The sequence below is a fragment of the Malania oleifera genome, chromosome 8, assembly GCF_029873635.1.
Source record: "Malania oleifera isolate guangnan ecotype guangnan chromosome 8, ASM2987363v1, whole genome shotgun sequence".
Classification (NCBI taxonomy): domain Eukaryota; kingdom Viridiplantae; phylum Streptophyta; class Magnoliopsida; order Santalales; family Ximeniaceae; genus Malania; species Malania oleifera.
The window spans coordinates 18,858,269-19,002,447 of record NC_080424.1 but is presented as its reverse complement, the minus strand read 5'-3'; the positions used below and the strand labels follow the sequence as shown (position 1 = coordinate 19,002,447).

Sequence of the window (144,179 nt, the reverse complement as noted above, 5' to 3'; positions counted from 1 at the left end):
TAAAAATTTAAAATTACTTATGTCACTATGCCCAAGATTCACACCGTAATTCCCTAAAAAAAAAAAAGCATAATGAAGGAGCATTTTCCTATGTAAGTTATGCAAAAAAGAACCCCATAAAATTTATGCTTATTTTTCACTAATTGCATATTGACTTAACCACCAAAGGAACATCGTCAATGCAAAAATACTTGGAGTCATGAGCCCGTGACATCACAAGTTCACGTGGTAGCACAACAAAGAAAAAGAGAGATTGTAAGTACGTATGCCCTCTTCCCTTATACTGTCACATAAGCTCATGATAGTCACGAAGTTGTGACCAAGAACATTACTCTTAATTATTAATATGCACTTTCATTAATTCTAGTTGCCGCTCACATCCAACAATTCATAAAAGAAATAGAAAGCGAGAAAAGAGGTTCAATATGAAATCGAATAAGGGGCTATCATATTTTTGCATCATGAGTTACTATAATTAGATATCGAGCATGTTTTCAACAAATTTTTTTTATTATAAATTACTCATGAGGGATATGAATTATGTATTACTGTCTTAGGCAAAGGAGGGTTCATGCCTACCTTAGATACCAGCCGGAATTGTGTTACCCAAGACTCCCAAAGCACTCAAGAACTGCACAAACTGCGTAATAACCATTTGGAATGGAGGCCCCACTCATAAAAAATGGTACATGGTATTCCTCTTTTCTGAAGAGAATTTGAGTACAGTTGAAGACAAATCTGAGTACTCATGGCATGCCCTTCCACATGCATAATAATTTATAGTAAAGTGGGAGAAGATGAATTTATCATTGGAGTTCTGTTAGGAAATTTTTAAAAAGAGTAGAGGGGAGCAAAGGGAAGAGAGGAAATTAACTTTTCTGTTGATTCAATTTCATTATTTAATTTTTTAACAAAATTATCAAAAATATATGGCTAGATGATGAACATTTTTTTTTTTTTTTTACATGCCAGTTAGCTTTTGAATTTTGTCTATTCTTCGAGAACTAATTAATAAGAGTAGGCTCCGGTGCATTAGTAGAATTAGTGCACTATGTCTGTTCGAACTAAGTTTGAATTGCATAGAAAGGCTCTCCATATGCTACACCCTTTCCGAACCCCATTTTGTGAGGACTCTATACTCTCTCATTCAAGTTAGAATTATAGTTTATCGGATCACTTGACTTGTAACATCTTTCGGCATTCTCAAAAATGCATTACCTATCACAATTCATGACATATCATTCTCACATTTATTTGAACATTAGAAATTGATGCAATGGATCTTTTAACATTCCTTGGAATGAAAGATTTACATAAACATGGATATTTCATTTTCACCTTCTTCTGTATGTAAGTTTCATAGGATAAGATGAAATCTTCATCACTATTTTTTTTTTTTTTATTACGTCGGGTGTCCTGGCTTCCCTAGCATATTCAGTTGACACTCCAACTGACACTCCCGTTGACTGGGCACACTCTAGAACACTCTGGTGGCAACACAGGATACTCAGACTATTCCCACGCCGACGCAACAAGGCCCCTTTCACTGAGCAGGGGTAAATACAGGATTTGCTCGCTCGGGGCAGGAATCGAATCTGGAACTTAAATCAGCAAGTAGTCCATCCCAAGCCTGCCCACGCCACTTGAGTCATTGCCCGGGAGCAATTGTCATCACTATTTTGATTGGTTGGTTGGAGGTCAAACCCCATAATAAAGTATTATTGCATGCTATTATTACATTTAACAAATTAAATTATTAATAAAATAAAATAAATAATATTATTAAATGTTGAAACCAAACGAATTTCATGAGTGGACTTGATACACATGAGTGAGGACCAACTTGACTCAAAACTTAAGCATATTGGGTCTTGAGTCCAATCATATATATAAGCACCCATCATTCACTCAATTTTTCCAATATGGGACAAACTCACAAGTAAAATTCATAACATTAAATTATAATGATGTAATATAATGGTTAACAATTGGAGACCATATGGCTGCTATTTTTCTTTGGTTAATTAGATTATTAATGTTGAATTTTTAAATTTATGATTGTTAAAAGTTTTAATACATGAATTTAACTAGGTAGCTAAGTACAAAATTTTTAGTAGTTTTTTTTCTGTGTCGAAATCATAATTGTTTTTCATATACTATTTATTAATGATCATTTTATTGAAATGCATCCATGTTAGGATTCCCATATTAAACGGATATATGCATCCTTTATATGCTCTTAGGAATCATTTAACACGAATTAAATAAAAATATTTTCATTAGGAACCATCCATTTTCAAAATGAGATTTATGGGAATACCATTATATGAAAATATTTTGTATGCCGCGAGCCAAACACTCCTAAGAGTTTTGGGCTTGTACTTGAAAAGTAATTTTATTTTTCATTTTAGTTTTTTTAAAAAATCACAAAAAAATACCACATTATTTTTTAGTTTTTCAACAATTGTATATATAAAGGTTGAAGATTAATAAAAAATTATTTTTCTACTTTTCTTTATTGAAATGTTGAAAACTTGGAAAAAATAAATTATTTTTTGTAATTCATCTGTAACTAAAAAATAGAAAAAAAAAATTTATTTTTCCCAATCGTACATGCCCCTAGATTTATACTATCTTTACGAATGGGATTAGTTTAAAATATAGATGAACATTTTTTTTTTATTTTTTATTGTGAGAACTCCAACCATCGACGAACTACTATTCGAACCCCCTGATGCGACATCAAACTCACAGGTCGGCGGCCTTCTTCCCTTATTCACCGACCAAATTAATCGGATACAATCACAGCTTCCACACGCCGATTAGACATTCGTGGAATGGACACGTATCAGGATCAATCTTTGACATAGCCATTAATTGATCATTGAGATTGAACACACAAGCCCTGGGGGGGCATAGATGAGCATTTCTTAATTATACATTAGTTAACAAAATGACAAAGTGGTCGGCGTCCACTTCAAGGCAAGCCGTAAGCTTTAATAGACAATTGCCTAAACAAAGGAACATGAAAAGGCGCATAAGCATAAAAAAGGGTACGGATTTGATTATATTAAGTACAACCTACATCCCCATTGATGCAAAAATATTTTAAAATTTTAATTTAAAAATTTGAATTCAAAAAATTTAAAAAATTAAAGAATAATATTACAAAAATATCCTTCTTTCTAGCTTGACTCGAAAACAAGGAAGTATTTTGTGGCTTTATTAAAGGGTAAAAGACACTGATCTCTCTTGAAATTTAACAAAAAAAAAATGCAAACTTTTTCTAAAATTTCAAAAATTTCGTTGACATCATTTGAAGTTTCAAACATGCTGCAAAACTCTTCCGAGATTTATTAAAAACAAAAATTAAAAAGCCTCTCGTCAAAAGATTTATCTTTTTACAAAATACAATGAGAGATTTGTGTCCTTTTGACAAACCATAATGAAGGTTCTTGAAATTCTTAAAATTTTAAGAAAAGTTTCAAAAAGTTTTAAAATTTTAGGAGACATCAATGTCTTTTTGCCCTTCGTTAAATCTTCTTGTACTTTCCAAAAATATATAGAATGGTAATTGTATTATTTTCTATAAATAAGAGGTGATGAAAAAATAAAAAAAAATATTTAAAAAATAATTAGTTAAACATTAATTAATTAGATTAAAATTCATATGAATTTTAAGGGTTAATGACCATAACATGAACTTTTTAAGATGAATATGAAGGTTGAGCCTTGATTTGACGTGTTTATTGCTAGTGAGGAGTGAACAATTAAGCCTTGAACTTCTCATCAATATTAATCAAATCAATTAACATTTAATTTATCAATTATTTCGTGGATATTTTGGTCTTTTTAGCTGGTTTTGCCAATAAAAAGTACTGAGATTATGATTTAATATAGTTTTCAAAAGTACGAGAAGATTTACTGGTTGCAAAGAAATCACAAGTACATTCTTGTTTATGTCTCAAACTAGTGAAACCATAGAGATAATTTATCGAATATTCTTTAGATAAATTCACATACTATTTAATCAATTATATAAATTAGAAGGCTAGAGGAAAAAGTAATTTATATGGCGTGACGCCCTAATTTTCGTACCAATTTAAAAAAAAAATAATATTAAACAATCATATATCAGTCATGTCAATAACTCTGATACCATACACATAACTCGACTCGCATTGGGTACCGGGTAAACAGGCATTTCACATACAAAACCTAACAACAGAAGACATAATGTACATACCATCCAGAATACAATATTCAGTGTATCAATATACATATACACCCATTCTATCGTACCCAAAAACAACACAACCCTAGGGGAATTACACCTCCCTAGTCCAAAAACTCACCTTGTATATCAGGATTTCATCTCCCTACTGTCTCGGGACTCTATCACCTGGCTTATCTTTGTTCCCTAAAAATTTTAGATGATTTGGGTAAGACGCATCTTATTAGGACGGAATAAATTATTTACAGTGTGTGGCAGTATGAGTTTCATTATATCATAATATATAAACATATCAGTAGTTGTATCTTCTAAGAAAATATATCATTCCATATATACAGTCATATAGATATACAACACAAGTTTTCAAAAGTTTTTAATTTCGTTTCCAAAATCATTCATACAAAACTAATGTTTACCAGCGAAGTTCCTGAGAATAGGGAAGCTTACCCGTTCATACAAGTAGCTTCCCTCTGTCCTGATATCGTTTGTATTCTTACCCGAATAACTCGGGTTCGGCCACAACTAATACTTATAAGGGCACTCACCTTACTCAGTAAGCTCTCAGACGGTGAGTTTTACTTCATTTTAATTATTTATAATGTTAACTCACACAATTTCATTTCACATTTTCTTTCTCGTTCCCATTTTCATTTCATTTCCTTTCCATTTTTATCTAGCTGTGTGCTTGGTAACCAATAGACCCATGTCTGTAACTTATGGCTGCCACAAAGATATTTGCTATGCCATGTTCCCCCCCATTGTTAGGGTTGTGCGACCCGAGACTAGATCTAACCGCGATTGGCCGACCCTGTTATATCAAAATATCATATCATATATCCCGTATCTGTAGTACGACTGGCTGGCCTATAGCCCTGATCCGGACTTACGGGGTACAACAACTCTACTAAACAGTTTAGTCGACTGTCACGCCACACGCTCCACGAGTTCGTGTGGTTGCACTAACATAAGAACATTTGGCATAGACAAAATTTACCAAAATTCTTTGTCCGTCCTTAAAAAACCACCTAGAAATCTTTTGAGTCGTGATTGAAATCACCTCAAAGGCATTTATATCCTTCCAAAAAAGCCACAATTTACCGCCTTGATTTTCATTAGATATAAAATGGTGATAATTCAGAAAATTACCCAGAATTACCATCCACTCCTCAGTCGTGAACGGTTCTGAAATAGCAAACAACCCAACATCAAACTTTTTAATTAGCTTCTTTAACCTAACTCTAGACTTGCCCAACCTCCTAATATTCCAGAAAAGAATTGTATCTGTTATAAATTTAATTTATGCGGTCGGATGAGAACCCTCTGAGATTTCCTCATAGAATTTTTTACGGAAATCCATCCCTGCACTATATCAGACTCATATATTTTTTCTTTGCCCTTTAAAACTAATATTTCACCTTCCTCCCTCTCGGACGAATAACTCTGAGCCAATTCCTCCTGATACAAACCTTGGTCCCCACCTTTAGTCAGTTTAAAACTATCCATGTGATCCACTTCCTCTTGAGATATAGGTTCATCATTTGAAACTCGAGAATCATCATCACACCTGAATTCTTCACACTCTCCTTCATTCCTCTCTATTGAACTTTCATTCCCATTTATTTCTAATCCTCTCTGCGGTATATCAGAGTTTTGCCTTGCATGATCCCCTTTTCCTTGAACCACAAGAACTTCCACTATTTTAGGGTCTCTATCATTAATCTACTTCATTATATGCACATTACTGGGTCCTACTTTGTGCACCACCTTCTTTGCCCCTTTATCCACGTTGGTATCAGTTTCTATTACACCATCATTAGTCTTTGGTTTCCATATCTTTTTTTCTTTATATTTTTCATCCTCCCTTTGCTTCTCTTCCACCCTATAAACAATCGAAGTATATCCTTGCCTGCCACATTTAGAGCCAAAAAAACTCATCTTTTCACATTTGACCTCTTGCCAAATACATTGTTTCAGAGATAAAATAAGAGGAAATCCCTTTATCGGCTCCATTATTAGGTCAACTTCCACGCAAATACGTGCCCCCGATGCTTTCGTATGGTTGATTGTTGCATTATCACTTCCAAGATAACGACCAATCATAGCATAGAAAAATAGAGCTTTAAATTATAAAAATTCAATGTTTAGATGGAATGAAGTTAAAAATCCTACCCTTAAGTTGCTCTACCTCCTCGCGCTTATCGAATCATCATATTCAGCCATCAATCAGAGTTTAAATGTACCAAACACAAGATCATAATGAGAGATAGAGATTAAAAGACTTACCTTGTATCTTGATACTTTGAATTGTTATGGAATCCAACATTTTAACGCTCCGATTTCTCAATTAAATGCATGTCCAATTATAAAATTAAGTTTCCAATTAACCCCGAATGCAAGATTTGCCCATTGTAATATAGAGAGAAAGAACTGAATTTTAATTATTTGCTCCTAAACTTCTATTGAAATTTAAATTGCTCTTCAAACCCTTAACTAGTCCCAATTATAAATAAATTGATCCTAAACAGAATATAGTGTCAATAGAAATAATTTATTGATAACAAATAACATTCTCTCTTTTAAAAAGAAAAACATAATTAATATGTTTCCCTTTCTTTAAATGGAATAATAAATAGGTTTTTGTTTCTTTCAAAAGCCATCCTATCAAATCAAAATAAATATAAACAAAATGGAAAGTATGATGGTCTCTTTTATTAAAAAAATTATCAAAATCTAAAATAAGACTTTTTTTTTTTGGGTTTGCATAAATTTAATAAAAATTTACTAAAATTAAATTTACATTTGAGGTCAATGATACATAAATGGTGCTTCCATTCATCTTGCATCCCTTACATGGAAATTCATTCAACTCCACCTTTAATTTTTGCACGTGCTTTCCTCATCTTTACGATTTCTATAATGTTCGGTAAAAGAGAAAAGTATAAAAATAAAGTAAATAAAAAAAAAGAAAAGAAAAAAATTATGCTTTACTCGTAATTGATTAAAAAGAAAATTAAAGCAGTTGGAAAGTAAGAAAGATGGCGATTTTTCTATTTATGCCACAAAAAGTAATTAAAAAAGTTATACAATAGATTTCTAAAGTTTGACGCAATTATACTTTACTCATTATCTAAAATTTTATCATTTAGATCTTTTAAGTTTTGTTTCAAGTTTGCTCAAGTCCCTTTCGAATAGCATTTGGTTTTTGTAATTGAAATAGATGTGATAGGTTCCTCTATAATAACATATTACCATAATTGGAATTATACTATTACTATTTAGTAAATACAAATATAAGAGCCATGATCAATTTTAATTCATGAATTATGTCTCATTACAATATAAAAATAAATAAATTAAATATAAAACTAAAACTAAAAATCAATAATTATAATTGTAATATTATTATATTTGACTATATAATAACTAATTCGTGCGAATATTAATAGCATCATTTTGCACTTTATTATTGGTTGCTTATGTATTATACTTATAAGTATTGTCATCATATTTTGTTATTACTATATTGTGATTATTACGCTTTAATATATATTTTTTATTAATTTTTTTTTATTAATATACATTCGTAGTTACATTCATTAAATGAAAAATAACATAATTTAAAGAAAAATAAATTTAAAATCCTAATTTTAGAACATGGATGATTCATGAGTCATATACGAGAGCCGAAAAATTGTATAGAAAAGGAGTTCTCATAATAATATTCTATTATATTTTTGTATGTGCAGGTAATATATTATAAATGTTGTATTAATAATGTTAATCTGACATCTAATTGCAGGCAACATCAACATTGGTAAAGAGTGACTGGAGCCCAAGCTTTCTAGAGTGTCCATTCTAATATTTCTACTTCTTAAATCATAAGAGTTTTTGGGGATTTGCAACTCACTTTTCCTACTTTACATCTTCTATAGGAGTGGGTGAAGGGAATTATTCTAAGGTGGTATCCATTCATCGAGGATCATGTGGTCCGACTATTTTTCTCTTTCTTATTGTTTGGTTATCTCTAGATGTCTCCTTTTTGCCTTTGTATCATAAGCCGAACACTTCACACCTTATGAAAAGCCGTGCAATCCTAGTTAAAGCATTCTTACTAAACTGGTTAGCCAAAAGTATATCACGATTTACCATAATAACCTATTCACTACCATCGAATACAAAATAACTAGAAGCAGTAAGCAATCATACAAGCAAATGAGTGTCAATCGATAAACATTAAAGCAACACAATTCATTAATAAGACCTTTGCAAGCAATGTGTGTTTAGCAAGGAAGGCAAGTAGGTTAAACACAATTAATAATTCTAGTGATTTACAATTATTGATGAATACTCACCCACCCCTAAAGAGATTTTTATGTTATTCTACCTTTGGCACTAGGAAGCATAAAACTAACAAAGGAGTCACACTCCCATTTTACACTAAGTTATAAATACACTCAATGTATAAACCCTATACTACTACTTGCATATATAATGGCTACCTATCCCATGTACACAAAGGAAGTGGTCACATGCAAGCATGATGCCTTAAACAATCTTAGCTCACGACATTCTCTCTCGTGTATACAATTGATCGATGCTAAATGCTCTTCAACTTTATCTATGAAACGTTGCAAGTCTTCTGTTAACATCCATTTAATTTCTTCATTGCAAAGGCCTTTCCACTTCACTAAGAACTTATGTCGCTTCTTCCTTGATTATGTGAACTCTTGTTCTGCAAGGATGACTTCAACTTCGATTTTATTAGTTTTGTGTTGTCTTTAGTGGTGCTCTTGTTGACTGACTTCAGTTTGGATGATAAAATGGCTTGAGGTAGCTAATGAGAAATAGAGGATGCACCTTCATCCAAGCCAAAGGACCAACCTTATACAAGGTCTTTCCCAACTTTTTCCTACTTCTTCATTTGCTTAGAAGATTTCTCTAGTTAAACTCAAGCAATCTCCACATTTTGTTTCCATTTTTGCTAAAGATATATGCTTTTGGACTCTTTCCTCTATATGACTCATCCATTGTATGAGGCAATAACGATTACTAGCCTACAACAAGCTCAACTCTTGTTGGCTATTAAGCTCTTTTGGGCATTGAAAAAGAATTGAGCCACGTTAGCAAGTTGCACCCAATTCTTCTAGTTCATAGTGAAGAAATGGTGCAAATACTTTTCTAGTAGCCCATTGAATCTCTCCATATGTTCATCTTTCAATGAGTAGTATCTCAAAGAGATGTCAAGAAGTGAACCAAGGATTCTAAAAATTCTATTTAGAAGCTCTATGTGAATCTTGAATCTTTATAACTTATAATGGCTTGGGCAACACCTTAATACTTAATTAGGTATTTGAAAAATAGGTGGATTATCTACTCTGTTGAACACTACTTTAGTGTGGTTATGAAAGTATATATCGTGCTTCAAAAACCTATCTACAAGTATAGACCCAACTTCTCCAACTCTCAATAAGGGTAATGAAATCAGTTGAGACACTCTCCCATGGTCTCGTTGGTACTTGAGGTTGCTCCATGAGCCCTACAATCTTGCTCTGCTCCACTTTGTCTTATTGGTAGACTAGACAAGATCAAGTGTACTCAACCACCTTATCATGCATATGTGGTCATAGTACCTTTTATTTAGTAATACCAAAATGTAATGTCATCTTAAGCGGCATGTCCACATGATGTCATGACACCCTCTTAACAGTGTCTTTATTAGATCTCTAACTCGAGGCATAAAGAGCTGGTTACTATGTATCATTAGCAATCCACCTTCTATCTAGAATTGATGCACTTTGCCTATTTCCACCAATTTCATGATAGTTTGAGCAACTAGATTTTGACAAGGTTCTCCTTAATGCGCTCTTGCATTGTCACGGTAACCTTACCTACTATCAAGTGTGTTACCATCTGTAAGGCCACAAGCTAATCCTTCCTACTTAGTGCATCTACAACTTGGTTTATCTTCCCGCCTTGTGCATGAATACGAAATCAAAATCCACTTAGAATTCTTGTAGACATTCCTACTTGTGTGATAATTTAGATGTTGTAAAGAAGTAATTGAAAACCGAGTCATCTATTTTCTCATGAACTTTGATCCAAGTAGGTAATGTCACCACACACAAAGACAATGTATCACCACTAGTGTTCCCTTCTCTTGAGCTGTGTGCTTCCACTCAACTTCATTAAGCTTACAACTCTTATACATAATTGGATGCCCATCTATAATAAGGCTTTACTTAAGGCATAGTCGAATGCATCTGTCTATACCTCAAAGGACTTAATGATGTATGGAAGAACAATCACCACACCTCACATCATAGCTTCCTTCAAGTTGTCAAAGGCTCCTTAGAACTCCTTTGTCTAGCTTCACCTATGACGCTTCCTTAGTAGTTCTACCAATCGGGTAGTTTTGCTTGAGTACACCTCTACAAGCATAAGATAATAATTGGTGAGTCCAAGAAAAGAACACAACTCCTTCATTGTTGTTGAGATCTTCTAGTCTTAAATATCTCTCATCTTCTCCAAATCCATTTGGATACAACCTTGCTCAATCAAATGACCAAGGAATTTAATGCTTCTCTAAGTGAAAGAACACTTCTTTCTTTTCACTTAAAGGTTGTTCTCCTTCATCCTATTGAAAACCTCTTGTAGATGCTCTTCACATTCCTTTCGATTGGTATTGTAGACAATAATGCCATCCACGTATACCATGACAAACTTATCGAGGTACTCATAAAAATCCTAGTTCATCAATGTGCATAATGTAAGTAGCGCAATCGTTAACCTAAAGGGAATCACCAAGAATTCATATGTTATATATGTACCATGTCACGTAATTAGTTTTTGGCTCATCACCATCTACTATGCTCACCCAGTTGTTTCATGATCCCAAGTCAAGTTTGGTGAAGTACCTGGTTTGACTCAATTTATAAAAATAAAAAAAAAAAATTAGCAATTAGTGGAATGGGATACTTGTTGCACGTAATTACCTTATTAAGCATATGCTAGTCCACATACATCCTTATACCCATGTGACAACCCGAATAATAATGAGATTTAAATAATAAAGAGGAAGGGAAATGGAAATAGTAACAGAAGGAGGAGGTCAACATTCGTCGACGACATTGCACTTTAGAAGGAATAACCAAGGGAAATTAGTAAGGCCTCGTTAACGAACACAGAGGATTCGTCGACGAGAGTATAAGAAGACCTCGTTGACGAAGGCAAGATTTTTCGATGAGGAGATACCGAGAGAGGTTTTGAGCAGTCTGAATTTCGTTGACGAGGAGTGGGTTTTGTCAACGAAATTATTAAATGACTCGTCGACGAATTTAGTCCTATAAATATCAAAAACTTGGATTAAACTTTAAAAATTTGGGAAAATTTCACTCTCTCTCTCCCCCTACGATTTCTCTCTCTCCTCTCTTCGATTTCGGGCCAAATTTTCGTTGATTCAACGATCTGAAGCCATCACGACGCTCTTGGGGAAGTTCTCTCCAAATCTGCCAGAGCGGATCGTCGATGAAAACAAGTTGGAAATCATCCCTGAGTTAAGGTAAGGCTTTTTAAGCCAAATTTGGTCTTACGGTAGTTATAGGAAATGATATACACGTGGAAATACTGAAGTTTAGTACTGAGAGTTTTCATTTTCAAGGTATTGAACAGAAAATCCTACGAGTGTGAGACTAGAATTTATAGGGCTTTTCTCAGAAGCCAGGTAAAGGAATAAACTGAAGTAGTTATTTTCACACAAATTACTATTATTTATGAGCAAATTGATTTTCTAAAAATATGTATGATATTTAAATATTATGGAGTAAATGCATGTTTGGGGAAAATACTGCTGTTGTACGAGAATTATGGTTTTTGAATGAAATGTATCATTTACCCAACTTTGTGTGGCATAAAATGTTATTTTTCATGAAAAGTGTTATGATATGGAAGATTTTACGAGCAAAGTATGTTTTCAGGTATTATGAAAAGATACGTTATGTTATGATGATTTTGACAAATACATGATAATTGATTTATTTTCATAATGTATAAACCTGAAATGATTCCGGCGCGAGACCGTATTTATGAAACGTTCGGCACGAGGCCGTATTTATGAAATGTTCGACACGAGGCCATATTCATGAAATAATTTCGGTGTGAGGCCGTATTTATGAAATTATGAAAGATGCTATATTATCACGTATTATATGTTATCAAAACCCGGATGTTAGTTTAGTTCAGTTCAGGAGTTCGATACCGTAGCTATATGTAGATCAGATATCTATGTTCAAACTTGTGCTAACCACCCCACGAGGGGGTGGGAGATAAATAGTCGATGTGACTTTCAATATAGAGTTATAGATGTCCATCTGACAGTCCAGACCAGGGTGTAGTGGGCCTATCATACTTACAAATATTTTTGACTCGGTGGTGGTCGGCTAGCTGTTGTCGGGTCCTACCTTTGGGTTGCATAACCCGTCATGAGGGGTAATACATGATATTAGCTAGCTATTCATCCTGGTTATGTTTTCAGTATTATCAGTTATAACAGATGTTTTATGAACGTTATGATTTATTAATAAATATGAAAGTATATGAGGATTCTGTATAATATGATGAATGTTTACAGATATATGAAATGTACTGTATATGTATAATTGCATTAAATGTTCATGTTGTCACACGACTTTATTTAGTTTATTTTCCTTTACTGAGAAGTGTCTCACCCCCTAATGTAATTAATTTTTCAAGAGACCCAGAGAGACTAACGGGTCGCGGCCGCCGTTGAATATATTGAGTTACCCCACTAGGAGAGTAAGATTTTGATTTAGGATCAGGAGATTTTTGTTGTATGATCCTAGGGTTATTTTGATTTTTTGGAGGTTGTATATAAATACAGTATTTTGATGATATAGTAAACTCTGGTATTATGTTTTATGGTTGGATGATTGAAATTTTATACTTACTGCTGCTTAGGTTTCCGCTGTGATTGACAAGTATCCCCGTTACCCATGGGTTCGAGTTGAGATTATTATTATTTATGTTTCATTTATGTTAAATTAAGCAGGACGTTACAAACCTTGTCTAGTTTCCACAAAAACGCTAGTGCTCCTAATGGTACTTTGGAAGGGCCTATCTAGCTAGTTTCTAATAACTCATCAAGTTGCTTCCTCAACTATGCTAACTCTAGAGGTGTCATTCGATATTGGCCTTTTAGCAAAAGGCTTCACCCTCGATAGCAATTCGATCTCATGCACCATACCTTTTCATAAAGGCAAGTCGTGAGGTAGCTTGTCCGACATCACAACTTTATATTCATCTAACATAGCTTGGATAGGAGAAGGCACCCGCTTTTGGCCTACCTATTCCATCATCACCAACATGACATGATATTTCTAGTCACCCTTTCTTAACCCTTTCTTAAGGTGCATGGTTGAAAGGAACTTCTCATCCTCCCTTTTCTTTTCAATAGCTTGTACCATCCAAAGGTGATCTCCTATCAAACAGAGGGAACCAGCAATACGATGGTATAAATGTGGCATTAGCAAGTTCTGCCCACTATCCAAGATTATAGTCACTTGCTTTGCCACTTCAAGAGTAAGTTGAACTGCGAAGTTATCCGCTTTCAAGTGTCCTAAGTCCTTTTCTAAGTTCAAGTTGAGTCTTTGCACTGTTGTATGTGATAAAAAATTATAAGTAGCCTCAATATACACCATAACATGAGTGTTCTTCCCATTAATTTGTAGATATACCAGAATTAACTCTTTTGCTTGGGTAATTTAAAGTTCTTTTTCCTACCTCTCCAATGTGTTGCATAACTATATTGCACCCATCCTCATCAAGGTTCCTCCCCATCCTCATTATTTTCTTGGAAGCTTGCAAGGCATTATCATTTCAAATAAATAAAAATATGCAATAAAATATTTAATGAAATCAAGTTTATGTTAACAAATAAGTTGAATAAATTCAAAATTCTGTTTAATAACAAAGCTTAATTTATTTAATGAAATATAGATCATAGAAAATTTAATTACAATGTGAAAAAATATCATACATTGCACACCATCATATGCATTTGATGAACAAATTAACTTGAATCACGTGAACAAAAGCTAAATATAAAATAGGCAACTTGACAATTGTTTAATTAATGAGCTATGCGCTTAATGGGTCAACACTAGAGAACATGTCTTCTTCCTTACATTATTCATCTATTGCTTGGATGGTCAAAGTAGCAAAAATAATACTCAAAATCTCTAAACTTCTCTTTTCTCAAACTTTTCTACAAGAAATTGAACGCTCATATATGGTCATTGACATCAAGTGTAGTCGGGCAGTTGACCACTATTGATGATCAATCAACTAGCCAGGCCAAAAAGGTTTTGTTTTTTTTTTTGGTACAGTTTTCATTGTTTTTCAGGCTATTTTAATGTTATGCAAATTCATGTTTATGTAAGTTGAATCTTCTCAATGTTGAAATTTGCTGTGGTTCAGGGTTTTTCCAAAAAAAAATCAAACGTTTTCTTTTCTTTTTCTTTTTTTTTTTTATAGAAAAAAAGAGGTTTCAAATACTTTTTTCCAAAATTGGTTTTCCAAACTAGGTTTTAAAATTTATTTTTTCTTTAAAAAGAGAGAGAGAGAGAGAGAGAGAGAGAGAGAGAGAGAGAGAGAGAGAGAGAGAGAGAGAGAGTTTTCTAGTGAGTTATAAAGGGTGTTTTTGAGGTTACTTTTGCAAATTTCTTAAATTAGATATTTCAAAAGTATTTTTCTTAATTTAGAAATAAAATATCAAAAGTGTTTTCTTAAAATTTAGAATTTTTCAAAAGGAACTTAATTTTATTTTTCTAAATTAAAGATTTTCATATTTGAGTTTTCAAGGGTGTTTTACAAGTTGCTTTTGCAAATTTCTAAAATTAGAAGTTTCAAAAGCATTTTTTTTCATTAGAAATCAAAATATCGAAAGATTTGTCTTAGAACTTAGACTTTTCCAAAAAGAACTTGAATTTTGTTTTTCTAAATTAAAGCTTACAAATTTGAGTTTTCAATGGCGCTTTCTAATGGGGTTTTAAAGGTGTTTTCTAGGTTGCTTTTGCAGTTTACTTAAATTATAGATTTTAAAGGTTTTTTTTTTCTTAATTTAGAAATCAAAGATTCAAAACAAAAACAAAAAAAATGGTTTCCCTAAAATTTGCACCTTCCAAAAAGGAATTTAAATTTGGCTTTCTAAATTAATGTTTTCTAACTTCAGAAAAATGTTTTTCTAAATTTTTTTTAACTGTAATTAGATTGATCTCATAAATGGGTACGTAGGTAACCTCTCTCTTGAAAAAGAAATAGGTCCAATCGGAATTTTATAAAAATAAAATCATGTTTTTCAAAGTCTTTGTGTGTGTTTTCATTTTCTTTTCTATGTGTAAATAAAGAAAAAATGAAAAATAATAGAGTAGTGGAGTTTAGTTAATTGCTCTATATTTCATCTCATTTCTTCATAGATTGGAAGGGCAAAAGTAACTTTTTCTTATAAAAAAAGTAAAACAAATTCTACATGTTTTGTAGGTGGTTGACTGCCCATTAATGACCAACAGCAAAAACAACAAAACCAAGTCTTAGTCCCACTAAGTAGGGTCAGTTATATGAATCATTTTCCGCCAATTTATGCAATCATGGACCATTTCTTTTGATAAATTCAAGAATATTAAATCATTGCTCACTATCTTCTCCCAAGTTATTTTAGATCTACCCCTACCCCTTCTACTGTCCCCCACAGTAATTAAGTCACTCTTCCTCACATGTGCACTATGTGGCCTACGTTGCAAATGTCCATACCATCTGAGTTGTCCCTCATCTTATCTTCTATAGAAGTTATACCTAACTTACCATGAATATGTTCATTTCTTAATTTATCTTTCAATGTTATACCACTCATCCATTTAAGTATTCTCATTTCGACAACTTTTACCTTTTAGATATTATGTTTCTTCGTCACCCAACATTCCGATCCATATAGCATAGCTGGTCTTATAAAACTTTCCTTTCAATTTTAAAGGTATTCTACGATCACATAACACACTTGAAGCACTTTTCTATTTTACCCAACTCACTTTAACTTTATGCATTACATTATTTTCAATTTCTCTTTCAACTTGCATAATAGATCCAAGGTATCGAAATCTACAAGTGCTATTTATTTCTTCATCATCAAACTAAACCTAATGTACATATGAGATCTAATAAGTATCATGTGTTAGAATTGAGAAATTCTATAACTCGAATATTTAGTATTCTCGTATTTATTACCGGCGTCTACTATTCAAACAGAATACCGTCACCCATTCTTACTAAGAAATTGAAAGAAACTTCAGAAACGAAAAAGGGGGGGAAGTGAGGAAGAAAGCAGTTATAGAAATATAAACAATCTCTCTTTCTTTTTTTCTTTTTTTATTTACTTTCAAAGATCTTTAATTAAGAAATATTTTGCTGGAGAGAGAAAAAAAATTAAAATGCATTGGGTAACTAGATCCTGTCTACGGAAGAGGAGAGGTAGAACTAGAGAGCTCTAACTTGGACAAGAGAAGAAAACATAGGGAAAGGGTTAGGAAGGGAATTGATTAGTAGATGATAAAAGTAGTCATGCGGGGCGGGAGCCGCGTGTTTAAAGAGACCAGCATTAGATCTTGTCCTGATTCTGTTTTACATATATTTATTTATGTATCACCGGAAAGCCTCTCCGCCAGGACGTCCCATTTTCATGGGCTGCTGCTGCAGGAATTTCCACACCAATCATCTCTCATCCTCCTTCCTCTCCCATTTTTTTAATATTTGCGAGAGGGTTGCACATGCCTTTCACGTGCTTCCGACTGGTGTAGGTACATGTTAGATTACCACTTTACCAGCTTTTAGGTTGTGGGTGTATATCAAACTTTAATACTCTTCGGCACATATAGCCCGACAGCACGTGAAGAGGTAAACACGTAATAAGATTTCAAATATCACATAATAAATGTGGGCGACGAGATTAGAACCTGGAACCTCCTGGTAACCAGCTCTGATACTAACTTGAAAAACAAAGTTTACAAAAAAAATTTTTTTTTTCTACCTTTCTCAATGAATTCGTACTATACATATAGAGATGGGTCAAAGACACATCTCCTATAATCAAGCTCCATGTATAATGGATCTGTCCACACATACGGGACAACTACATTGTTTCTAAAATAGGAAAGAATCTCAAAGTTAATTACAAGGATCAATTCAATATTTCAACATAGGACACGTGGCAGAAGCATGTTACATGCCAATACATCCCAAATAAAAAATAAACATAAACTTTCAACTATTAAAAGTGACCCCAATTTTTTTTTGCCTTCTCATTTTCCTTTCTTGTCCCTTTTCTATTTTTGCTAAGCCTCCTTTCTTGTCCCCTCTCTCTCTCTCTCTCTCCCAAAAAAAACAGAGGAGCCTGAATTTTCAGCCCTTTATACTGTTTAGGCTTAGCATTTTAGGGACAAAATTAGAGTACATGCTCATTTGACTATTTTGAGGTCAAAGGAATAGCCTAATAGCTAGTAAGGATTATTCTTGCCATGATTTAGGTCTTAGGTGAGAAACTCCTTCCTCAAATTCAATGTGCAAAAAATTTTGTATGATGCATTGTATGAATAGTTTTATTTATTTTTACATTGACCATACTAACTTTTTTTTTTTTTTTTTTTATCGACAATGAAGTAATATGTATGTAATATTTAATTAATTATGATGCAATGTCGAGGACATTTATGAAAGAGTAATTTATACAAATTGATGATAAGTTTTTGCAACTTGTAAAGTCATTGATCACAATTCTTTTGAATAAAATGAGATAATTATCGTAACTTTTAAAACAAATTTTTGTTTATTGGCTTCCTTAAGCATATTTTAATGAAAAATTTTTGCTTTTTGAAAATTGAAAATGCTTGTCACCATGGCCTTCATGAAATAAGAAATAATGAAAGAAAAAGTTTTTGAAAACTGCATCAAGGTAAATTATAGGGCCAAATTTTTCAAAGTATTTTAGCACGACTAACAATGTTTTGAAGAGACACAAGTATCTTCAACACAAAAAATATCATGTTAATGTTGAGATTGTCCGCTTGAATATTTTTATCTCAACTAGCAACACTTATTCATAGTGCAACAAAGTATATCGAAACTCTTTAAAGATATTCTTAGAACAGCCAAGGAAATTGGCAAGGATTAGTCACGTGAACCGTAAAACGGACACGTGGATACCCGGTGCGTAATCCAAAAAAAAAAAATATGAATTTGTAAAAGCAATCAATTTGCAATTATTCAACTGTATAGATGAAGCATCTACTTGTGATGGCAATGTGAGTCAACCATAATTATATTGTTACCAATGAATGAATTAGTAGAGGACAAGAAGGCATTAGCTTATAAACCCTTTAAAAGTTAATACACCTTTCACGTGGGGGTAAAGTTCCCATTGCTTTATATTACAATTTATTATAATAGACTAAATTCATCCCTATAAATTTAAGTTTCTTGTGCAAAAATGAAAGTATGAAATGCATCTTTAATATAGTTAAAACTTGCATTATTTTTTTTCTCATGAAGGAATTAAATCATGCAGCAAGTACTCGAATATTTTTAAGATCATTGTGTGTAGGATTTTCCTTAATGTCAAAACATGTTAATCTGAAGAATATATATATATATTTCATCTATGTTCAACAGAGTCCCCATTAACCTTTTTATCCTAATGGCAATATAAATCAACAAACTAAAATGTAGATTCACGAAAAAGCATTTTGCTTTAATTTGCAGCAGATAGATTTGAGCAGTCGTGGATCCAAGAATCACAGTTAGGGGTCCGAGGGCCAAGTTATATATTTACATATATATATATATATATAATTTATTAATTTTTTAGCTAAATTATCCACCATATCAACAATAATAAATAAAAAAGGAAAGATTTCATTAATTTAATGTATAAATAAATACATTCCACCAATGTTACAAAAGAGTTCAAGATTACATATTGTGAGCATGGTGTGTACAATATATGTATATATTATTAAAAGATCAATTTCAAACTGATAATCCAACTTGAGTAATAATCCTATAAATGTGCTTGCCGTCTCTTCATAGCATAAAATTTAAATTTATAAAAAAAGAAAAAAAAATGCTACACAAACTTAGATTTATTTTTTTCTAAATCAACAAATTTAAATCTAAGCCTTCAAATTCATTCCCAAATACAACTTCAAAATATTTTACATGAGAGCATAGGGGATGGTTTATAAAGTAGACATTTAGAGTTCGAACCTCAAAATTTAGATGTGTCAAATTAGAAAAAAGAAAAAGAAAAAAAAACTACACAAACTTATATTAATTTTTGTCTAAATTCACAAATTTATACTCAAGGCTTGAAACTTGCTTCTCCCAATTACAACTTCAAAATATTTAACATGAGAATATATTAGCATAGAAAATTTTCTCGAGAGTCAAATAAATTTTAGGCTTGAAACTTGAATGAATGAGGTGCACCATGAGGTTAAGGAGGCAGGGTCGGAGAGTAGGGCTTTCTCCTCTCAGGTTGAAGGCTAGAACTAAAAGAAAAGGTAGGGTTTCAATTTTTTGAAACAAAATTTCATATAAAATTATCATGTAGCTTTTGTTTTTTAAGTTAAAAGGAAAAAAATTAGGAGGGATCCTTCCCTTTTAATTAGAAAAAAACAAGTCAAGAGGGGGGTAGACTAGGGTAGGGTGGGAGGGCTCTAGAATCATGATAGTTGATCGTCCCACTCAGGAGTATATAGAGTCAGAGGGGGGTGAATGGACTTTTTTTCGCATAATATCGACTTTCTCTACAAAATAAAAGTCTTGGCAAGATACAAACAATTAAATTACAATATATCAAATGTAAATAAAGCACAAGACATAAATTTAAGAGTATAGGGAGAGAATGATTAACACTGAAGTTTTAACATAGTTTGACACCAAGCCTACGTCCGCACCTTAGCACCAAGCTAAGGATTCCACAATCCACTGTAAAACTCCTTCATTGGAGGAGCAAGCCTTACAACTCGGGTACCAAGCCCTACAAACAAACCCCTACTGCGCTCACCAAGAGCCACAAGATGCCTTGCCAATTGGGTCACCAAAAACCTTCACCAAATTTGGTTCACAAAGAACCTAACAAGAAAATGCTTTACAAGATAATGCTCCTCAAATGAGTTGAATGCAAATACAAATCAAACCTCACACTTAATCTCTCAAGTAATGATTCACACAAGATAAATGAACAAGAGAGAATTAAGAATATATATCCTCATTCTTTGTTTCCAAAAAGTATAGCTTATACCACAAAAGATGGGAGGCCTAGAAAAAGATTGACCCTCTCCAAAGGGAGCTACTCCTAGATGTGCCATATAAATCTTTATGTAGCTTCTAGTTAGGATTTGCTACAATCTCGCTCTAATACCAATTGAAAGTTAAGGAGTTGTCCCAAGAGGGGGGTGAATTAGGTTATTAAATTTTTCTTTTAATTCCTTTTATGAATTTTTAACCTCTTGTTAATTTATGAAACACATAGCAAAAACTTAGTTATTATTCAATCCACAAACCAATCACAACACAAGTAAACAAAACTTAAACAATCAACCAAGAAAATACCCAATCAATATATGGTATGCAGCACTTTGAAAATTTTCAGCTTTTGTTTGTAGTCCTGTGTATATGATTGTTTCAAGCCTTGTAAAGAATGAAATTTGTTTGCACTCTCTTAACTAAGATTTTCGCAAATGATTAAGCAACGTACTCCCTTTTGGGTTTCCGCAAAAGTTTAATCGAAACTTAGTTTCTTGAGTTAAGAGTTCTTCTTGATCTCAGTTTTTGATTTCAACGACCTGCACTCATACATTCCACACAATATATATATATGTGTATGCTGAAAAGTAAAGAGAGTAAGGAAAGAGAGTGACACCACGTTTTTTACGAGTTTTGGCTTATCCACAGCCTATGTCCTTGCCTTAGGCCAATACCACCTAAGGATTCCACTATACCATTCATTTCCAGGCAGAACAAATTGTTACAAACGTACGCCACACTTAGTCACTCCTTCAATAGGGTAGAGCAACGCCTCTCCAAACGATACCCCATGCTCGGTCACTCTTTCAATAGGCTAGAGCAATGCCACTCCAAGCGATATCCCACACTCAGTCCAATGATCCAACAACCTGGAATCTTCAATCACTACAAGGAAACAAGAAATAATTCCTGTGTATAATAACACTCTCACAAGAGTAGATTAGTACAATTTAAAACACTATATACTTCAATATTCAAATATCAAATTAAAATAGATTGAAGCTCAAGGAAGATTTCACCAAGTTCCTTCTCCATATGAGAATCAGCAATTAGAACTCAGATTAGGATGTTTTAGCACTTCAGATTTTCAGCAAATCAGTATTACAAGAAGTTAAGCAAGAGAGAGTAGCAAGACTTTTAGCTTATGAGCATATTTTGAATTTCTTGGTAAGTTTAATTTGCTAAAATCATGTATTTTTAGGCTTCTAAAAGTTATTTCGTGTTGTCCAAGAATACTGGGAGTATTTCCCAAGTTTTCATAAAATTTGGGGCATTAGAAACCTTTATTTGGATTTTAAAACATTTAAAAAGAATTAGTCATTAACAATGTTCAGTAGACTAAAGTGTCGGATTCAGTCTTCTGAAGTACCTTAAAACACTAAAAAATTTAGTCTAGATACAAGGTCAGACGACTGAATTGAGGGTTCAGTCTTCTGAGGGTGTACTGCCTCTTTTGTATTCCTTCAGGAAAAACTTCAACCGACTGGACTTATTCTTCAGTCTTCTGTAATATCAGTTCAGTCTTCTGGGCAGTCACTTTTCTAGTTTTCTATTTTAGTTTTCAAAAATTCTTTGCTCTCTTACTTTGATTACTTATAAAACATTTTTTGGGATTTGAAATAAGGTCTCTAAGTCCATAATTACCCCTAAAGAGCTTCAACATATTTCCATAAGATATTTTAATATGATGTACTTACAACATGGTCTTAAAGCCTAAAACTCTAAGCTTGAAGTTCCATGGTATATTGCTTTGTGTCCTCTTTTGACTTGAGCTTGAGTTAGCTTTAGATTTCTGCACACTTTACTCATGTTGATGTTGCTTGAGCTATCTTTGGATCTCTTTGAAATCATGCCTTAATATTCTTTAAGGTTCATTTGATCGTCTTTCTTTGGAGTATAAGCTTTTAATGATCCTTGTGAGCACTTGACCTTGTATTCATATACTTGAGTCCTGAAATATCATCACTTAACAAAATATGTTAAGTTCCTTTGATTTGTTATCATCAAAATAAGATTTTAAGTCTTGTAAGGCCAACAAATTGCTTTGTTATGTAGTGCTTTTTGAAAGGAAAGAAGTTTGATTTATCAAGTTTAATTCTTAAGTAGATGCTCTCAAGATTGGAAGCTCGTCGTATAACTCTACCTTATGGTGGAATTCTTAACCTCCTCTTTGCTCATCTTGATGCAACCTCTCCCACTGAGTTGTTTATTAAATGTACTCGATATGATCTTTTCTCCTCCACAACACTCAAACAAATGGGATATGAGAAACACAAGCAACGTTGGTTTCAAAAAGGCGGAAGACAACCAAGACAAGCTGCTGAACCAGCTCCACCTCATGTTCAACAACTAGCACCTCAGCTTGATGCACCTTCATGGTTTATATCTTATCATCAATAGTTCGTGGACTTTAGTACAGAAATGTGTGCTAACTACAACTCTCTTTAGGCGCACTATACTTCTCTAAACCAGAGACTTGGCTGGAATGAACAGCATATGACCGACACTTCCTCTTCACGTGGAAAGGCTCCAATGGAAGCTGAGTATGATGGAAGTGAAGAAGAAGAAGAAGAAGAAGAAGAAGAAGAAGAAGATGATGATGATGATGATGATGATGATGATGATGATGAATCTGATAATGAAGATGCTAGAGACTCTTAGATCTATTTGCTTTTTGAATATTCTGAATTTATACTAAAAACAATTGAGAGCACTATTTTGTTTTAACATGCTTATTGCTCTTATTGCTTATCTCTTTGAAGCATGTTCTTAATATGTTATTAATATGTCATGTTTTGTTTGGAATTATTGATTATAACATGATAAATGGTATTCTCTGTTTTTGTGCTCAATTCTAATTTTTGTCTTAGCATGTATGAGCTCATTGCTTTATCTATTTTTGATTGATGTCAAAAGGGGAAGAACTTTTTAGCAAAGCTGAGACAAACCTGAGACAAAAGTAATATAAAACTGAGATATACTTTGAAAATTGTCTCTTGAAGTTTGACTTGACAAATGAGGCACAGCTGAGATATATATTGTTGATAGTCATAGATCTTGAAAAATGAACTTACATAGAATCTGAAATTGAATCTGATACTATCTGATATACCATCATATGAATGATTGTTTTACTTTCCAAATATTGTTAAGAGTATGCTTATTGTAAGGGGGAGTCTTATTAAGGTTCACTCATTTTTTGCTCCTTATTTGTCATCATCAAAAAAGGGAGATTGTTGGCCTAACAAGGCTTACGAATCTTATTTTGATAGTAACAAATCAATGGAACTTAACATGTTTTGGTTAAGTGATGATGTTTTAGAAATCAAGTATATGAATTCAAGATCAAGTGCTCACAAGCTTTATTGAAAATTTATACTCCAAAGACAGATGGTCAAATGAAAGCTTAAAGAATATTTAAAGCTTGGATTCAAAGATAGAAAAATATGTCGAAGTTTAAAGTATATTGAAGCTTGAAGACAAGATGGACTCAAAGAAAGACAAGCATGAAGACTTAGTGCTTAAAATGTTTTAAGTCTTAAGAAGTCTTATGTAAGTACTTCATTTAATGTCGATATGGATGCATTAAAGCTCTTAGGTTTCATTATTGACTAAGAGGCCAAATTCTGAAAACCCCAAAAAATATTTTTAAAAGTCTCAAAGCAATATGGCAAGTACAAAAGTTAACAAAAGTTTTTGGAAATAAAATTGTAAAAGCATATGTTGTTGCACGATCAGGCGACTAACCTGTTATGGTCAAGTGACTAACCTTTTTATGCCGAAATAAATTGGGAAAACAGAATAGGCCCAGTCGACTGACCCTATGAGTTCAGGCAACTGACCCCATTCTGACTTTGAAATTTTGTTAGATTTTAAAAGATCAAGTGACTAACTCCGATAGTTCAGTCAACTAAACTTCGTAACGGTCAAATTTAAACAGCGAAGAAAAGTTTCTAAATTATTTGGACCCCAAACTTTGTAATAACTTGGGAAATGCTCAAAGCAACTTGGAGAACACGAAATAGAAGCTTTTTCCATCTATAAATACATGGTAAAACCTTAATATTTTACACACCAATAATTGCAATCATCAATCAAGTTATATTGTTCATACTCTTCAAAACCTTATTGCAAACACTCTGATGCAATTCTTGCTGATCAAATCACATGGTTCATTGCTTAATTACTAAGAAATTCAAATCTAAGAAAGAATCCGGTAATAAATTTCTAAGCTTTAATTTTTTCTATATTGATGTTTAATTGAGGTATATTAATTGTGCATTCAATTGTACTAATCGGCTCTTTTGAGAGTGTCATTCTACACCAAATCGTTTCTTGTTGATTCTTGACGGTTCAGGTTATTGAATCGTTGGACTAGCGAGAGGGGATTCTTACTATAGAGATTTGTTGACGGTTTGGGGATTGGATCATTGGACTAACAAGAGGGGATTCTTGTTAGAGAGGGTGTAACTTTAGCCTGATAAAAAAGTTGGAAAGGGAAATCCTCACAGCGGTTTGCTTGGGGCAAGGACATAGGTCTTGGACCGAACCTTATAAAAATACGGTGTCACTCTCCTTACCCTACTCTCTTTAATTTTCTGCATATGTAAATTGCATGGATGCTTACTTAAATTGTTGGAAATTAATTTTTCATTGAAAATTGCAGAAACCTTGATTAAAGGGAATACGTTGATTGATAAATATCAAAGTTCATTAACTTATTGATTGGTTGATTGAGTTTTTGAAACAGCTCTGAAATCTGAATTGTTTTTATTGCTAAGTTGGTCTTTAATATTGAACTTGGTATAATTGTTGGTTAAAGTTTAAAGGATTCTTGATCATTGTGTTTGTGTGACAGCTGAAAAGAAAGATAGCTAGAATTCAAAATTAACTAAAGGAACTTATAAAAGGAGTTTGTAAAGAAATTTTTTAATCCCAATTCACCCCCTTCTCTTAGGAGTACACCTTACTTTTCATGTTCTGGCAAACTGGTTGATCGCCTTGAGGGGCTGATCGACCTCCTATAAGGTACCAATAGCTAGAAATGGAGGGAGGGTTGGACAACCGGCCAATGAAAATTTTGGCCTTTCTTTTATTTTATTTTTTTCCTAATTTTTACATCTCCGGCCCATTTAGGTCAAAGTTTGTTTGGTCAAAAATTGACTATCGATAGTAGACATTTTTCTCCTAAGAAAGCAACAAACCTACTTAAGGAAGTCATCCTACCAATAAGAACATGTAGCTCACGGTGATTTTGGGGGGATTGCATCTCCATCAAGGCTTGTATCTTGTCTAGATTAACTTCTTCACTCCCATGTGCCACCATGAACCCCAAGAATTTTCTAGTTGGCACTCCAATTGCAGACTTCGCAAGATTTAACTTCATATGATATTTCCCAAAGAGTTTGACTATGCTTTTTATATCTATTGCATGTTGGTCTACTCGTACACTCTTCACGATTTTATCAGCTACATATGCTTCCATAGTCTTTTCAAGGAGGTCCCTGAAAATCTTGTTAAGCAATCTCTGATAGGTAGCCCTTACATTCTTAATTCAAGCCAATGACATCATTTTGTAGCAATATAAATCTCATTTTGTAAGAAAATAATTTTTTTCCTTCATCACCTAGATGCGTCTGAATTGGAAAGTGTTGCCGCTAAAACTTAAATCAAGATTTGTTGGCTCAGACAAAACCTTGATCACCTAAAAAAATAAGAAAAAATGGCTTGAAGGACCTAGGGTGTACTCCCAAGAATCACTCCGATTCTTAAATCAAGAAAAAAAAAAAATGGAAGGGTAAACAAGGAATGACAATAATATATGAGTTTGGATTTTGTTGAGATGTCTTACCTCTTCCTTGAAATGTCCCTTTCACAATCAGCCAACCCTTCTTCTCAATAATTCCCCATTAAGGAGTTATGGGCCTCTATTAGATTTATGGGCTTTTAATTCTTTAGTTTTTGTTATAGTTTTTTTTTTTTTTGCCCTCTTTAATTGTCTTTTAATTCCATCGTTAATGTCCCTTTAACATTGCTCATTGTCCCTTTATTTGAATTGTCATTTTATGTCTTCTCAAAATTTTAAAAAGCTTTTGTTATGAATAACTAATATATTGAAGATCCAACTCTTTGTAGTTGTCACTAAAAGCATAATTTTGGAAACTACAAACAAACAATTGTTTACAAGTGGAAGAGAACAGTAATCTGATCTCCAGCCATAGCTGCTCAAGTCTTTAAGAAAGGGATCTGAAATAAGAAAGAGAACTATGAAAAATAGAGAAAGAGATTTGGGAATTCTCTTTACTCTCACTGTGTTTTAGAAGAGTAGGAGTAGGGTTTTTGGGCAGTTCTATATCACCGTAAGCCAATGTGTGACTTAATGGTTAATCACAGACCCTATTTATAGACTGGTCAAGACCCCATCCACTGAGAGATTTCCACTCACATTTCCTACCATCAAGGGATTGTGAGTTTTCAAAATCTCTCATTTGAATATTAAATTAGATTCAAAATCTTCCATTTGAATTTCAAACCAACGACTTAGTCTTAGGAGACTTAGTATATCAAGTAGTTACAGTAAAATCTCATCTCCCATACTTGATTTTTTGAATAAAATAATAATTATAATAATAGTATTTTCAAATAAAACAAAATGTGTTATGTGTGCCACTTAAAAAGAAAACATGCACGCTAACATTCTCCCACTTGGCTCACATGATACATCTTGAATACTTTATGGGATGAGAAGTTCAAAACTGAATATAGCCACAAAACTACTTTAACTTTTATAGAAAGATAATACATGAATCATGGTAGTTTTTTTTTTCTTTATGTAGTAAACAATTCCTTCCATGTATCACAATGTACGACCTTTCTTAATAAAACTTTATGGGTAACTCTTTATGCATGACTTCCTATAAGTCATTACGGGTCTAATGTCCCAATGGACAATTTTAGGAACAGATACTATATGTGCACAAATAAATTGATGTTTATCGACAATTAAATAAGAGATCAAGAACAAAGTGTACTAACCAATCTCATGCTTTCCACATGTTTTGTAAACACTTTGATTGAGAGCCCTTTCGTCAAAGGGTCTGCCACCATTAAATCAGTACTTATATGTTCAATGGTCACTTCTTGTTCTTTAATTCTTTCTCTGATAGCAAGGTACTTTATGTCGATGTGTTTACTTCTGCTCCCACTTTTGTTGTTCTTTGAAAAGAACACTGCTGCCAAGTTATCACAGTAAATCCTTAATGGCTTTGATATTGAATACACAATTTAAAGCCCTGTGATAAAATTATGTAACCATTTGGCCTTTGAAGTTGCTTCAAAGCATGCTATAAACTCTGCCTCCATAGTAGACGATGCAACTATTGTCTGTTTGGTGCTCTTCCAAGATATAGCACCACCTGCTAGCATAAAGACATATCCTGAAGTGGATTTCTTTGAATCTTGACATCAGGCAAAATTCGAATCTGTATATCCAACCACTTCTAGATTGTCTACATGCTTATAAGTAAGCATGTAATCCTTGGTTCCTTGTAAATATCTCATAACCTTTTTGGCAACTTTCCAATGATCCATTCTAGGATTACTTTGATATCTGCCAAGCATTCCTATTGCAAATGCTATGTCTGGTCTTATACAGACCTGTGCATACATCAAACAGCCAACTGCAGACGCATAAGGAATGTTTTTCATTTCTTCCTTTTTCAATATATTTTTTGGACATCGACTTAAGCTGAATTTGTCACTCTTCAAAATGGGTGTTGCATTCAACTTTTTAAATTCATGCATCCTAAATTTCTCAAGAACCTTTTCAATGTAGGCCTTATGAGATAGTTTTAATGTCCTTTGACACCTATCTCTGTGAATTTCTATGCCAATGACATAAGAGGTTTCACCCAAATCCTTCATTTCAAAATTCTTAGAGAGAAATTGTTTCGTGTCATAGCAATCTCAAATCATTGGTTGCAAGTAGGATGTCATCCACATATAGGAATAAGAAAATAATTTTACTCCCACTGATCTTGAGATATATTGAATTATCCACAATGTTCTCCATAAAACCAAATGAAGTAATAACATCATGAAACTTTAGATACCATTGTCGAGAGACTTGCTTTAGTCCATATATTGACTTCTTTAATTTGCAAACCAAATTATTGCCTTGATCAGAACAAAATCCTTTAGGTTCTTTCATGTATACATCTTCTTCAAGATCCCCATTTAAAAATGTTGTTTTCACATCCATCTGATATAGCTCGAAATCAAAATGAGCCACAAGAGCCATGATTATTCTAAATGAGTCTTTCTTAGAAACTGGAGAAAAAGTGTTATGCTAATCAATGCCTTCTACTTGAGTGAATCCCATGGCTACCAATCTGGCCTTATATCTCTCAATGTTACCATTTGAGTCTCTTTTAGCCTTGTAGACCCATTTATAGCTTACAACTTTGACTCCCTTAGGTAAATCAATGATATTCCAGACTTGGTTTTTAGCCATAGAATCCATTTCTTCCTTCATGGCATCATACCAAACACTTGAATTTTCCCCACTCATGGCTTATGAAAACGAGATGGGATCATCTTTAAGTTCAACATCAAAGTCAGACTCTATCAAGTATACATGAGAGTCGCTAGGAATAGCAAATCTTCTTACCCTTGAAAACCTCCTTAAACTTGAGTTTGAGTGTCACTCATATCAGGTGGGTGTTGTACTTAAACCTCTATATTAACTTGTTCCTCTTGAGGTGGAGGTGGTATTTCTTGATTTGATTGTTCTTTCAAAACATCATATTGATTTTCTTGAAAGATAATTATTTTACCCTTATTCACATATTCATTTTCTTTATTCTGTGTTTCCTCCCACTCTATCTTTCGAAAAACAGTGCTCCCACTAATGTCAATAACCTCAAGAAATTTTGCATTCCTAACTTCAACAATTCTAGGTGCTTATAAGTGATAGTAAAATTTATAACCCTTAGAATTTTCCGCATAACCAATGAAGTATCCACTAATTGTTCTAGGGTCTAATTTCTTTAATTGTGGATCATAGATTTTGACCTCAACTGGACAACCCCATATGTGTAAGTGTCTTAAACTTGGTTTCCATCCTTTCCATAACTCAAATGGCATTTTGGGAACCGCCTTAGATGGAACTCTGTTTAAGATATGCACTACAATTTTTAAGGCCTCGCTCCATAAATATAAGGAAAGATCATTGTTACTTAACATACTCCGAACCATATCCATAAGGGTACGATTCCGCCTTTCTGCAACACCATTTTGTTAAGGTGATCCCGGCAGAGTAATTGTGCAACAATACCCTCATCCTTAAGAAATTCTGCAAATGGAACTGATCTTTGTCCTGATTCGTACTGAATGGACCACAAATATCAGTATGTATGATCCCAAGTATTTCATTGCTCATTTTGGCACCTTTACTTGTCTTATTGGTTTGCTTACCCTTTATGCAACCCACACAAGTGTTGAAATCAGAAAAATCTAGAGTTTTGAGGACTCCATCATTAACTAATCTCCTCATTCTTTCAATAGAGATATGACCTAATCTCTGGTGCCATAATGTAGAGGAGGACTCATCAATAACGGTACGTTTAGTACCAACATTATCATGCATTGTTAGAAGACTTTGCTCATAAACAGAATCTAGATTTAATTTGTACAAACCATTTATTAAACTTCCAGTGCCTATGGCAACTGAATTTTTAGCTAAATAAACTGTAGAGTTTACAAAATGAAATTGAAACTTCAAATGTGCTAGTCTAGAAATTGAAATTAAATTTCTAGAAAAAGAAGATACATAAAAAGTGTTTTCAAGATCTAGTTGAAATTTACTTTCTAAAACAAGCGTAAAAGTCCCCACTGCGTCAACGTGTGAACACATCCCATTTCCAGAATAGATGTCTTGTTCACTTCCTGTTGGTTTCCTTAGGCTGAGAAAGTTCGGCATGACATTAACAATGTGAATTGTAGTACCTGAATCAATCCACCATGTATTATGATGAGTATCCATGAAATTCGATTCATAACACACAAGAACATTGAGATTACCTTTTTTTCATGAGCCATTGCTTGTATTTCAAGCAATCTTTCTTTTGGTGCCTCTTTTTCTTACAGAAGAAGCATGCATCCCTATGGTCATTTCGTTTCAATGGCCCTTTTTCCTTCTTCTTAAAAGGTTTACCATCAGCACCTTTACCTTTCTTTCCTTGTCCCTTTTTGTGAGTGACAAAATTGGCACTCTCCAGATTTTCATGTTTCAACCTCTCCTCTTCTTGCACACACATAGTCAACAGCTCATTAATAAACCATTTTTCCTTATGTGTGTTGTATGATATTTTAAATGGTCCATATGCTGCAGGGAGAGAGTTGAGTATGAAATGGACAAGAAAGGATTCTAAAATCTCAATCTCCAAGGACTTGAGGTGGGCTGCAATGTCCCTCATTTCCATGATGTGCTCACGCACACTCTTAGATTTGTGAGGTTTCATCAATGACAGCTTGTTCATAAGGGTGCTAGCAAGTGCCTTGACAGAACTAACAAATTGCTCGTCAATAGCCTTTATGTAGTCCTCAACATAGTCACACTCTGGAATTGACCCTCTAATGCTCTTGCTAAGATGCGACTTGATGAACACTAGACACAGATGGTTGGATTTCTCCCACCGTTCATAGGCCAATTGATATGTAGTAGGACTTGATTCCGTAGGTACTGCCGGTTTGTCAATACGGAGTGCTAGATCAATATCCATGCACCCTAATGTCGAGAGGATTTTGTCCTTCCAATCCGAAAAATTTTCACCATTCAAAATTGGAATATGAGAATCATTACTTAGAATAGAAGTAATAGCAATTGCAAGAACCAAGAAATTTAATTAATACTTTGAAACAAAATTGTAGTTTGAACCAACCAATGTTAGATTCAAAAGCAAAAATCTAAACCTTTCCTGTGGGTATAGGTTGCATAATGCATTAGATATGCCTATACTTTATAGTAAGACTAGTAGAATACGAAAACCTATACCTGTGGGTATTTAGTATTCCCTTTCTTAATCACTATCTTATTCCAATCATGTCAAAGAAAATAATTACCTCCCTGTAGGGTAAAGTAATCATCAACTATGACTTAACTGCAATGTGGATTTAAAGCCAACTTATAAAAAAATATATGTGTGCCATAAAATTGTTGTGGCTAATTTTTAATACACAGTGATATTCTTTTTTTATTTTTATTTTTTATTTAGCTCAATCCTTTATTTAGAAACTTTAATATTCTAGGCCTATTTTACTATAGATACGAATAGCACTACCAAGTAAGTTCCTAAGAAAGATTTTTCTTTCCTAGACAGAACTTCAAGATTCTCAGGAAAGATGGAGGGGTCACAATGGTCCCGCTTAAAATCCAATATCCTAGACAGAATCTCCTTTGATGTACACATCCATACCCCACAGCAAACAGTCTATTAATTTAATTGAGGCTTATATAATCATGTATTTCAATACTGATGTACATGAAATAAAATACAATTTTAAAAACAATAAGCCTAATTAATAAAGACATATATTGGAATTTACATAAAATTTTAATAAATGCACATATAATAATCACAATTATAGGCCAAAAAAAAGTTAATAAATGCATATATGGCATGCATTAAATATTTATGCACAAGTTTTTTTTTCTTTTTGGTTTGACCAATCAAAGGGTTGACCGATCCGGTCTGGTCAACGGTCAACTGGTTCGGTCAACCAATTCACTGAACCGGGCCAAGCTCTGTCCAAATGCGTGGGTCAAGTATAGGTACGAGTCAGGTTGGCGGAGTCTCCCATGCACATTTTATCGGGTCAAGCCTTAGAGTGGGCCGGCCTATTTAACCAATGGTTCAGGTTTTATAAACCTAACTGGTTTGTTTATTGAACTGGGCTAGGCCCAAATCCCACGGCCCGTGAGCTTTAACAAGGCTCTTCTCCTCAATGGGCCGAATGCAGCCCACGACCCAATACCCCAGGCCTAAACGACACAACCCACACCGATTCAACCCTCTTTGGCGCTCAAGAAACCCTAGCGCAGCCGGCCCTTCCTTGCCTCTTAATCCGGCGCAACTTCACTTCCTCACGATGACTTCACTGTTACGCAAAAAACTCAACACAAAAACTTTCTCATAAAATCGAGACCACTTAGTGAACAAACCAATCAAAAAGAAAACCTCTCTTTGGAAAGAAAAACATGTCGTGAGATTGGTAAAATAAGCACAATACATAAATCGAATTTGCATATTTAAGAACAATGCATGCCGAGTGAATTTCATCATAGAAATTAGTACTGTAATATCAAAATCAATTTCTTGAAAAATAATTTCATGTGATTTTAGAATAATAGAAACTAAGTAATATGGTATGAAGTTGGCTCTAATACCACTAATGAAAGCATAATTTTAGAAACTACAAACAAACAATTGGTTACAAACGAAAGAGAATAGTGATCTTACCACTAATGAAAGCATAATTTTAGAAACGACAAACAAACAATTATTTACAAACCGAAGAGAACAGTGATCTGACCTCCAGCCATAACTGCTCAAGTCTTCAAGAAAGAGATTTGAAATAAGAAAGAGAACTATGAGAAATAGAGAAAGAGATTTGGGAATTCTCTTTACTCTCATTGTGTTTCATAAGAGTAGAAGGAGTAAGATTTTTGGTCAGTTCTATATCACCGTAAGCCAATGTGTGACTTAATGGTTAATCACATACCCTATTTATAAACTGGTCAAGACCCCATCCACTGAGAGATTTCCTCTCACATTTCCTACCATCAAGGGATTGTGAGTTTTCAAAATCTCTCATTTGAATTGCAAATCAAATTCAAAATCTTCCATTTGAATTTCAAACCAACAACTTAATCTTAAGAGACTTAGTATATCAAGTAGTTACTGTAAAATTTCATCTCCCATATTTGATTTTTTGAATTAAATAATAATTATAATAATTTAGATAATAGTATTTTCAAATAAAACAAGATGTGTTATGTGTGCCACTTAAAAAGGAAACATGCGTGCTAATAGTCATCACCTTTATAAATAGGCTGGCTAAGATAATATTATAAAACAATTGTCAACACTCCAAAAGCAATAAAAGTAATCTTCATTTAATATCCTCTAACGTTAGCAAGTAGTTCTTTCTCTCTCTCTCCTTCTCTATTTTTGTTGTATTATTTAAGAATGTGACGTCTAGTTCCTACTTTGCATTCCTACTATTTTCTTCCTCATAGGTAATTATTTTGAAAGATTTTTATAGAAGTAACTAAACTGAACAAATAAATCAGATTGAATAATGACAGATGACAAGGCGAGCAAATTACAATTTATATTCGACTCAATTAAGTGTCTACTTGTATCAAATCATTTGTTTGATTGGTGGCTAATCTGTCACTCTTAAAAATAATTTTTTTCCATCAAACCAATACTTTATTTTGTTAGATTAAGTTGAAGTTGTGTTTGAATTTATAATTTTGTAAATTGTAAAACATTGACTAAATAAAAAAATAACTAAAATATATTCATAAATGTAAAACAACTAGTCATCTAAATTTAAATATAAAACATAACTATTCTTAAAATGTAATTCCCAAAAATTGACAAAAACACATAATTTAATATGCAATATTCGATATAAATTTAGCATAACTATTCTAAAAATTATTAATTTTCAAACATATAGACTAGTGAATCTTACTCAATAACTTTAAACTATAAAAATTTGTATAATCAATTAAAATGTTTTAATATGTCACATCGTAATATATTCTATAGAAGTTTAAAGAATCAGGTCAAATAATCTGTAGTGGATTACGAATAATTGAATATGCAAATTACAATCCATATCCAACTCCTTTAACATGCATATAGATATGACTCGATTTAGATGGATTGGATTGAATTTAAATTAAACATTTTTTTATCTATTTTATCAAGTCTAAAAAACATATATAGTCAATCAAAAAAATAGCTCCTCGACATTAAATTTGTAGCCAAAAAATCACAAATTATCATATTAATGTTCGCTTCAGTTAAAGTGGTGTGGAACTCACTTTGTTGAAACCTACACCAAGTCATATCTCTCAATTGTGTGAATTCAAGTGTTAACATTCTATAATTGGTGAATTTCAAATCTTAAAGGAACCATTCCTTAAAGGTGCATTTGGATCAAGGATTTTAGTTGGGAAAAGGAAAACAAAGGAAAATAATTAAGAAGGATATTCATTTTCCATTGTAGTTTCTTTCTATATTAAATTCTATTAAAAATGAAGATTTATAGTTATATGTTTAAAAATTAAGAAAAACTAAATACTAATGATGTCTAAAATTAAAATTTTGTCCATGAATTTATTATATTTTTCGTTTTCTTTTTTACTTTCCTCAATAACCAGACATGAAACGTAAATTCCTTGAATTTTTTTCCCCTTCCTCTAATATATTCTGAGTTCCACAATCACAGAGACTTTCTTTGCTTTTATTCATTTTCGAAACTCTACCACAAGTTCTTATATGAAAGATTTGGCCAACTTCAAATATTTTATTTATACATATATATATATATAGACAAGATGATTGAAAATTGAAGACTCATAGACCCTAGACTTTCATTTTTTTAATATATTAACCGCAAAAATCAAAGAATATGCATACGCAAATCTTCATTAGCCTAATTTTTGAGTATAAAAACCAATTCTCCTGCAGTGCAATGGGACTTTCGGCCGAAGCAAATTGTAAAGAGTGCAGATTGGTTCATCTACTTTCCAGAAATTCAAGAACACCACAAATATCACAACAAAATATTACCTTGCTCCCAAATTAATGCCACAGAGACAGAATTAAAGAAATGGATGAAAGGCCTATAACCCTCAGTATCCATTGACAAGGACATGTAAATTTGGACGGTCACCCATTAATGAAATTGATGCACAAACATAAAATTAAAATTGCCCTTTTCCAAATACTATATTATATATTGGGAAGTGGGGGTGGGGATGGAGGTGAGAGGTTGCTTTGGCCAGCAAGAAACAGTGTAGATGAAGTCAAGCATTTTGGGGCGGTTTGTGGGACTCTCCCTTGAATCTCTCTCTGTACAATGTTAATGTGAACCTGACTCTGGTCTGTCCCCACACACACTAAATCTACAAAAATATTTTCAACCCTCCTCATCATGTCCCTATATATATATATATATATATATATGTTTTCTTTTGAATTCCAATATATAATAGACTTTCTAGAAAGAACATAAATTGAAATAAAATAAAGGAAAAGATAACCTTGATGATGACTTAACCCTAGCTAGCCATGATAATGAGTTTTTTTAATCCACACACATGCACGAGAGAGAGAGAGAGAGAGAGTAGTCTTAACTAAGCTTGATAATGACATGTCCCTCCACACAATCCACCCTTTGTCTCCTTATCATTTTTCTGATTATTAGGCACACATAGTTTAATGATCCCTTTTCAGAGTTTTATTCCCTTTGTCCCTTTGCTTTTCAGTTATTTAGTTTTATTAACTTGGGGACAATGCTTCTCTTTTCAAGAGAGGGAAAAGCTAGTTTCCTTTAACATGTCGGTGTATTAAATAAACTTTAGTCATATAAAATAATAATTATACAATTATAAAGTCTAATGAGAGAAAATAGATAATACATTGCTATATTTCTACCAAAATAATCACATCTCATAATACGGCTAACTTATAATATATTCGTCTAATGAATAAAATAGACAATACAGTGCTACATTTGTGCGAAAATAATCTCATCTCGTATTAGAGCTAACTTATAATATTGGCATATGATTATTAGGTGTCCAATTAAAGTACAAAACACTCTAATAAAAGTATCAGAAAATTAAATAAAGCAACTTATCGCGATTCCACTGCATTAATTGGACATGTACTAAGGAAATATTAGTTGAAGTTAGAGCAAGTCTTAACCTAGCTAGTGAGATTTTATGAAACAAAAGGCTTAATAGTTTAAAAGAGACAATTCTTCACGTACCATGGATCAAAACCGTTATACACTCCCATGTTTATCCACATAACTTCATCTTCACCTTAATACTTTTTTATTATGAAGTTTGAAAGTTTGAGATTAGGCCATTGTTAAAAAATGCACCTTCATCCACCTATTGCATTCAAATTTATTTTTGTTCTCAAAATTTGAGTTGCAAATCCTTAATGTTTGTGTTTGGTTCTATAAATATTCCTACACAATTGATATGCTAAGAATTAATAATATAGTTACCTCTTTTTAGAGATAGATATCAATTGCTCTTTTTTTTATTTTTTTTTGGATCATCCCAAAGTTAAAACACAACTTTCTTGTTAGAAGTCCTGAGTTTTACCTCAAAGAAGGTGGGAAGGGATTAACTAGCATCCTTATATATATATATATATATATATATATAGATAGAGAGAGAGAGAGAGAGAGAGAGAGAGAGAGAGAGAGAGATCTGTTCATCTACAAATATTTTATTCTCCAAATTTTAAAGTTTATTTCCATTTTACCTATGTGAGTGATCCAATAAAGCAATGAATGGCTTAAGTAAAGTCACATGATTAGATGCAAGCCTAGCCCTACTAGAGTACAATAAGTAAGCATATAAAATATCTACATATTTTTATGTTATTTTTATATGTATTTATATTCTTATATTTTTAAACATGTTCTTTCATAATATAAATGAATGAGATTGAAGTCTGAAGAAAGCATGTCCATCTTGTCCAGTTCAAAATATCTTGATCAAAGCAAGCAGTAAGGTACATTTACCTAGATTTATTCCATAGTACTTAACTAATGACATTGATTTCCATCATATAACTAAACTAGGGCATGGTATTCATTTCAACGAGTGTTTGACGCATCAAATCACTTCAACTAAAGTTGATTTTTAATAATAAAAAAAGTGTATGAGTTTCAACCGGTAAATGATTCTTCTTTCATTGACAAAAGTTTAGAGCACCGTCAACATGTACAAATATTTGCATGACACGTGTTTATCATACGTATATAAGCAATCAAATGATCGGCAATAAAATAATAATAGCATAGGATGTTGTGGTTTATCACTGACCATTTAATTACCTATAGTTGTCTAACATAGATACGCGCACAGAGGACAATCCTCTACACGTACTCCTAAAAAACATTCTTGATGATATGAAAGACATTCAAGCTTAAGGAGACATAATGTACTTTTTAAAAACTTTTAGTATTTGGGAACATAATTTTTGAGTGTTGAATTTGGATTTTTGTGTAAATTTGGATGAAATTCAATACAATTTTATATTATAATTTGTTCACATTCACACAAATTCAAATTAAAATTTTAAAATTCTTGCTCTTAAATACAAGGTATTAGAGATATAAATGTACATGAATTGTTGCTAATGCAATTTACCCATAATGCTACTCTTCAAAATGAACACTAAACATATTAATATTCAACCTTATTCTTAGGATGAAATTACATAATTTCTATAGTAATAAATAAATTTTGGGAGTCCCATTATAGATGTGAGATGGGTTATAACAATTTATTTTTTTTCATTTCACTCCATTAGATGCAAATCCTTTTTCAAAATTAGAGGGTTGTTAAATAATTGATTACTATTTTCAATTCAAATTTTATTTCTTGTTTTGTCCATACCTTTCAACCAACTTTCCTCGTTAGTGCATTATGTGTCTTTACGCATACACACACACTATTAATTTACTATGGTCTTTAATTAATGAAAGCAAAAAAGGAGGGGGGGGGGGGGGGAGTGTAATGAAACTAGTGGAGGGTTCCTGATTTAGCTATTGCCATTGACTTGTACTTCAAAAGATTAAAAGCTCCCTTGAAGTTATCCTATGATTTGTCATGCCAATGTGGCTAGTTCCTCCTAGTGTTGATTTATTCATTTTCCCTTTAGTCATATCTCCCCCAAACCTTCTGACGAAGGGGGAATACTACTTGAGCCCCATGAACGAACAAGTATCAAAAGTCCCCATGTGTGCACAAGGCATAATACAAACCATTCATTCAAGGGATTCCAAAACACAAATAGGTTTATTGAGGTTAGGCATTATGAATGGGCCAAGTTTCAGGCCATTTTTTGCCATTTTATTTCTCTCTAATTATTCCCTGGCTAATGCCCATGATCACTCTAAATCATTTCAATTATAAGAGTATTTCATTAGTGATTTTATTGATGATAACATTTTTCTTATATTATATCATTTCCCTTCTATATAACATGCATTAAATTTCCCATGTGACATATACACTTTTATTTTATGGGTTATCAAATCATTTTAGCCATTCTTGTTTCCTTGCATATTGCTTACAAGCTTTTATGAAGCATCTAATTCATCCTAGGTGTGTAACTACTATATCAACATTATGCATAATCTCAAAGGAATGCATAATTAAGTATGTTTGAAATGATCTTATATGTCTTTGCACAATACTCTATTTGCTCATTGTCAACGTTCAACAATAGAGTTAGTATCCATACAATGGTATGAAAGTCTTCCCATAATACCTTCAGGATTGAAATGTTCTCAAGGACTGAATCCAAACAATGGAATGAAAGTCTTCTTGGTCTTGAACATTATTAGATTATACTTTCTCTTCACTACTAAAGGAACAATTTAAGAACTTTGAAAAGCTACGATCGCACACAATCTTCATGACATTGGCTTATAATCTGCTCATTGTGTATTGTCCATGCAAATAAACTAATGAAATATCAAATATGAGATGTTGTGAGTAGACAAAAGAATCGATAAAGCTATGTGAATCTATCTCTCCCCCACCCCCCCCCCCCCCCCACCCCCCAACCTTTCATTGTCTATTAAGGCAATTGCTTGCCTTATTGATGTGGCAAACAAGGGATTTGAGAACTCCAATCCCACTAAATGGATATACTTAGAGGTTGTGCACTTGAAGGAGTAGAGAAAAGAATCGATAAAGTTGTGTGAATCCAAATTAAGTTTGGTGTTCTTATGATCTTTCATCTATTTTGTAATTATACATGGTCACATCTTGGTTAGTGCATACATGTATTTATTTATTTTTTTCGCTATGTATTCTTGCACACATGATAGTCTACACGTGCCCCATAGAAAGACAGGAAGATAAACTTGCTAAAACTATAGCAAACTTGATTCAACCAGAAAGCATGATCCATTCATTTCAATGGAGCTTGATTTAAAAATGAGTTAACCGATCATGACACATATGGTCATTGTACAAACAAGTGTGCAAATCCAAATTTCAAGCTCATGAATGGACCCAATTTGAGCCCACTTTTATACCTTTTTTCCAAACCAGTAATAAATAAATTCAAGAAAGACATTATTTGCTACTTGATTTTTGTGATGCTATCCCAATTAAGAGTGTTTCTTTGCTAATTTCCACCAATGACACTATCTTTTTATTTTTTTTATTTTTCATATAACATGTCTTGAATTTGCCATGCACTTCTACCCCAGTTGCCACTATTCAAATATAAAAAAATAAAATAAAATAAAATAACAAAATAGTCAAATTAGAAACACAAATCCAATTAAGTTGAGGCTTAAAATTTTCTGTAAGAAAATTAAAATACTGAATGACTTTAAGTTTAGCTTATGGATTAGTTCAATAAATAAACCCTTTACATGTTCCCCTAAAATATAACAATTGATTGTATAAGCCGCACCAATTATACACAAATGGAAGAGTTTTAACTCCACCAAAAGAAAACATCTTTCTTTGCAAGCCAAACTTTTATCTTTAATGGGTCTATTTACATTCTCACAGGACCCTCATCAATATATAAACTTTACTAATATGATATGTAATATGGAAAACCAAAAAAAAAAAGAGTTTTGTAAGTACATTCAACAATTTAATGATTAAAAGTCATGATCAAATGAGAATCATGCATCAATAAATTAAATCTAATATATTTCCTTCTTCTTGGGATGCATCCACCGAAGAATATTTTTGTTAATATTAAAATGCACAACTATATTTCTTCGTTCACTTCTCTCATTCATTCGTGGCTTACCCGATCATATAAGTTGTTCTTGTATCCTCTCATGGTGTGTGCAAGCTTGCAAGGAGCATCTATTGCATTGCAATAGGGCAACTACTACGCCTCAAAGTGGTCCAACAAGTCCTTACGCAATACTCTTTTTTGTCTGCTATCAAATATTGAACCAAAATTTCATCATCCATGGATTTATTTTTTCAAGACTCGAGACTAGGGACCCTTTTTTCTTTTTCTTTTTGTTTTTAGGGGTACCTAACCCTCCTAATTAGTAAAAAATGAAAAAAAAGATCGAACTGAAAGCCGCCAAATCTTTACCTTTTGATTCATGCTGTCTTTTAGTAATGCCACTTTTCCAAAGTTGAAAACCTGCCGGGGGAAAAACTTGCACATTTATGCCTCTCTACTTGACCCAAAGTTCATGCTGTTGGTGTTGGCTCCCTACAAAGACATGCTAAAAAGTTATTTCCCACATATTGAAGATCTCAATCTGTCTCGTTTCATTTACCATCCAACAAATTGGAGATGGGGACGAAGACCTACCACCTATATTAATATTACACTGTGCCTGCATGCAGACAGGCACAACCACTGTGTCTGCTGCAGCGAGGATGAGTAGTGACTATGATGAGGATGATGATGATGCAGCTATAGCTACACAAGTCTCTTTACGTGCTGATATCATAATACCTAGGAATTATTAGATGATGGGAGAATAAGGATCATATCTCGTATTAATCATAACACAGCCCATACCAAGCCAAATTCCCAAGCCACTGTGGTTTTAGCCAGTGTGAAGGGGCTCCAATTGATGACTGCTCCATTAAGCCACCATTTCATTTCAATTCTCAACTCAATCATTCATCAATACAATCCATTAAAATGTCTCTCTCTCTCTCTCTCTCTCTCTCTCTCTCATGAAAGTGGCATGCATGGTTCTCAGTGCTGGGGGATGCAGGACATGATAGCAGAAGCTTCCTGAAAGATTTAGCAAATGATTGAAATCACATATTCACAGCTCAGTGGTAATCGGCAAACCCTCCGTCGGCCTGCGCTTCTCGTCGGTTGCCTACTTGCTGGCTCATTATGAACGTGAGAAAAACCAGCCAGTGACTCGGGAATAGTGCCATGCATGTACAGCCACAATCTTCTCTAATTGCAGCATAACAAACGCCACAAGAAAGAAAGTAAATTCTCGTCTTTCTTTTTCATGCAGATATTGCAAAATTAACAAGTTCGATAACTTTTAATTGCAATCATATAAAAATTAAAAACGAAAAGTCTAAAAAGAAATTAATATGTTCTCAGACTTCTCCACTTGTATGGCCATCCATTCCAAGCAATTTTTATATTTAAACTTAGATGTTGTTTCATGTTTGGCTACTATGAAATATATATATATATATATATATATATATATATATATATGAAAAGGAAAATCGCAAATGAAAACTGATAATAACAAACAAACAGAAATTAAACATTGGAAGCTAACATTTAAACAAATTAAAAACCTACTCGAACTCTTGCTCAATTTTAGCCTTGAATCATATTACAATTTTCAAAAATGATTAAAGTTCCAAAAAAAAAATACAAGAGAGCAGAAATTAGAAATTTTTATAATAATAAATATAAAATAATTAAATCTACTTATTTTATAACTAAATATAAACCCACTTTTATGGTTTCTATCGCACATAACAATTGAAAAACTATTTTATATATATATATATATATATATTAATGGCATGTTATTTCTATGGACATTTTAATTTAATTCTCTTTTAAATTCACATAATTTTTAAAAATTTTATATAGAATGACTAATTTAATCCATAAAATTAAATTTTAGATATGAAAAGTACAGTGACAAGATACCACAACAATTTGAATCATAAAATTTAGTATTCAATTTTTGTAATAATAAAAATAAAAAATATTCAACATAAACCAAGGTATTGTCTTTTGTACAAAAAAATAGAAAATGAAAAATATAAATGACATTAGACATTATCTTAATTCTGTAATTTTCCTAATTAAGATAAGAGACAAGGTTTCCCATGCTTTCAAATTCAATATTGGAGATTGAAGGAATACTTCACTATACTAAGCCATGATAACTTAAGCTCTTTAGGCCTAATTGAGAAATATGTTTTATTTCACAAAATGGACAAGAGATCTATTCACTCTTTCGGATCTCCATCTTCATATCTCTTTTTAAGTCTCTGCTGGAACTGTTCGTCTTCTTCATATCTCTTTTTAAGAATCTGCTGGGAATTGTTCGTCTTCTTCTTACCTTTTAACTTCTTTCATCAAATCACTCGTACACTAGATCATTAAGACATTCATTACAAGTACAGTCGATGTCAAACCACTCATGACCGGCTGCTTTGCTTGAAAGAATTTAGCTCAACTTCGAGGTGCTACATTTCTACTTCTTCCTGGCATGTGCTCAATCATTTGCACCAACTCCTCATGCAATCATTAGATGTGATTCTGACATTTGTCGATGATGATGGATGTGATATCAAAATTGTTTTCGACCTTGTTGGCCAACTTTCTTCGATTATCCACAATTGGCTATAGCATTCTATTTTGGGTCTGAGCATTCTCTAGAGTAACCTCTACTAGAAACATCTGCCTAGTGGATCTGTCTGAGTTGACGACAATTGGATCTTTGATCTTCTAGGAGTGCTTTATTCGAGATCTCACATCTACTCTAATGGTGGGAAGTCACCATCATAGTTCGAAAGTCTTAACATGTTAATCTAGGAAAGATTGTCTTTTGTCCATTTCCCTTCGTATTTGACATAGTCGTTAAAATTTCCCTAACAGTTCTCCTAATAAGCCGACTTTTGGATCTCCGTCTTTATATCTCTTTTTAAGTCTCTACCGAGAGTTCTTTTTCTTACCCCTAAAATTTCATTAGACATTGGATCATTAAGACATTAACTATTCACCTATTTCTCCTATTCACCTCTTTTGCCAATAAATCCACCCATTAAACACCAAAGATCCAGAAAAATTGATTGGATATGATCAGCAAAAGAGGCGACAATAACACTGAACAAAGGGTTCCATTTTCTCAAATCAAAGGACTGCCGCAAGAGCACACCTGGGGCTTCGCCACCTGGGGCTTCGCCCAGTGGTTAATCTCCCTACCTACCTGGTTCGCTGGTTCTGTTCTCTAGTGATCAAGGATAAAGTAGTTCTAGGACACATGGGAGACTGCTAAGAAGGGGTAACAATAGATTCCTACACAACGAATTATCTAGTGCAGGATTCAAAGAATGCCAAGTATACAGAGCTGGTATAGACTTTGCTGGAACTAGATTTTACCTATTGAATGCCATAGATACAGTTCCAGAGACTCAACTGGATCTATATTCTACATTGCAGCTGCAATGGAGGCAAAGAACCTTCTACTCTAAACAAAGAAAAGAAAAAAACAAACAAACAAATGACAAATAATATAAGAACCAATCTTCAATGCAATATGAGATGAATAATCTCAAAACATTACTATAATTATACAAACATGTACTTTTAGTGTAAAAAATTTGAGCAAGCCTAAAAACTAACCTTACAATAAATATAGCATAATAGCTTAGCTCACTCGTGCTCTCTCACACGCTCACACACCTTGAGCTATTTCTGCAACCTAACTGCAACGACTGCCGACAAAACAACGACGTGAAATACAAGTTGGAAAGAGACATGTATGGGCTGCTGAAATCTGGAAGGACTGCCCACAGAGAGAATTCCTTTACAAGTCGCACGGTGGGAACAAAGCTTAAAACTTCCCCAAGGCTATCAGTCTCAGGCAAACAACACTACAAGCACCCATTCATTCCCTAAAGAAAGTTCTTTTGAAAGGTTCCTGATGAAAATCGGGAAGTCAATCCCTGAGCCATGCTATCAGAATCAAATTTGATGCTTTTCTGCCCAGCTGTCAAGTCCTTCTCACGATCCCAAGGCTTCCATGGATGCTTTCCCACCCATTCCTCTTTTTCTGGAGGAAGCTGCTTGGATTTTCTTTTTGAATGGCTCGAAAATTCTTCTTGGTGCTTTTGTACTAACGATTTTGGTCGCCTTGCTTTATTGTATTTCTCCACCAAATCAGCATCTGACCTTGCCTTCATCTTTTCCTCCTCATTGGAAGCAAGTGCCGCAGCCTCATTATAGGCCTCCAAATAACTGTAATGGGATGTCACAGAATTCATCAAAGCTAAACAATGTTAACAGGGCTAGACAACAGAATATTAGAGAGCACTATACTTCATCTTCGCTTTCTCGGCTCTGTCAGAAGGGGTATCTGTCCACACACTAGTATCACCACGCCCTTTAGTGCTTCTGCTAAATTTTGTCGACTGCATAGTCATACCAGGCTGGGGAAAAAAAAAAACAGTAGAAGATTCAATTGCCATCAAGAAAACTACTGCTTAATAGCCTTGTGTTCCAGTTTCAATAAAAATGAAAATTCATAGGAAATCTGAAAAAAAATAATTTTTTGGGCAAAGTACACAAATTTCCCCCAAATTTTGCTAATGGATAAGGACTGGCTTTGACTTTTTTACCTTTATGAACAATAAAATAGTTACAATTTTTCCATCCCATACCATATCCCCCAAAGATTTCTTTCAAAATTCTACATCCTCCTGCATGCAAATGACACACTCACTCCAAGTCTCTTCATTTATTAAAACCATTGACCCCTTGCTCTTTTCCTTTGTGTCATGTCAATTGGAAGACTAAGTTCCTTCTAAGATCAAGGCTTCCATCTTGACTTCGAATTTTAACAGGATTAACACAAATGACTTGTCATAAAGTAGAAACCGTAGAAGGTCCACAACCCAGATATTTGCATGATGTGCCTCGAGTCTTAGGAGACTAGTGCATGCCTCTTTCAACAATTCCAGGGGATGAGACAGTTTTGGAATGCTTTTTTATCCTGTTTTGGTAAGCATCAGTGGTCTCAAAATATAGATGTTTTCTTATTGGTGTGATTCTGGGGTTTTGGGAAAAGTAAAAAAGGAAGCTTTTATGGACATGTTTGGTGCATGCTATTCTTTGGACTTTGTGACACAAAAGAAATGCAAGAATTTTCAATGTTCAAACATAATCTATCCACTCATTATAGCAAGAGTTGTCTTCCTCGCTTCTTATTTGGCAAACCCTTTAGGAATTTATGGTGCATGCTATTCTTTGGACTTTGTGATACAAAAGAAATGCAAGAATTTTCAATGTTCAAACATAATCTATCCACTCATTATAGCAAGAGTTGTCTTCCTCGCTTCTTATTTGGCAAACCCTTTAGGAATTTATTGGCGGTTTCACTGTCTGATCTCCAATGGGATTGGAGGGCAGCATTATTGTAATTGCTTTAATTGATTTCTGGAGGATGTCTTGCCCCACAAATTGTACTTCTGTTTTTTCTTCTTTAATGGAATTTTTATCCTCTAAAAAAACCAAAACAAAAAAAATATTATCTTTCCTGAATGCTGTAACCCCAAAGTCCTAAACAAATTGGAGTATTTGTTGATATTTTGGATCAAAAAGAAAAAGAAGAGGCGGCAGCTGAGGTATGTTTTGTTTCTCAAGTTGGTTTGATAACAAGCTCCCATCAGCATAAACATAAAATTATACCTTTTAACCAACATAACTAAGGAGCCAAGATCAGGACGGCTCACATGGCATTAGGTGATTAATTATACTCCTCATCATACAACAGTTGTGTAAATCTATGCCAATCTAGACAAAGTACTACAGTCACTAACAGCCTCTTGGAGTAGAGCAACTATGATGCAATGAGGACATATAAAGAACATATAGAAAGAGGGCCATACTTTCCTCTCAGGAGGTAGCGTTGTCATCCACTCATCTCTTTTCGATCCCACTTTCACTTCCATCTCCGCAAGAAGCTCATCATCACCCTCCATGGATATACCTGATAAACATGCATTAGCTTGCACTAGAGAAGAAATAGTAAATAAATAAGTAAGCTGAAAATTTAAACAATCCAACATCCCCGTCATTTAAAGTCTTTCAAGCAAAATCTCTAAGGGTTTTTCATTATAAAGCATACAGTGCATAGCGAAAAAAAAAAATCATGCATCAGTAGTTATCCCATCGCTTTGAACCATCACAGAAAATAGATTCCAGGATGCTGGCAACTCAATGATATCTCCAAAACCTATATCCATCAATAAATCATTTGATGACATCAATTGTTCAGTGCTTAAATATATTGATTGAAATAACTATAATTTCTCTTGAAATCTATATATTATATATCCCTTTTATTTTTTGTATCAGATAGTGTCCAAACCATTGGCTTTGCCAGTTCTCTAGTTAAATGCAAAGCACCCTGTCTGCATAAATTGCAGTCCCTTTTTTGTCTGGGTGTGGTCCCATTATTCAAGGAGTTTTATTGTTTTTCTTCTCTAGGTTGGCGATTGATATAAGGACCTAATATCTCCATATAATTTCTGAGAAAAAAAAAAAAAAAAATACAGGGAGCAGCTTGGTGCACAAAGCTCCTGCTTATGCATGGTCCAGGGAAAGAGGCGGACCACGATGGATCTTAGTATGTAGTCTTACCTTGCATTTTCTGAACTCCAATATCATTACTGGTACTGATATATTTTTTTCATGGAGGGTGCAAGTTCAAGCTGAATGCCAAAATTATGAATTTAAAAGAAAAAAGTATTATTTGACATTTTTATGGGAAAATATTGCAATTTTATTTATGTTTAGAATTTTTTTTTTAATTTCCATGGGTATTTCAAGGTCAAAACATTCGGGATATACTCACAGTTGCTAGAATTGTACGATTCCCGATTCGAATCGAACAGGCAGTAAATCGAGCCGAACGTGGAGCAGAATCGAACCTGAATCAAGCGATTCAGGCTGTGAATCGATGAAACAAATCAAATTGTGCGATTTGATCGATTCTGGTCTCTGGCAGCAAGTACATGTCCAACTGGTTTAAAGGCCAATAAAAACCGAATTTTACCCCTATTTTTTTGCACAATTTTTTTAGTTGTGCGCTTTACGTAGATTCTGTCCCAAAGGAGAGAAGAAACAAGACCTTTGGCCTCCCTTTCAGCACCCCTCTGTTCTCTCTTCAACCATTCCTCTGTGCTCTGATTCTACCATTGAGATTGAGCTTTGAGGGACTACCAGTACCAGTCTTCTCCTCTATTGTTCCTTTTCTGCCATAGAAGAAGGACAAGAGAACCAGAAGAGGGACTGGTTACTCTTTGTACCATTGAAGAACCAGTCGGCACTAGGCAGTTGTTTTTCTTGTGACAGGGGAGAAGCCCAGAACGAGAAGAGTCGGTGCTGAATCTGCTGATTGAGTGATAGGTAACTAATAATTAATAACTTTATTTGGTCTACTTTCATTTGTTATATTTTAATCAGTTTTCTGTATACTTTTAATTTACTTTTTTACTTTTCTACTTATTTTAGTTTTTAAAGTTTTAAAGAAAGCCTATATATTAAAATAAATGATATTTGTTTCTTATAAAACACAATAAAGTTCAAATCTTTATTGTTTTTTATGACACATTCTCTTAAAATATAGCCTTAAAAACCACAAAGTTTAATTTTTTATTAATATTTTCTTGTCTTGAATGATTGAATCATTCTCTTTTTTTTTTTTTTAAAGAATGCATATGCTTGTGAAATACTTAAATGTAAAATATGATGGACCATTCACTATTGAACTTTTTGATATTTTATTATTTTATAATACTCAATTATTCATTAATCGTTATACTTTAGAGTGTTATACTCATACCATATTATATATTAATATACAAAATATAGAGTTATAAACTTATAATAAACCTCAAGGTTTATTTTTCACCAATGCAATGCAGGTTTGTTGCTTTCAAACCTTGAATGCATTGGTGAAAAATAGGGAGCTGGTGGTTCAAAGCATATGCCAGTTTTTATATGGACATGCTTTACCATTCAACTTGGTGAAGAGTCCATTATGCATCAATGATGAAGATGGTTGGGGAATATGGAAAGGGATTGATGCTCCCAAGTTATCATGAGGCTAGAGTTACACTTTTGAAGAAGGAAGTTGATAGTGCCAAACAATTATGGAGAAATACAAGAAAGAATGGGTGAAGACCAAATGTACTTTTATGTCTGATGGATGGACTAATACAAAACAAAAGCATCTCACAATTTTTCTTGTTAATAGCCTAGTGGCACAATTTTTCTCAAATCAATAGACACTTCAAGTATGGTGAAGGATGCTTATAAATTATTCGAATTGCTTGACTCATTAGTGGAAGAGATTGGAGGGGAAAATGTGGTTCAAGTGGAAACTGATAGTGCCTCAGCTTATGTGGGTGCCGGTGACTGATAGTGCCTCATGTGGGTTCCAGTGAGTTGTTAATGGCGAAGAGGAGACATATATTTTGGTCTCCTTGTGCAGCCCATTGCATTGACTTAACTTTGCATGATATTGGAGATTTGCCTATCTTTCATAATACAATTCAAAAGGCTAAGGAGGTGTGTGTCTTCATTTATTTACACATATGCGTGCTTGACATGTTTACAGAGTTTTCTAGAAAAAAAAAAGAATTGAAGAGAGCTGGGTTACAAGGTTTGCTACATCTTTTCTCATATTGAAGGGTTTTGATGAAAACAAACTCACTCTTCGAGCCATGTTTGCATCAGAGCAGTGGGCCATGACTCAATATGCTTCGAAATTGGAAGCTAAGAAAGTGGGGGTCATATTATTGCATTATGATAAGTTTTGGAAAGCAATAAAGTATTGCTTCAAGTGTGTGAGCCCACTTGCGAAAGTTCCAAGGCTTGTTGATGGTGATGTGAAACTGGCAATGGGGTATATATATATGAAGCCATGGGTCGAGCAAAAGAACAAATTGCTCAAAACTTTAATCATCAAAAGAGCAAGTATGATCGTATTTGAGCATCATTGATACGATATTGGACTTCCAACTCCATAGGCCCCTTCATGCAACAGGATATTTCCTTAATCTGAGGTTAAGTTACATTGGCCAAAAACTAAATCAATTTGATAACATGCTATATGAGTGGTAAGCCTATTACCTATACATTTATTTTTTATCACTTCTTTTATTTGTAGGTTCCAATATCGTGATGGCTTTAATGCAGACATGGAAGTCAAAATTGGTCTATATAACACTATTGAAAAAATGTATCAGGATGTTGAAACGAGGATCAAGATTTATCAACAATTGGAAAAGTCCAAAAAAGCTGAAGGGATGTTTGGCTTAAGCATGGCTACTCTTAACAAGACGCAAGAAACAAACCAGTATTATATCAATAGTTGACTAATTGTCTTTATGATAATTTTTTCATAGTTTAATTTTTTGTTTTTTGGTTAATAACCAAAAATACAATATGATGTTTATTCACTTTTTATGATTATATCTATAGCTTTATGGTGGGAGAGCTATGGAGAGGAATGCAAGGAGCTTCAAAGATTTGCAATACAACTCCTTAGCCTCACATGCAGTGCCACCGGATGTGAGAAAATCGGGAGCACATTTAATCATGCCCACTCCAAAAAAGGAACCGATTGGAACAACAAAGACTAAATGCTCTTATCATTGTTAAGTACAATATTCAAGTAGAGCTAGCACAAACGAGGAGGCAACAAAGTGGTGAGACATATGATCCAATTCGTTTATCAAACATGGAATCAGATGATGAATAGATTACCCAGAAGGAAGGCCCTAGTCTACCAGAAGACGTTTCATGGATGAATGCCAATGAGTGCTTTGAAGATAATGGAGGAGTTGGAAATAGCAAGAAAAGAAATAAAGGTATAAGTTGTATGAAGTTATATTTGTTGCTCTATAAATAATTAGTTTATGAATGGAGGATGGAGCATTAAAAATAATTGACATGTTTTAATAATTTTATAATGTCATATGATAATGTAGGAGCAAGGAACTTGAGATTTGATCGAAGTAAGAAAAGGAAAAAATGTTGAAGAAGATGACATTGAGCTGATTGATGAAGAGGAAGGAGATAAAGAAAAAGAGGAACAAGAGGAGATGATTGTGGTAGACGCTGAAGATGATGATGATTGCAATGATGACGATGAACTTGCATTAGGGGAATGGGATGATGAATGATGATGCACTACATCGCACATTAGCAGTCTATATTCTATTATAGATGGTTTAGAGTTTAGTTTGTTTTGTTTTATGAATATAAGATGCGGGCTTCTAGATATCTTTTTTGTTTTTGAAGATGACATCTCATAACATGTGTTACGGTGTTAGACAACGGTGTTAGACATACAATCTTGTGGCAAATTACTGTAACTTGATACTCGGTAGCCATGGGATGGATAAATCATGGAATATTTTTTGTATATGACTAGTTTTTCCTTTATATAAATATATGTAGAGTTAAATAGATCATGGTAGGATTCAGACCTACAAAACTTGCTTCAAGTCTTCAACAGTAAGAGTCGTTCTAGTTAACAACATGATTTATCCATATTTGTTGAAATTTCAATGTGTTTTGCTATTTTATTTTGTTGTAAATAAATGCATGCCATTTGGAATCAATTTTTCAAATTTTGTATCAAATCTTACGATCCAATTCGTGATTCCCTAAATTGGAATCTCGATTCACGAATTGAATCTCGATTTGACAATTATGGAAACACTTTTGAAGCTTTTAGGCCTTCTAAGTTCAGAAACTAGGAGCAATGATTTCTGCCCAAGTATTGGTCCGATAGTAGATTTTTAATATAGAGTTTAATATAGGATAAATGGCATGTGAGTCAAGTGCATGTGGGCTTTTATCCTCCGCAAGGGTAACCATTTATCCCCCTTGTTAATGGTCATTTTTATCATTTAGCGTTATTAGTATGTGGTAGTGTTACGTTAGTAAGTGTGAGTTAGTAAGGACATTTTGATCATTGGTATGTACTTCATATATGTTATAAATAGAAGAAACCTATCATTGTGATTAGATCTTCCATTTTACTCAATAATTCAACATGGTATTAAAGCAAGATCTGACCTAAACCTAAATTGCATAACTGCCGCTAAACCAAATCCTAAGCATTGCAATCCCATGCAAACCTGCTGCTGCAGAAGGAACATCAGCATCACCAAAATCCAGGAGCAGGTTCAGGAGTTGCCAGAAAATGCTGCAGCTGCAGGAAAAATCCTGGACGCTGCTGTCCTTTTCAAAAATTTAAGAAATACTTCATATTTTGCAAAACTAACCGCATAGCAAGCCACAGAACCTGCCAATCTGCCATCCTGCAAAAATTCACAGCCATAGGAGCCTCCACATGCAGCCAGGCGCCAGCTGGAAGCTGGAAATGCTGACCCCACGCACCAGCGCACAAGCCTTTTCAGCAGCCATTTTGCTCCAATTCCTTCTCAAATGTCTTGAATACTTCCCTACACCATTAAGTTGTTTATCATTTTTTTTTTCGTCCAAAGATATCACCATTTTTAGTTGCACATGTGCAGCATCCCAGGAATGATTCAATGTTATTGAGTTCACCGACGCCTGAAACAGTGGTATTGCTGTGTTCATGATTCTTTTTTATCTTCTTCATCATGTGCCCATGGTTTACTCCAGTTTTCGAACATTGTGTGTTGGGATGGAGTCCATGAAATACAGGAGAACGTTGTTTTCTGTGTTTCTGATTCGCTACTGTAATGAGGCTGTGTGTTTTCTAGGAGGATTTCCCAAATCCCAAAAGTATGTTTCCCCCATCAAGCACTTGTTTGAGTGAACAGCACTCAATAGCAATATCAGAGGAAGAGTATTCAAGGTTTTTCCAATATCAGGCATCCCAACAAGCATCTCATCACATTGCATCATTTGCCTATAAAAGTCATCCTACAATTTGTATGTGATCTAGTATTTCTCCTATTGGTTCTTGGGTCATTAATTGCCATTGACTCTGCCACCATTGACTATATGAATGGTGTACCCAAATTCATCAGCCTTCCAATATTCTAAAAATCTACCTCAAGTTACCATTGTTGATGGGTCCACAACTCCAGTTAAAGGGGTAGGATCAACAAATCATACTCCCACCATCTCTCTTTCTTCTATTTTATATATTCCTTAATCTCCTTCCAATCTCATGTCTATTAGTAAGCTAACAAAGTCACAAATTGTTCTATGGCCTTCTTTCCTAATTTTTGTTTATTCAGGATTTGAATATGAGGAAGCAAATTGCTACAAGATGTAAGGCTCATGGACTTCATAACTTTGAGTCACTCTCTCCTCCTATTGGTTGCACAGCAGCTACTACACCACTTCAAATTCATTGTTGCCTTGGTCATTGTCCTTGAGCAAGTTGAAGCAGGTAGTTCCTACTTAGTGCTCTATGTCTAATCTTGAGTGTGAGTCTTGTTAGTTAGCATAACATTTTCGTGTTTCCTTTGCTTCCCACGTCAATAAACAAGTGGTTAATCCTCTCATGTTAGTCCCTTCCAATGTTTGGGGCCCTACTCCTGCCATATCAAAGTTAAGGTTTCATACTTTGTTACATTTGTTGATGACTACTCCAAGATGACTTGGTTATATTTAATGAAAGATCCTTTTGAGTTGTTTAATATCTCTTGTGCCTTCTATTCTCAGATTAGGACTAAATTTGATATGTCAATTAGGATACTTCATAGTAATAATGCTAAGCAGTACTTCAGTATCCAATTCAGTACCGATATGACAAATTCCAATATGATCCATCAATCATCTTGTACCCACTCCATAACAAAATGGGGTAGCAAAGCAATAGACATTTTCAAAGTCACTTGTGCCCTTCTGTATCAAATGAACTTTCAAATTTTTTGAAGTGATGTCATGTTCACTGTTTGCTTTCTCATCAATAAAATGCAATCCTCTATTCTTGGTGGTAAAATCTCATATTCAATTATCTTCTTTAATGCTCCTTTGTTCCCACTTCCTCCTCATATTCAACTGTGTGTCTTTGTCCATCAGTTAAGTCAAGAAATGGGCAAGTTGGATCCTCGAGCTATCAAATGTGTCTTTCTAGGCTATTCATATACTCGGAAGGCATATCAACGTTATAGCCCTACCTTAGATCAATTTTTGGTTATGCTGATGTCACCTTTTTTAAGTCTACACCATATTATTTTGAGTCCTTGAGTTTTGTTGACCTTGATGAGTCTCTTTCTCTACCTAGCCTTCCAAATCCTAACCTATGCCTAGTCCTTCTACATCTTTATCCAGTTTAAGTCCTTCTCGTGACCTCGTCCCTTGGATCATCCCAATTTGCAAGTATACGCACGGCAACTCAAAGGAGGAGAGCCGCCTCCTACCTTTACTTTTGCGCCTCAAAATCCCTTGTCAGATGATCATGTTGCCCAAAATTTTTATCCTCCTATAGGTGTTCAGAAAGTTAAATGTACTTGTATCCAACATCCAATCTCCAATTTTGTTTGGTACAATTTCATCACCCTTGTATTATTATTTTTTAAGTGCTCTGCCTTTTGTTGCTTTTCCAAAATCTACTTATGAAGCCCCTATCCCACTCTGGGTGGAGGACTGCAATGGTTGAAGACATGTGTGCGCTACATAATAGTGATATTGGGGATTGGTATCTATTCCTCCTAATAAGTCTGTAGTTGGTTGTCGTTGGTGTACAAATTCAAAGTCAATCCAAATTGTTTTGTAGCTCGTTTAAAGACCCGCCTTGTTGCCAAAAGATAGGTGTACAGTTTAGATTATTCTTATACATTCTCTGCAGTCACCAAACTTGCCTTAGTACGTTTGTTCATCTCCTTAACCACCACTAATAACTAGCTTTACATCAATTAGATGTGAAGAATGCTTCCTATATGGTGATCTTCAAGAGAAGGTCTATATGGAGCAAACACCTATGTATGTTGCTCAAGGGAGTCAACTTACATCATTATATGGTTTAAAACAATCTTCCAGAGCATGATTGGTTGCTTTAATGCTATAGTACTAGAATATGGACTCCAATGGTGTGCGGTAGATCACGTTGTATTTTATTGTCGTACTCCATTTGATAGGATTCTCCTTATTATGTGTGTGGATGATATTGTTATTGCTGATGAAATTTGATTAATGTATCTAGAGCCTAAAGCATTTCCTATTTCCTATATACTAAGTTTCAAACCAAAGATTCAAGACCATAAAGTACTCATTGGGTATAGAAGTATCAAGATCTCATATGAGTATTGTCTTGTCATAGAGGAAATATGTTCTTGATATTCTAGATGAGACTGGATTGAAAATCCAAGCTTGTTGATACACACATGGATTCTACCAGTAAGTTAGCATTAGATATGTATAATTTGTTGCCTGACCCAAGACGGTACAGGGAATTTTTTGCAGAGTTGAATTATCTCACAATCGCTCAATTGGATATACCTTTCGCAACAAGCGTTATGAGTCAAATTCTTGATTCTTCGAGAACAATCACCAAGATGCAATTTGCATCTTGAGTGACTCAAAGGTGCACCTAGAAGAGGTCTCTTATACCAAGATCGAAGTCACACTTATATTGAGGGATATACAAATGTAGATTAGACCTGGTCACCTTCCGATAGAAGATCTGCAACTAGATGTTGTATCTTTGTTGGGGCTAATTCAATTTCGTGGAAGAGTAAGAAACAAACTGTGGTGGTTAGGTCAAGTGCTAAATCACAGTATAGGGTCATGGATCGCACTACAGTGAACTTGTTTGGTTGAAGAACATGTTGGAAGAACTACATTCACAGCCAATGAAGTTGATGTGTGATAACTCCAACCCAATCTTCCATAAGCAGACAAAACACATTGAAGTTTATTGCACCTTTGTTCGGAAGAAACTTGTGCAGAAGCTCACCACAACCACTCATGTGAAGTCTGATTTGCAGCTGGCTAATTTATTCACTAAAGCGTTGGGGCGTGCTCATATTAAATTCATTTGTAACAAACTAGGGGCATATCATATCTATGGTACAACTTGAGGGGGAGTGTTAATGGTCATTTGGTCATCTAACATTATTAGTGTGTGTTAGTGCTATTTTAGTATGTGTGAGTTAGAAAAGGTATTTTGGAGATTCAACTATACTTGACATATATTATAAACAGAGGGAAAGCCTATTATTGTTATTAGGTCTTCCATTTTTCTCAATAATTCAACACCCCTTTCCCCCTCCCTTTATTTATCTCCCCCCATCTCCCCTTCATTTTGCATCAATTCTTTGCTCTAAACACAAGATATAATACATTAACCAAAAGTATAACCAAGGAGAAGTGCGATCAAGGAAACAAATGTAAAGAGTTAAAGCTAAACATTGTATGAGACAATAAAAAGGTCTTGCTCTCTCTCATAAATCCCCCCTAGGGTTTTGAATGTTGTCGTCGTTGCTCTGACACTGCCACAACAGTGCTCCAACGTTAATGCTAATATGCAATTGACAGCCTTATTCATCTCTCTCTCCCCCTCTCTTTTCCCCTCTCGATAGTATTCCTCCCTCCCCTCATGCGTGCGTTGTGATGAGGATTGGGCTAGGTTTTGCTGAGCCAAGCAATTCAGATCAAAGGAAATTCCTTCGATCTACATCTAGATAAGGATGAGGGGAGATCATCATTGCTTATGGTCAAAAGAATGATGTTTGTAACTGATGGATTAGGTTATCGAAAGAGGTTGTTTTGTGGTTTGTCTAAGGATTGATGCTTTTTGGTCAAATGAAGAGGGGTTTTGGAGTTTTCACAAGTGTATTACAAATTATTGGTTGTCAATCACGTGGACGAAGAAGGGAAAGTTCCCGGAGTTAAGTTTGGGTTGGAATTATAGGAGATTTTTTGTGTTCATTCCCAACAGCAAAAACGGTGAGGGATGGAGAAGATTCGCGAATGCTTTCTAAGATTTGGCAAAGGATTATGAAAAGATTTGGGAGTTAGGGCTGCAGATGGCCATCCACACTTCAAATCATGGAGGTAAGCCATGCTGGAAGGTAATATACAAGGAGGCAAGAGTCACAATAGTCAAGCACTCTCTGGAGATCGAGTAATGGTAGTCGTTAAGGAGGACAAGTTATGTAGGTGTGGCAGTGTAGTTTAGATGAACAACACTGAGCTTCTGAAGTCACCAATAGTTGTCGTTAATCTGCCAGAACCAACCATAGCCAACCATTCATCAAACTGTCACCAAACTCCGAAGGCTACAATCTTCTTCAACTAGCTAGAATTACCTGAGAAGTAGCTAGGGTTCCAACGGAGGAGTCATTCATTTTAGAGACTACTAGGGCTGCATTCAGGGGGGGGGGGGGGGAAGCAAAGTGATATGGGTTGGGAGGTATGATTTTTGTTTTGGACCAAGCTCAACTAATTGATAAGAAGGGTATGTCTTTTTAATACAAACTGGGTCATTTACTTGAGCAAACCCAAGACTTAGGTTTATCCAAGTTGGGCACTGATGAGGAGTCTAGGATAGGTCCTCATTCCTTGGGTTCTATTTAGAAGGTAAATGGCGAAGGTCAGGATGATGGACAGGGAAATGAGGAATTAGAGAAGTCATAGCCGAATTTCTAGAACAAGAAGGGCCACATTTTAGTCCTTAGAGCTTAGGAAATGAGCATTGGGAACGAGGAGATTAAACTACACATTTAGAGTCCATCACTTCAAACTTCAAGTCGGGTTAATCAAACTCTGGTACATGCCTAGACTATAGTTCAGAGCTAAAATTGGACTACGGTATTAAAAATGTAACGAAGCTAGACGAGTGCTCAAAAAATGGGGAGGTAAGATGTAAAAATCCAAGAGAACTATGGGGGAGATTGATGATATCTTGTGCCTGGATTTTGATAGATTTTAGGGTAGTAAGGTGTATGCTCACCAGAAGCTAGATCATATGGGTGCCGAGATGAGGAAGATGTTTGATGAGATGAGAGAAAATTCTTGTGCGACAGGGACAAAGCTTCTAAGGGGAGACTATAGGAGAATGTACCATAGTGAAAAACTCTCTTACAAAGAAGGAGGTTGGGGAGCAGCAATAGGGAAAGGAAAGGAAAGAAAGTTAAGCAAATTTGGGGGGGGGTGTAGGGGGGGTAATTTCAGATTCATAAAGTGATCATTCGAGTAAATTGAACTGTGCTGGGGGCTTATTGTTGAATGAGATTCGGAAAGAATATGAGTGCGCTTCTAAAATTATTGCAACGAAGTAGGAGATTCATCTTATGCTCATCCTGCCCTGTTGGAAGGTTTGGAGGGAGTGTCTATTTTTTAAAATGATAGTTTAGTCAACAATTCACAGCGTCGGGATGGAATATTGCCTACTCCTGTGGAAGAAATTCCCAAGGAGGATTTAGAAGCCCAAGATCTTTTGGATAAGCTGGATTTAAAGTTGAATGATAATGGAGGAAATGAGGTTCCCTTGGATGATGGCAAAATTCGTAAATTGAGGGGTCAAAGAGAATTAGCAAGTTTGAAAAGTTCAGCAAATTACAATGGAATGGGTCTGAAAAGTGATTTTCTTGGTTAGTTTTATCTTAGTTTGATGGTGTGACCTTCCATTTTTTTTTTCTTTTTTTTTTTTTGTGAACTCCTTGTCCCCGCACATAGTACCTTCTTTTTTCCCTATCTAACATACTTCCTTTTATCATCAAATTGTATTAGATAATCATGCTCACAATTCAGACAGGATGACTGGGGCAAGAATTACAAATTGACTAGAGAATGCACTTTCAACAATACCAATAAACAGAGTGAAGCATTGAGCAGGTCAGCCGAGCCCAAGGACCTCAACAAGGGATTAACAAATATTGGATTAGCCCAAGCGCAGCCCAGCATGACCAACAGGCCCGAATTGGCCAGGCCTCATCCAGAAGAAAGGCTGGTCTGCCCAAATCTCTTCTTTCAATCTTCCAAAGTTTATCAAATTCAATAGCAGCAAGGCTATTCCTGTTTGTAACCACACATTCCAGACACACCCACAAAGCCAACAGCAGGGCATCATGATCTCATACCAGAAGACAGTCATCACAAGAACAAACACACAAGACAGCCTTGGTGACATAGTCTCCAAGCTGAATGCCAACAGTAGCAGCTGCAACAAAGACCACTGACCTGCAAGTGGAATTTCCAGTCACAGAAACAGCAAAGGAACCTGACAAGAACACTTCTGAGTCAAGTACAGTGTTCTTTTGCAAAACCAAATGTGATCACCATAATTTTCCAGATTAGAGCAACTTTTCACTGTCTAATCCCCTTTAAGGCCTGTTATTATTCACTGTTCAGCCTGAACAGCGGTAGTCATTTGGGCTGTAAACCATATGATTTCCAATAATTCTTCTGTCAGCGGCAGGCATGATAGTAAGTGTTACTTGCTACTTTAGTTATTCAGCATTACTGCTGTTATTGCTATGTTATTAAGCAAGAGTTAGTGCTAGTGCATGTGCCTGTGCGTCTCAGTAAGGGTATTATAGTCATTTTATGTACTTAGCCTATATTATAAATAGTGGAAAAGACCTACCATTGTGATTAGGTTCCAATTTACCCAGTACTCTTAACAGGGTATCAGAGCACGGTCCCAAAACCTTAAGTGCTGCAGCCACTGTCAAACTGAAGCCTAAATTTTAAATCCTCTACACTTCTACCCCCAAAGAAGAATTACTAGCACCACCATAGGCCTCAAAACCATCCAGCAGTTGCTAGAAATTTACTGGATTACACTGCCAGTTCAGGAATACCAAAACCTCTTTAGATCTTAGAAACCAACACCATAGCCACCCACAGACTGATCTGCTAAACCCTGAAAACCCATAGACGGAGCTGCCTACACACTCTGGTTGTAGGCTGGGGTCCATGAAGCTTCATACAGCCAATTTTTGTCCTGAATTAATCGTATATTGTTCAAATCCCTATACAAAACAAATTATCGAGTTTTTGGTGATGGATTTTTTGTCCAAAGATCTCATCTTTTAGTTGTTCATGAGCAACATGCCATGAATGATTCTGTGATACTGCTGGAGGCTGTCTGTCGATGTTTAGTGAGTTCATTGGTCCTGAAACAATGTTATGTTGATGTATCTTGTTCACTGTGAGCTTCTGATTTGCTTCAGTGGTCGAGGTTGTATATCACAATATCTTGTTTGTTGTGTTAGTGATTACTCCAATTGTTGAGGACTTGAGGTCGCATGTGTTGGCATGGAGTCATAAATCCCAGAAGTATATTTTCTTCATTACCATGGTTTTAAATAACAGCCGCGACTGTTACGTAATGCCGTTACGTAACGGTTTTTTTGGTTACCGATACCATTACACACTGCAAAATCAGTAGGAAGAAAAATCATCGTCGTAGTGGCTGTTATGGGCCATGACCATTACGTAAAGGCCACTACGGCCGTTACATAACCGCTACAGGACTATTACGCCAAAAAAAATATTTTATTTTTTACTTTTTCTTCTTACTTTTTCCCCCTCTTTCATAGATCATTCTCAATATACTATGTGACAAGAGGGGAAAAGATTATAATAAGGACGACAATAATACAAAATTTACTATTTTTTTAAATACATACAAGAGATGCATTAATTAACAATTTGTAAATACTAACTTGTTAGGAAAATATTTTATTTTGATAATATTAGTAATTTTATATTTATGTTCTATATTTTTCAACTTCAACCTTCTTTCTTTTCTAGTTATTTTATATTTGTATTATTCTTTGTCTTATGCATCTAATAGATTAATGGAGTGTATAATGTATTTTGTTTTATTAATTAATTTAGCACACATAAGAATTTATCACACAAGAAAAATGAGAAGTATAAATACATGCACACATGTATTTTTCTATCAATGGTGGTTTAAAACAAATGTAAACTTCTTGCCTTTACCAAATAACTTAGTTGAACTAAAGGATCCAAAATACACTAGAACTCTTTCTAAGAAGAGTTAAAAACTTAAAACATGCAATCATGCTAATATGCACAAGGTTCTGCATGCTTGGAAAAAATTCAAAGCCATTGCACCCGCTTCCCGTTATGTAACATCCACTACTCCCACTTCCCGTTACACCCATGACCGTTACATTACACTACCCGCTATCATGATTTAAAACCATGTTCATTACTCACTTGTTCAGCCATTGGTGAACAGCTTACCATAACTCTCTCAGAAGAGGCATATTTGATGTTCCTATAGTACCAAGCATTCCAACAAGCATCTCATCACATTACACCTTTTTCTTAGAAAGGTAAAGCAACAGCCTGACTATCATTTAGTATCTCTCCCACTAGTCCTTGGGTCATCGATTCTAACTATATGATAGGTGTAAGCAATTTTTCTGCCCTCCAGTATTCTGAAAACTTACCTCGAGTTATCTTGCTCATGGGTGACAAGAACAATAAATCCAACACCGTCAATATCTCTCTTCCTTTTGTTTTATATATTCCTAATCCCCCTTCAATCTCATGTCTGTTAGTAAGATTATGATGTAGCTCAATCGTTCTATAATTTTTTTTCCTAATTATGTTGTTATTCAGGATTTGAAGACAAGATAAGACGACTGGCATTGAATGCAAAGCTGGTGGCCTTTACTACTTCAAGTCACTCTCTCCACCTATTGCCTGCACTGCAGCTGCTAGACCACTTCAAATCCATCATCGCCTTGAACAAGTTAAAACAGCTAGTTCGTGCTTTGAGTTTTGTGTCTAATGTTGAGTGTGAGTCTTGCCAAGGAAAGTACCACCATGTTCCCTTTGCTTCCTGAGTAAATAAGAGGGCAGTCAACCCTTTCATCTCAGTTTATTCAAATGTTTAAGGTCCTAGGAATCTAATGTCAAAGTTAGGGTTCCGATATTTTGTTACTTTTGTCGATGACTACTCTAGGATAGCTTGGCTCTATTTAATAAAAGATTGTTTAATATCTTTTATTCCTTCCATTCTCAAAAAAAGTCATAGTTTGATGTACCAATCACAATACTTAGTTCTAAGATGTACATCAATACCCAATTCACTAAGAATAACTACGATATGATCCTTCAATCATCTTGTGCCCACACTCCATAATAAATGGAGTCACTAAGAGGAAAAATAAGCATATTCTCAAAGCACTTATACCCTATTTTATCAATTGAACATCCCCAAAGTTTTAAAAGAGTCATGTCGTGCTTACTACTTGCTCTCTCATCAATAAAATGTCGATCTCTATCCTCAATGGCAAAATACCCTATTTAGTTCTCTCCCAAAGACTCCTTTGTTCTCACTCTACACTCCCCCCCCGGGGGAGTGTATAATGATTGTGTGTCCTTTTTCCATCAATTAAGTCCAGGAATGGTGGTAAGTTGGGTCCTCGTGCCATCGAATGTATTTTTTTGGGCAACTCTTGTACTCAAAAGGGGTATCGATGTTATAGCCCTACTTTAAACCAATTCTTTGTCTCTGATGATGTTATCTTCTTAGAGTCCACACCATACTTTTGTAATTCCTTCAGCCATACTAACCGTGATGTGTCTCTTCCTATGTCTAGCCTTCCGAATCCTAACCTATTATCTTTGCCCAATCCTCTCGCATCCTAATCCAGTTTGAGTCATTACCATGGCTCGAATCATCCTAATTTGCACGTGTACATAAGACACCAACACAATGGAGGAGAGCATGCTCCAGTTTCTACTTCTATGTATTTAGTTTCCTCGCCTCATGATCCTATTTCACATCTTCCTATTGCTGTTTGGGAAGTTTGAAGTCCCACCTTGTTGCTAAAGGATATAATCATGTGTACAGTTTGGATTATTTAAACACATTCTCCCCAATTTACAAACTCGCCTTTGTTCGTTTTTTCCTCTCCATAGTCACTACTAGCCATGAGCCTCTACATCAGTTAGATGTGAAAAATGCATTCCTACATGGTGATCTTCAAGCGGAGGTCTATATGGAAGAATCACCTAGGTTTGATGCTTAGGGGGAATCAATATTAGTGTTTCAGCTAAGGAAATCCTTGTATGGTCTAAGGTAGTCTCGCCATGGTACTTGACTTTGGTCTTCAACAATGTGCACTATATTGCTTCTAGTAGGATTTTGCTTGTCATATATGTGGATGATATTATGACTATTGGTGATGATGATCAAGGTATTCAAAGCATATTTTCTACAAACTAAGCTTCCAACCAAATATTTAGGATCATTGAATCTCATATAAGGACCATTTTGTCACAAAAGAAGTATTTTCGAAACCTTTAAGATGAGAATGGGCAAGATCCAAACTGGTTAACACACAAGGTTCCTAACAGCAAAATAGTGCCATAAGTGGGTGACTTATTGGATGATTGTGAAGGATACCATAGAATTTAGAAAGTAAACTATCTCAAGGTCACTCAACCAAATAGACCTTTCGCAACAAGGTTGTGAGCTGGTTTCTTGATTCTTTGAGAACAAGCCATCAAGATTGCAGTCATTCATTTCTTAAGATAAAGGTGCACTTAGGAGAGGACTCTTTTACCAAGATCAGGATCACATTCACATTCAAGGATATACAATGCTTGGGTCACCTTTCAAAAGAAGAACCACAATCAGGTTCTATCCTTTTTTTGGTAGTAACTTGGTATACTGGAAGAATAAGAAATAAATTACGATGGCCCCGGTCAAGTGCTGAGTTAGAGTATCCGGACATGGCCCACACTACATATGAGCTTTTTTGGCTAAAGAACTTGATTTCCATCATTCTTAACCTATCATTCATATAGCCTCCAAACCAGATTCCATTAGCAAACGAACACATTGACATTGATTGTCACTTTGTTTAGGAGAAACTTGTGCGGAAGCTTATTACAACCACTCGTGTGAAGTATGACTTCCAACTCACTAATTTACTCACTAAAGCCTTAGCGGTGCTCGTGTTAAAAATCCATTTGTAACAAGTTAGAAGCATAGTATTATGATCATTCTTATGCACTCAGCATATATAACAAATAGAGCATGAGATCTATCATTGTGATTAGGTTTTCCAATTTACAAACACTCTTAACAATGGGAATTAAGTTTGGGACTTAATAGTGGGGAAGTAGTAAGTCTTCATGTTAAATGCTTCACATTTCAAAACCACGTGCACGCACTGAATCAAACACTACTTTCATCACTTTTTCAATTCAGCACTTATTAAATTCAGAACTTTTTTTAGAAGCACTTCTGCATAAGTGGTTCCAAACTAACCCCTAGTGCTATTAATTTCTTGATTATCAAGTTTAATCTTCTCTCAACTACTACTCCTTATATATGGAAATTACATATCATATATTCTATATTATTCCTACTTATCCTAAAATCTTTACTCTAATGCAGTTCTCAAAAGATCTAGCTTAGATTCCACTTTGCTACTACTATCATCAATCAACACAATATCATCTACAAACAACATACACCAAGGGATCTCATTTTGGATATTCCTAATAGTTTATCAATCACTAAAGTGGAAAAATAAATAAATAAATAAAATAGGGACTAAAAGTAGAACCTTGATGTACGCCTATTGTGATGGGAAAGTCTCTAGATTCCCCTCCTATAGTCCTAACGCTAGTCAATACTCTATCATACATACCCTAAATGACCTCAATATATCTACTGCATACCCCCTTCTTTTCAAAGACCCACCAAAAGAACTCCCCAGGTAATTTATTATATGCTTCTCTAGGTCAATAAAAACCATATGCAAGGCCCTCTTCCTTTTCCCTAAATTGTTTCATTAAATTTCTTCAAAGATAAATAGCTTCTGTTGTTGATCTCCCAATCATAAACCAAATTGATTTTCTAAAATCCTCGTTTCTATTCTTATTCTATGTTCAATTACCCTTTCCCATAATTTTATTGTATGGCTCATAATCTTAATTCCATGATACTAAAATTTTGAATATCGCATTTGTTTTTATATAAAGGTATTAACACACTTTTCCTCCATGCCTCCTATTTTCTTGGTTTTATGATAATGTTGAATAGATTAGTTAACCAAATATTTCCTTTGTCCCCAAAACATTTCCAAACTCCAATTGATATTTTATTTTGGTCCTATAGATTTCCCACTTTTCATCTTTTTTAACGTCACTTAATTCCAAGGACTCTAATTTGCAAATAACTCTCCTATTTTTAGTTTTCTCCTCATTTGTCACTTCCAAGTTCAATCTTTCATTTCAATTTTCATTAAACAACTTATCATATCTTCGCCACCTCTCTTTTATGCCTTCTTTTCTTGTTCAAACATTATCATTCTCACCCTTTATACATTTACATTACTTAAATCTTTACTTTTTCTTTCTCTACTTCTACAAAATTTATAAATGTCTTTTTCTCCTTCTTTTGTATCTAGTCTAGCATATAAAGTATCATAAGCTCTATAGTCAGCGTCAATGACAGTGTTTTTTCATTCTCTCACTTTTTATATTTTTCAAGATTTTCTATATTTCTATAATTTTGCCATATTTTATTCCAATTTCTTTTTGTCTTAACGGCTTTTCGGATTTATTGATCCCACCACCAACTTTCTTTATTACCTGAGTATCTACCTTTGCATTCACCTAAAATCTCTTTTACTATAGTTCACCATGTTAGCCATTTTATTTCAAACAGTATTTGCATCTACCTTACCCCCTATTGTCTAATCACACTCTTTGATCATTTTATCTTTGAATTTTACTATATTATCTCCCTTCAAGCTCCACTAGCTAATCCTCTTGTATTGATTTATGTTACTCTTTCTCTTTCATTTTTTAGTATGTATATCTAATACTAGGAATTTATGTTGTGTAGTCAAATTTTCACTTCGGATAACTTTATAATCCTTACAAGATAGATGATCCCCCTTCTTAGTTAAGAAGAAATCTATTTGGCTTTTATTAAGCCCACTCTTATAAAGCAAGTATTCAATATAACCAAATCGTAAGACATGGCAAAATCTAAGATTATATCACCAGCCTCAATTTTATCTCCATATACATGGCCTCCATGTATCTCTCATAGCTTATGTTATCCTTTCCAATATGTCCATTTAAATAAACTCCTATGATATCTTTTCAGACATTGGTATCCCACGTAAAATACTATTCATATCTTCCAAAATTGCCTTTAAGATTTTCTACTAAGCCTATTTGGGAAGCATACATACAAGTGACTATTACTATCTCCACACCCAGAACTATCCTGATTTTAATGACCATATATATCCCCCTATTCTTTTAACATCTACTACATTATCTTTTAGGTCTTCGTTTACAATAATTCCCACTTTGTTTTTATGTTTCACTTTTCTAGTGTACCAAAGTTCAAATCTTGATTTTTCAAGTTCTCTAGCTTTCTCCCCTACTCATTTCATCTCTTGAAGGAAAATTAAGACTAAACATTATTTCCACTATTTCCGTACTTTTGCTTGTAAGTGTCTCTATATTCCAAGTTGCTAAGCTAATCCTAGTTTCTTGTGCTAACTTCATAGGCCTCTCCCTTCTACACTAACCGGATCTATTCCCTTGACCTAGGTGAATTTGGTCAGACTCATGATAATAACATCCAACAAAGTTTTATGCTGGCTGTCAGGTCGGGCCTAAAAATAGTTTAACTAAATTGATTCATGCTGGGCAGCTCGGGCCTGCAAGAAGAAAGAGTTGATTCAACAATCAAATACCTCAACCAGCTATAGGACTTCCCAACATTAATTAAAAGTCAACCGACTATCACATCTTCTCACAAGCAAGATAAAACGCTTTTTAATTCAAAATTTTAAACAAAAAAAAGGACACACAAACACGTTTTTCAACCATTACTCTTGACAGTTTACCATTTACAATAAGTAAAGAATTTTCACTGCAATATCAAACATTGATTCCATGTTTCTCATGAAACACGATAACCACAAAAAAGTGATGATTGGCATATCAGCCATATGCCCATACCAAACAAAACAATTCAGAAAGTTATTAATATAAATCATTGATAGAAATACCAGCTATCACCCTCACAGAAGCGACAATGTTAACCATCTCAGAAAATTTGAAAAGCAAAAAATAGCCCTCTTAAAGATCAATGAAGATGTAATATTCATAAATAACTAAAACTGAACTTTTGCAATGGCCTGTGGAAAAGCTTCGACTAGAACTGCAGATCAAAATATATAAGGGAAAAAGAGTTCTAATCATAAACATGAAAACAGAAGCACTGCTAAAAACCCTATGTTCTACAGCATAAGAAAAGAAAGGTAACTCCACCAATAATAGGAGGATGAGTGATTTACTCTCAGCTCCCATTCCTTTCAACAACCATTCCCCCCCCCCCCCCCCCCCGCCCCCAAAACCAAGCTGATCTTTCAGGTATCTGATCTGGAAATGGTCAACAGATTTTTTTACTATATAATTATTTTTCTCAACATACGATACCCCCCCCCCTGTGGGGGAAAAAATCATCTCCTTGGAAATCCTAATTTCAAAAGGAGCCCGTATACCAAGTGACACTACAGAAAGTCCTAGGTCATCCTAACTTAGTCCAGCAATGAATCTTAAGCAAAAAAAAAAGACCCTTTTCAAGTGTTTAATCGTTTTAATTTCCATTTATTTGAAATAAGACTTTTCCAATCACAATTCAAATAATCATAGGGCTCAATAGTAATGGATTCTTCACATAATTTATTAACAAGATTTTATGCTAATACAGCATCATCTTACACAATTTAATTACCAAAAATCTTACCTTAATGGAATACAGCAACACTATTCAATTTCTGATCAAAATGACCCAACTAAAACCTTTATTTCTAATAGAGGCATCATACATATCCAGCTTTCTTATATAGTTATATACTTATATAAATAGATACATAAAAATACACATTTTTGCAGGCACAAGGAGAAAGATTGAGATTAAAGATGGAAGGTTGGCTAAAGCAAAAGCACTCAATTTAGCAGAAAACTAACCTTGCAACCGCCTCCATTGTGCAGCCTCACGCATTGCTCGCAGCTCAGCCTACACAAGTAAAGTACTCATATTAAAATAATGACCATGAATGAAGTTGATCATTTCATTTACTCTTCCCTTACCAACAACCCCCACTCTAAAAAAAAATAAGTAAATCAACAAATAAATGAAGAGAGAGAGAGAGAGAGAGAGAGAGAGAGAGAGAGAGAGAGAGAGGGAGGTCCAATAATTAGGAAAATGCAGCATACCTTAAATTCTTCTTGTTCTTCCTTGATTTTGATTTTGTCATCTACAGCTTTTCGCTATTAAAAATATGAGATATTTAAGAAGGAACACCAATATCAAATGCCAAACTTGCTAACATTTAAGGCAGGGTACGTAACAGAGCATCCAACAACTTAAAAGCCCACCACATAGGTAATAATCATACACTAAAATTGAAGGTTCCAAAATTTAACCACGATTGTGTGTGTGTGTATGTATGACAAACATAATTGCTCACACATCAAAAAATGACTTAACGTGAGAGGGTATGCGGCTATTATATATAAAAATACCGGCCACATACAATATAAATGAAAGTCACTTGCATCCAAAGCTGGCAGGATATCTTAAATAAACAAACCGGGAAAAAAAGGTCAAAATAAAAAAAGATAATAACCGAGACCAACATACTCTGTCTCGTAACGAAGATATTCACCTTATTGGGATCTTGTAAATCTTTAAAGGCTTTATTTAATATAATGAAAGCTTGGTGGGCTTGAGGATGAGAACATTTGTCTGGATGCACCATAAGAGACAGCTTCCAATACCTAACCAGATGACAAAAATGGAAATCTATTAATTGTAGGGGGGGAAATAACAGCAATTAACGCTTATCTCTATAAATTTTACAAAACCCCAACACAAAGCAGAATTAGACTAGGCAATAGGAAAAAAGCAATTACTTAAATTAAAATGACAAAACAGGTATCTGCACCTACAAGTCGGTTGTTATTGGACCACAAACAGCGAGAGAACAGAAGGGAGGAATTATTTTGCTCGCAAAAATAATAGGAGATTTGATGACCAATATCCACAAAAAAAAAGGTACTTCTCTTGTTCTAATATTTCAAAGCATCTACCACAATATATCTGGGGCCTACTATATAGAATTATGTCAAAACGTTTTGACACTAGACCATACAATTTTCTATGGTCAATCAGCAACCACCAATCCTTAAAAATTTAAGCCTAAACAAATTCCTTGACTTTTCTCAGGAGACAGCAATACGGTAACTTCTTCCCTGAAAATATATGCAAGTTGCATTCCTTCCATAAGCCCCAAAAAACTGCAAATAAAGCACAATTCCATAATGCAATTCCTTCCTTATTCCTTCCAATAAGATCTATTTTTAGGGCATATCTCTTTGACTTTTTGATTGTAGGTAAATCCCAAAGACATGGAAGAAAGCTTTATAAATTCTCATTTCTAGAGAGGAAACACAGAACATAAGCACAAGAAGAAAAATAACGTGAAATCAAAAGCCTCTGTTGCTCTTATGTTCAATTTCATTTCATTTTTCTTCATCTCTTTTCTTAATCTCAATAATCTTGAAACATTCAATCTTCCGCTAGTGAATTGGACTCGAATGATTTCTAATTCTTGACTATGTAAACAAGCTTGAAATAAAGTTGCATACTTTTTAGTTTATATTTAATTCGCTTCGCTAGAGAACCACATTGTTGTTCTGCATCAAGGAATGGAATGGAACAGAGAATATAATGACTATTCCCATTTGTTGCAAACATAAAATGATACTAAAATGGATAGGACTCCAATTCTCATTCTCATTCCCATGTTTGGTATAAAATAATTGAGGGCATAGTCAAGTCTATGCTGAATTTCTGACATCAGGTGTGCTCCTCAAAGTTTTTTTGCCATCAAGCTCATTTAGTATTTCTTTAGTTTCTTCTTTCAGTCAATTGGGGATACCAAAATTTTCATTGGTAAAAAAGTTTCTTCTTTCATGGAGAGAGGTGATTTTCTCAAAATTTCATGGAAGAATCATTGTCGTTTTTCTCCATTAGAGTCCCTAATCACTTTGCCAATAGTTTCACTAGGTTTCTATCTTTGGAGAAGATCCCTAATAAGGGTTCCATGTAAATCACCTGTATTCTGAAAGGAAAGGAGGCAAGAGGTTGGATGGAGTTTTTGGAGACTTGAGGGGTTCTACATAAGGAAATGAGGCTAAGAAGGATCATAGGGCTATCTGGCTATGCCATGCCTATATAGTACATATTGTGACTCCAAAAATGTGGGACAAGGGACAAGGCGATCAAACTAGTTTCTTCATGAAAGTGACAACCTGTCAAGGCATTAGTCAGGCTTCATTGCAGGGCTAATAGTGGAACTCTAGTGGGGGAAGTCAATAAAGAAAAGAAGTTGTTCTAGGAAAGCTTCACAAGGCTAGGAATGAGGGTATTCGAGGATGTATACAAAAATTTTCTACGAAATCAAAATTGATGATTTTCAAATGGCAAAAGCTGGATCGCTTTGGCATATTAGTGTTATTTGGACCTAGGTCTCAAAAGGCCATTTTCCTAAGTCAACAGGTATTTTGTCGGTTCTAGGCCCAAAAGAGATACAGCCACCAACAGCCAGATAGTAAAAAGCAGGCACTCAAAAGTGGGCCTTAATGAGGTCCATTCACAGCATAAAAGGGCTTCTAATGTTTCCAGGTTGGGTAGGCTTCAAGTTGGAGGAATAGCTTTTAAATAGGAACCCTTTTCATTGAAGGAGAGATTTTTTGGGGCTAGGAAAGGGCAGATGCTCAAGAGGCCCTCATTCCAAATAAGAGAAGTCTAGAATGTCGAAGAAGAAAAGGGGTAAAGGCAGATACAGACAAGCTTAAGAATGGTGCAGAGGAAGAATCAAAAGTTGGTATTTAAGAATGCTACAAAGAAGAATAGTTTAAGCATACTGACCCAAACATTACAGAGATTATTTAGTGTCTATGAGCGAGAAAAGATGATGAATGATGAAGATTATTGAAGCAATCAAACACTCTATATGAGGCACTTCAAAATTCTGTAGATGATGAAAATGAGTCGCTTTCTTATTACAATTTTGAGGCATAGGAACAAGGATGATGGAGTAAGAGGAGAAGAAAAGATTGAACATAATGGAGGATGCAGGGCTGATGAAGGAAAAAGATCAAAAAATTATTTATCTGGCAAGGTTTGGACTATTACATGATTCCAAACAAGCACTAGTGTGATGGCAAAGGGCCTTGGCAATGACCTTCTGAAATCTAGACAAGGGAAGAATGCAAATCCCGAAGGTAATTCTCCCATTCCTGTGTAGTTTTATTGAAACTCTAAACTACCGAAATGGCATAGGGAGCTAGAATCTAAGGGGAACCTTAATATTTCTTACCTCTTCGAGAATGAAAGAGAAAACCAGGCAGCCCATGACTCCTTCATGACATGGGTCTTGGTAATCACCATACCAAGGAATAAGGAAAAGGTTAAGACTTAGAAAACAAGCATCAGTGCAAGAAAAAGACAGACCTAGTATAAGATTGGTTAGGATAGCTTCTCACTCAATGAAGACAAAAGGAGTATGTTTTCAAGGACCATTGGTGAGCTTAAATAAAGCTTCTATCCAAGAAAGTCAGAGGGTTGTTTTTCCTGGAGAGGTGGGATGGGGTTGAGAAAAGGAGAATTGTTCAGGGTTTGCTCAATAGAGTTTGTCCAGATATTTTGTTTGCACGGGAGACCAAACAAGGACAGATAAATACCTATTACTTCACGAGTATATGGGTTCTAGAGTTAAAGGGAGGGTGTGTTTCCCTTCTTCATGAGCATCGCAAGGGGCATTTGGGGTCAGATAGTGGCTTGGATACCATACTACCCTTGTTCAAAGGTTGTGTCTTGGGCCTTTTTTCCTTATCAGCCCTGTTTAAAGGATAGGGGCATTTAGGAGTGGTGGTTCTCTTCCATTTATGGCCGGACACTAGGCTCCCAGCACAATAGATTTCCTGAAGAGTGGCCAGCTTGATGGATGTGGTAATCCGTGTTGGGTGGTGAGAATGATTTCAATGTTATTAGAAACTTAAGGGTGAAATTTCTGGACTCAAGGGTGACTAGTAGCATGAGCAAATTTGACTTTTTATTTGGGATTGTGGCCCTAGGGATGTGCTTTTGAACAACAGCTGATTCAATTGGGTGTTTGTAAGGATAGACAAGAATCGTCTCGCATTGAAAGATTCTGTTTTACCGATGTTTGGGAGACCTGTTTCGAAATAGTGTGCAAGAGGTGCTGGCCATGCCCATTTCAGATCATTGTCCAGTACTAATGGACTCCAATAGCATTCAATGGAGCCTTACTACTACTTTCAGGTTTGAGACCATGAGGTTATTGCACCCTTCTCTTCATGGTAATGTTACAAATTAGAGGAGGGAGTGCCATGTTCAGCAGTGGGAAGGTTTTGAGTGATGAGAAAATTGAAGCTTGTTCTTCTTTTCCCCATTTGCATAGATTGTCCTCCCTGCACAATGAATCTATTTCTTCATTCTTTATTTCTAATATGTTCGTTTCTATTAGGATTTCCATAGGGAAGTGTTAGAGCTCACATCCTTATCAAGTTTTTTGACGGAAGGCTTCTTTCTGGAAGGAGAGACTACCAGTCCTGGATTCTTGATTAGGGGAGAATGGTTTTTTGAGCATTTAACCAATAAAAAGAATGTCTTTCCTGCTCCATAGATCTATTTGGAAGGCTAAGAATAACACTTTTATTGGTTGGTTGCTCTTAATAGAGTTAAAATAACAATCTGCTTCAGAGCACAAGGCCCTTCAAGTCTTTATCTCTGGATTATGTTCTCTTTGTTTAGAAAATTCAGGATCTACTTCCCACATGTTCCTTCACTGCTCCTTTTCTTGGAATGTACGGGATTTTCTTTTTGATCCAGAGTCGGTGGAGGATTTGTTGACTATCTCTTTTTCAGGTTTTGGAAGGTGTAACAACGGTCTCACACTGTGGACATGTGCAATTTTTGTAGTTTTGTGCAGGAATTGATTGGAGCAAAATGCTTGTATGTTCATGCGGAAGAGGATGTCTTCGATTACGCTTTGAGATAGGATTTAATATATGGCCCTTTGTGGGCTTTTGCAGGATGTTTCAAAAGATTTTTTCCTTTTCTGATTTAAGTGATTGGCCAGCTATGCTGTTCTGAATTCTTTTTTATTCTTTTGCTTTATGTTATTGTATCTTTTATGAGGATTTATTATGCTCCTTATTTTACTTATTGTTGATAAAATCTCTCCTTTTTTTCAATAAAAAAAAAATTTGAAGATTGTTAAATACAAGTTAAAGAATTGGAATAAAGAGGCATCAGGAATATCAAGGAGAAGAAAAAGAGCATTTTAGCTGAAATCAGTAGTCTGGATAGGTAAGAGGGGTGTGGCTCGTTGGGGAGAGAAATTAAGCTAGAAGGGTTCATCTTTCCAATAAGTTTGGGGCAATTTTAAGGGAAGAGAGGATTAAAGAGGGGGTTTAAAATTATAGGTTGTTTCGCAGGGTTGCCAATGGAAGAAAGAGAAAGTCTTATTAAGGAGTTGGAGTTAGACTCAGGGAGGGTGGTAGGGGATAATACACAAATTTGGGTTAAGATCACAAATTTCTATAAAATGTATGCATTGATGATTGTAATAACAGATTGATGGTGGAAGGGTTTGATTGGAGACTTATTGAGGAGGAGGCTTCAATTTGGTTGGAAAGGCTTCTTGAATTGGAGGAAGTTGGGAGGGCTGTGTTTGACATGGATAGGGATAAAGCACCAGGTATGGATAGTTTTATCAGCTTTTTTTTTCAAGACAGTTGGGAAGAGCTGAAAGATGATTTTTTGAAGTTCTATCTAACTAGGGTGGTGTGTCGAAGTACTAACTCTACTTTAATTGCCCTCATTCCACGAAAAGGAAAGGTCCAGGAGTGTGAAGGATTTTAGGTCAATTAGTCTAGTGACTAGGCTTACAAGGTTTTAATACAGTTTTGTCAAGAAGAGTTAGGGAGGTGTTGGGGGATATAGCATCGATAGTCCAATCTACTATTGTTAAAGATACACAAATATTAGTTGCAGTTTTACTAGCTAATGAGGTGTGTAGATAGTCATTTTTTACCCTCTAAAACAAAGACTAATTTGATATATGAAAAAGTTCAAAAAAGAGAAATAAAATCCCCTTTAGCCAGTCGACCAGCATCCCTCCAATTTTGTTTGTCGGCGCCATCCATAGGCAGTCCACTGGCCCTGCCAAAGTTCCAGTTTTTGAGTTGTTTTTCTCTGATTGGCTGGGGATTTTGGGCTTGCCATGTGCCCCTTTGATGTCACCCATCAACTTCCACCAATGGCAATTGGAAGTTGGTAGTTTTTGGTAGTTATTTTTTAAATCTGAATTTTCAAAATTCAAATTCAAATTGGTTTCCCTCCATTCCATGGGAGGTCTATAACAAGACCTCTTGTGGGAGACTTTTGGGCACATCCAAGTGAGGGCAAGATTGAAATTCTGCTAAGAAAAAGTGTTTTCTAAAAGGAATTTTGTTTTGATAGAAAGAAAGAAGGGAATTTCATTTCTTCATCTTTGCAAAAACTTTTTGGGTGTGTGTTTTCAAAAGAGAGGGGCCCTCACTTGATCTACAAAGTGGCTTTTCATCAAGAGGTCAGTGTCCAATCCTTCTCTTTTCCAAATTTCATTCATTTGTATGAAGTTGGTTGCATAATGCTTAGAGGCATGTACTTAGTTTTTTATGTGATCTACCATGTTTTCCATGCATTTACATGTTGTCATTCATGCTATATTATTGGTAGAATATTTATTTTTCAAATTCCTGAAAAGACGCATGCAAAAAGTGTCAAAAATGACATGTATAAAAGAATTTGAAGTTTAGGCAATCGATTGACCCATGCAGGCAGTCAACTAGCCTTTATCTTATTGAAAAGGTAATTGTTGGCTATCAGACCATCGATTGGCTCTCTAAAAGCGATCGACCGCCAAATCACAACAGGTGCCTTTGCACCTTTTCTGTGTTCTCTTCCGTAGTTTTGCATGTTTTTAAGTCTCTACACTCACCAAAGTGTAGTTGGTCGAATCTTTGGCTGATATTATGTTGATTTTTGTGTTTTTTCCATTAAAAAAACCAAGTTTTCACATGATTTAAACATGTTCACCCATATTTTTCAAAAGTGTTCAAGTTTTCCTCAAGGTTTCTCTAAAATCCTTGGAGTCATGCACTCATGATGCGGCTTTTAGGTGTTCTCCAAGTTTCAAACAAGGTTTCAAGGTGGGTTTGTGGTTCTCCCACCAAAAACTCACAAAGCATTTCAAGTTTTTTACAAACTAAATCATTTTCTAAGGCAATCACCCATGAAATGACTTGAGGGTGGAAAAATGGTTTTTCCAAAAGTGTAAAACTAGTTCTCAATTTCTGTTTAACAAAGGATCCTTTGAAAATTTTGTTTTCTAATCAAAGAATGGAAAGTTTTTCAATTAATGTTTCAAGTAATTACAAAAATCTTCAGTGTTTTCAAGGAATTTTGCAAGGTATTCACCAAAAATGTTTTCCAAAACTTGTTTTGAAAATGTTTTTAGAACTAAAGTAGCTTGATTCCTCCATTGGAGGATATGTAGGCAGCCTACCTTGGTAGAATTAGCCAGAGTCCCATAAAACTCTTCAGCCTACCTTGGTAGAATTAGCCACAGTCCCATAAAACTCTTTGTCTTTCTTATATGTGTTTTCTCTTTTCAATTTTGTAATTTTGTGCCTTCATTTAAGGAATTGAGCGGCATAAAGTAATGGAATTCCAATGGAGCTTTTGCCTCTGCATGAGTTCCACAAAAGCCCTCTTGAATAGGGAAGTGGGTGAGTAAAAGTTAAAGATTTTTGCAAATTGGAAAGCAAGTGCAGCACAGACCAGTTGATCGCCCTCTGCAAACGATTAACCGCCTGATGCTGCAAGCATGTTTTTGGCGGGTTTTTGCAATTTTTTTTCTCAAAATTTCTTCATTTTAAAAGAAGTTACACTCACAGACACAGAGTAAGTGCAGCAATCATTCATGAAATGGATGCTTTTGGGTGGTAGGACTTCCAGATCTCAAATGGAAGAGATTTGAAAGCCTACCTTTCCTATTCACAACAATACTCCCAAACCAGACTTTAGAGTTTTTTTCTTTATTTTAACATTTTTCAAAAAATAAAATAAAGTGCCGATTTCGTATTTAATAAAATGGGTAAGTAAGATAACCAAGGAATGTCAAATTACTTGCTATTTTTTTCGTCACCAAATGTTGGCCACCCAAATGGGTCTTCAAAACCCAATGTCAACAAGGTGATTGAGAATGTAAAAAGAAGGGGAAAGAAGGATATGATTTTTAAATTGGATTTTAAAAAAGCATATCACATGGTTAACTAGGGCTTCCTTGATAAAGTGTTGTGGAAGAAGGGTTTTGGAGTGCTTGGAGTAATAAGATTAGAGGATGCTTTTTCTGCTAACATATCTGTGATTGTTAACCGCAAACTAGGGTTTCTCAGGGGTTAAGAGAAGGGGATCCATTATCACCTTTTTTGTTCACTTGGGTGGTGGATGGTTTACATAGGTGGGTTCTTCATGCTCATGATATTGGGGTGATTAAGGGTCTTCGATTGGAGGGAGGAGGTAGAGGTGTCTCCTCTTTAGTTCACAGGATACTATAATTTTCCTTGAGAATAGTGTTAAGAAGTCCCGCACGGTCCTCACTTTGTCAAAAATTTCTTAGAAGATTTCGGGGCTGAAGATAAATTTGTCTAAGAGCGGTTTAGCAGGTATCAATTCGAGTAATAAGAAGTTAAAGAGCTTCAGGTCTCTAGTCAGCTGTGATTCCTTAGTTGGCATTTATCGTATCTTGGTCTTCCTTCAGGGAGCAATCCTTTGTCAAATGCTTTTTGGGATCCAAGGATAGAAAGAGTAGGGAGGAGATTAGAAGGTTGGAAGAGGGCTTCCCTTTCATTGGGGGCTGGGATTACTTTCATTAGTGCTTCCCCTCAAATATTCACATTATTTTTATCCTTTTTTAGAGTTCCTTCTAGAGTTTCCAAGATCCAAAGAATTATGAGAGGCTTCTATTGGTCTGGTTTTCGAGAGGATAAGAGAGATCATGTTGCTAGTTAGGAGGTTATCAGGACACCTAAGTCTAAGGGGTGACTAGGGCTTGGCAATGTGGTTTCTAAGAACATTTATTTAATTGGAAAATGGTTATGGAGGTTCCCTTTAAGAATCTAATTCCTTATGGGAGCAAGACATTAAAAACAAGTATGGAATGCACCAGAATGGCGGGAATCGGGATACTAATAGGAGTGGCAAAATTGCACATTGGAGCCTTTGGAAGTTTGCCTACCATGCAACTTGTCCATTTTTTTCCTTAACTCACCCTAAAGTTGGTAATGGTGATAGAATTCAGTTATGGGAGCATACCCAAACATGAATCTAAATATAAGGAATCCATCTTTATTCACTCTTTCTCTCAATAGTACTCTCTCCCTCTTCTGTATGTTTTCTCCTTGCAATTCATTGCTGGTGTTTATTTCACAATTTTGAAGCTAATTTTCAAGATTGAGTTTTTAGAACTTGATTGCATGCAAGAATTTTTTTTTGGGGTCATATCCCTTTCAACTTTTTAATTGTAGGTATAAAAGCAAGAAGAAAAACTAGTGAGCAATCGAGAATATAAGAATTTGAAGCTTGCGCGTACTACAGTAGAAGATGAGACTTGTGCTTCATTTCATTTCATTTCATTTCTATCTCTCTCACTCTTCTTAATCATAATAAGCTTGAAAGACTCAATCTTTCACTAGTCAACTCAATTCAAACAAATTCTAACTCTTGACTTGACTATGAGAACAAGCTTTGAGATAAAGTTGTGTACCTAGTTTATATATATATTTATAAACAAAGAATTTACTAGAAGAGAGAAGAATGTACAACAGAGACAAGAAAGCGAGAAAAAAAAATGGAAAATAACAGCGAGAATAAAAACCTCCCCTTTACATCAATAACAATAAATTACAACAAAAATTCGTCATAAACTGAATGCCAACTTAATTAAGCAGAGCCGACCAGTCCTGCGGTAGGTCTTCCAAAGAAACATGACAAAAAAATTCATTACCCGATACTCACAGCAACACAAGATATACCACTCTACCCCAAAGCAAATTATTAGCAGTAGCCACTCCTTTGAAAATTCTTGCATTTCTCCCCAACCAAACACACCAAATAATAGCCATAACAGTGCATCACTGCAAGGCTTTCCTATCCTTCCCTTTGCCAAAACCCTGAAAAGTGATCGCATAAAAAGCTTTAAAGTGGAGGAACAAACCCAATATTCACCAAAAATACGAAAAAGTTTATTCCAGACAACCCGAGTAAAAGGGCAATGAATTTATGTGAACAAGTCACACCACTCCTCAAACAAAGGACACAAACATCCGGAGACAAGGCCTTATTAAGTTTTCTCTTCTTAAGCAAATCATTAGTATTAACTCTTTCAAGAACTGCAGCCCAAATAAAAGCTTTTATTTTAAAGGGAGCTTTAGCTTTCCAAATCAAAGAATATAAACCAAAGAATCCACATTAGGGTCACTAGTCAAGTAGGAGAAAAAATATTTACAAGAGAATTCCTCAAAAGGATCTAAACTCCAAAGCCTTTAATCACTCCCCAAATCAAAGTGGAAAAAATCAAGCAAATTGGTTAAAAGAGCCAACTCATTAATCTCTTTATCATTCAGATTTCTTTCGAAATGGAAATTCCAAGAGAGATTAACCCCTTGTTAAAAAAAAACAAAGCAGCAATAGTGGTAGCATGATAAATAGAGACACAATAAAGACGATGGAAACCCAAAGGCATGTCCCCAACCCAAAGATCCTCCCAAAAGCAAATACGCTCCCCATTCATATACTGAACTTTTGGAAAGTAATAATCATAAATCTTTCTTCGCCTGCCCCTACTTCAATTAAAGCTAGCTCCTACTTCTTCTCCTCCTTCATCGTCGTTGGTCCTTCGTTCGAAGTGGTCGTTGTATAGTTGGAAAGCTCACCCCTGCCTTTAGACGATAAAGCGCATTACGGATTTGAGTTCTTGACTAATTCACTCACTCTTACCGTTGGTCATTCACGTCTTTATGTTTGCTGAGGACTTGTCGTTGGGCCTTTAAAAAGAATAAGAGCCTTTCTAAACTCTGTAAGGAGAGGCCTCATTTAGGAGTGCTCTTTTCATCCAACTAGAAATATCTTAAGAGAAGAAAAAGAAGAAGATGCCTAAAGTTCTAGCTCGAACGTGCGACCATGGAGACTCTATCTTTGGCGGGGGAGAATCATAAAGCAGAATACCGGAGTGAACAGCAAGAAATGCAAGTTGCTTGCTACTCATGGCAAGAGCGAAAGATGACTCCACATCAAGCGCTAAAAAGCCGAACCAACGAGGTTTATTCGACTAGGAAATGAGGTCTCAGAGAACCTTATCTTACACCCGGAATAAGCCCTGTCCCATTTAACGCCTGGTTCAAACCCATATGTTCGCATCAGTACGTCGAGGCAACCCAACCCCCGCCTTTAGCAATAGCTGCTGGAGAAAAGGAGGATCTATCAATCTAGTAAATGAGTTATGCCTGTTGCTGAAAATGAAAGCTCTTTGAGACATGAACCTCCAAGGACTTGCATGAGTAATATTAATCCCAATTTTAACATCCCACCCACTTTAGAGTAAACTAAATTTATTGTGAATTACCTTATGCCAAAGAGAGTTAAACTTTAAAGGAAAGCACCATAACCATTTCCCCGCCAAAGAGATGTTCTTGGACACCAAATTACCAAGACCCAAAACTCCATCTTTTTAGATCTACACACAACTCCCAACCTATAAGGTGATCTCTATTACTCTTCCCCCTACTCGACCACAATAAGTCCCCTATTAATTTCTCAAGCCTCCGCGCCACTCTCACTGGAATTCTAAAAAGAGAAAGATAATACAAGGGAATGGAGTACAAACATACATGGATAACAGTGATACAACCCCCCAAAGGTGAAGAAAGCTCCTTTGCTGCCATCCAATCTCTTAACCACTCTCAAAAACAAGATCCCAGAAAGAGTCAGCATTAGGATTGCCTCCTACAGGAACACCTAAACAAGTAATCGGCCAAGTCAAAACAGCACAACCTGCAAGCCTAACAAAATGGTCAACATCAATGCCAAGGCCTACTAAACCACTCTTAGAAAAGTTAATCTTCAACCTAGAAGCTTTCTCAAACACTTGTAAGATAGTTATCTAATTAGGTAAGTAACCCATATTATTTGTGAGAAAGAGAATATAGTACCATTTGCAAAATGGAGATGCAAAATGATACAATCCTCATACCTCATTTTGATCCCTCCCCCCACCAACCCTCTATCAATTTCTCTCTTACTCATCCTACTGAATGCATCAATTGCAATAGTAAAAAAGAAAAGGTAAACGAGGATCCCCTTGTCTTAGACCCCTAGATGCATCAAAACCAAGACCTAGCCTCACCATTTACGAAAACAGAGAAGATGAAAAAAGATGAGCACCCTCTAATCCATTTCCTCCACCTCTAACCAAAACCTTTTCTAACCATCACCTTATCCAAGTAACCCCAATTCACACAATTATAAGCTTTCTCAAAACCCAATTTCAACACTAGATCTCTCCTACCCCTTCAAAGGCATCTTCAACCACCTCATTTGCTATCAAGGCAGCATCTAGGATTTGTCTATCACCTATAAAAGCACTCTGGCTAAGACATATATTATCCTCCAGAACTATAGCCAATCTCTTCGATAACACCTTAGTTAAAATCTTATAAACACTCGTGGCTAAGCTAATTGGTCTAAAATCCTTGACTTGAACTGCGCAATCTTTTTTGGGCACCAAGGTAATAAAGTAGAATTTGTATTCCTTCCTCTACCACTCCATTATCAAAGAATTCAATAAACACTCTAAGAAGGTCTCCCTTCAAAATATCCCAACAGCCCTGAATGAAAGCCATGGTACAGCCATCCAGCCCTAAGGCATTCTCTTTGTCCATCTCAAAAACCAAGCACTCAAATCTCCTTTTCCTCAAAGGGCCTCTCTAGCCATGTTGCTTCATTAGTTGCTACAAGACACCAATCCAGTTCCTCGACCATAACTCTCACCTCTTCCTCAAAAAAGAGATTCCCATAAAAATCAGTAATCAAACCCACAAAACAATCAAGATCTCTAACAACCACTCCTTTATCGTCTTCAAGCTCTTTAATAAAATTCTTCCTTCTCCAACCATTAGCCACCTTATGGAAGAATCTAGAATTACAGTCCTCACTCCTTACCTGATTCATCCTAGATTTCTACCTCTAGCTCATCTTTTCCCTTAAAACAACTTGTTCAAGTTCATTAGACAACTGGATACGTCTTGCTGCAATATCCTCATTATCCCTCCTCAGTCAATCTACCAATCGCCCCCAATTCCTCGAGCATTACCTTTTTTCTGGATCTAACACCTCTGTAAGTCTCAATATTCCATTTTTTTCCATTTTTCTTTCAAATACTTTAATTTTTTCATAAAGCAAAAACCTTCTCACCCTTCCATAGTGTACTCCACCCACCAACTCCTAATCGAATTCCATAAATCCTAATAAGAAAGCCACGTTTTCAAATCTGAACAGAGCAGAGGCCCACTTAACAGGGTTAGACTCAAGAATCAAAGGACAACAGTCAAAAACAACTCTAGGAAGTACTCCTTGAGTAAGGATAGGAAAAGCATCTTCCCATTCAGTGATAAACAAGAACCTATCAATCCTAGTAGCTGCAAATCTAATGTCATAAGCAAACCAAGTAAAATAAGCATTCAAAAGAGAAACATTCCTCAAATCACAATCCCTAATAAACAAATTGCAGCCCTTCATACTACAGGTAATTCTGGAACCTATGAATTTTTCGATAGTCAATCTAATGACATTAAAATCACCCCCTAAACACTAACGAGAGGGACATAAGCCATGAACTGCAAATAATTCATCCTTCAAAGTGCCTCTCAACCAAGGATCATTACGGCCATAAACTGGGGCAAACCACCATTGGCCTTTACCAATGACATTTAAATTAACAGAAGCAGAAAACGAACCAATAAGAGCATCAAATTACTAGCAAATATGGTATCCCAAATAATCACAATACCCCTAGAGGAACCAACAAAAACTAACCACACCCAATCTTTGCATTTGGAGCCCTAGATGCTCCCCATAGTTTATATTTTATTCACTAGTTGTCTAGTTTATATTGACTGTTGGACTGTAGAATCTGAGGACAGTTGTCCAAGGCTTAGATAGCCAAGTTGTCACTTGTATAGCCATGTAGAATTCAACCAAGTGTCTAACTGTTGAGTGCACATTTGTGAGACTTGTCTCATATAATGAAATACCCAAAGAGTTGCTTGGAGAGTGGACTTAGGTCAACAAGAGCGAACCAATATAAAATTTGCGTGTTTGCATGTTTGAGTGATTTACTTGTGTTTTGCTTCCACACGTTATTTTTGTTTGAATTGATAAAGTTTAATTATTTATAAATCATCAATTCACCCCTAGCCCTCTTGAGTGACAACCTAAGCATTCAAAATTTAACCCAAATTATAGAAATTTCAAATTTTCAACAAAATTTGTTGAAAACTTGACTCTAGAAAAAAAATTTGTGAAATCAAAATTCAAAATTCAAATTAAAACTTTTATCCTTAATAAATCATCTTTTGTTTGTACTAAGAATAAATATTATTATGAAAAAGGTACGAAGAATACCTTTCACACTTGAAATTTTATGCAAAAGCAGTTTTTGCATCGTCACTCCATCGTCAAAGAATGCAAGAAAAACTAGCTCTTGATTTTCTCTTCTTCAAAAGGTCACTCTAACCAAGCAACTTTTTTCAGTTGATATAGGATACCCATCCAACCCCTCAACCATAACTCTTCCCTCATCCTCCTATGAACAAATCTTTCTCTAAAATTTAGTAATCAAGCCAAATAAATGGTCAAGATCCCTAATAGCGTCTCCCCCATCATTGTCAAGTTCTTTAACAAAGTTCCTTCATCTCTTACTAGTCACCACCCTATGGAAAAGTCTAAAATTACAATCCCCATTCTTGACTTAGTTCATTCTAGATTTCTGCCTCCAATTCATCTCTTCCCTTAAAACAACTTGCTCAAACACATTGGACAATTGGACTCATCTTCCAACAATATCCCCAAAAGAGGTCCCTCAACTAATCTATCAATCGCACCCAGTTCCTCAAGAATACATTTTTTTTCTAGATTGAACATAACCAAAAGTTTGACTATACAAAGAATCCTAGTATTAGATATACATACTAAAAAATGATGGAAAAGAATAACATAAATCAACACAAGAAGACTAGGTGGTGGAGATTAAAAGGAGATAATATAGTACAATTCAAAGATAAAATGACCAAAGAGAGTGATTAGATAGGTAAGGCATACTATTTGGAATAAGTATAGAAAAAGAGATTTTAGGTGAATCCAAAGGAAGATACTCGAGGAGTAAACAAAGTTGGTGATTGTGGGATCAAGAAGTCCAAAAAGTCATTAAGACAAAAAGAAATTGGTATAAAATATGGCAAAACTGCAGAAATATATAATATTTTGGAAAATATAAAGTGGCGAGAAAAAATGCAAAAAAGGTTGTTAGTGAAGCTAAACATAGAGCTTATGATATATATACTAGACTAGATACAAAAGAAGGAGAAAACGACATTTATAAACTTGCTAGAGCTAGAGAAATAAAATGCAAAGATTTAGGTGATGTAAATGTATGAAGGACGAGAATGATAATGTCTTAACTAGAGAAGATTTCATAAAAGAGAGGTGACAAAAATAATTTGACAAATTGCTAATGAAAACCAAAATGAAATATTGAACTTGGAAGTGACAAATAAGAAGAAGACTAAAAATAGGAGATTTATTCGCAAAATCAGAGTCCTTGAAGTTAAGATAACATTTAAAAAATGAAAAGTGTGAAATTTATAGGACCAAATAAAATACTAATTGAAGTTTGGAAGTGTTGATGGGACAAAGGAAAATTTGGATAACTAATCTATTCAACATTATTATAAAAACTAAGAAAATGCCAGAGGAATGGAGGAAACGCACATTAATACCTTTATATAAAAACAAAGGCAATATTCAAAACTATAATAACTATTGTGGAATTAAGATTATGAACCATGCAATGAAATTATAGGAAAGGGTAATAGAACAAATAAAAAGACTAGAAATGAGGATTTTAGAAAATTAATTTAGTTTTACACCTAGGAGATCAACAATAGAAGTTATTTGTCTTTTAAGAAGTTTAATAGAAAAGTCTGGGAAAAAGAAGAGGGACTTGTATATGGTTTTTATTGACCTAGAGAAAGCATAAGATAGAGTATCTAAGGAAGTTGTGGGTCTTAGAAAATATGGGGGCATGCAGTAGATTTACTGAGGTAATTAAGGATATGTATGATAGAGCAGTGAAGGAGGGGAATCTAGAGATTTGCCAATCATAATAGGTGTATATCAAAGTTCTACTTTGAGTCCTTATCTTTTTACTTTAGTCATTGATGAACTTAGAATATCCAAAATGAGATCCTTTAGTTATGTTATTTGCAAATGATATTGTGTTGATTGACGATAGTAGGAGTAGAGTGGAATCTAAGTTAGAACTTTGGGGAACCACAATAAAGTCTAAAGGTTTTAAGATAAGTAGGAATACGATAGAATATATGAAATGTAATTCAAAACTATAAGGAGTAATGATGGATAGAAGATTAAACTTAATAATCAAGAAATTAATAGCACTAATAAATTTTGATGTCTTAGATCTATTATGCAAGTGGAAGGAAAAATTGAAGATGTAATACACAGAATTAAAATACATCGGGTAAAATGGAGGAGTGCATTAGGCGAGTTGTATGTGATCATAGAATATCCTTAAAATTAAAAGGAAAGTTTTAAGAAACAACATGTACAAAAACTAAAAAGTTGCTGAAATGTGAATGTTAAGGTGGATGAGTGGTATCACATTAAAAGATAAAATAAGAAACAAGCATATACACAAGAATTTACACATAGCACTAATTGAAGACAAGATAAGGAAAGGGCGACTTAGATGGTTTGGGCATTTGAAACGCAAACCTAGTATAGCACCTATAAGGAGTGAGTTAGTTATTGTTCCTAGCATGAAAAGGGGTAAGGATAGGTCTCAAATAACTTGGAATAAGGTTGTGAGGTAGGATTTGATAGCCCTTAATCTAATAAAAGAAAAAGCTCTTGGTCAGGTGAATTGACAAAAATGGATTCATGTAGCCAACCCCACCTAGTGGGGCTTAAGGCTTCTTGTTGTTGTATTTGTTGTGTATTGACCATAGCAAAAAGTCTCCATATTCTAGATTTTTAACTTCTCTTTCATATACCTCGATCTTCTCATAAAACAAAAGGCTTCCCAAGCTTCCATAGCCCCCTGCCCCCCAAAACCAATTCCTAAACACACTCTAAAAATCCGAATTAATCAACCACTTGTTTTCAAATCTAAATAGAATAGAGCCCACTCAACAAAGACTGATTCAAGAACCAAAGGGCAATGGTCAAAAATCACCCTAGGGAGTACTTAGAGTAAGGGTGGGAGGGAGTACTTCTAGAGTAAGGGTGGGAAAAGTACCTTCCTACAAAGTGGTAAATCAAACTTATCAATCCTAGTAGCCACTGACCTAGTGCCATTTGTGAACCAAGTAAATTGGGCATTTGGGAGTGGAATATCCCTCAGATAACACTCCCCAATAAAGGTATCAAAACCCCTTATGATTGATATGATTCTCGAGCCTCCCTGTTTCTCATTGTGGATTTAGTGGCATTGAAATCACCCCTCAAACACCAATGGGGGGAACACTTGCCAAAAACAACTACTAATTCTTCCCACAAAGTACCCCCTTAAGGTTTTTAGTCCATAAATTGAGGTAAACCACCAACTGCCCTTGCCTTTGATATCTAAGCATACAAACACTGAAAAAGAACCAATAAGAACATCCAATTTTCTTGCAAGTCTGGTGTCCCCAATGATCTCAATCTCGAGGAACCTGTGTATGCTAACCAAACCCAATCTTTGAATCTAGAATCCCAAGTGCTCCTAACAAGAAAACCATCCGCCATCTCCAATTTAGACTTTTGAACCATAACAATGCCTGTGACAACCTTACCAATGATATCCTTAATTTGACAATGTTTACCAGCACAGCCCAGACTTCCAATCTTCCAGCTCAAGACCTTCATTCTACCAACTTACTACCCCTAACCCTCTTATCATTCTTCCCTGCCATAGTTCATCTCAGTGGCTAATTTTTGCAAATTTTTTTCCACCCTCTTCTTTTTCCTTTTGTAGGTTCTAAGGGAGCCTGCAAACTTAACAGTCCGGTCTAAAAGATTAACCACGGAGCACCCCATTCCAATCCCGGCTGTTCCTCTTATCTCCCAGCAGATCAAGGGTTAAAGTCCTTCCTACAGAACCTAATTCCCTGTGGCAAGAAAGGTAATTCATTTCAATAAGGACACCGCAAGCATAGGCAGGATTCTTTGCCAGAATTAAATAACTCACTGCAAGTATTAGAAGTTAAAGGCCCAGATTGAGGAAAAGTAACAAAATGGAGTAAAGACCGACAACAAAAGGAATTATCCATGAGATTATCAGCAGCCAAAACTTCTTCATCAAAAAGATTACATGAACCAATAGAAAATCTAGAAAAATCCTTACCAAATTAATCAACCTGTCATAGGTCTGCCTCCTTCAAAGATGCCTCTTTCTTCAGCTTTTCAAATCGATTTTCATCCACACAGTTTTTAAGTTCCCTAGCAAAATATGAATTTTCCACATCTTTCAACTGAGAACATATTAGACAAACATCCTCGTATTCCAGAATTTATTCCAGAAGCAGGTTGTTATATTCTTCATACTAATCTTCCATCTCAGTATCAAAGTTCGAAAAGATTGCAGCTTTGATAGTTAGACCCCAAATTATTCACTCCACACTCCATGACCATCTCCTTGCTTGATGTTGCTATAGCTTCCACAATTTTCTCTATGACACTGGCCTTCCTTGTACAATCTTCCCTCTTTGCTTTATCTGGATATTCTTTTGTAAACCTAATTCCGTCGCTTCTGGTCTCATGAATCAAAAGACTAGCAACACATTACCCTTTCTTGTCTTTCAGTGCTTATTGTGATTCTTACATATTGATCAGAATGTTGCATGGATTCACCTTCACAATTTCCTCCTCCCCTTTGATTTCTCACACATCTTCAACTCCCCAACTCCCTATTCGATCTCTCTAGCATCTTCAAGGACCCATCTAATCTGTTTTCATCTCCCCAAAAGGTAGTAAACCCAGGCCCCCATCAGTCAAATAAAGCCCATAGACTGTTCTAGGTTTTCAGTTGTGTTAGATTTTTCTTTTTTCACTCAGACTAAACCAGCTAAGCAGCCCATTTATTCCCTCTTGGGCTTGTCGGAACACAGGCCTGACAGTAAGTTCTTCAGGCCCAAATCGCATAGTGTAAAACTTGTTTTCCACTTCAACTAACTTCAGCTCTGCTTCCAAACCAGCAGCCTTAGGAAGATATTTTTTAAATTTGAATCAGATTTGAGCCTAGATACAGTACCCAAGAATCCCTCCCTCCACATTCACACTTTCCCATTTCAACTACTTACCTTGCTGAATTTTCTGACTGGTGTCACTGGAGTTCACCCATCTCAATCAACAGAGATTCCATTCCACACCATCTCCGCATAACTAGGCTCACCAGGGAGCCCATTATACATAAGACCCTTTCGACACAAAAAACCCAGTGTTTTCTGTGTATTTTTTTGTACTAAGTCTTCATATCCTTTCAGATATTTGTAGAAAATCCACCAACCCAAGGCTCCCTAAAATCCTCAAAGAAAATATCCCCGGAATACAGCAGCTTCTCCATTGCAATCATGCATCCAAATTTGTTTGATACAACATATGAACAAAGATCTTCTTCGGTTTCTCATCATTTTTACCCATGGATAAATGGATTTTTGTGTCCAAAATTCACAGAGTTATTGAATCCATTTAACTTCATTTTTCTAGCAATGAGCAAAGAGATTCTTTGTTCCCAGACTTCACCAGTATTCTAAGAGTTCACGACATGGGAACCCACTCAAAGGGGAATAGCTACCTAGCTATTTTGAGACACGTAAGCATGGTAAGAACTCAACCTCACAACCTGTCCTCCATAGTAGCACCACCAAAATTTCAAAGGTCAAAACTATATGCTTTCCCCCCATGTTATTCCATATTAAGACCAAAAATTTTCAGGAGCTCAAACTATCCATAATACAAAGAGAAGAGATGTTTTGCCATCTAGAAAAAATGTATCTCTCTCCTAATATATTATGCAAATGGCCAAAGAGAAATTCTTCTTCACGGTGAAAAAACTCACTAAAAATTTATAAAACCTTCAATATCATTTTATCCATAAGATTGACTTCCCAAATCCCCCAAACCTGAAATTTTTCAGATCATGTCAAGATAGAAAGGACTCTCATATACCACATGATGAAATGTGTTGAAATAATATCTATGAGAGCCTATTTGTTTAATCACACTATATTTCATTTAGTTAGAATTTTGATGATTTCCCAAAAAAAAATAATGATATACATCTTGGGTTATCTCTTAAACAATAGTGTATCAAATTTGCATGTTGTGTGCTAACTTTTAGATGACTGGTTAGATTCATCATAAGATGACCAATCAGACATCTTATGCGTGGCTATATTCTGATTGCTACTCATAAGGCAAGGCTGCATTATGAATGTATCTTCCAGCTCATCCTGCATGATTATCTCAAACTGACGTAGGGTAATTTTGATATTAATCTTATTCCAAGTGGACATCAATTAATATTTGGATTTGAGCTTGCAAGTCAACTTGATTTTTTCAATATCTTTTTATATTTCTAAAATCCAACGTGATTTGGAAATAAATATGACTCGTGGACTGACTTTATTACACTTTGAAAAATACCTTGATTATAGCTCTTGATTGGCCATAATTTGAGATTTGAACTCTTGATGCTTTAATTATAAATTTGAACCACGATTGTGTCTTGCGCTCCTTTTGGAAAATAATCACCCCTTATGAAATCTTAAAATCAAGCATATTCAAATTATTTTCCAAAAGGAGCGCGAGACACAATCTTGGTTCAAATTTATAGTTAAAGCATCAAGAATTCATATGCTTGATTTTAAGATTTTAGAAAGGGTGATTATTTTCCTAACAAGGTATAATACTTTAAATTTCTCTAATTTAAGATTCTTTTTCAAATACAAGCACCCCACTCTTTCAAGCTTAAGCCTCACAATTTGATTGCAGTCTTGCTTAAGATATTTCAATTATTGCTAACTGATTTTGAAATCCTTAATGAGCCTACAACCATTGACTTTCTAGAGTGAGTAACCAGCAAGATAACCATGGAGCTTCATCTTTATGAGTGGAGTACATTCCTTAGTGTACAACACTAAACGGTGAAGAGAAAAAAATTTCACGAGCATACTGAGAATTCCAATATAAGCACTTATCATTTGACAACATTTTAGATGTAGTGTGTCTATTAGCATGATATTTTCCAAGAGGCTTTCCCTACTTAGGCTTTCCAGGCTCAAAGCTATTGTGTGCTATTTTGAGAAGATATTTCTGCTTTTAATTATTATCTTGAAACCTCTTCTCAATAGACTTGAAAATTGTATACTTTCACCATTCAATTGAGCTCTTCTAAGAACTGATCTTTTGGGTTGACTTAGTAGAAAGTCTGATATATATGTATGTGTGCGTGTGTGTGTGTGTGTGTGTGTGCGCGTTAATCATTATATTATTGCTCTTTCACATATCTTGTGGCAGGATTGGATCAAGTGGTCCATGGACAAGTAGTCTGATTTGTGATTAGCTCGTTTAATCAGTGGGTGGCTAGGGTAGCCCAATTGGGTTGAACACCCGAAGGTGACTAGTGACTACTGAATTTGTGAACAATTTCCCGGAGAAAATAGACAAGGTTTATCCATGTTGCAATTTGTTGTAATACTATTTAACATGTGAAAATCCCAAGTAGGCTACTCGGGGAGTAGACATATATCAAATTGACCAAACCACTATAAATCTTGGTGTTCTAGTGTTTTTGTGATTGTTTCGATGATTATTTCTTTGCTTCTCACTTAATAATTGCTGCTTTGAATTAATTGTGAAGCAAATATTTAAACACCCAATTCACCAGCCTACTTTGGTTGCTATTGAATAATTGGGTAAATGGAAGACTTAAACTCAATGATAGGTCTCTCCCTCCATTTATAATATATGTCGAGTACAATAGGAATGACCATAATACCCTTACTAACTTACACTTATTGCAAACCAAACTCTAACAATTAATAATAATGTTAAATGACTAAATAACCATTAAATCTCCCCCTCAAGCTGGAGCATATATATCATATGCTCCTAGCCTGTTACAAATGAATTTCACATGAGCACCTACCAAGGCTTTAGTGAACAAATCAGCAAGTTGAAACTCGGACTTCACATGAGTGGTTGTAATGAGCTTCTGTACAAGTTTCTCCACAATAAAATGGCAATCAACTTCAATGTGCTTTGTCCGCTCATGGAAGACAGGGTTAGAAGTAATATGAATAGCAACTCGATTATCACACATCAACTTCATAGGCTGAGAATGTGGAAAACCTAGTTCTTTCAACATGTTCTTTGGCCAAACAAGTTCACATGTAGTGTGCGCCATAGCCTTGTATTCTAACTCTACACTCAACTTGGCCACCATAGTTTGTTTCTTACTTTTCCAAGACACCAAATTACCACCGACAAAGATACAATACCCAGTTGTGGATCTTCGGTCAAAAGGTGACCCGGCCCAATCTGCATCAGTATATCCCTAAATATGAGTATGACCCCAATCCTGATATAAAAGACCTCTCCCTGGTGCACCTTTGAGATATCTCAAAATGCGAATTACTGCATCCCAGTGACTTGTTCTCAAGGAATCAAGAAACTGACTCACAACACTTGTTGCGAAGGATATATCTGGTCGGGTGACAGTGAGATAATTCAACATTCCAACAAGTATCTTATACTGACCTAGGTTAGGCAACAAATCACCCATATCTGGAACTAACTTACTATTGGGATCCAAGGGTGTATCAACAAATTTGGATCCCAACAGCCCCATCTCATCTAAAAGATCAAGAACATACTTTCTCTATGACAATACAATTCTTGTATGAGATCTTGATACTTCTATACTCAAGAAGTACTTCAATTGTCCCAAGTCCTTGATCTAAAACTCACTCCGTAGGAAAAACATTAGGTCTTGGATGCCTCGATCATCATCACCAGTGATCACAAGGTCATCCACATACACAATAAGCAAAATCCTGTCAGATGGAGTATGACGATAAAAAACAAAGTGATCTACTACACACCGATGAAGGCCAAACTCAAGTACCACAGCACTAGAACTGCCAAACCATGCCCTTGGAGATTGTTTTAATGCATACAATGATTTGTTAAGTCGACATACTAAGTCTGAATTCCTCTGAGCAACAAACCCAGGTGATTGCTCAATATATACCTCCTCATGAAGATCGCCATGTAGGAAAGCATTCTTCACATCTAACTGATGTAGAGGCCAATGACAAGTGGTGGCTAAAGAAATGAACAAACATACTAAAGCAAGTTTAGCAACCGGAGAGAATGTGTCAAAATAATCCAAACCATACATCTGAGTATACCCCTTAGCAACGAAGCGGGCCTTCAAACGAGCCACAGAACCATCAAAATTAACTTTCAGTGTACATAGTGACAACCAACCACAGACTTATCAAGAGGACGAGGTACTAAATCAAAAGTATCATTATCATGTGGTGCATGCATCTCTTTAACCATTGTTGTCCTCCGCCCAAAATGGGATACGGCTTACGAAATAGATTTTGGAAGAGCAACAGAATACAAAGTACTAACAAAATAGTAATAAGAGGGTGATAAGAAATCATAACAAACAAAATTGGAGATCAGATGTTGGGTAAAGTGCGTTTACCTTTTCGAATAGCTATATGAGGATCAACGTCATGGGAAATAAGATCATCCGATGAGGGAACTGGAGGCACAATAGTAGAAGCTATAGGAGGCACTTCCCCCTTGAGTCGTCATATGCATACTTGCAAATTAGGATGATCCAAGCGACAAAAAGGACTCAAACTGGATGAAGATATAGGAGGATTGAGTATAGATACTAGGTTTGGATTTCGAATGCAAGGGAAAGGAAGAAACACATTAAGGTCAACAAAACTTGAGGAATCAAAGTAGTATGGTATAGACTCAAAGAAGGTGACATGAGCAGAGACAAAAAATCAATGTAAAGTACGACTAACATCAATATCTTTTTTGAGTATAGGAATAGCTCAAAAAAATAAATTTGATAGCATGGACCCAACTTATCCATTTCTGGAGTTAACTGATGGACAAAGGACACAACCGAATATACGAGGAGGAAGGGAGAACAAAGGAGCCTTAGGGAAGATAACTGAATATGGGATTTTGCCGCTAAGGACAGAGGATGGCATTTTATTGATGAGGGAGCAAGCTGTGAGCATAGCATCACTCCAAAAAACTTTGGGGACATTCATTTGATACAATAGGGTACGAGTGACTTCAAGAATATGTATGTTTTTCCGCTCTACAAGCCCATTTTGTTGTGGTTTGTTGTGGAATGTGGGCACAAGAGGACTGATGGATCATATCAGAGTTAGTCATATAAGAATTGAATTGGGTATTGAAGTGCTCCTTAGCATTATCACCACGAAGTATCCTGGCTGGCATATCAAATTGAGTCCTTATTTGAGAACGGAAGACACAAAAGATATCAAACAACTTGGAATGATCTTTCATTAAATAAAACCAAGTCATCCCAGAGTAGTCATCAACAAATGTAACAAAGTACCGACCCCAACATTGATGTGACACGAGTAGGGCCCCAAGTATCGGAATGGACTAGCATGAAAGGACTAACCACTTGTTTTTCGACTCGGGAAGCAAAGGGAACACGATGATGCTTGCCCAATTGACAAGACTCACACTCAAGATTAAACACAGAACTCAATGCAGGAACCAGCTGTTTCAACTTGTCCAAGGAGGGATGACTAAGGCAACAATGGATTTGAAGTGGCGTGGCTGCAACTGTGCAAGCAATGGCTGAATAAGGCAACTCAAAGTAGTAAAGTAGTAAAGTCCACGATCCTATGCCAATTGTCTTTCTCATCTTCAAATCCTGAATAACAACAAAATAAGGAAAGAATGTGACAAAACAATTTAGTGACTTTGTAAGCTTACTAACTGACAAGAGATTAAAAGGAGATTTAGGAATGTATAAAGCTAAAGAAAGAGAGATGGAAGGAGTAGGATTTACTGCTCCTATCCCCTTAACAGCAATAGTGGACCCATCAGCAAGGGTAACTTGAGGTAGATTTTTAGGTTACTGGAGATCAAAAAAGAAGTTGGTTTGCACCTGTTATATGGTCAGTGGAAGCAGAATCGAGTGCCCAAGGACTAGTAGCAAGGATACCAGAAGACATACAGATCGTAGGATTACCTTTCTGGGCAAAAGATACAATGTGAGAAGATGCTTGTTGAGACGACTAATACTATAGAAACCTTGAATACTCCTCCTCTGATGTAGTCACAGTACACGATTCACTCAGAGAAGTGATTAATGAAGGAACCATAGTTTTTGGATTTGCAAACTCCATCACAGCATTCACAAACTCAAACCAATGACCATAAGAGTAATTGTTGGAACAATCGGAACAACCACGAACAAGGAGACCAACCATGAACAAGTCACACAAATAAATCAGTACAAGACTGCCACAGTATCAAGAAACTCAAACACAGCCCCAAGAAAGCAACTCACAGCACTGAAAGAACAATTGGAGAAGTGAACCACTGAAACTACCATGGAGAAATCACCAACTTAGATAACAATGCCATAGCCTCACAAAAAACAGCTTATGAGCACTTTCACTGCTCCAAGAAAGACGCCAATGACTGTTACTAACACCGAACAACAACTGACGAACTACCATGAGTGCATGGTTAAACAAAGATTGGATCTTTGAGCAAAACACATGTCCAACAGCTTGATATTTTGATATGGAAGGAATTAGATCATTGAATCAAAAAACACAGCAAATCCCGCTGTTTCAGACCCGATAAACTCAATAACCATTGATAAACTGCTTCACGAAGCATCAAACAACCATTCCTTGGATGCCGTATTTGAGCAATTAAAAAAGAAGAGATCTTTGGGCAAAAAACATCACAAAAAACTCCAAAAACATGTTAATAGAGAGATTGGATCACTAATGAATCATTTCAGGTCAAAACCATGCCTGAAAGTGGCTTCACACACCAGCACGTGGGGTCGGCCCTGGCAGCCTTCTTCTGGAGTGTGAGGGCACGTGGGACACTGCCTGGAGGTGGGATTTCAGGGTGGGGGCAGATTGGCAGTGTCTGTGGGTGACTATGGTGTCAGTTTTGACAAATCTGTAGTGGATTTGATGCTCTCGAACTGGCAGTGTCGCCCAGAAAATTTCAGCGACTGGTCTGAATTTCTGCTGCTGCTGGCTGTTTTCTAGGGCTATAGTATTGCTGAAAATTCTTTTCTGATGATAGACATGCTGCGGATTTTGGGTTTCAGGTTTCGGTTTGATGATGGTGGTAACACTTAAGGTGTAGGTTTCAGAATCATGCCCTGATACCATGTTCAAATTGGATAAAATGGAAGACCTAAGCTCATTGATAGGTCTCTCCCTCCATTTATAATATATGTCAAGTACAACAGGAACGACCATAATACCCTTACTAATTTACACTTATTACAAACCAAACTCTAACAATTAATAATAAAACTAAATGACTAAATAACCATTAAAAGTTGCCAATACCTAGACCAACACCACAAAAATTAAAATGGTTGACCTTTTGCGCCAACAGGGTTACTGAGTGGAATGGAAACAAAAAATGGAAGATTTTTTCTTTAAAAACAAATGCATTAATCAGCCATAAAAATAAAAATCGAGATCTGAAGAACTCTTGGATAATTACTCTTCAACATGGCAATCTGTATAAATATATAATAAGTAATAACTACACATAATTACCATGCCAACATAGAACAGAACAGCTCCAATATTCAAAAAGCAACAAAATTTACCTTTTCTTTAAGTTGTCAGATGACATATTTTGGTTCACCCCCAACACATCGTATGGACTATCAACCTCAACTCCCATAATTCTTGAGACCTGGCCAAACAGATGTAACAAGTTGAATAGTTATTGCACAAAAATACTAAGATACACAATACAATTTACAAAGGCCTGATAAGAAAATATTTCAGAACTCCATACCACCTACAGCTGCACACTAGTCTGCCTTCAGCATATGTAACCAAGAACATTTGTCAAAAACTGATGTATTACACCATAGAAATGAACTCTGGTGCTTTCTCCCAATTTAGTTTTAAAGGAAAAAAAACATACACACAACCACCACAACAACATCACTAAATGCATATTCTATGCATAGGAGCCCCAGCAAGACATACACCAAGTCATAGACCATGGTGTTCGGTGCCCAGTGCCTGGTGAGTTGATGAGATTCCCTCAACTATTCAACTACTGTCCAAGGTATGCCCGTAACTGAAACAATTTTGTTGGTCCTTTGCCAGCAATTATTTACAGGTTCACAGAGAGGACTAAAAACAGCTGGGGATGGAAACAATACCAGAACATTGCATATATGCATAATTCTTAAATTGCATTTGGTCTTAAAATGGATTGGGGGGGGGGAATGAAGTAACCATTGCATAGGAGTTGATATAATTCCAACCATGGAACAGACAATGAATGATTATTACCAAATCTCACCATTGGAATGTCTATTCCTATGCTGTTCCATATAGGTTGGAGTAAAACGACTTTTGAATGGACATTATCCTTAGAATGGCTTACCTTGTTTTATAAACCATTATATCCCCATATAATAACTATTTCATTCTCACATTTTTACATCACACCCCTATTCCATCCCGCAAACAAAATGTAACCTTACTTCCCTACTCATTACAGAGAGCTACAAGTAGCTTATATAAATGTTTGTCATAGCAGCAGGCATCAAAACGAGCAGGAGACCTCACAACATTTCTATTGCTTCACAGTTTCTAGACCCTTCCTTTGAAAGCATAAGCTGTTCTCAAAACAATGGTACAAAATTCCCCAACCTTTATGTAATTTTTGAATGAGAAAAGAATGGGTTTTTTTTTATTTTTTTGATACAAAAAAGAACAATATTATTGAAGAGATAAAGAAGAATACAAAAAGCAGGGGGGGCAGTGTATCCACCAAAAGAAGGAAAACATTAAAAACTGATAAAATAAAATTAAACAATAAAGAGATTGAAGCTTTCCGGTCTTGTTGGAAATGAGGTAAAGAATTCCTGGAAAAGCTCCAACTACTGACAACCCAAACAGAAGGGAGGAAGGGGAGAATGCATCTTTTTTGCATGGACACAAATGCCCAAAACAGATACAAACACACTGCAACAGCGGGTTCAACAAGTTCAAAGTATGACGGCATATATACCTATCCACTCTCCATCATTGTATCAAAAGTCACAATCCTCATTTTGTCAGACTTCTACTACAAAATTAGCAACAATTCCTATTCTTTTAAGAAAAACCCTAAATAGTAGTTCTCTTCATTTCTATATTCTTTTTCTAGATTCAAACAAAATGGTCCCATCACATAAAGTGAGGTGAGTGTCAAGCCAGTGTGAGCCACATTCCAGCCAAGACTCCAAGGTCAAAAAGCTTCTTTCAGAACTCTGGATGCATCAAAGGACGCCCCATAGTTGTAGTCATGGAAGGATCATAACAGTGTTTCTGCCATGGAATCCTATAACTTTCCGTTGGCTACTCTGTTAAGCATAAAAACAATGACATATGATCATACCCAAGCCTTAGCTTGCACAACTAGAAGTGCCATTGATGCGATTGCTGAAACTAGTCCAATAGATATAGAACACAACTGTCCTGCATAAGATCAATGTATACCTACATAAACTCATAGAAGGATGCCTTTTCACTCTACCTTATGCCTTCCATCACAAAATTTCCACCACTTCTGCATTTCAAATCAGTTTGGTGCCACACGGGCACGCACACAAATGCTACAATAAAGCATCATGATCCAACCATTAAGGATTTTAACAGCTAGGAAGCTTATCTAACAAGAACATAACCAAAAAACTCTCAAATAATTTTTTCCACCATGCTTTAAGAAGTCTTAAAATATTAATACAAAAGTGCAGCACAATTTAGGGAAAAGGTGTATTACATTACAGTAAAAATTAAAATCTTAACAAACTATTATAGGTATTCAGCAATGTATTCTTCCATTGACAAACATGAGAAAGAGAAATAGAGACTAATTTGAATATTTGATCAAGGCTGTATGCAGGATAAATTTGATTAAAACTTGTAAAAAGTATAGGGACAATTTTGATCAAGTCTGTAAAAAGAAAGTTAGGAACCTCTTCAAAACGCTCTGCCTCATTCGCTGATTCAGCTTCAGCAACTACAGCAGGCGGTGGAGGTCCAATAAATAGTTCAGTGTCTTCCTCCACCTTTGCATCCCTGTAATTTGTTTTACAGAAAAGACCATCATAGCAAGTATATCAAAATGCAGATGAAAATGATACAGATCCCAAAATAATGAGGTCCTTCCAAGTCTTGATTTTAAAAAATCCCAGTGAAAAAAAAAATTGAATCATTCAAAGTAATCCTACTGGCAGTAATAGATATAGATCCTATTGAAGGGATATTTTCAGCATATACCTCAGCTCAGCCTCCGCTTCCGTTAATTTTGCTGCTGCAGCAAGCAGCTCAGCAGATGGCATTTCAGGGCCAATCATCCTGCAAGAACCATTAATTGGACAACATTAGCAAGAAAAAATAGGAATACAAAATAAGCATCCATATTCATCAGATCGTTTTAAAATAAATGAGTAGATCTTATGGAAAATAAAATTACAATAATAATTTAACCTTCAACCCACATTTTTGGTTGACACTAGTTATGGAATCCATGCAAGGCACTGAGGCAGGGGCCTGACTTGTCATTATTTTAATAACAAAAGAAGATAAATTCATTAGATTAGAGAGAACATATTAAAATTCGAATAAGAAATTCTCCTAATCAACATGATAAGACCCAGCTACCAGACTAACAAAGATAGACAATCCCGTTGTATCAGAAAACTTCACTCCTTTAAAGCAACCAGCAGCAGCACGCCAAAGTGAGGCTAAATAATGAACCTGATCCTATAAAAAGAGAGAAATTCAGCTTTTTCCATGAAATATATGAGCATCTCGTTACAGCCATAGACCCCCCACAGAACGGCAAAAACCGCACATCTCCACAAAGCACTTGCATACTTCCTTCCACCAAAACCAGAAAATGAAATGATCAATCCACCAACTCCAGACAAATCTGATTCTCCCAAAAGACCAAAATGCTTATTCCAAATATTCCAGGCAAAGTCACAGCTCAAAAACAGACAAGAAGCTGTTTCTGAACCATCAAAACACAATGAACACACACAGGAGAAAATGCCTCTGAAGGTCTCCTACCCTGCAACCGATTGTTGATGTTAACCAATATTTTAAAAGGCCAAGGAGTGAGGCAAGGCATTTTAACCCTTAAGAGGCAAGGTGTAAGCCTTAAGGAAATGCGGCTTAAGCCTTTTCATAATTTTATTTTTAGATAAAAATATGTTAATAAATTAATATATTTCAAATAAATACGTTTTAAGAAAACCACAAATATAATATAAAAAAATTAAATACACTTTGCAAACTACTTGTTGGACATTCAGCAATTGCTAAATATGAATTCATGAAACAAATCATGACAGGAGATAGCTATACTATCAAAAAGTTCAAATTATTTTCATGATCTAAGATACAACTCTCACTTGTTTTGGAAAGGTTGAGGTTCAACAGTTTTAGAAATCAACTCATACTATCAAATTATGACATTCCTTTTATATAAACACCAGCCATGGGCAAGCCTTGTGCGTGCTTTTCCTAAAAATTTTATATTCATTTTCAGAAAATAATTGTAAAGAAAACAATTAGGAGTTGAATGGTATTTAAATTTGTTTAAAAGAGCAATTATGATTAATTATAAGGGCATTTTAAGATAGTTATGAGCAGTTAGAGGGGTATTTTAGATAGAGAATGAAATTCAAACTATCTTAAGGGGTTGGATTTTTTTTATTTTTACATTTATATCCTCAATTATTAATTTCTATTGAAAAATAAAGCATATTTATATAGGGATAAACTTGGAATTTGTGAAAAATGACACCAAAGGAAATCCCCTTTAATAAGATTAAAGATGCAGTTAAAATTTTATAGCCAAATCTAACTTGAGAATGACACACCCAAAATGCGCAAGCCTCAACTAGAAAGGCGCAAAAGGCATGCCTTTTGAACAATGCACAAGCCTCAACATGTCATGCATTAGCCTTTTAGGAATTTGGTATTTTAGATTGAGCCTCAAAGCATTTTAGGCATGCCTTACCTTGAGCAAGCCTCAAGGCAAGCCTCAATTAAGCCTTTTAAAACATTGGTGTTAACTCTATTAGGAGCAACAAACAAAATAAAATCCTTGATCTTTGAAGGAACTTTGACCTTCCAAATAGTTTATGAAGCACATTGTTTAAAATGAAAAAAGAAAAATGTAACTAACCAATATCCTTAAAAACAAGGTTTCCAGGAAATGGCAGCGATTCATTTCCTATATAAGGCGATTTCAGCTTAAATGTTCCTGCCATACATTTTTCAGCAACAAATCATCCAATTGCGCAGGAGTAAGTAATGAGAATAATATTTTCTTTTGCCATGAGTCCATGACACATGGTGTGGGCTGACCCCTCCTAGTATTCAACTTCCTAACTTTTTCAGGTTGGCCTGTGATAAGGATGCTCTAGTAAATATGCATTTTCAACTTTCAGATAATGGAGAAACCTGGGGGATTCCCTTCATGAGGCCATGATTGGGAGCTTCCCATTTCGCTGATTTTTTTTGTTGCTTATACAACAGAGTTCTCTATCAGAATATTCTAAATGAGCCCAAGTGGACCCTCAACAAAAATGGCAGCTCATACCTCAGCTATACTACAGACAGCTGGATAAACCAACTGAGATCCAAACCAATTTCCACTGCAAAGCCATATAGAGATCTCTAGCCCTGAACAAGAGTTGCTTTGTTTGCATGGGAAGCAGCTCTAGATAAGATTCTTACTATTAAGAATCTTCAAAAAAGGGGAATATCTTCAGTTAACAGGTGTTTTGTGTGAAGAAGACACTGAATCCATTGATGACATCCTCCTTCAATGCTCTTGGACTAGAGATCCTCAGGAATCAGGCTCTTGCTCTGGTCAGCCACCCTGGGGTCATAACTATCACAGTGGAGAATGAGACTTGGGCCTAAAGAGGCATTAGTTCAAGGAAAGAAAGTTATTTTAAAAAAAGCATCACACTAATCCCTCTCAACATTGCATGGAAGGAAAGGAAAAGAACTTTCGAAGGATCAGCTATGTCACTCACCATCCTCAAAATAGATGGCTTACCACTCTCATTAGCTGACAAGTGGCTGTACATGTTGAATACATATAAAATTCTTGATTTTTTTTTTGGACACTTTGTGTCTCAGGTCATACCTTTACTTTCATCTCCCTTGCTTGCAAATGGGTGGCAACCCCCAGCGCCTCTTAACGAATTCTCCTTCTTCCGACAATAATAATAATCCCAAGCTCCACAAGAAAATAGATACCCAATCTTTTAACATAAAAAAGGGCATCCCCGGGCCATAAGGCTCCCTGCTTTGCAAGTGTTGGGGAGGATCGTCACAGTGTACGCAGCCTTACCCCTGCTTTTATGCAGAGTGGCTGTTTACTTGGACTTGAACCCATGACCAACTAGTCACAAAGGAGCAACCTTACCGTTGATCCAAGCCCTGCCCTCAAAAACCCAATCTTTAAACATAAAAGAATAAAATTCTCTAATGTCCACATCTCGATGAACACCATTTGACCACTAGGCCCACCAATGCCTAAACATAGCAATCATAGCCAAATACACATGCATCTTTATTTCTTAACCAAAAGTTCACAGTAAATCTACAACCAGTATATTTAATGCAAGAAAACAAAAATAAAATACAAAACTTAGTAATGAAAGCAGAGAAGGAACTTAGTTGATTGTCTATTTGATAAAATCCCTTACCACGACAAGCCTCAAGGAAGGATGCAAGTACAAACACACATTGATTGGATAACAAAAATCATAAAAATGAAGCAACTTCATTGTAGGTATTTCAACTACTGTAAGTAAAAAATGAATAAATAAATAAGAAGAAAGAAAGAAAGAAAAAGAAATTAGCAAATAATTTCAAAAATTTATACAGAACAGAGATATGAATACCTTCTCCTAGGTGCAGAATTCTCAACCTCTGGATGTGGCATCGTCAAACTCTCGTCATTCATCACTTTACATTGCACTTCTGGTAGTGTTGAATGCAAATCATTTGTAGAGATAGGATGATCCAACCATTCTTCCTTAGTTTCAATATGCAAACAAATTATCGGTCCAACAACTTCCCATGTAGGACGAACATTAGAAGGTAGTAAAAAAACTCCATCCCCACTTTCCTTAAGGTTCAATGACTTGAACAATTTCTTCAAATGCTTAGTCAAAGATCTTTCAGATATTTCCCTTATGTCTACAGCTTGCCCATCATCAATCATTTGCAGAAGCTATACCAAACATGGTTTACAAGAATGAATCGGATGAATGTGCATCTCCCATCATATGAATATATTGATACTAAATAGGCAACAGTAAAGAAATGACACACCATAAATCTATAAAATGAAAACAGGACACTTTATTTCTAATAGGAAGCAACCTAGGATTAAAAACAAAAGAGACATGTTTTATAAATTTATCAAGATTGATTAGTGTCAAAACTTATATTCCCATTCAATCTCTTTACATTTGTATTATTGTAAAATATGCATAGTCCAATTGATAGTTAAATATAAGATTCGAGCACTAAAATAACCACTTTGCAATAACAAGAAGGGTATTTCAGCTGCCCAAAGCCAAGATCCAGTTCAGAAGGGAAAAAAAAAATTAAAAGAAAACACTATTTGGTTTTAAAAAATGTGTGATAAATTAGATTCATTTAAAGGTTAAACATAAATACATAACAAATCTTTAATTAAATTCAGCAGAATCTATGAAAGGAAGTTCTAAATTGGGTTTTATATTTTTCAAATTTAGCTCCGTTTTACTCAACACTGCAATTTGTTATAAAATCAACATCATATAGTAAGACAAGAACTTGTTTATTAATCACATCATATCCTTCAAAATGTATAGATTAGAGACTTGCATAAACTATTAGAGAATTTACACGTAACACCTTAAGTTATGCCAATCGATAAATAGGTATTTCACTTTAACATATCATCCCAAACTTCTAAAAGGTGAAATTTATGCCCCTTAAACAATGTCATTTCTCACAAATGTCCCATAAAGTCTAAACATGACACGCACACTACTTGAACTATTTGATAAAGGTGACACTTGTTCCCCATGACCTATGTGCATTGTTAATCAAGTATAATAAACAACAATATGTTTCCCCCTCTATTTGCAGTATATCTCATGTACATCGTAATGGCCATCATACCCTCACAAACTCACGCTTACTAACGTAAGTACTACCCCTCAAGCTAGAGCATAGCTATCTTATGCACCTCACTTGTAACAAATGAATTTAACACGAACACCTCCCAAAGGTTTAGTGAACAAATCAGCTAGTCAGTATTCATTCTTCACATAAGCAGTTGAATTGAGCTAGTGCACGAGTTTCCCTAAAACAAAATGACAATCAATCTCAAAGTGAGTCATCCTATTGTAAAAGACCAGATTGGAATTGCAGTTTGATTATCAAATATCAACCCCATAAGCTAGGACTCTGGAAAACCAAATTCTTCCAACATGTTCTTCAGCCAAAAAAACAATGGCAGTGGCTCTATGCTCAAGACTCAGCACATGCATGATGCAAGCACAGTTTGTTTGCACTTTTCTAAGATATAAGTTTACCACCAAGGAATGCAGTAACCAATTGTGGATCTTCTATTAGACGGTGATCCAACCCAACCTGCATCTATGTATCCCTAACATGTGTGTGACCCTCTTACTCATACAAGAGATCTTCTCTCAGGTGCATCTTGTTGTGCATGGCCGAGTGATTATAAGGTAGTTCTAACTTCCCAAGTAATCTCAAGTATCATCTAGGATTAGCCATCAAGTGGCTCACATCTAGTAATTCATTGTTAAGATCCATATGTGTATCAGCATCAATAGGTTTAGATCCCAATAATCCAACCTCGTCCAAAAGGTCCACAACTTACTTCCTTGATAGAATGGTCCATGTACAAGATCTGGATACTTTTATACCCAATAAGTATTCTAGCGGTCCCAAATCTCTAGTATGATCTTTGTCCATAGAAAATATTTAAGTATACCCTAACCATCATCACAAGTAAAAAAAAATCATCCACATGCATAACCACCAAAATCCTACCAGCAATAATAAAGCAGTAGAATACAGGGGAATCTACTGCACATCACCAAAGGCCGAACTCAGGCATTACTTCATTGAACCTACCAAAAACATGCTCTAGGAGACTGCCCATAGAAGGATCTTTTTAGATGGCATACCAATGCTAACTCTCCCGGATCAATAAACCTCCTCCAAAAGACCACTAGATGGTAGCTCCATATAAACCTCCTCAAAATCACATTGTAAGAAGGCATTCTTCACATCCAACTGATACAAACGCCAATGGCACGTGATGGCTAAAGAAATTAAAAGATGGACCAATGTAAGTTCTACAACTAGGGAGAATAAGTCAAGTGTAATTCAAAACATACATCTACAGAAACCCAAGGCAACAAGCCTCCAAGCAAGCCAAAGAACCTATCACGATTGACCTTCACAGAGCATCCCTGAAACATTTAAGGATAGACTTAACAGAGGAAGAGGCACAAGCTCCCAAGTATCACTTTCTAATAAAGCGTTCATCACTTCATCCATTACAACTCTCTATCCAAAATGGGATAAGATTTCAAACATAAATATGGGAAGAGAAGCACAAGATATAATAATAAAACAATAATATAAGGGTCATAAAAATTTGGATGCAAGGTACCGGTGTCTTTATTTTTTTGAATAACAATAGGGAGGTCGTAGAAGACCACATCATTAGACAAGAAAACCAAAGGCGCAACATTAGGATCTAAAGGAAGCTCTCCTTCTTTGAGTCATTGTACATATGCAAATTACGATAACTTAAGCCACTAGACAAATTAGGAATTCCTGGGCAAAATTAATAGGTCTGAATCAAAGGACTCATCAAGATTAGCAAGATTTAAGGTTTAGATATCCCTTCAATTTCCTTGTCTAGATCCCAAAAAAATAGGCTTGAATATCACTGCAATTATAGATAAAGACAAGGATACTCTCGTACTTAAAAGGAATATAGATGTGGGTGTAGCATGTGTAGTAAAGGAGGTAGTGACTCAAAGTAGTAAAGTTCATGAGCCCCATGCCCTCCACAACTGTCTTCCTCACCTTCAAATCCAAGACAACAACAAAATAAGGAAAGAAGGTTATGGAACAATCCAATGATTCCATAATCTTGATAAAAAAACATGACATTAAAGGGGAATCTAAGAATATAAAGAACAATTAAGAGAGGTGGGGAGGAAGTAGGGTTTACCATTTACTGGTCCTACTAGCCTTGTTGGCAAGGATAACACAAGGTAGGTTGTTGGAAGGTGGAAAAAGAAATTGGTTGCACCTATCATATCATATTATTAGTGGCAGCAAAAGCTATCAACCAAGCACTAGCGGAGAGATACTACATGAAACAGATCTTGGAATTACCCATCTAAGCAAGGATACGATAAGAAACGATGCTTGCCATGACATTCGATGTTGCAAAAACTTTGACTCTTTGAGTACTCTTCCCCTTGATACAAATGTTTCATGCTACACTCCAAAAAAAAGTGGCAACCCAGACTTGTAAACCATTTTCATATAAAAATTAAACAAGAGTATTAGAAATTTCAAAACAAAACGCAAAAGAAGTTGCCAACATTTGTGTGAATTTATATTAATTAAATTCAACCATAATCAAACTCTTTTTTTTTGCGGATAAACAAGTAACTTTATTAAATGGGAGAAGAATATACAAAAATAAAAAATAAAAAATAAAAAATAAAGAGAGAACAAGGAGAATAAGGAATCCTCCTTTTACATCAATAGCAATAAAAATAGATACAAAGAAAATACAGCATAAACCAAAAGGCAACTCAATGAAGCAAAGAGAACCAATCCTGCTGCAGATCTTCAAAGAAACAAGACGAAAGAAGCCATTAGCCGACACCCACACCAATGCAAGATAAACCACTCTACTCCACAGCAAATTATTAACAGTAGCCACACCTCAGAAAATTCTAACGTTCCGCTCCAACTAAACACACCAAATAATAGCCATAACAGTGCATCTCCACAAGGTTTTCCTATCCTTTTCCCCTGCCAAAACCCCTAAAAGTGAGTACAATAAGGCTTCAAAGTAGCGGAGCAAACCCATTTTTCTGCCATAAACCAAATAATTTATTCCAAACAGCCAAAATGAAAGGGCGGTGAAAGAACAGATGTCTGCAAGTCTCTCCACTACTTAAACAAAAGACACAAACATCTGGTGCCAGGGCCTTACTAGGCCTTCTATTCTGAAGCAAATCATTGGTGTCGATAACTTCAAGTGTCACAGTACACATAAAAAGATTTTTATTTTCTAGTGAGCTTTAGCTTTCCAGATCAAAGAATACAAACCAAAAGGATCTGCATTAGAGTCTCAAGTCAAGTAGGAGAAAAAATATATATACAAGAGAATTCCCTATAATGATCTAAACTCTGAACCCTTCAATCATCCTCAAATGAACATGAAAAGAGCCAAGCGAACTGGTTAAAAGAGCCAACTCATTAAGATTTCCGAGTATTTCTCCCAAGCAATGGAATAGAATGCCAAACATTCATTGGAATATTGTACATATGGTAATTTTTATTTTTTTTATTTAATTTGAAAATAGCTTATTAACTTATTTATATAAAGCATCTAAGAACTTTGTTCATTTAATAGTATAATATTATTGAAGAAAATTAACACATTAATTTTTAATTAAAGGGAATACATTAATTTATTAATAAATCATTAGTTGTCCATTTGTAATTTATATAATTTAATCAAGAATAATAGTTATGTAGTTGTTTCTCTCATTGAAATAGCATATCAACTAATCAATCAAAATAAGCGGTTCAACCGTACCAAGTCCCAAAACGATGTACTAAGCCTACTCCATCATGAATTGCATACCTCTTAAGTAGTGTACCTCATTCCCATCCCATTCCTATACCAGAACCTGAAACGCACCACATTCCAGGTAACTATGTCCTATCTCTGCTGTAGCTGAACGTATATGGAGGGATTCTACATGCAAGTTAGGTATCTAGAATATAAAAGCTTGACATATTCCCAAATCTTCTTAAACACATCAATATGCGTACATATATGTTGAATAATTGGGTAAAATGGAAGGCCTAATCAAAATAATAGATCTCTCCCACTATTTATAATATATGTCAAAGTGCATACCAATGACCATAATACCTTACTAACTCTCACTAATTAACATAAAACTTACATACTAATAATGCTAAATGACTAGGAAAACCATCAAAACTCCCCCTCAAGCTAGAGCATATATATCATATGCTCCTAGCTTGTCACAAATGAATTTAACACAAGGACCCCCCCCCCCTCCAAAGGCCTTAGCAAATATATTAGCAAGCTGCAAATCAGACTTCACATGGGTAGTGTAACTATGTACTATCTCTACTATAGCAGAAAGCAAATGGAGGGATTCTACATACAGGTTAGGTTTCTAGAATATAAAAGCCTGACATATTCCCAAATCTCCTTACACACATCAATATGCATACATATATGTTGAATAATTGGGTAAAATTGAAGACCTATCACATTGATAGGCCTCTCACTCTATTTATAATATAAGTGAAAGTGCATACCAATGACCATAATACCTTACTAACTCTCACTTATTAACATAAAACTTACATGCTAATAATGTTATATGACTAAGATAGCCATCAATACTCCCCCTCAAGCTAGAGCATTATATCATATGCTCCTAGCTTGTCACAAATGAATTTAACAGGAGGACCCCCAAGGCTTTAGTAAATAAATTAGCAACCTACAAATAAGACTTCACATGGGTAGTGGTAATGAGCATCTACACAAGTTTCTCTCAAACAAAGTGGCAATCGACATCAAAGTGTTTTGTCGGCTCATGTAAAACTGGGTTGGAGGCAATATGAACGACAGCTTTATTATCACATGTCAGCTCCATAGACTAAGAATGTGGAAAAGCTAGTTCTTCCAACATGTTCTTCAACCAAACAAATTCACATGTTGTGTGAGCCACAGCCTAATACTCTGACTCAGCACTTGGCATAGCCACCATAGTTTGTTTTCTTACTCCTCCAAGAAACCATATTTCCACCAACAAAGATATAATACCCAGTTGTGGACCTTCTATTGGAAGATGACCCAGCCAATCTGCATTAGTATATTCCAGAATATAAGTGTGACATCGATCTTGATACAACAGACCTCTCTCAGGTGCATCTTTGAGATATCTCAAGACGCAAATTACTGCATCACAGTGACTTGTTCTCAGAGTCAAGAAACTGACTCACAACACCAGTTGCAAAAGATATATCTGGCCTAATGATCATTAGATAATTCAGCTTTCCAACAAGTCTCTGGTATCATCCTATGTTGGTAAAAAAATCACCCATATCTAGCACTAGCTTACTATTAGTATCCATAGGTGTATCAACGGGTTTGGATCCCAACAATCTAGTCTCATCTGAAAAAGATAAAGAACATACTTCCACTATGGCAAGACAGTTCCATACGAGATCTCAAGACTTCTATACCCAAGAAGTACTTCAATGGTCCCAAATCCGTTGTCTGAAACTTAGTCTACAAGAAATGCTGTAAGCTCTGGATACCTTGATCATCATCTCCAATAGTCATAATATCATCCACATACAAAATAAGAAGAATCCTTCCGAATGGAGTATAACAATAAAATACAAAATGATCTACTGCACACTGTCAAATGCCAAACTCAGAAGTACTACAGCATTGAATCGACCAAACCATGCACTAGGAGACTATTGTAAACCATATAATGATACCTTGAGCTAATACACAAAGTCTGACTCCCAAGTGGTTGCTCCATATACACCGCCTCCTAAAAATCACCATGTAGGAAAGCAATCTTCACATCTAACTGATGGAGAGGCCAATGATAGGTGGTGGCTAAGGAGATAAACAAATGTACTAAGGCAAGTTTGGAAACAAGAGTGAATGTGTTTGGATAATCCGAGTGGTAAATCCTTTAGCAACAAGGTGGGTCTTCAATCAAGCTATGGGATCATCTAGATTGACCGTCACAATGTACACCCAACAACAACCAACCACAAACTTATCAAGAGGAAGAGGTACCAACTCCCAAGTATCATTATTTTATAGCGCATGCATCTCTTCTATCATTGCATTCATCTACCCAAAATTGGACAAGGCTTTAGAAATAGACTTTGGAAGAGCAACCAAAGACAAAGTACTAACATAAGGGTGACAAGAAATCATAACAAACAAAATTAAAGATCGAATGTTGGGTAAAAGTGTGTTTACCTTTTCAAACCGCAATAGGAGATTCAACCACTTAGGGAAAAGGATCATCTGACAAGGGAACTGAAGGCATAGAAGTGGAAGTTGGAGAAGGCACTCCTCCCTTGAGTCACCGTGTGTTCACTTGCAAATTGGAATGATCTAAGGGATGAGAAGGACTCAAACTAGATAAATATGCAGAAAGACTGAATGGAGAAAATAGGTTAGGATTAGGAAGGCTAGGCAAAGGAAGGGACTCATCAAGGTCAACAGAACTCAAGGAGTGAGAACAGTATGGTGTAGACTCAAAAAAGGCGACATCAGTAGAGACAAAGTATAAATGAAAATTGGTTCTATAGCATCGATATCCTTTTAAAGTATAGGAATAACCCAAAAAAATGCATTTAATAGCACAAGGATCCTATTTATCCCTTCCTAGATTTAACTAATGAACAAAGGACACACAACCGAATATTATGAGGAAGGAAGAACAAAGAAGCCTTAGGAAAGATAATTGAATATGGGATTTTATCACCAAGAATAGAAGATGGCATTTTATTGATGGTAGAGCAAGTGGTGAGCACAACATCAATCCAAAAACTTTGGGGACATTCATTTGATACAATAGGGTTTGAGCTCCACAACTCCATTTTGTTGTGGAGTGTGGGCACAAGATGACAAATGGATCATGCCAAAGTTAATCATATAGGTAGTGAATTGAGTATTGAAACACTCCTTAGCATTATCACTATGAAGTATCTAAACTACATATCAAGTTGAGTCCTTATTTGAGAACCAAATGCACAAAAGATATTAAACCGCTCATAATGGTCTTTCATTAAATACAACCAAGTCATTTTGGTGTAGTCATTGACAAATGTAACAAAGTATCAAAGCCCCAACTTTGATGTAACACGACTAGAACCCCAAACATCGGAATGGACTAACATAAAAGAGCTAACAGCTCTTTTATTGACACGGGAGGCATACGAAACACGATGATCCTTTCCTAATTGACAAACTCACAATCAAGGTTAGACATAATACTCAAAGTAGGAAGTAGCTGTATTAACTTGTCCAATGATGGATGACCAAGGCAACAATGGATTTGATGTGGTGTGTAGTGGCACTAAAGACAATAGGAGAAAAGGGAGACTCAAAGTAGTAAAGTCCACCAACCTCACGTCCTATGCCAATTGTCTTCCTCGTATTAAGATCTTGAATAAGAACAAAATCAAGAAAGAAGGTTACAGAGCAATTTAGCCACTTTGTAATTTTACTAACAGACCTGAGATAAAAAAGGGATTTAGAAATGTATAACATAGACAAAAAAGAGATGGGCATAGTAGGACTTACTGTTCCTATTCCCTTTATAGAAGTAGTGGACTCATTAATAACAGTAACTTGAGGTAGAATTTTAGAATATTGGAGAGCAGAAAAAACACTGGTGACACATGTCACACAGCCAATAGCAGCAAACTCGATAACCCAGGGACTAGTGGGAGAAATATTGGATTAAATACAGCGGTGATTACTTTTTTAGCAAAATATGCAATATGATGAGATGTTGTTGGGATGCCTGATACTACAAGAACCTTGAATACTCCTCCTTTGAGACAATTATAGTACGTTGTTCACTTGAACAAGTAACAGACGAGGGAGACACACTTTTGGGATTTGGGAACTCCATACCAACACACAAACCACCTCAATAGAGCAGCAGATTAAAAATACACAGCAGAAAACATGTTTTCTGAATTCATCAACTCCATCCCAACACACACAATCTTTGACAACCGATGCAAACCACAAGCACACAACACACAAATCGAAAACACAAAAAATACAATGTTTCAGGCCCAATAAACTCAATAACCATTGACAAACAGATTTGGGAAGCATCAAACAACCATTCCTCAGGTGATGCACACGAGCAATTAAAAAAGGGGAGATCATTGGACCAAAAACATCAAGAAAAACTTCAATAATATTTTTATAGAGGGATTCGAGCACAACTGGATGAATTCAGGCCAGAAACATGCCTGAAGTTGGCTTCACGCGCCGGCACATGAAGTCGACGCTTCGACTAGCGCACAAGGGCGCATGTGGGATTTCAGTGGGGAGCAGATCGGCAGTGTCTATGGGGAGCTATGGTGTTGTTTTGCAAAATCTATTGTAGATTTTGTGTTCCTGAAGTAGCAGTGTCACCCAGGAAATTTCTGACAACTGCTCTGACTTCCAGCCGCTATTGGCTGTTTTTTGGGCGATAGTGTTGCTGGAAATTCTTCTATGATAGTAGACATGCAGCAGATTTAGGGTTTTACGGTTCAGTTTTGATGGTTGCTGTGACAATTAAGGTTTAGGTCTCGGAATCATGCTCTGATACCATATTGAATAAATGGGTAAATGGAAGACCTAATCACAATGATAGATCTCTCCCTTTATTATATAATATATGTCAAAGTACATCCTGTTAGATTACCACTTCACCTAAAAGCTTAAGCTGTTAGGTTGTCGCCAACAATATATATCAAACTTTAACACTACCCAGCACATGCAGCCCGACAGCACGTGAAGAGATAAACATGCAATAGATAACACCCATTACAGGAAATATAATAAATGCAGGCAACAAGACTAGAACCCAGGACCTCCAGGTAACCAGCTCTGATACCAAATTAGATTACAACATTACCTAAAAGCTTAAACTGTTAGGTTGTGGACCAGCAATGTATATCAAGCTTTAATGCATGCCAATTACCATAATACCCTTACTTGCTCTCACTTACTAACCTAACACTAACACACTAATAATGCTAAATGACTAAAATAACCATCAACAAGGAGGTCCTAGGTTCTAGTCTTGTTGCCTGCATTTATTGTGTGGTTTTAAAAAATTATCACGTTCCCCATCATGGGTGTTATTTATCATGAGTTTATTTTTCCACAAGCCGTCAGGCTGCACATGCGGGGGAGTATTAAAGCTTGATATAGGCCCACAACCTACCAGCTTATGCTCTAAGATAAAGCAGTTATCTAACATCCATGCAATCTGAAATTCCATTAAGTTCCACAGCTGTAAAACAATTGACATCTCTCCTTGAACCCATACCTCCTTCCGCTTGACATGACTATGTCCAAACCAAAATAAGTGTTTGGGTGTTTCCCAAGACTATCAAATAGATCTTGACAGCCTTCTATTACTAGAAAGAATTACTTCCATTCAATTTCTAATTCACAATTTATGTCAATGATGAGGGAACACAAACAAGATCAACAACAAATAAAGCAACAATCGAATTGGAGCACAAATACAACAACATGGCAACTGCTCCAGCACCCAATGGCCTCAAAACCACTAAAAGCTTTTGAAGGTACCAAACACTCATTAATGAAGTAGGCCCAATTGATCAGGAGCGAATAACTAAAAAGAATGGAATTTTGGGCTAAAAACCAAAGCCACTTGATATCATGGTCTGCAGGGGATTCATGCAGTTAAAAGTCAAATCAGAGCAAAAACAAGATTTTATGAAGCCTCACGTGCCAGAGCATGACATTGTAGCCATCAGCCTTCAACTGGCACAAGACGGGGCCGGGGCGTGGGTGAATTGTTAATGATGAGCTTCCAAGATCTACAAATCAGCACTGCCTGTGGGCATTGGGTAGCTATGATGTTGATGTTTAAAAAAGAAAAAGGCAAAGTAATTTCTATGGTTCAGAACCAGCAGTGTCGTCCAGCAATTTTCTAGCAACTGCCGCAGTCAGTTCGGCTCTGTGGTAGAGTGGACAAACCTCATAGGGTCACAGGCCAGCATAGGCCTGATGTATTCAGGATTTGTTTTGGCCATGATGACTGCTTTTTAGGGTTTTAGGCCTTGAGACATATTCTGATATAATGTTTCCAAAGTTAAGTAGAATTAGGGAAACTAAAACAATGATAGCCTACCTCTCTATTTATAATATATCTAATGTGCATCATAATGACCATCATACCCTGACTAATCACTGACATATAGTAACCAAGGACTAAATTTTTTATTTTGATGAAAATTTTGAGGGTCTCAATTTATGAATTTTTTATGAAAATTTCAATTTCAATAGACATTTAGATTTCAATGTAAAGAAATAATGGAAACTCCTAATAAATTATGGAAATTATGAATGAATTTCAGGATTTTTTTTTAAATAAAAAAAGAAGATAATTTTTTTAAACTGGAAAATGGAATACATAATGTGGAGGACAAAGAGTCCTCTCCAACCAGCTAGAAAATCTATAAAAAAAAACTGAGCAATAACAGAAGTACCAATATATGAACAACAAAATAATATACAAAAACGAAAAACCGTTACAAAAGTGCTGCGTTCCAATCTCTAACAAGGTCAAACAGCAGAAAACCCCAAAAGAAACCCAAGGAGTGCACCAACAAAGAAGCAAGGAAAGTCACTCTATCCCACAAAAGTCAGGAGGAAGCTGACTGACTTCCAAAAATCCTAGAGTTTCTTTCTATCTTCAAGGTCCATAGGATTATAGATATTATAAAAAAATAAAAAACGGTTGCACGCCATGGAGCTCCCATTCCTGTTCTTTCCAAAGCCCCAAAAGTTAATCTGATGCTTGTCACTCACCTTTCATGGAGCCACCCACTCATCCCCAGCCAGAGAGAAAATGCCATCCCAAAGCTGCAATGCAATGCACAAAGGGGTGGGCATTGGGCTTGCTGTCTTCACAATACATGAAGCACATATGAGGACTAAGAGCCATATAGGGCCTTCTCCTCTAAAACAGATCATGTGTGTTAATCCTTTCCAGAATCAGAGTCCAGGCAAAAGCCAGAAACTCTAGAAAATTTAAGATAGATGATTGTCAATAATTTAGAATCAAAATAAACTGCCTCAAGTTCGCTCCTTTCTCAATTTTCATTTTAAATATATGAAATTTCGGCTAGCATTACCAAAATTTTGGCTGAATGTTTCCATAAAAGAAACTGAAACCTAATCTCATTTCGAACCCTCCTGAAAATCCGAAATTTCAGTGAAATTACCAAAATTCAAGATTGACAATAAACACTAAGTAATTGGCAACAAGCACAACACATGACTAATGTATAAACTGTGTTCGGAAAAATTGCCCTTGTATGGCTAGCGAACAAAAAGGAGCTAAAGCTCTCTTTTCTTTCTACTTTTTCAACAGCATGGAAAATAGTAAATTGATGCATTGGCTGCCTCAAGGAACTCCCTCAACTAAAAGCATGGGCACTTGCTTTAGTCCAACCAATGGCTATAAATGAGACCATTGCCTGTTCTTTGGTTACTATGCGCAAAAGAACAATTTTTAGCAGGAGGATTCATCAATCGAACATGCACAAAGCATATGATGCCAATTGATCATATGATCATATCTACTACTTATATAAAAGAGCCTCACTTCATTGGGTTTCTGTGTTTTTGAAATTCCAATGTTGATTTGGCTACAAGGGGAAGTTTTTCCTTGAGACTTCTACACGGAAATGAGGCATTCAGGTGGCTGTCTTCAAAATTTTGGAGGGTTATAATACTGCTAATACTAAGGTGTTTGACAATGCAAATTCCAGTAAGCAGAAAATCTTCAGGGAGCCTGGCATGAAACGAGAAGATTGTAGCTATAGTAATATGGCAGAAGACTTTATATTCAGAAGGCAATTGATTTCCCAAATTATGCATAAATAGTGAAATTTGGAGGTAGTTTCAGTTAACAATGGAGGTTTTCTGGTAACCTTGACTGGAATGAACAGGCTGGCAAAGGGAATACTTTAAGTAGCAAGAGATTGAAAAACAGAAATCGTTGGCCTAATCTTAGGAGCAAATTGCATATGAATTTTGAAGGAGATAGATCAGTTATCTGTTCAAAGAACTATGGGCCTGCTGGAAGTAGGCTCCATGTGCAGTTCAAAAGAGGATAACTTCTATCAGACCAGAGGAGTTTATTATAATACCCACATACTCAGTTAATGGGGCTGCAATGTTAATAGAAAAGGCCCAATTCAGTGGAGAATAATAAAGAAGACCCAGTTGAAGGCAAAAAAGGGAACACCGATGATGATGCAAATGTAAGAGGGAAGGTTACCAACTTACCATTGACTCAGGTTCTAGAAAATCACTGGAGCTCCAGGATAACACCGAAGGTCAAATCCACATGGATCTGAGGATGAAATTGATCTATGAAGTGACAAGAAGGGGTGCAATCAGAATTGTGATTTAGTAGCCAAGATGCAACATACCATTGCAAAAGAAATTGAGGTGTATTTGAGATTAAAACAACTTAATTAAGGAATTTCAGTGGGGAACAGCTCCAATTCTGATTGGGATTTAGTGTGAGCTCATTTTGGATATAAATAATGCTTTTACTCAAAAGTGTGATTTGGAACAAGAAGCAGCGAGTGTTGGAGGGCCAGTACCAGTTGAATTTGATGTTCCTGGTTTGCAAAGTAATGATCATGATGAAAAGGGGGATTCCGTTTAGAGGGTTCTGCTTTAAGGAAAATAAAACATTGATGGTACCGGGAATGACCAGGAATCGTTTTTTCTCAGATTGAACAGGAATTTGAGGAAATTTATGAAGGGGAAAATACTCTGCTTTTGGATGAGATCTGTACTTACAAGGATGCTTACTCTCTGGCAATTCCTATAATTTGTTTGACCAACTCCTGAACAAGAGGCTGTCTTGTGAAGAGACAGGAAGTGGGCCAGAAGATCTAGGAAACTTTCAAAAAGTTTATGGTGTGTTTGATGGTTCTCTCAATCTGATCAGTAGCGTTAGACAAGGGGGATCATTGTCTCCATTTTTATTTACAATCATGGCAGATGCTATAAGAAGAATTACTGAGAGAGAAACAGATATAGATTTAGTAACGCACATTAAATTCAGTCCTGAAGGTTTGTGTCTATCTTAAATCTACAATTAGTGAATGATAATTTTTTTTCCCATCTGATGATGTGAATAGTTTTTCTAATGTGTTGACCATCTTACAAATTTTCAAAAGAGTCTAGGGGTTTAGAATCAACTTTTTCCAAGAGAGAAATTGTGGTATTGATTTAGAGTCGCATACTCTTTTTTGTTATGTTAGAAAGTTGTAGTGTCATGAGGTGGCTATTGTTTACTAAGGTGTCCCTTTAGGCAGTAATAATATTGCCTCTTTTTGGGGAACAGTTTATGAGAGAATTTCTAGGCTGTTAGATGAGTGGAAATGATGTGTTTTTACATCAGGGATTGTTCCAACTATTGCTTCTTTACAGGAAACCCTTTATGAGAGTTTCTAGGTGCTTAAATGAGTGGAAACAGGCTTTCTTTACATTAGGGTTGCCCTAATTTCCCTTCCTTATACTTCAATATACATACCAATATCTCTATCTCATCTAAATGAAGGAAACAGATTTGCAAATGCGATCAAACAACTTAAGAAGAATGAAGCCAAACTTCTCACTAAAGGGGGAATAAAATGAGTTCCACAAAAAAACGTAGACATCACTTTTCCTCTTCACTATCATCACTCATCTAGGAACCGGGATTTGAAAGAAGCTTCACCAGGAAACCCATGAAAATATCCACTAATTAAATTCCAAAAAACAGAATCCAGTTCAATGTGCGATGACATTATAAAAGGCAATCCAGCAATAGAATTAGCTGTAAAATACTGCACAATACCTACTACATAGACAAATAAATTACGAACTGATCAAAATTCTAAAGAAACAACAAACACACAAAAAATGAAAATATGAAAGACGATGATCCTTGTAAGCAATACCTGCTGCAAATCACCTGCCACACCAGGGAACTTCTTCAACACACGCTGAGTTACAGCTTTGGCATTGCTTCGAGACCTGGGCTCTGAACTATCCTCACCAGAAGATTCAGACTCATCATCAGACTTCACGACCCGCTTTTTCCCCTCTCGCCGCGACCTCCGTTTATGGTGATACTTTCCCTCTGTATCCTTTTCCAATTCCCTCCTTCTGGACTTTCTATCTCTCCTCCTATCCTTCTCTCTCCTCGAATCGCCATCGTAGTCATCGTCCCGTTGTCGGCGACGGCTACGATTGCGTTTACGGCGTTTTGAAATATGGCCATCGCTGAAGCTCGACAAAGATGATGGTGATGATGATGCAGAGGCGGATGGAGATGAACTCCTCGTGCGGTCTCTGTGCTTCTTCTCGCTTTTACTGCTTCTGCCCATTTCAAGCCATAGAAATTTCAGAGCAAGAGGGAGACGAGTTATCGCGCCGAAGGAGGAAAATGCAGGAGGATGAAAACCCGGGGAAAGCCCGGGTCGGGTTGCGCTTTTGGATCACCTTTCGGCATGTTATGCTCCGGTCTTCAATTGAGGTTTTTAGAAAAATATTATTTCTTGGGTCAAAAGATATTACTCTTCCTCCTATAAAACCGTTTTCAAAAATTTCAAAAATCTTTCTTATGCTATAAAAATGGAGAAAATAAAAAAAATAAATAAATATAAATAAGACGGAAATTTACGTGGTTCGGTTATGCCTACTTTACAAACAGATGGGATCAAAACTTCACTATCACGGGAAGAATTATAATATGATATGAAACCGCCTTTATACAAGATATTAAAACCGACCTTATACAAGATATCTCTACCTTCTCTTTATCTCTCCTCTTCACTAATCCTTTCTATATGCTCTTTACTTCAAGCATGCAATGTGTATATATAAGCATGCTATATGTTTGTGTCTTATAAATGAGAGGGGTAGGATACCCTTTTATAGCCATATGGAAACCTATGCATTTATTGGGGTGGAAACCAAAGTGGTGGAAGATGGGGTGACATCCACATTTTTCACAACTTATTTTTCATAACACTCCCCCATGGATGTCACCCATATATTAATTACTTCTACTAAGATCTTTAAGATGGCTCATTCCTATAAGATGAATTAATTTCTTGAATGTTGTAGTATGCAAAATTTTGGTGAACAAATTTGCAAGATTATCATTTGATCGAATCTGTTGAACATCTATATCACCATTCTTCTGGTGTTCATGTGTATAGAAGAATTTGAAGAGATATACTTCGTTCTATCACCTTTTATGTATCTCCCTCTTAGTTGAGCTATACATGCAACATTGTCTTCATATAAAATTATTGGAATATTCTTGATTGATTGAAGACCACAATTTTCTTGCATATGAAAAATCATTGATTTGAGTCATACACTTTCTCTACTAACTTCATGGATAGCTAGCATTTCATAATGATTGTAGGTTGTTGTTGTAATTGTCTGTTTTATTAATCTCCAAGATATAGCAGTTTTTTCTGTAAAGAAATACATATCCAGTCTGTGATTTAGTATTGTGAAGATCAGATAGATATCCAGCATCTACATATCCTACTAATTGAGATTTGGATTCAAATGAGTAAAGTAGACCCAAATCAGATGTACCTCTCAAATAGTGTAGAATGTGTTTAATTTCATTCCAATGCCGCCGAGTAGGAGCAGAGTTGTATCTTGCTAGTATATTTACAGCAAATGCAATATCGAGTCTTGTACAATTGGCCAGATACATTAGAAAGTTGATGACACTTAAATATGGCACTTTAGGACCAAGTCATTTCTCTCCCTCATCATGAGGTCGAAATGGATCATTTAACATCAAGTGATCGCACCATCATTGGAGATCCCAAATGATGAACTTTGTCCATATAAAATTGTCTTAATACCTTCTCAGTATATTTAGATTGATGAACAAAAATTCCGCCATTTACATGTTCAATATGTAGGTCAAGACAATATTTTGTTTTTCCTAAATCTTTCATTCCAAATTCCACCATTAAATAATTAGCAGCTTTGGCGAGCTCTTCATAAGTCCTAACTAAATTCAAATCATCAACATAAACAACAATTATAGCAAATCCGGATTTTGATCTTTTAATAAAAATGCATGGAAAAATTGGATCATTTGTGAAACCTTCTTTCACAAGGTACTTCGATTCTACCTTATGCATCCAGATTGCTTTAATCCATATAAAGAACGTTGGAGTTTAATTGAATATAAATTTTTGGGTTTTGTTTCAAGCAATTTAAAACCTTCAAGGATTTTCATATAAATTTCTGTTAACTTTTTTTAGTCCAATCCCTGTTTTGATGCTAACAAAACACTTGGGTCTAACATGTGTACTCAGCATGTGAATAGGTTATATTTCATCACACACGTGAGAGACTGGAAATGGAAGCGTTGAGAAACTTAAAGATCATGCAATCTAGCGTATTCCATGAAGAATCAAATGGGTAAAATAAGAAGAAGAAGACATATGTTTTAAATTGTATTGCATTTTAGTTTTGGTCTGTAATAATGCATGTCATATGTGATATGATTGCAAAACTTAGGATGACCATAGACAGACCTTAGGACACCAAATTTTTCATGAAAAATCATTTTCATAAAAACTAAAATCATTCAAAAAGGGTTTAAATCATTTAGGGTCAAAGATAGGGCTAAAAATTTGGTTTTTCACTATGCTCGGTTGACTGGCCTTATCTAGGTTAAAACGCCTCAGCCGACCGACCACCTCAGCTAACCGGCCATTTTATAAGAAGAAAGCCCCAGCTGACTGACCTAAGGAAATTGAACAAAGTCAAAGGCTCAGCCGACTGGTCACTATAGTTCAAAACAGCCTCAGCCAACCAACCTTTGATGCCCGGCATACCGATCCTTAGGCCAACTGACCGAACCTACGAAGGGTTCGGAATTGCCTTTGGCCAGTCGACCGATGCTTTCCACAGTCGATTGACCACCTTCATAAATTCAAATTTTTGGCTTGGGTCAGCCGACCGGGATGCCCACGGTCAACCGAATCTCTCGGGTATTTTAATTTTCCAGCACTAAACATGTTTATTTTTTTTATTAAACAATATTAAAAATACTCAATAGGTCCCAAATGGTCATTCTTTTTAGAATGCCTATAAATACCCCCTCACAACTAATTTTTAACAAATCGTTAGAGAGAAAATCCTCCCAAAATAGTTTTTGCTCTTTATTCAATTTTTACTCTCTTTTCTTTATTCTTTCGAAAAATCTTTATTGAAAGAGAGCAATTTCATTTTAGGCATTCATTGTTCATTCAAAGCATAATACTCTCATTTATTCTTTTTTTTTTTTAAATCAATCTTTTGAGAGTAGCTTAAAGGTTCTCCCATATATTTTTCTTGATAAATATTTTTGGGAAAAACCTTATTCTAACTTGTGAATCTTTTGTATTTCCATTGCAAGATTCATAAAGTTCATCTTGCTTTTATTGCTAGAATTCATTTTTGAGCTAAACTTTAAAATCTCCTATACTTCATTTTGAAATTTTTTTTTTGGACATATCATGTGAGGATTTGAAGATTTTTGAAGTATTTATTGAATACTTTATTTTAAATCAAAAATCATGTAGTTTTATTTGGGGACAAAATTTTGTTTGAAAGCAAAACCCTAGTTTCTCCTACCTTTTATTAAAATACATTTTTGGAGAAACATTTTCTTGGGTTTAAATCTTTGAAGTACTTATCATATATACCTTACTCAAAGATTGCAAAAATCATATTGAGAAAAATACTCATACTCTACTCAGCTTTTAACCCATATCATTTAAGAGTGCATTTAAGTTTCATATTTTACATCTCTACTTATCTTAAAAGCATTTAGTTGTACAAAAATTATTATTTGTTGTATTTCAGGCGTGGCCTGAGGAGGGAGACTCACCTTGTGAATAGTCCCGATTTGGCTCGAACCCAGTTAGGTGAGCTGGGATTTGCACCATCTCGTAAAGTGTGCACAGTTTGGCTCAACCTGGTAATTAAGTTAAGGTGTCTCCGCCTCGTAAGGAGAACTAGTTGTGGTTCAGCCCCGTAATTTGAGTTGGGGAGCTTCCACCCCATAATAAGAATTGTAAGTGGCATTGCTCCGCCCGGTTAAAGTGAGCACTTAGTGGAATCCTTGGGTTGCTGACCTAAGGCGGGGATATAGGCAAGATTGGCTGAACCCCGACAACAAATTTTGTGTTGGCTCTTTATTTTTCACACTTTAAATTTCTACATTGTATGTTTAATTATTTATTGTCTTGATTGTTTTACATACATGCTTTAAATATCTGCGAAATTGGTATCTTCTTAGAAAGACCCTAAGTTGTGTAATACTGATTGTGATTTGAACCTAACCTAGGAAGAAATTTTGAAATACCCAATTCACCCCCCCTCTTGGGAATACATCATTCCTCTCAATTGGTATCAGAGCCTCGTTGCAAAAAAGCTTAACCGTTTGTGTTTAAGATTGCAATGGCTCTTGTTGGTGTATCACCATTCAGTGAGGGACAGGTATGTACTAGGCCTTCAATATTTTGCAGTGTTGATTACACCCTGTGGAAACAAAGAATGGGCATTTTTGTAAAATCTATAGATTGTAGGGCCTGGCGAATGATTGTTAAAGGAAGTTGTGCACAAATTAGTGAAAATGATTTTAAATTGATTAATTCTAATGCCATGGACATGATATATTGTGCTTTAAAGTCTAATATTCTTCTTGAGATTATGACATATAATTGTGCGAGAGAAATATGGGAAGAGTTCGATAAGAGATATGGAGAGACCTAGGAGAAATAGATCACCACTCAGGAGGCTCCAAGTTCAAATGATCAAGAAGTGGTGAATCATGGGCTTAATGCTTTAGTCAAGAAGGAGGTATACGTATCTTAATCTCCTTTACTAAATGATTCATGTGATGTTTACTGTGATGATTCTTGTGTCAAATCCTGCGATATATTATATGATGAATCATCTAATGTTTTTTATGATATTACTACATGCATCGATTCATATGAATTTTATAGTGATAAATCTTATGATGAATCATTGAATTCAATAATGAAAGCATGACCCCTAACGGAAACTAAAAAAAGTCTCATTTAAAATACATAATCTTCTACTTAGGATGTCAAATTAGAAAACCTTCTTGCAAAATGAAAGTAAAAGGCCAGAAAATCATTTAAGAGAATTAAAAGATTATCATGCCAGCTTGAAAAAGAAAAAGATTGACAAGGTGTTGAAAATCATTTTCTTGGAGGGAAAAGTAGACAATCTTCTTAAAATGACCCTCAAAGCTAAAAATGAAAAGAATAATTCAAATAAACCCTTAGGAATTAAAAATAAAAATCTATTCGATAAGGGTTTGAACTCATCATATAAATCCCACAGGCATGCCTCATCAAGTAGAAACAGGTTTATTAAGCAGAATCCTTCATATATACTCAAAACCTGCTTATGTTGCAAAAAGAAAAGACACACTAGATATACTTGTTCATTTAGAGGTGCCAAAGGCATGGATAAGGAAAGGTGTAGGTAATCATGAAGACTAATCCCATAAGACCAAAGGAAGATCGGATTCCGATTAGAATTACATAATTATTTAATCCTTTCTTAGTTCCTTAGTTTGGGGATTGTGATGACTAAAGGCTTAGGAAGCGGAGTGTGCTTAACATGTTAAATCTTAATATATGCATCCACTATACACAATTTTGTATACTAAGATCGTCAGAAAATCAGGTCAATATGCAAATTCAAGTAATATATCCAATGTAGTGACCTGAAGAATAATAGCATTTTAATAATAATAAAAGGGAAGAAAATAGATACAGAAACAGAAGAAGGCCATAGACTTCGTTGACGACATTACATTTTTGGAGATAATTTTAATTTTAGGAAATTACCAGGACTCGTTGATGAATACAGGGGTTCGTCGACGAGTGCAGAAGAAAATTCATTGACGAATATAGGACTTTGTTAACGAGAAAATACCGAGCGAGGTTTTGGCTGCTCTAAATTTCGTCGACGAATACAGGGTCTCGTCGATGAATTTAATGAAGGACTCGTCGACAAGGTGACGTGTCTCGTCGACAAATCTGCCCCTATAAATAGCTAAAAATCAAAATTTTAAGCATATTTCAATCCTCTCTCTCTCTCTCTCTCTCTCTCTCTCTCTCTCTACGTCACTCTCTCCCTTCTCTCATCGTTTCTAGCCTCGTTGGTCGCCAGATCGAAGATCTAAAGCTACCACGATGCTCCTGGTGAAGTTCTCTACGAGTTTGTTAGAGCGAATCGTTGGGAAAAGGAAGTTGGATTTCTTCACAAATCCAGGGTAAGACCTTTTAGCCTATTTTTGGCCTTATGACAGTTATAGGAAACGATATAGGCAGAAAAATACTGATATTTTGTTCTGGCATATGTTGATTTCAGGGTGTTTTATAGGAGGCCCTGCGGGTATTGGGCTAGTATTCCATAGGGGCTTTCCAGTAATCAGGCAAGAGAAATATGCTATGTTAGGTATTTTTAAAATATTATACAGTTTATTTAATGATGAAAATTATGTATTACAGTATCGTGTGACTTTTGAATATGAATATAGTACGAATATAAGTTTTACGATATTTCAGTATCCCGATTTTATGATATTTTAGTACCATGATTTTATGGATTTTAGTACCATGATTTTATGAATCTCAGTTCATGATTACACGAATATCAGTATTATGATTATGCAGTTTCAGTATATGATTATGCAGATTCAGTGTTATGATTATACAGTTCTTAGTATTATGACATATGAAATACAGTACAGTTATGCAGCATCATGGTTATTTCAATACTTCAGAATTATGGTAAATCAGATATATATATATATATATATATATATATTATATGATATCAGACCCTGTTGGACTTGCAGCTACAGAGCACGATACCGTTGCTGTAGATACTATGTTACTTTATGAGTGCAACCACCTATTTAGATAATAGGTGGTAAGGTCAATCACCTAGGCCCTTGAAGAGGTTAGGCTCCCTATCCAGATATGGGTTGAGGTGGGCAGATTGACCGATGAAGTATAGTGATTTATTCCTGGTTGGCCAATTACGGTAAATCTAGCTTATGGGCCGCACAACCCTGTCATGAGGGGGTAAGTCATGACACACAGATAGCCACAGGAAACATTTTCAGTTATTATTACGTATGTATAGATTTGCAGAAACAGGGCACATACTTACTTGTACTAGAAGTATTTTGAATAATAAACCTCAATACTGTCATGTTAAGCAATAGGGACAGAGGTGGTGGATTTTATCACTTATACTTTATATATATATCCAGTTATACATGTTTGTTTGAAAGTAGATCTTCATGATATAGTAGCTCATTTGCCACACACTAGTAATAGCATATTTCGTCTTACTGAGCGTTGACTCATCGCAGTGTTGAATTATTTTTCAGGTGATCTAGGTAGGTGAGTAGATCAAGCTCACAGATAGAGAGACTTCGGTGGTGCCCTGTCAGAGAGTGAGTATGTTTTGGGAGTGTTTTTGCATATCCCAGTTTGGTTGGGGGTTTTGGGAAACAATGATATGTGTACATTTTGGGGAAACATTTTTTTTCGCACTCTGGTATTGTGTGGTTTTGTATATATATGTTCATATGGTTATGTCTATGTGATTTATGCTTCTCGCTGCTTAGGTTCATGATTGGGTCTATCCTAGTATGGTATCAAAGCATGTAGAATATTATAGTATATATATATATTAAAAAAAATCAATTTATTAAGCAGGTCGTTATATCCAATCTAATCACTTAATGTGTATATATATAATGATTGGATAAAATATGAATATATTGGCCATAGCATACGAACTTTGAACTGATTAAGAATGAATATCGCATCTACCTGAATGGGACGTCATGTCTCCACATTCTTTATATCATTCCTCTGAATTGTTCAAAGTAAAGGTTGAGAGCATTACTAGCAAAAATTTCTAAAACCTTTCATTTCTGAGATGAATGACATAAATTCATTATTGAATAATATATCAAAAGCTTGCTTGAATTAAAATCCACTTCCAAATGGACAAAGGTATCTTTATTTGGTACATAATTCTTAATGCTTAAACCATGCTAGAATATAATTTTTTTTTTTTAAGTTAAGCATATTTTGTCCTTTGTACAAGTTTGGTCTTAAGGAATTCATCTTATATTGTATATCATTTAACCCTAAACTTATTCTTGAACATAAAAGCCTTGACCTAATATTAGTCATCACTCTAGTCATAAGCACTGATTCTTATAAATTCCTAATCCATTAAGTGCATATTAAAAGACATCCTCCTTGTAATCAAAGTTAGAGGCATCCACTAAGAGATTCAAGTTCCATTGTTAAATCAAAATATTCCATTTAAGTTTAAAATATATATCCTCTAATCTTGGTTCAACTATCTCCTCCATATGAAATCTTTCCCAAACCATGATCATATCCGGTAAAGACTCTACTATTCCTTGGTTCGTATCCTTGCTCCAAATTATAATCATATCTAAAGGATACCTTCCAATCTCCAAAGAGCATTGTTCACAATATTCATATACTCATAAATGCTCTTTGCCCAATCTGTTTGAACATGTTCTCTTCTATGAATAAATCTTGAATATTGTCCACTTGTAATATCTTCTAAATACTCTTCTAAGCTCAATAGTGATTTAAATAACTAAGAGTATTTATTCTATACCTTTCTCATAAGCTCTCCGATTTTAAGCCAAATCATTTAGAGCTTCATCTCCTTGAAATAAGTTAAATGACTAAAATGATTGCTATAGGTTTCAATCTAGATGGTGAAACAAAGCTCAGAGAAACCAATGCACAAGTTGTAAAAATCCAAAGCCATTTGAACTTGTGCCTCTCACGTGTTGAGATTCATAAGAAAAGAGGCAAGATAGGCTTATGACCCTAGGAATATTGCTTATGACTTTTTAGTCCTCTAAGCCAAAGCATTCATGGCCAAGTTTGAATCATTGAAAAATTTAGTATACTTGGCTAAAATGTCCTTTAAATGAAAAGTTGATAAAGACATATGAAGGTAATAGTGCATAACTCAGGGGGATCATATATATTTCATGGCCATATAAATTAAAATTCTCTCATTACCTTATATCATTTATGCCTAAATGTCTGTATGAATACTGTACTGAATTCATAACTATTCACTATTATTTATTGTTCATATTATCTTGATGGATAATTAATTTGGTTTAAATGCTTTTGACTTCTAGATTGCATGTTTGTATTGAATGCCACCTGCATGACTGACGTAGTGATGTGAATTGCATACTGGTAGTGGATTTAGGTTGTTGTATGCTTGAAATAAACTATTTGATGAAAACAATAAAATATTAGGTACATGTTTTATGGGAAAATGTCCAATTTATAGATGATATGCTATCGAAATTTCATTAAAATTTTCCCAAAATAAAATCATGTACTAAGATGATTATGATAAAATAAATGCTAAAATATTATTGAAAGGGTGAGTGAAAGTTAGATGAATATTAAATTTCATCCTTACATAATCATCAAATATTTAGGGGAGCTGAGCTCCATCCCTAGAGAAAGGACATAACAGACTCATATGCATCATGTTTCGCTTTTTGAATATTGAGGCTCTTTTGAAAACCCCGAACATCATATCCAACTCTAAAAACTCTATGTTTAGATATGGATTGTTCTTGGTTATGAGCACAGAATCATGCTTTAATATCTTCTTTCTGATGCATGTGTGAAATATAGGGATAATTATACTGGTTGCAAAATAGAGTGAATTAATATTTATCAAGTATATTTGTTTTAAGAGATTTAAAATGATTGATTACATTGCCTGGCACTCTCAATGAAATTAATCTATGATTAGTATAAGTAGTTTACTGTATGTAAGTTAGGTTTCAAATCAATAGGGGGAGCATCTATAATTAAAATTCTATATTGTTATGCTCACCAATATTTTTAACTTAGATCTAAGATGAACTCACAGTGGCATGTGCTTAATTATGATGATTTTATTGAATTTTTTAAATAAAAGAAATATTACTTTGTCACAGGTTCTTTAGTTTTGCCATATGATCCATGTTTTAAATTTTCTGATATCTTTGGGATCTATGTGGTTGTTTATTTTGGTTATATTATGAATTGTGCTCAAATGCTAAACCAGAATAATGATGCTTGCTTGAGCCTTATTTCTTTTTCAGCAAGCATCGTCCCCAGTACTTTTTGAAAACATCAAAGGGGGAATTTTTTTATAACTATTTATATTTATTTTTATTGCATAACTCGTTCATATTATATATAGAAATGCATGCAAACTAATTTGACTGAAATATTTTCAAACCTACTCGTTGTCATCATATGCCGTGTGCTTTGAAATCAAAATTTTCACGGAACTTATGAAATATTTCAATTGCTACGGTTTGTGTATATTTCTGATCTAACCAAGTTTATCATGTCATTTTAATCTTTTAATGACCAGTTAAACTATTTTGTGTGTAAAATTGTCAAATGTTTTTAAAACAGTTCTAAATTTTCTATGCCCAAAATCTATACCAAAAGGGGGAGAGTTTTCTAAGAAAAATAAAAAATAAATTTTTTTTTTTTTTTTAAAAAAGGAAGTTCTCTTAAGCTAAGTTTGTTTTAAATGATCAAATTGTTTTATACTTAGTTTAGTCATTTTGTTGATGCCAAAAGGGGGAAAATTTTTCTGAGCAAAATGTCAAATAATTAAAAAATGTTTTTAAAAGGGGGATTAAAAGGGGGGTTAAAATATTTGAGTTGCAAGCATCATGCATTTGTGCCTTAAATGCCAAACCTAAATGCATGTTAAATTTTTAATGTCTTCTTTCCTGATATGCCTTAGCTAAAATATTTATGTTTTACGATTATGCATATTATTAGGAGGAGCCTTTCTAGGCTGAACCCATTTTACTCCTATGTGTTTGCCATCATAAAAAACGGAGAGATGGTTGATTTTTTGAGTTCGATTTTGTTTTGATGCTAATAAAACACTTGGATCTAACGTGTGTACTTAGCATGTGAATAGGTTTATATTTCATCACACACATGAAAGACTAGAAATGGAAGCCATAAGAGACTTAAAGATCATACAATCTGACGTATTCCATGAAAAATCAGAAGAGCAAAATAAGAATAATAAGACATGTTTTAAATTGTATTGCATTTTAGTTTTGATTTGTAATAATGCATGTTATGCGTAATATGATTGCGAAGCTTAGGATGACCATAGACCGACCGTAGGGAATTAAACAAAGACCATAAACAGACCTTAGGGCACCAAATTTTTCATGAAAAATCATTTTCATAAAATCTAAAATCATTCAAAAAGGGTTTAATTCATTTAGGGTCAAAATAGAGCTAAAATTTTGGTTTTTCACTATGCTCGATCAACTGGCCTTCTATAGGTTAAAATGCCTCAGCCGACCGACCATTTTATAACAAGAAAGCCCCAGCCGATCAACCTAAGAAAATTGACCAAAGTCAAAGGCTCAGCCGACCGGTCACTATAGTTCAAAACGACCTTAACCAACCGGCCTTTGATGCCCGATAGACCGAACCTTAGGCCAAGCAACCGAACCTATAAAGGGTTCAGAATCGCCTTTAGTTAGCTGACCGATGCTTTCCACAGTCGATCTGTGACACCCTGAAACCCGCAAAGTGGGGCCCGGGTGCCACATGTTTTAATCACCTGTATCTAATACCATAATTATCATGCATGCAGCGAAATATAAATAAATATCCTCAAGTAAATACTAGAGTTCTATATAGCAACCCAAAAATAAACACTACAACATCTAGATATCTATATCCACAACCAGTATTTAAAACATAATCCCGTACAAATGTATCTATACATATATCAGTATCTCACAATACCCTAAAAAGAAACCAACAAAAATAGTCCCAGCCTAGGCCTTCAAACCCGATCTCCAGAAGAACCTGAAAAGTTGTTAATCCACTAGGGTAAGACACTCCTCAGTAAGGGTGGAATAAATTATAACAGTGTGTGATAAATGAGTTTTAATATTTACATATCAAAATAAACTGCTTCTCACATAATATCAATAACAACTGAAAAAATGTACCATTAATAACATCCCTGACATCTAATATCATACAACTATCCAATATGCACAAGTACATAATTTTTATGCAAGCGAAAGTCCCCAAGGATAGGGAAGATTACCCGCCCATACAAGTAACTTCCCTTTGCTCTAGTATTAAAAACTACCTACCAGAGCACTCACCTTACTCAGTAAGCCCTTAGGTGAAGAATTATCTCGCCGCCAGTATACAAATCTTTATTATTTTAAAGGCAAAGGTTTCTGAGGATCGAGATGTCTACCTGCCCATACAAGTAGCATCCCTTTGCACTGATACAAAGAAACTACCTAGTAGAGCACTCGCCTTTCTCAACAAGCCCTCGGTAGTATGTTTACCTCGCCGCATGCACACACATGCATTCACAATTTGTTATACCATTATTTTTTATGCTATAATTAAATTCACATGCTCACAACACATCCGCACAAGAATCGTGCAACTTATACTTCGTCTTCCAATGTCCTCAGTACGTGGCCCACACAGAGCGACTGCATACATATCAGTACGTGGCCCACACAGGCACCTACGTACTTCTTATCTACACGTGACCCACACAGGCACCACTACCCACACAGGGTACATAATATGGCCCACACAGGCGTCATTATCTACACAGGATATAACGTGGCGCACACAAACACCACTAGCCACGCAGGGTACATAACATGGCCCACACAAGTGCCATTATCCACACAGGATATAACGTGGCTCACACAGGCACCACTCTAACTTCCGCAACACATGGCCCACACAGGCACCACTATTCACCAGTATCCAATTCCCATGACCTACCCATCATACATCAGTAGAACAAGCTCCTCAGCCTGCCAATGTCCTACTCCATATAAATGACAATATGACAATCTCCTCGACCTGCCAACGTCATATCATGATTTACATCTAGGCAATATAACAACCTCCTCATGCCAATGTTATATTGAGATGCATACGAATAAACAAACCAATTAGTTCACACAGATGCATCAATGCATTACCACACAGGTATCCAACGTATCCACATTCCCACACAGTAATCCAACAAATCAATACATTTCCACACATGAGTCAAACATAACAATTCATTCATCATGTCATAATCATTCCAAACATCTCCACATGCAAACCCAAATACCACAGTAATTCATATTTAATTTATTAGGAAAAATTGTTCCCATGTCACACGAATTTAATATCATATGCAATTATCCCAAATATAAACATTAAACAAAATCATCATTTTTTTCTAGTAATCAAGCTATTCTGAAAATCATATAGATAAATAATAAATTTCATATTGTTGTAAATAACTGGTTCGTCTTAATAAAATATTGATATAATTTTATTCCCCCTTGCCTGATTTCCTGAATCACGTCTATAGGGCTTCCAAAATTATACTCGAAGCGCTCACCCAAATCCTGATTCAATTAAATCAATCCTAATAAAATATTATTTTAATCTTTCCTAATTTACATTAATTAAATAATAATTAATTTCTAAATAACTTATTTATCCGAACTTTGGAGCTATTTTTACAACGACCCCACGAGAAATGTGCTCCATTAGACTTGTAGAGAATCATTTATATATCCTCGTGGTGGTGTCTGATTGCCTATTTGGCTTAAAATTTAAGAAAAATTGAGCTAAGAATGAAAATTTGCCTTACCTCGGGAGATATGCCTGCGTTGCTCCTATGACAAATCTACTTTGGTAGATATGTCGGTGGCGGAGAATGAAGTCTAGTGGTATTTTTGGATTTTTAATTGGGTAAAAATTCGTCATGAAATCGTAGAGAGAGAAGGAGTGGAGAGCGTGAGCTGAGAGAGTTTTTTTTTTTTCTTTCTTCTTTCTTCCTTTGTTCTGCCGCGTGAAGCTTTTTTTTTTTTTTTTATTCTTTCCTTTCATGCTTTGTTCAAAACTTAACCATTAAGTTTCCTTTTTTTTTTCTTTCCTTTATTCTTACCTTTCCTTTTTTTTCTTTTTTCTTTTACCTTATTATATAATAACTTTATATATATATATATATATATATACATATATATCTTAATATATATCCTTATTTCAATTTTTTTTCCACACTATTCATTTTATTTGTTTATTCCTTTAATTAATTTCCTTAATAATAATTAATTAATTAATTAATAATGATAATTTTTTTAATTAATAATATATTTTTTTTTGGGTTGTTACATGATCGACTACCTTTATAAAATTCAAATTTTTAGCTTGGGTCAGCCGACCAGCAATGCCCACAGTTGTAACAACCAAATATATATATATTATTAATTAATTATTATTAAAATTAAATTAAGAAATTTGAGGATTGTGGGTATATATATACTTAAATACATATAAGGATAAATTTTATATATATATAAGTGTATATAAAAGTATAAAGTAAGGGGAAAAAAATTAGAGCTTGTTACACTCTTTGACCGAAACTGACCGCATTACACGAAACACCTGATAACTTGGCATTAGTCGAAATCCCACATAGATATCGTTACTAATACGGTGTCAACTCACGCCCATCGGTGACCAACTGGAACAAACAGGCGATATTTCACACCCTCAAATATAGAATCGGACACTCTCGCTCACGAAATTTAGCCAAGACATGGCGTTTTGCCCACAGTAATTAGCCGAGATGTGGCAATTTCACAAAACCTGGAACAATTTTGGAACTCATGTTCCTATACCTCTCAGGCTACAGTATTTAGCCATCACGACTGTTTCATACACCTGGAACATTTTACATATAACAGTTCATTTCACACTTATTTGGTATATAACAAATTATATCATTTTCAGTTTGAGAATACAGTTTAATACAAATATAGGTACAATCATCTCAATATCACATTTTTATATAACATACGATTTCCCAACAAGAATAGAGATGATACCCGAAACCCTCAAATTTTTCCAAAATAGTAACCCGAAAATCCCATATTTTCACTTGATTTATTTTCCCAAATAAGTAGTCAAATCATACATACAATCGTAAACTACATGTTTACCGATTTCGATTTCAAAAATAGCTGATATAAATAGAATCCCCTTACCTTTTCCCGAATACTAAAAACCTAAACTCAACGGCTCCAAAACTACGAACCGAGTTCCCAAAGCCTAAACAACGAAGAACAATACTATTCTCTACAGATCTACCGAAAGAAAAACGGATTTGGAGCCTTACCTCAGTATTGGGTCAAAACCCAAAAATCATTGAAACGAAATTTTGATCCGCTATAAACGTAAAGATTCTCCTCCTGATCCATGTGGCAACGTTGGATCATGGATTTCGGCAGCAGGCGGCCCGAAATCCTAGAGGGAGAGAGAGAGAGAGAGAGAGGATTTTGATTTCTTAACCATTAAACAAGTGAAATAGATATTTATAACTTGGTTAACTCAGTCAAACTCGTCGACGAGCCGCAGAAGGAAATTCGTCATCGACAAGGTGGACTCGTCGATGAGCTTGAGATTTCAGGATTTCCTAAAATCCGTCGATATCTCCTCGTCAACGGGCTACTGAATTTCTTCGCCGAGCTGCACAAGAGACTTCGTCAACAAGAAAAGGAGCCTCGTTGATGAGCCCTGTAGATTTTTACCTTTTTAATTTTCTTTCTCTTTTCTTATTTATTTAATTCACCTATCTCGGGTCAGGTTCTTACACATCTTGAGCTTTTTGAATATCTTCTGTTATGTTTGACGAAACTTTTATCTCATCAATGTCTCTGAGGGCACTTTGAACCTTCTGTTCTTGTGCATCCTTATAGTCTTTAGCAACATATCTTCCTAATATACAACTTTTGACATGAGACGATTGAGGTTGTTCTTCTCTCCTACTGAGAGCTTGTATTTTGTCTTGATAACTTTTCAATACCTCTTTTATTCTATCAGAGATAGATTTTTCATTACTCATCTTTTTAGACAGATAAGATCCTAACCGTCGGATTCATTTCCTAAGGTCCTCTGGAGTGCTTCTAACTGCCACTCACATTGTTTGATCCTTGACTGATAGAGCCTAATCTACTCTTCAATCTCTACAAGGAGTCTTTCTACTCCTTCTTTAGTTCTTCTTAGTTCAATTATCCAAGGATCCGAATCAAAATTAGCTTTCAAAGAAGGCAATTGATGATACTCTCGAGCCAAACCTCACTAATTGATGTACACTCATAATTGCATAACTAATTGCATACTTCTTGAGCCAAACCTCGCTAATTAATACACATGCATGCATATACGTAATTATATAATTGATTGGTTATGACATGTCCATCAATATATAAATATGTAATTATAGTTTTGGTTACAACTATAATTTGAAATTAAATTATATAATTACTTACATAATCAATACTACATATAATTTGGGTATATATATACAAGTTTGTAATTATCAACACTCCAGTTCAAATATATATGTAATTGCATAATTATGTATGTATGCATGATTTGGTTATACATAATTGGTTGGTTAAAATAGGTTTGTAATTATATAGATATGCACATAATTATTGTATTGACTACAATTGCATTTTGAAATTAAACTATATATATAATTAATTATGAAATCAACACTACAATTTAGAAGTCTATATACATAATTTTGTAATCATGGACACTTCGATTTAAATATGTTCCTAATTATGCAATTATGAGTGTATGTAATTGGTTGGGTTTAGTTGTGCATGCCAATTAATATACAAGTATGCAAGTACGTGATTGGATGATTATGATATGTCCATATTTATATACATAGATACGTAACTATAGTATTGACTACAACTGTCATTTGAAATTAATTTGTATAATTAACTATATAACCGATATTATATTTTAAAAACCCATACATAATTTTGTAATTATGGACACCTCTCTTTAAATATATATGTAATTATACAATTATAAGTGTACGCAATTAGCCGAGTTCAGTTACACAAACCAATTAATATGCATGCATGCATGCATGTTCGTAATTATGTAATTGATAGGTTAAGATATGTCCATAATTATATAAATATAAAATTATAGTATTGGCTATAACTATTATTTGAAATTAAATTATATACATAATTAATTATCAATACTATAATTTGGAAATCTATAAACATAATTGTGTAATTATGAAAATTTTAATTCAAATATGTGCTTAATTGCACAATTATAAGTGTACGCAATTGGTTTAATATGATTATGCAAACTAATTAATATACATGCGTGCATGTAATTATGTAATTAGTATTACGTAATTTATAATCACGTAATTACGTACATATTTTCAATCAAGAAAAGACTGAATAAGCTCCCACAGGCATGGTGTTGTGGAAAGGCATCAGCACGTAAGAAGGAGCATCGAAGGTTCAATTTCAAGTAGATACACTCACAGAGCCGGCGGTACCTGTGGATGGTAAGAGTTTACACTATGAGTCAGCGGGGACTATGGATGGTGAGAGTTCGCTCTTTGAGCTAGCGGGGACCGTGGATGGTAATGGATATGTGTCCCAGGAGTCGGATTGGCCGAACGTCCAATTGATGCACGGAAGTAGTGTCTGCATTCCGGACTTTACCCTGATCAGTGAGATCTAGGGGCAGAGGACGCTGATCTGTAGGTTTGGTGTCGCACCAAGGGGTCCGAAGGGTTCGTTGGCGACTGAAATTCCTATGTGAAAAAAAAAAAGAAAAAGAAAAGAAAAGATTGAATAATCTTCAAAGATAGCAAGAAGTTGTGATAATGATAATGTTTGAAGATGGTTATAAATTTTAACTATATTCAATAATTGGTTTCATATACATTAAAATTAAATAGGTAAATAGTTTACCAATATATAGATAAATCATAAATGGGTCAAATATTTATGTAAATAGATCATAAATGTTTACATGGTCATAAATGACTCAATCGATTTTAACTCTACCCATCTTGACTCATACCACTTGTTGTATAACATATTGGGGAGGGTGGACGAAACAGTGTAAGGAATTTTTTGTTGACTGAATCACCTATGCCTAGATCCGCTCTTGCTTGGAGACCACCATAGGTTTCTTAATTCTTTATTTTTTTACTTGATTACAGGTGATATGATCTCACATATCTATAGATTTTATTTTATTTTTGTCAGGATATCCTCCAGATTCATGAAAAGTTTTTGTCAATCACAGCTTGAGGAAAAGGCTTCGCCAAATTTGTACTGATCCATCTGGAATTAATCCCATGGCTAGTCTCAAGTCTGCAAATGGTTGAACTAGAGAAAGATCAAGGCAAGGAAATGATCACAATAGGATGCAGAAGCAGAATATATTGTTGTCAATATATTCGAAAATACGGTCAGCCGTTTCTAAGACTTGCAAAGAAGGCGAAAAATAGGGGGAATTTCTATATTGACTTTAAGATGGACAATCAAATGGAAGAATGTGCAAAAAATGAGAGAAGAAATAAAAAATATGGAAAGAAATATCTACATAAAAGGAGAATGCAAGATTACTTTTGAAGAATCTGGTATTGATAGGTGGTCTTAGAGACAATCCGTTGGAGATACAAAAAATCAGGGAGTGTAGCATCAACAACTGGAAGATAAAGGATAACTTGAAAATCAGAAGATTATCATTCGATTGACTACTCTTCGTCTTTGATGATGAAGAAACAACTGAAGAAGTGTGGGGAATGGGATCAAGGAACATACAAGGCAATCCATTTAGTCTACAAAGATGGAACCCAGTTATGATGTGCCATAAACCCAGGGAACTCGATGGCTACAAATGGATCAATATAAAAGGACTCCCATTTCATTTGAGAAGTCGTGCAACACTAGAGGAAATTGTAGTAATTTGTGGTGGCCGAATGGAGGACTCCACGCAATTCGACTAGTTAGGAGAAACCATAAGAATCAAGGTGAAGGCAGTGGAAACGGCGAAAAATATTCTGAAAGAAGCCTTTATTGCGGATGGGGACTCTAGATTTAAGGTGGATCTTGAAGAGGAGAAACATCGGTCTGTGTTCAAAAGACTTCCACGTACCCAACGTCACCGAGAATCGAAGACAAGAAACGTAGCCTTCCCAGAATCCGTCATCATCGGTGACATAAACGCTTGCAAGGTGACTTGTAGAAAAGAAGAAGACACAAGGATCAATTTGAAACCAGTTTACCGAAGGGAAGAAGTCGTTGAAGAAGCCGGGGACGAGGAAGATGATAGTGGGATACACGTAACCAAGGTGTGCATTGATGCAGTCTCCAACACGGTCTCGGGAGCAACAGGTAGAAGACCCCAGAGCGTAGCAGATTTTGAAAAGGAACAACTCCAATGCATTGGGACAAGGGCTCAATGAGAGAGAGACAAAGCTTCAACAATTAGATGGAAAAGGAGAAGACAACTCACAGCTAGCTGTTAAAAAAAATGACAAGGAAGCACACTTGCAAAACCATGCAAAACAAAAGGAAATGGCCAACCCAAAAAAAAAAGCCCCAGTAAAAGCAAAGACCACCGAAGGCCCAAAAATCCAAAGGGTGAGCAGCTTGGAAGCCCAATTTAGTTCCCGCAAGTTGCCCAGCCCCTATGCAGCGGCCAAGTGTAGCAGCCCGACCCCTCTACTGCCTTGGCATGAACCCCCCAAAAACATGGTAAGAAATCATATGAGTACTCTTAATAGCAGTTATAATTGTGGCCTTTTTGTAGATTTCTCTGGATTTAATCTTAGTGCAGGTAATGCAATGGACATGGATTGGGTTATTGATAAAGCAATGGAGGTTAGTGAGGAAGTGAGCTGCAGGCAGGAGGACTGTAATGACGAGCTAAGAGGGCTATTTATAGAAATTGAGGAAAAGAAGAACTCCATGGATATGCAGGTTGTATCATTATGAATCCTAAGATAATATCATGGAATGTTAGGGGATTGAATAGTATAGTAAAGAGAAGCAGAATTAAGCTCATGCTGGATATATGGAAACCAAACATTTTGTACTTTCAAGAAACCAAAATGGAAAGCATAAGAATCAAGGAGTTGAAGTCAATCCAAAAAAATAGTCAAACATAGTGGACATATTTGAACGCAATTGGGTCCTCTAGTGGCATTTTAGTGGCTTGGAACCCTATTAATTTAAAAAAGCAAGGAAATTATCGGAGGCAGTTTCTCATCACAATTGTTTTTCAGAATGTACTAGCAGGTTGGGGATGGCTGGATACACTTGTTTATGGTCTTCATGGTGTTACGAAGAAATCTTCCTTACGAGGTAGAATTGTCAAGACACAAGGAAAATTTCATGTACCTTGATGCATTTGTGGAGACTTTAATGCGATTAGATTCCCCAATGAAAGAACAAACTACGCTAAAATATCCTAGTCTATGAGTCATTTCTCCGACTTCATATCCAAATGGGAACTGATTGATTTACCGCTTAACGGGGCTGAATTCACCTATGCCAATAATCAGGATACTCCCATTATGTCTAGGCTTGATAGATTCCTGATTAATTCTGATTGCCTAGCAAACTTCCCCTAGACTTGTCAAATGGCTTTGACTCGATGCATCTTGGATCATAATCCTATCATATTGGATTGAAGGGGTATGAAATGGGGAAAAGCTCCTTTCAAATTTGATAACAGCTGGTTAATGATAGATCAGTTAAAAAGGAAAATGGAGGACTAGTGGAAGGACATGAATTTTAGCGGCACAGCTTCGTATGTGTTGGCAAAAAAATTAAAGACCATGAAGGTGGTACATGACATCTAAGTCACAACTTAAAGCTTTAGAACTATCAAAGGTAGACTATTGGAATAGAAAGGTAAAGCAAGGTCGGTTAATTAAGTGAAGAAGGCAAAGCAAAGAAAGAGAAAGAAAATAAAAAGCTTCTTTAGTCATTAAATAGGGAGGAAGGGTCTTGAAGAATCAAGTCAAGAGAATTATGGCTGAAAGTTGGAGATAAAAATAACACTTTTTTTTTCCCATAGAATGGCTACATTACACAGGAAGAGGAACTTCATCACAAGACTGGTCATCCAGAATAAGGTATGCACAAACCAAGAAAAAATAAATTCGGAGGTCACTAAATATTTTCATGATATCCTTAAAGAGCCCTGTGGGTGGAGGCCTAGACTAAAAGAGGAGGCGATTGCATCTTTATCAAGTAAACACAGGGAAGATCTCGAGAGACTATTCTCAAAAAATGAGATTTGGAGAGCCATCGCATTGTTAAATGGGGATAAATCGCCTGACCCAAATGGGTTCACCATCTTCTTTATTCAGAAATGTTGGGGATATTCTTAAAGGAAGATTTTATTGTTGCTTTTAAGGAATTTCACATTGAAGAAAGATTTGAAAAAATCTTAAACACCACATTCATTGTCACCATCCCAAAGAAAGGCGGAGCTGAAAACATCAAAGACTTCAAGCCAATAAGTCTAGTTGGTATTTTTTATAAAATCCTAGCAAAGGTTCTTTCCAATAGACTCCAAGAGGTTATACCCTTGCTCATCTCCAAGCAGCAAATGACCTTTGTTGCAAGAAAATAGATTCTTAATGTAGCTTTGATTGCAAATGAGGGAGTAGACTTCCTACGGAGGAACGGGATCAAAAGTTTTGTGTGTCAGCTTGATTTAGAAAAGGCGTTTGACCATGTTAATTGGAAATATGCCTCATCAACATCCTCAAAATAATGGGATTTGGAGAAAAAATGGAGAAGCTGGATTGATTGGTGCATTTCAACAGCTTCTTTTTTGTTTTTAGTCAACGAAAAGGTAACCGGTTTCTTTAAGAGCTCAAAGGAACTGTGACAAGGCGATCCATTGTCTCTTTTTCTCTTTGTTGTTTTTATAGAAGCTCTTTCACATATGATAAACAGAGGTTTGGCTACCAGTATTTTGAAGGGACTTAGTCTTCACACCCGTCTCAATCCATCACGTTATCCCACCTTCATTTTGCAGATGACACGTTGATTTTCTACAGTAACACCTCTTCAGAGTTCATAAACTTATGGGCCATCCTTCTCTATTTTGAGGTAGTTGCGCGACTAAAAATAAATCTATACAAGAGTTGCATCTTTCCAATTGGAAGGGTAGAAGATGTAGAGCAAAAGGCTAGAATTATTAATTGCAAGTTGGACCCTTTCCCCACATGTTACCTGGGACTCCCACTTGGAGCCAAATCATCTTCGAGGCACATCTGAGACCCCAATGGTGGAAAAAATGGAGAGGAAGCTGGCCACTTAGAAATCAAAGTTCCTTTCTATGGGACGTAGATTGACCCTCATAAACTTTGTGCTCTCCAATCAACCCATTTACTACATGTTTATGTTTCCTATTCCTAAGAAAATGGTACAGACTATAGAAAGAATTCAAGGAAACTTCCTTTGGAGGGGAGCAGAGGAAGGCTTCAAATTCCCCCTCGCCAAATGGAGCTCAAATTCTCAATAAAAAACAACAAGGCGAAGTGGGAATCAAGCAATTAGAGAACATGAACAAAGCTTTTATGGAAAAATGGATATGGAGGTTTAGCAGGGAAGACGAAGCTTTCTTTAGAAAGTGGTGATTAGTATCAAACACATGCACGACATTGCTGATTGGTATCCATAGTCTAATTCAGAAGCACAAGTTGAGGCCATTGGAAAAATTTCAACAAACTCAAACCTACCAATTGGGAACACAAGAAGATCAATGTGGGAGATGGGAGTAAAACAAAATTTTGGTTGGATAAATGGGCCGCAAAAGCCACTCTTCAAGAACTCTTCCTGAGTCTTTTCTAGGTGGCTAGCCTGAAGAACACTAAAGTGGCAGATTTACTGAGTTTCCCCAACAATAGGCCTTTTTGAGATTTACTTTTCGACATACACGTCAGGGGTAAGGAGATTAACAAAGTCATGAAGTTGTTCAAATTGTTATACATTAATGCCAACATAAATAGAGGGAGAAAAGGTTCGTGTTTTTAGACCCTCAACGCATTTAAGGCCTTCACGGTGTCTAGCCTCTACAATCAACTCGCTAGCAAGAACAATTGCAATAATCTAAGAATCTCATACAATTAGTTGTGGAATTCTTTCATTCCATTAAAGGTGAGTGTTTTTTCCTTGCTAGCAACCAACAACAAAATTCTTACATTGTACAATCTGCAAAAAAGAGGTTGGAGGATGGTCTCTATGTGTGTTCTATGTGAGAGGGAAAGTGATGGAGTTGATCACATTTTCTTGCATTGTCAATATTTTAGCAAGCAAATTCGGGCTATTGTGTGCTAGAGAATGGGGTGTAATCACATAGTCATGCCGAATACGCTAAAATCGTTGTTCTTAGCAAGAAATTTCTCAAAATTCAAAAGATTTCTCAGAAGGATGAAAGCAGCTATTCCAACAATCATCTGTTGGGAAATTTTGAAGGAGAGGAACGGAAGAATCTTTAAGGAAAACTATTTCACAGTCGTGTATGATAAATGTTTATCAAATCTGTACCTTTGGACTGGGTCCAATTCCCTCTTGTCTTATCTGGATCAGGAAGAATTTTTCTATATTTTCTATGATTTGAGATGGTGATTAAACTCATCCCTTCTCCTTTTTGCATTTTTCTTTCCTTCAGAGAATTGAAACTTTTTACCTGTAGCTCCCTTAATAAATTTATCTTTTAAAAAAAAAAAAAAATTAATATTATAAAATGATCATTAATGACCAAGTTGGAATGGGAAGCGTTCTACATAGCCGGATGCTGCAGGTAACAACATTTCACGTGACAAAAGCCCGCCGTGCAGCTACGTGCCTATGTATTTTTTCTTTACCTCTGTGACTGACATAAAACAGACTCAAAATTGGATATCATGCACGTGAAATGTCGGCAGTTAATAGCAGCTGCACACCTTAATTACGAACACAGAGACCAAAAAAATTCACAAACAAATTAATTAAATAATGTTAATGCCACTATATATATATGCACAATATATATATAATATTCATGCAATGATAATAATACAAGTACTAGTAATCATATGATGCAATAATAGAAAACATTCATAGCTAGGTTGTGCTGGAAGATTTCTCATGGTGCTCCCTCCCCCGCTTGCTTCACAAGCCAATTATTATGAAAATGGGGTCACGGGACAGCTAGCTCTGCCTGGATATATATATATATATATATATGCCCACTCCTCTCTTAAAGCACAAGCGCAAGTAAAGAATCCATTCCTCTCTCTCTCTCTCTCTCTCTCTCTCTCTCTCTCTCTCTCTCTCTCTCTCTCTCTCTCTTATATATGTAGATTAAGCTTACCCACACATCTCCTTATTCCATTGCAAGGCAATTAAGTTTCAAATTAACAGCAGCAGATCGATCTGTGCGTCTCTCTAGCTTGTCATCTCATCGTCGCTGCAACAACAATACCATGAAGCTCTTCTTGTTGCTTCTTATCACCATCCTCATCTTCCAGGTGCTACATATACATGAAGTAGTGATAATTAATTGTATCTGAAGCTAATTAACAATCAATCGTATCTGGGTTTTCAGGTGTTTGCAGAAACTTTGTCGGCAGGCAATGCGGAGGATTCTTTTGCTACTGTGAGTCTGCTTACTTACGTTTTCCATTTTCCTCCTATGTAAATCAATTAACATGAAAGTTTTATTCTTTTCAAGAAAATTAATGAGGGAGACAACATCATTTGGGATTTCCAAATCCAAGATAATAATAATAATGGTAACAATGATAAAATTTGAAGTTGAAAATTAATCTGGTAAAATGTATAGAGAAAAAAATTATGGCCGTGATCGATCAAAGAGTCCGGCCGGGAGATCGAGAAGGACCATGTTTTTGTTTCTATAAATATTTCCTGTCCATATATATTACTGTTTTCTAATTAATTATTAACTCATCATATGGTGGATTCAGGCGGATGCAGGCAAGGAATTAGTAGCTCTTCACAAAAAATACCCTACTCGGAAAATCAGTAAAGTTTTCTTCTCTTCTTAGTCCTCTTAATTGGCCAACTAAACTAGCTATTTATTCCTCTCTTTTTTTAAAATTTATTTTTCGTGTAACTAGGTAGAAGCAATTTGTGTGTCATAACTTAATCATCTGACTTCTTAAAAACTATCTGAAATCTAAAAATTTGATTAATTGTCAAAAAATGCAATGAACTCAATAGTTTCTCCCATCTCGGAATATGTAAATCTCTCTCTCTCTCTCTCTCCCTCACACACACACACACACATATTATATCCTTTTAAATGAGATGCAATACAATGAAAAGTAGTTATATGTTGTTTATATATTTTTTATTATTTCATTCAATTAATATTACAAATCAAAAACTCAATCCAATTTTGTGGATGCATAATATTTTAACTAAGGTAGTGATTGGAAGTATGAATTTGGGGTTTTGAATTTGAAATATTTGTATGAATTTAAAAAAAATTCTATACAATTTTGCGTTTTCTCTTGATCTACACAAAAATCTAAATCAAAAACTCAAAATATAATACTCCCAAACACAAAGTAGGAAGAAAATAAAATAATATATTTTTATAATTAAAAAAATACAAAAAAAAAATTCAATATCCTCAAATCTTAAAAAATATATATATAAAAATCCCCAACAGAATATTTTCTCCATGTCTATACAATAATTTATTTATTTATTTTTTATTTTGTTTTCGGGAGTAAGATCTCTAAGTGCATAATTATTAGGTAATTAGTTTCTGGTCTTTCAGTATGATGTCTTTGAATTTAAAAAGCCCTTTTGACTTTTTAATCATCCTGCTCATATTTTAATTGATTTATTTGTAGTTCAAGCAGATTTATTCTAAATATTCTGCTTTAAACCAATTTCTAAATATAGAACCTGCAGAGTGGTACCATTAAATTGTTTAAGGCAGCTTGAGGATATACAATTTTTATTCAAAGATGGTATATATAACATAATAATTGATTATTATTTAACCCAAAGAATAAATATGTTAAATAAAATTCTCTTTTTGTGGGAGTTTAATGAAAATAATGGGCCAATTGCGTCTTTATTAACTTTTTTTACAGTATTTTTAACTGCTATAATTGGATTGTGAAAATAAAGCAAATTAATAATCATGATTAATGTGGTGTACGTACGTGCATGGCTGACATGCAGATTGCAATTACGCATGTGGGAGGAGGTGCAGGGAGGCGTCCAGGAAGAATGTGTGCAGCCGGGCGTGCAAGGCCTGCTGCGCAAGGTGCCACTGCGTCCCGCCCGGCACCTACGGCAACAAGGCCGCCTGCCCTTGCTATGCTAGCCTCAGGACCCATGGCCACAAGCCCAAATGCCCTTGATTTTTTACTTGGCCACTGCATTGGTTATTAAATAATGATAAGCGGCTGCGTATGTGTGCGTACAGCCTGCAGCGATGTCGCAAAAGGTTTCCTGGCCATTATAATTATAAATAGGAGAGAGAGAGAATTGTGAGCGCCCAATCAATTAGACACAAAGAGTTGAATGTTGTGGCATATTTGATCTATTATTTACTATGTGAAAATGGAATAAAATTTGAAAATACTTTGTATTGTGGTGTTATGATCTTAATTTTAAATTAGTCTTCTCATAGTCTTATAAGAATGATTCAAGTGGTAAAGGGAAGACTTTTTTGATAAAAATGCTAGGATTCAATTCTTGAGCACTTTTACTTTTCATTTGAGATTATATTTTAGTATTTAAGTGGAGTGGGGTAGAGGACAGACCTATTATCTCGATGAATTAGTCGAATGTCTTAAGAACCTCAGATACCATCATGCTTTTAAAAAAATAAAATTAAAATAAAAGGAGAAAATATTTTATCAATAAAAGTTTGGGATTTATGTGTTGGAGGTGATTTGAGGTTATATTTTGTTCATAAGATATTTGTTTGTAAGAATGTGATAGAATATAATGAAAATATCACATCTAAAAAATATAACTAGATGCAATAATTTGGAAAGAAACCACTCCGGTAAGAACTTACATTGTTGCATCCAATATAAAATAGAAAATTTACACCTTCGTACTCACTTTACAGTTTTGAGCGTTGCACCGAGTACTTCTAACTTTCTTTTCTTTTTCTTTTTCTTTTCCTTTTATAGGGTTGTTGGCTCAATTTCGTTTTGGTTGTATTGTGTGTCCTGACCCTTGTCACATGTCAAGCAATGAGTCAAGACGTTGGAAGTTATCATTTGGTAGTTTTTGGTGGTTGGAGTTTTGAATTTTGAAATTAATATTTCCAACCCATTATCCCTCTCTTTTATAGACAATGCAAGGGCATTTAAAGAAGGTTTTTGCCAAAGGAAAATAGAGTTCTTTGCACTTTGAGAGAGAGAGATTTTACATATTCTCTCATCTTTTTATTTCTCATTCCATTCTTCTTCTCTTTTTTGTGTGTTATAAATGATGTGTCCTATATTTTGAAAATAAGTATTCATGTTTTTAAATAATAATGAT

The 144,179-nt window shown here is 35.3% G+C and overlaps 2 protein-coding genes across 2 annotated transcripts; one reads left to right on the top strand and one right to left on the bottom strand.

The window, feature by feature from the left end:
• Positions 1 to 44,168: 44,168 nt before the first annotated feature.
• On the bottom strand, positions 44,169 to 117,126 carry LOC131162924 (uncharacterized). The gene is made up of 11 exons (XM_058119546.1): positions 116,548 to 117,126; positions 101,349 to 101,680; positions 97,696 to 97,773; positions 97,392 to 97,494; positions 95,016 to 95,104; positions 68,322 to 68,433; positions 67,870 to 67,923; positions 67,621 to 67,669; positions 46,542 to 46,642; positions 44,974 to 45,083; positions 44,169 to 44,892 (listed from the first exon to the last, which is right to left on the bottom strand). The coding sequence occupies exons 1-11, from the start codon at positions 116,974 to 116,976 to the stop codon at positions 44,550 to 44,552; spliced, it is 1,800 nt and encodes a 599-aa protein (XP_057975529.1). The 5' UTR covers positions 116,977 to 117,126; the 3' UTR covers positions 44,169 to 44,549.
• Positions 117,127 to 140,709: 23,583 nt separating this feature from the next.
• On the top strand, positions 140,710 to 143,271 carry LOC131161698 (gibberellin-regulated protein 9-like). The gene is made up of 5 exons (XM_058117641.1): positions 140,710 to 140,915; positions 141,040 to 141,169; positions 141,247 to 141,297; positions 141,626 to 141,683; positions 142,860 to 143,271. The coding sequence occupies exons 1-5, from the start codon at positions 140,884 to 140,886 to the stop codon at positions 143,039 to 143,041; spliced, it is 453 nt and encodes a 150-aa protein (XP_057973624.1). The 5' UTR covers positions 140,710 to 140,883; the 3' UTR covers positions 143,042 to 143,271.
• The last annotated feature ends 908 nt before the right edge of the window (positions 143,272 to 144,179 follow it).

What these genes read in the sequence shown, in the direction of transcription:
- LOC131162924 (XM_058119546.1), bottom strand. Translation starts at nt 116,976, where the DNA reads ATGGGCAGAAGCAGTAAAAGCGAGAAGAAGCACAGAGACCGCACGAGG. An exon ending in TGGCAGGTGATTTGCAGCAG is followed by an intron (nt 101,681 to 116,547) that starts GTATTGCTTACA and finishes TGTTTGGTATAG; the next exon opens with CTTCTGCAAATGATTGATGA. An exon ending in GAAGCGGAGGCTGAGCTGAG is followed by an intron (nt 97,495 to 97,695) that starts GTATATGCTGAA and finishes AACAAATTACAG; the next exon opens with GGATGCAAAGGTGGAGGAAG.
- LOC131161698 (XM_058117641.1), top strand. Translation starts at nt 140,884, where the DNA reads ATGCCCACTCCTCTCTTAAAGCACAAGCGCAA. An exon ending in TCACCATCCTCATCTTCCAG is followed by an intron (nt 141,170 to 141,246) that starts GTGCTACATATA and finishes CTGGGTTTTCAG; the next exon opens with GTGTTTGCAGAAACTTTGTC. An exon ending in CGGAGGATTCTTTTGCTACT is followed by an intron (nt 141,298 to 141,625) that starts GTGAGTCTGCTT and finishes TGGTGGATTCAG; the next exon opens with GCGGATGCAGGCAAGGAATT.